We start from the raw sequence: 144,179 nt of genomic DNA on the forward strand, positions 1-144,179 counted from the left end.
AACCAAACACGGTTCGTGTTGTCCTCGTATAATCTCGGTCATATCTGCTGACTTGCTGTACATCAAACGCTTGTAAAATGCCTGTTACGCGGAATAGCTTCGAAAGCGCAAGCAAAATCGACGAAAAAGGCAAATGTTTTCTTCTTTTCCTTAAAGTTTAATTGAATAATACTTGCTAATTAAATATTTTATCTACTGTTGAGTAATTCTTTCGAAATCCAGCTTGAAATTTATTAAGGATGTCTGTCACGGTCTGCATGATAACTCATACAGTGTTTAATTATTTCTGATGTGGTTTTTTTTTAAATAATCGAAATTATCTATAGATTTGATTTTTGATAAATATTTATTTATCTTTTTGTCACAATAAAAAGAGTTATTAACACTTGAAACATAGTACAGACAATACTTAAATGGTATGCAAAATTTCACGCCATTATCTATTGTAGTTTTGGAGTAATTAATTTTTCAATTTAATCTTGCTTAAAACTTTGATTGTTAATAACAATTGCTAAAATTGGAATTTGCGCGAAATATTTATAGAACAGCGTTAACATGACTTTGACTACACAACGAGACATCTTGCGCTAAAATCCGTGACCCAAATCTTCGAGGATCACTTGACATGGCTTTACTCTATTTTTATTAAAAAAAAATATTAGCATAATTAAAGTGTCACATTTATGACTTAAAACGCATACTTTTTTTTTAAATGTCGTAAATTGCAAAATTCTTCGAAATTCAAAAATCCGGCTACACAGACTTTAACTACAACTTTATTTTATAAGAATTTTTTTTACTTTTTACAGATCTATCACAATGTCAAGGAGAAATGATGCAGCTCGTGGAGCAGAGTTTTTTCATTGTACTTTGGGTCACGTGATTTTTTATATACTAATTTTTGTAAAGAAAAATTAAAATAATTTTTTTTATAAAATTTAAGTACTAATAAACACTTAATAAATTTTTTTATATTTATTTGCATTGTTATCCCTTCTAAAAACATTTTTTCTTTTAGCGAATTTTTGGCGCTTCTGGACGTATGTAACCCCTTAAGTCAGCCGCCCTATTCAACCGTTGTATGTCATTCGTACTAAAGGGTTATACTCTGGTACAAAAAATGGGGGAAAACATACATATCTATGCATGCATTTGGGATTGATTTGTATGCTAATTATTTTGAAACATGAATTCAAATGGGATATTCTCCGAATAAGTATCAGCAAAACCGGATAAAAAACTTTTACGACTAAGGCATCCGCATGTATTTGTTTCATTTAATATATGTACATAGATAAATACTTGCAGGTGTGTTTGTATATGTATTTTTATAAATATGTATATTTAATTCTTTCACAAAAAGACCACTTCGACTGCCGGTTTGCCTTCTTGCGCTTTATTTCTTTACTCAAATATTTGCTTTTATTGTTTCTTTCTTTGAGGACGCACCAATTCTTGGCTTGAACTTCACCTCGAAATCCAATTTGACACTAAGAAAAGCACAACATTGAAGATATAAAAATTCAGGTATTGTAACAACAAATACTAATAGGTAGCAAAATTAAGTAGTTAATACATATGCAAATAAAGCAAAATAAAAATGCTGATGGAAAAACACTCAAGTCAGAGCAGAAAGTAAAAAATATGCGCTAAAGAGCTAAATATGAAAAGAAAGAAGACCAATGAAAAGCGTACGAAGACTATATGTATGTATGTATCTATGTATGTATGCACGTAAAAACAAATTTGTGTTCAGCACTTCTACCACAAACTAGTTCGATTTAGTACAAATGAATTTACATATGTAGGCTTGTTAGTATGCGTGCTGTCAGCAAAATAACAATAGGTGTTTGTATTAGCATGCAAGTGGCCATAGAAAAGCACTTATACAGGCACAGCATTCGTCTTTGGACCACACGGCGGATACGCGATTGACGGTTAAAGCTCGATAAAGCTGGCTGCCGCAGATAAATGCAAATAATTTTCAAGTCTAACACTCGCACAGATACACATGCAAGATAGCGTAAAAACACAGTCGACTTCGCGCAACGATTAATAATGCGAATATGAACGCTGAGTACTAAAGTTTGATCGTATAAGCATTTTGGTGGTCCAACTTGAGAAATAGTCACACACACTTGGACACATTTGTCTGCATGAGACTGGATCCCGAAGCTGAGGTCGCTCAAAGCAAATCACTAACACAACAAACGTGTGAATTAATAGCAAGTGCGCCGACGCCAACGGTGCGCACAGGTGACAAGATCGAAGCGAATCGAATAGAAGACACTAGGCGGCGATCGCACGGCAGTTAGTCTGTGGAAGTTATTCGAACCGTTAAGTGCTAACCCGACAAAAGCCCGTAGCGAGCAGGCGAGGAAGGCAAATTCATGTGTGTAAAAAGTGCTGAGTAGTGTTGTGAATGAGATTTATGAATTTTTTATTACGGTAATTGACAGGCGCAAACGAAAATCTTATTATTAAACTTACGAAATAGTGGAACAAAACGGTTTAGCGGTTAATGTAGTGTTGTGCCTGTGTGTGCGAATTGGGGAATAAAAGCGAAAATTCAATGTGAAAAGGTACTGGAATGAATTAAAAAGTGAAGCTGCGAGTAATTTAAAACCAAAACAAACAAAAAAATTATAATAATAATAAAAAATAAAACGAACAGAAAAATTTATAAAAGTCTGCATTTTTCGGTTTAAAATCACATAAGAAATTTTTAAGTTAATTTCTGTACTGCAGTTCGGTTATTGTGCAAAGACAATATCAATTTTACAGCAAACCTAAAGGAAGGCAAGTAAATATATTTTAAATAATAAATCTCCTAAAAAGAAAATTAAAAGCGAAAAAGAAATAGGGGCATTTAATGCACGCAACTTTTGTGAAATGCCCGATAACAAAAATTTCCATATTTTTGTTGGTTGCAACTAAATAATTGAGCGCCATATTAAAATTCAAAAACAAAAAAATCTGCAAAAAGAAAATTCAGAAGCTTGCAAATATGAAGCGATGTATTGTAAGGAAACTTAAAAGTTTCACAGTTACAACCGCATTTCTAAACAAAATTAAGATAAATAAATACTTGGCATTTAATGCGTTTAACTTTTGTGCCATAATACGACACACATAGCTCAGAAAAATATCCCAAAAAGTTTTTTGTTTTATATTTTACAAAATTACAAATTATTTATTTAAAAAGAAAATTGTGAAGCTAATAAAAATGAATACTTAAAAGTATTATAAATACTTAAAAGTTTCACAGAGACTCCATTTCTTAAATTAAATGAAAAGAATAAAAAATACTTGGCCTTTAATGCATTCCAGGCCATCATACGATATACATAGCTCACAAAAATATCCCCAAATATTATATATTTTTTGCGTCATATTTTTTTGAAACAATGAATTATGATTTATTTTTAGAGCCAAATCATTAATATTTGTGACATAAAAAGTGCGCTTAATGAATATAAAGGGTATTTCAAAAGCGACGTCTAAAAGTCAGTAGTGAATACTTCCTAGACGGTATCTTTTTTATGCCATCATTTATCAAGTAAATAGAACAACGCGTTAAAATTACTGAGATTCATTATGAAAATAAGTTTCAGAAAAAGTTCGAAATTAAAATTTCGTTAAAATTATTGAAATTTATTCTGAAGCTCGAAAAAAAAGAAAATTAATATGAAAAAATTTTCAGAAAAAATAAGAAATGAGAAAATGAAAAAATTCGTGATCTTTTTGGTCGAAATAATCGTTGAAATGAGTCGACAATTCAAAGGTTGGTGGAGAAATTTCAAGAAACTGGTCCTGTCGAAGATAGAAAAAGGACTGGCAGATCAATTGGTCGTTCTGTCGAGACTATTGTTGCAAAGTGTCTGGTGGTTCTGTCGAGAATATTGTTGCAAAGTGTTGCTGAACAACCTTCACCGTCGATATCTCGACGTTCTCAATACTTAGGCATTCACGAACCGATTTTTCACATATAATTATTAAAAGCCGTATTTTTGAATACAAATATTGAAACCTGAAACACGTGTATTGAAAAAAAAACACATAAGGGTCTCCAACATTTCAAATTTACATATATGCGGCCAGAGGATATCACTTCAACAGCCAACTCAATAATAAAAGCGAGCACTCTAGCTGACTTACTGTCTGTGTCAGAAAAAGGGAACCGCGATTACTCATGAAGTATAAAGGATATATATTTAAAATTTTTTTTTACATAAAAGTATGTACAACACTACGAGTCGCAATTACTCAATAAGCCGTGTAGTCTCCATCGTTGTCAAGTATAACCTGACATCTTCTCGGCATGCTTCGAACCAGCTTTTCTGCGTAGCTCGTCGACAAAGACAACCAGCTATTGCGAACTTGACGCACGAGTTGCTTTAAATCATGGACTGGCTTTCCATAATTCCATTTTCATAATTCCCCACATATTTTCAATGGGCTTCGCGTTTGTGGATTGGGAAGGCCAGTCCAATACTGTGACACCATTTTCTTGTTTTGTTGTTTCTCAATGTGTTTATCTGAGAGCAGTGGTTTTGGTGATGTGGGACGGTAGGAGATGTTCGTCTCCTTCAGTCGACGTTCGATGGTGTTGATACTCACATCTATTCCTTTTTAGAAAGATATGTGGGGGATGTGGCAAAGAAGATTTCCGCTTAAAAAGTTGAACGAACATTTTATCCTACTTTTTTGTCGTCACTCGCATCAAACCGCGCTCGGAAAAGTCACCAAAATTTTTGTACACTTTATACCGCTGATTTCACATCACAACAAACCTTTTTGATTTTTCAATTACTTTTGCAGCCGCGGCGTAAGATAATTTCGGCCCTTTCGAATGCGTGCATAAAAATATAGCCTCAAAACGCTTCGCGTACTCCTCACTCATTTTTGTTTGGTTGCGTTTACGGGAAAGTTTCGAACGACTCTAACCTGAGTTAGCACTGGCGTCGAAGCCTTTGTGTGGGACTATTACGCAGCAAAAAGCAGAACGAAATACATCTTGAAGTTACAAGAAAAAAACCGGTTCTTTTCTTCTGACACAGTCTGTACAAAGTGTTTAAATTTTCTGCAGTATTTCATTAGGGCCAAATAATTTAAGAGCCTCCATCGCCACTGCTACGAGTCGCAATATATTTGTAGAATATTTATTTATTACACAAATAAAGTAGAAAATGATAAAATCAGAAATAAATAAATGAAAAAAAACCCCAAAGTGAAAAATACTACCCCATAATCTTGAAGATTATTTCACACTGCCGTGGCGTGTGGGGTTTCCTCACTGTTAACATTTATGTAATGAATCGTCTCTCAACTCTCACAGCTTCGATGTGCTGTACAATTCATATACGACTACATATGTTTTTACTGATTTGGTATGGCAAATGATTATGCATCGGCTTTAAATTTAAATTCAGAGCTCGGTAAGATAAAAATCTAGTTATTGAAATAACTGCCGCGGATAAAAACTATTTTATAATAACTTTGTTTGTTTTTGTTACTGATTTTTTAATAATATGTATGTAGCTTTCGTTAAGTTTAAGAAAATTTTCTGCATTTTTATTTCTGCTTCTTAGGGACCCTGCCGCACACTTCTCTGGAATAAATACTTTCCAAATTATAAACACACCACTAATTTTTTCGTAAAAATACAGTAGGTGGTCCAAAATTAATCATCCCATTGGAAGATTTGTAAATTTTATAATTGTCGTCGTACGTCAGTTTTATTTGGCACTTGTGAAATAGACAGCTCCAGTATACAGACAGGCAAGCAATATAGCGCGCAAAGGTACAAAAAGATGTCCATCACTCAAAATCATTTTTTTTATTTAGTAAAAAATTTGATGATTAACTTTGCGCCACTTTTTACAATAAAACCCATATAAAGCAAAGTTTCAAACTTTGTAAAAAATTTTCAAAATTTCATCATGGGCCTATTGATTTTTAGTATGAGAGAGTGCAAATTTCAAGTAACTGTTTTTTTCCTTATAAAGAGCATTCTCGAACTCTTTCTATGGAAGAAAAAGGTTATCACCGTCAATATTAAAATTCAATCAGCTATAAAACTACATACCTAATAAAATTCTAAAAATTTTGGTTAAAAAATTGAAAGTTGTGTTGATATTTAAAAAAAACTTTAAAAAATGTACAAAGTTTAAAACTTTGCGTTATATTGTTTTTGTTGTAGTATGAACTCTATTATACTTGATTTTTTTATAAAAAAATTGTGGTGTGTTTATAATTTTGACCCGGGCCTAACCAAGAAAACATATTTTTTTCGTTCAAAATTAGGTTAATTCATCAAAGTAATTGCCTGGCGGCCGCCGTAGCCGAATGGGTTGGTGCGTGACTACCATTCGGAAATCACAGCGAGAACGTTGGTTCGAATCTCGGTGAGACACCAAAATTAAGAAAAATATTTTTCTAATAGCGGTCGCCCTTCGGCAGGCAATTGGAAACCTCCGAGTGTATTTCTGCCATGAAAATGCTCCTCATAAACATATCTGCCGTTCGGAGTGGGCTTGCAACTGTAGGTCCCTCCATTTGTGGAACAACATCAAGACGCACACCACAAATAGGAGGAGGAGCTCGGCCAAACACCCAAAAAGGGTGTACGCGCCAATTATAAAAATAAAAATTGCCATCAAGAACAAAATCAATCATTCCAATGCCGCCCTAACATTTCAATACCACTTTTGTAGAAATACTTATCTTTTGCCTCAATTTCAGCGATAACCTCTTCATTCGAGTGAAATTTCTTACCGGCAAGCATTTTTGAAGGTCTGCGAACAGCCAGTAGTCGCTGGGAGCAAAGTCTGGCGAGGTTCAATTCATGTACTTATGGTTTTGCCATTGTTCAGAATCATCAACACGTTTTTGTTTTTGGTCAATAGTCAGCAAAACGCGGCAACCACTTTGAACCGAGCTTTTTCAATGTCAAAGCCAATACCGTTCTTTTGATATCTTTACAATGTCAGCTACCTCACGCAACTTCACTTTTTGATTGTTCAAAACTATTTTGTGAATTTTTTTGATGTTTTCTGGTGTTTCGTTGCGCATCATCGGTGTCTTTACGACCACGTTTGGAGTCATCAAACCATCGTTTTATTATTGCTTGTGATGAAAGAAACAAAGCATTTTTCAAGCCTTTGCTTCACTTGAACTTTGAAGTTCCCGAGCTCTTAAAAAACACCCCATAGAAGAAACGTTTTCCTATAATTTTAAGTTTCATCTCGCAGTAGCTTGTTAATGGTTTTAAGCATTCGTTTATTGACTAATTACCATTATTTTTACTTTATCATACCCAATAATCGCTCTGTAATTAGATGTAATCAAAAAATGATCGTGATTATTTACCATTAAAGGGGAAAATTTTGAATTAATCTGAAAGAGTAAAGAAAAAGAATGTGATTATTTAATTATTTTTAATTTATCTTTTAACAAAATATATGTATGCCTCAACATAGCAGCATGTTTTGTCGACAGTAGCTGCAACAGCGTATAGTATTTCGGTCTACTGAATTGGTCAATATGAATTAATTTCTAAAATAAACCAGGAGTGTTTTTTGTTTAATTTTAATTGGAAAAATAACTAATTGTGATCAAAAACAATCAGTAAAAATAAAAAAAAATTGAAAAATTATTAAATTATTGGTTTGACTAATCTATACTATAAAGGTGAATATCTGTACGTTGTCCGCGTATCACTACGAAACGACAACACCAAATGTCGTAAAAATTTTTATACGTTCATATTTTCACCCAATGAAGGTTAGAGGCATGTTTTTGTGATAGAACTCCCTTCCCACAGCCCCCAGGCGGCGCCACCACTCTCATTCGCCACTAATAATCGAATATTTTCTTAAATTTAATCTAAAAAATCTTGGTTTTTCCTATTTCCCACTATGTATAGCGCACTCTAGACTTCATAATCCGCATAAGCTGTCCAACTATGACCCAAATGCAAAGTTCAAAAACGGTTTGAGATAGAAAATTAATAAAAATAATTTTGCTTGATATTTTTCTGATTGGTTGCTTTGATTTTATTCAACGCGAGCGGGGCCGCGGGTTAAAGCTAGTTTTGAATATTTTTAAATTAAAAATAGTCATGATTATTCCTTATTATCATCGATTATTAAAAAAAATAGTAATTAAGGCTAATAAAAGCATCTATTGGTGCTTATACCATTTTTAGCTGTTTGGCCGAGCTCCTTCTCCTATTTGTGGCGTGCGTTTTGATGTTGCTCTACAAGTCGAGGGACCTACAGTTTGAATTCAACTTCGAACGGAACACATTTTTTTATGAGGAGCGTTTTCATGGCATAAATACGCCCGGAAGTTTGCAATTGCCTGTCGAGGGTCGACCGCTACTAGAAAAAAAATTCTATCATTTTGGTGTTTCATGCACGGAGATTTTAAACTACGCACTTCAGAAATGGTAGTCATAGTCCAACCAATTCGGCTATGGCGGCTGCCACAGTCAATAATTACCTCTTGATAATTGCCTCTGAATTATTCTTATTAAATAATTGATTTATAATCGTTTGCCTACACTCTCTGACTCTTTAATATTAACATTATATTTTTTGGTAATAAATTTGTACCCGTCTGTAAGAAATTCATTTTTGTTGACTAGTTTTTCCTAATAAATAAATAAATAAATAAATGCATAAATAAATAAGAATACAAACATTTCTTACTAATTTTCTGCCCCACAAATTTGCTTTTTCTTGTTCACTAGAAAGAAAGGACATCTTTCAAGCAACTCTCTGTGAGCGCAGCCAGAGCTCGTGCAAGTCAACAGACTTTTTGTTCGTACTTTGGCAAGTGACCTATATTGTAGGCAAAGACCTATATTGTAGAAAAGCCAAAGCGGCGCTAAGATTGAGAGAATCATCAAGGTTCAAGACAAACAATCGGGAGCACTCGCGCATACTTGGGATGTTTCCTCGTATTCGTAATACCACCGACTTTTGTGACTCGGTGAATATATACCTAAAGAGGCTTTATACAATCTATTTTCCATCCAGAGAGGACTGGGAAAATGGTGTAATAAACAATGAAAATGGGTCAGTAGTTATACTGAGGGCTCAAAACTCAATGATCAAGTGGAGGTGGTGTATATTCGGAAGCTACAAAAACCTATATATCCATTCTGCCTGCCTGATCATTGCAGCTTTTATCAAGCCGAATTTTTGGTAATCTCAGAGAGCCTTTAAGTGCTAAGTATTGGGTTGGGGAATAAGTTCGTAGCGTTTTTACCGAAAACTTTTATTTAAACAAAAACAATAATTACGATATACCCATAAGTTAATCAATTATATAGTATATTCGCCGTTGCTGTTTAGAATCTCTTCCCACATCCCGACAAATTTGTTGATGCCGTTCCGCCAAAAATCGCCTGGTCTGGTGTCAAAGAAGTTTTTGAGCCAGTTTTTATGGACCTCTTTGCTATCGCAGGTAACGCCTTTCATATGGTTTGACAGGGAGGGGAGGTGCAAGGTCCAGAGAATACGGCGGATGCTAAAGGACCTCCCATTAGAGCTCTTGGAGTGCGACTTTGACGACTTGTACAATATGGGACCTTGTGTTGTCGTGAAGAAGTATGGTTGGACCATGTCGATCAGGTCTTTTTCAATTGAATAGCTTCATTCACGCGGTGTAGCTGTGCAATATAGAGCTCTATGTCGACCGTGGCATTTTTTTCGAACATTTCCCAGTGCACCATGCCCTCCCAGTCCCACCAAACATATATCATGATGCTCTTTGGATGAAGATCCGGCTTGACTCTCGGCTTTGGCGTATCTCTTGGAGCCACTTACTCCTTTCTTTACTTCGTAGTGATGTATAGGCACCATTTCTCAACTGTCGTGACGATTTGGTTCAAAAAGCGCTGTTGCTCGATGGCAAACGAGATGCTGAGAATAAATTTGAAAGCGACTTTCTTTGTTTTTTTTTTTCGTTGAGCTCGTGAGTCACCCAGGCTCAATAAAGGTTAAAGGCCACACAATGGTTTAGTGGGGATTAAGTAGAGTTAGGGTAGGATAGATCCGGTGGTATCACAAGGGATCTCCAACTGACCTAAGTGCGTCGAAGAATAGCCACTTTACCTAAACGATGTGCATACAATTAGAGAAATGTTTAAAACACTTCGATTATAACTGCAATATTGCATTTTTCCTTAAATATCTGCGTGTACACCAAATCGTTTACAGGTTTACGCACATATTCGGGCATGCTTCCAAATCTTCATCAAAAAGAAAACAAGAAAAAAAACAACACTTGCAAAACATACAAAAACCCACACACATACACCAAATTGGACAAACCAGCTGACTAACCTGCTCCAAAATCCATACCAATGTTCACATCTCCATAGCCGTCAACATCTTTATTGTTAGTAATTGCGAATCATGAACGCTTCCCTTAAGGCGTGGGCCGGCAACCAAGCAGTAACTGTAGTCAGCAAAAAAAAAAAATTTGCATATAACGTACGTATGTATGTATATTTGCACATATTTCATTCATAACTCGTCAACAAAAAATTGAAGTAAACGAGAAGATGTAAAGAAACAACAAAACCCTACCGAAAAGAGAGATCACAGTGCAGAAAGTGAAAAAGTGGATCAGCTTACACCAATACCTGTGACCAACAGTAACGGCTACATATACATACATACGTACATACATCCATATGCAAGAGCAAGACTCTCTACATGGAGTTCCCGATCCGCAAGGTTTAACCACTTTTTAAAGCAGCAAAGCTTCATATGCATATATGTATGTCTGTACGTATGTCTGTATGCAAATGTAAGTCACTTCTATGTTTATGTGAGCACAGAAAGCATCGGCAATATCTCGCCTCACATACGCTGAATTATAAAGTAAGAGCACAATTGAAAATATTTGGGAAGGTATGAGTTTACACAGAAAAAAACACATAAATTAATGCTGTACGCCGCTCTGTCACTACTTAGGAAGCGGTGGTAGAGGACAAAGGAAAGCACACTGGCACTAAAAGGTTCAGAGCAGCAGCCGAGCCCTGAGGTGCTCACTAATCACCTACGTACATTTGTGCACATACTTTGCTCAGTGTGGCTCAGGTATTTGTGTGTTTAACTTTTTTCATTCAAATAATTTTTTACGTGAATTATTTGAACGGCAGATGAAAGTGAAAACGAAACTGGTGACCGAAAGTGTAATGAAAAAATTATCACAACACGATCGCAAACTCAGTACGATATGACACACTTTGGGTTAAGTCTTAAATACGCATACTTACCTCACCTCATCCTCGTACCAAGGGGCAGACAAAAACGTGATAACTATTAAATACACAAGCAAACAATAACAAGAGCAACTATGCACGCACCCATAGTGATGTGTTGCTGTTTGTTTGCGGTTTTTCATTCAACGTCAACGACTAACGCGCCGGCCGGATTGCCCTTCACTGGCGATGACTTCGCAACTCTGCCCTGCTCAAACCCACTTGCTCTACGCAGACATTGGTATTTGTTTACAATTGAGTTTTTACGATCCGTTCCATCATTTACTTGGGTAATGAAGGCAGTAATATAATATTATTAGCGATAGACTAATTTATTTATTTTAGAAAAAAAAATTATTTGTTCAGTGCAAACGTATGGAACGCAGCGAAATATCAGCAGAATTTAAAGTACTTAGGTATTTTCAGAAGTAAGAAGAATATAACAAATTTTTTATAGACAAGATCGCTTGGTTCTGCAAAAGTGGAAACGTAAAAATATTAATTCAACAAAAAATAAAACTTGAGACCAGAGTAGAGGTCTACAGTGAATTTATGGGAAACTCTACTTAAAAAGAAGTAGCAATTACAGTGGTTCCAGTATCGAAAATATCGCAGCTGTAATTGCTTCAATCAGTCGATTCCACGCTGGTTACAGGAATTGAGGAAATCCACATTGTGCCGAGTTTTATGTGAAGTTCATAGCTCATAGATCAGATTAACTCAAGAATTAAAGTCTTTTGAAGCAACGAAACTTCTCCGGATGCGCTCCATGGAAGTGATGTTATGTCCCTGTTGCTGTAATTGTTGTTGTTATTGTAGCTGCATGGGGAGTGCTGCAGGAGTGACAGTTATTGACTGCATAAAAATTCAAGTCATTCCGGAGAGGTAATTCGCTCTTTTTTCATCATTTAAACTCTAAAAAGTTAAAGTAAAATAAAGTAAAAAAAAAGAGATTTATTTCAGATAAAATTGCTTTAACGCTTTTTCTGGAAATGCCAATGTAACGATTTTGTAACACCATTAGATTAGGACCCTCTAATTTAGGTTTACTAATTCAAGGTAGTAAACTACCTCGTCTTTCTAATAAACGAGAGAATGCTTTGTATGGCTGCGGATTCTAAGTCTGCCAGACATCCAAAGAAGTAAGAGTTCAGAGAGCGATATCGGGTTGTGGTAACAGCGGGACAGTTATAGAGGAAGTGTTCAATGCTCTCCAGATGACACTCGTTCCTGCAGCTGCCACAGAAGTCAATAGAAGAGAACTACGTACGCTTCCCAAATGTATCCATTGGACAGTGCCCGGTGGTGATATCAATTACTGTACTAATTAAAGGCCAGACCTTTAGTTACCTCACAAGTGGACTCCGTGGTTCATCTACTGTTGGCTTGTGCGATGCAGATTATAGTGATCTTGAGCTTGCTTGAGAATATAGGAACTCCCACATACTGGACATAATTGACTGATTTAAGATCAGTTTCTTGCTTAGACAGCTCATTCGCGATGCCATTTCCGGTAATATCTCTGTGTCTACGGACCTAGACAAAGTTCGTAGTGCAGCGTTTACCCAGCTTATTTGGAATACCTCTACACTCGATTGCCACTTTGAATGAAGTACACTGGCACTATGGATATTTAATGGCAGCTTGACTGTCAGAGTAAATAGTTATCGGTTGAGTTGCGACAAACCAGTTCCTGAGCCTCAAGGTAGCCTTGTTTATAGCTGTTAACTCAGCTTGAATGACGCTGCGGTAGATTTGGGTTCACCGCTCAAAAGTTCAGTGTTATGTGGTCATGGAAATTTTCAGCCATCCAATCTTGTGTTGCCATCGCTTTGAGAGAAAGAGCAGAGCCTTGCTGAAAGATGTCTGGACTGTCATCGGGTACACTAGGTATTAATCCAGAGTTTCACTACTGTCTCTCGAATCGCGATGTATGTAACAGAATTCAATCGAAATCCTTGAGTAAATAAGTGTGGTGGTAAGACATGTCTTTTGTTGCTCACATAAAACCATAACAGTGGCTGGAAACTTCATCTGCATGACAACAGGAACCTTTGTACGAAAGGAACATGGCCATCTGTTATTTCTGCGGTTGACCTTTTGGTCTTGGTGAATTTTTTTTTTCGTCAGAAAAAGAAGCCATGTTTTATTTCGTTTATAAGGCATTTTGTAATGAATAACTCACTGCTTCGACATAAATTTTCCACTGCGCGTAACATAGGATTTATACTGGAGATTTTCATGGGTAACTGGACGCAGAAACATTAAGCAAACAAGGGCCCTCATTGATTTTGAAGGGTCCTCGTCAATGAACGCTTCCGCTTGTTGAATAAATTCTGCAGGTCGGATAAAATCAGTTTCTCGATCCTCGGGGTTTTTGCGTTTTGCAACAGATTCTGCGTCGCCGCCTGTTGTTTCCAGTTCACGGCGAACCTCATGAAAAAAATTAGAAGTTGTAGTCCTTCTTTTGAATGAAAAAAGTTATCTGAAAAAGGGCAAAAAGAAAAATATTGGTTGGGAAGTTATAGCCCCGACTTCAAATACCGTTTGTACCCTGTATTATACTAAAAAACTGTGTATTCGAATCTTCTTTTAAAGTGTGATTACAACTTTTGCAATTTTGATGCAAATTTTCTAAACTTTTTTTAATTTTTTAAAAAAGTTTGAAGCTTGGGTTATTATGATTTTCCTTATAGAATGAAATATATTTTTATAAAAAATAATTCAAATTATAAAATAAATAAGTAAATAGTTAAAACTTGTCAATATGTAGTGCATTTCTAATAATTTTAAGGGGTCTAGAAATAAAATCGTAGCAGAAATTGTTTGCATTTCGTCACTTGTACTTGGGTAAGGAGCGCCAGTTCAAACCTTCATTGGTTGGACAAATGAGTTGAAATATTTTGCCTTCCAAAATTTGTGCAGAACGTCTAAAAAATTCTGAAAATTTCTATAAATTTAATTTGTATCAACAATTTATATGATTACTGGACTCAGTGAGCAGAAGCTTTCGTCACATGGGGGGCTTTTAAAAAATTTATAGAAATAATATTGCTATCTTTTTGGCCAGCTACCTGGGTTTTTAATAGTGACATTTAGCGGTGTAAAGCAGTGCAGAGATTATGTCTCGGGTAACATTTACAGTAACGAAATGGCTCGACCCTGAATATCATAACACGACAGTCGATTCTACGTTACTGGAACGACCTGGATTTATATCCGAGCACGGACTATCACTCCAACAGCGTTCACCGTATTTGTATAGCGATGGCTTATGCTGCTACAATAACAAAAACAACAACTCTGAACATTGCAATATCAATTTTCATTCACATGTAAAGCAGGGATATATCCTGACTAACTGCTGTTTTCAGAATACGTGGATTAATTATTCTAATTATTAATCCATTACTATGGGATTCTTGTTCAATGAGGCTTAAAAATTAACTAAAATTGTGCAAAATGAGAATAATTCCGGCGTTTGCCATTACAAGCGTAATTTCAACTTAATGTTTCCAATCGTTCCTTTTAGTTTACTGCAAAATATTATGCACTTGCATTCATATACATATGTATATCACTCAGATATATGTATGTGTTTGAGTATGAATGATAAATATATTTTCTCAATAAGTGCTTAGCATCGAAAAGCACTTCCATTCAAAATTATAAAACTAGCCCTTGGTCACGATACATTGCCAACTACTGAGTGATGAGGTTGTTATTCATCTGATTCCACTGCTACTTTAACGCTTGCTTGTTCTTTGCTTTGCTTTCCGTTGCTCATTCTTTCTTTTGTATTTGCTCAAACTATTATGAAAGTTAACAAATTCAATAGTCATCTCCGAATTGCGAAATACTACTGCGCTGCGGTTTACAGCAACAGCAAAGCAGCAACAACTTAGGTAAACAATGTGCAATAATTTTTATGCATTCTGTAATCAACAATTGCCATTGATTTACTCGCCTATAGCAGCTTCTGACGATGCGGTGGTCGTCGTTGCAACATCTGCGTTTGCCTTTCAGTTTATAGTTGAACTGCAGCTTAGAATGGTTTTAGGCGCAGAGCAGTGCATAACTCATAGAAGTGCGAATGGGATGGTCTTGTTAAAAATGATGACGCTAATCAGTTTGTTTGATAAGTAATATAAAATTTCTGTGGCATGCAAATATTTGAGAAATAAATAAATAAGCGCATTAACATCACAGCACAACAATTTTAGAAAAATAATATATTACTCAACACGTACGAATGTTGGGAAATATGAAAAGGGATCTCTTCTAGAGTGCTGAATTTTTTCACGGGGGCTAAAATTTAAAAAATAAAAAATAACAATAACAATAACAAACATTAGAATTCTTTGATAGAAGACACATCTGGGACCTGTTCATCACAAAAAACTGCAAGGTGAATGATAAGAGAGAATAGGGATCCGCTTGACTACTTGCGGCCTGCTCCTGGAAGGATATGCTTTGTGTCAACTCAGCGACCGTTGGACAAGTACACAAATTTATAAGAATGCGAAATCTTTTTGCCCACATGTGGATCGCAGGCGCTCGAGTCACCATCTGAGGTTAACAAAATCTTTGCTCTCTGGTTGTGGATGCGCTTACGGAAAACTGTCCGTGAGGTGTGCATGCTGTGCGGCATTACTTCGAGTCCTTGTGGCGTCAGCTGTATGGGGTATGAGGTGGAATCATCTCAGCACCTTCCGCTTAGCTGCCTGCACTCGCGGGGCTAAGATTTAGGCATCTTCGCTCTCATTTCTTTGCTACGAAGCAGTTAACAACCCTTCTCCTCTTCCTTCTTCTGCTTACTTCCTTTGTAATTCTATCACAAAGGCAAAACGAAGTCAACCAGATTCCTTACAAATTGACCGTTTTAAAAGTCGGACTTCAGTGCGCGCTAGTGTATCTCGAGACTTGAGGCTTAGGCTGCTGCAAAGAAAATCCGATAATTGGTGCTTTAGTATGACGTATCCTATACGCTACAAAATTACGAAATTAGCTGGCCATATGCCGAATATGCCCTCATTAAAGCTATGAAATCATCTCTTTAAAAGCCCTCAAAGCTTTAGTAGTTTCCCACTGAGTTTTATCAGTTTTAGTTCACAACTTGGGTGAATCCCAATTGCCTAAAATTATAGCAACTTAATTTGACAAACACGCCGATTAACTTGGCTTATTTATGACAATGATTGAAGTACATAGTTGATGAAACCGGAAAATAAATAACTTTTCTTAGGCCATTAGTACACACAGTTCATAAAGTGTAAAATTCAATTCCATGACAGTAACTAAGGTCACATGTGCGCAGCTTCCTGTACCAAAGCCACTCTTCTAAAATCAGCGTAAAAGCAAATTTTTTGCACATCAAACTTTTGCTCAATTTCACTTCATAAATTTGCTTCCATCTCATACACTAATTGGCATCTTTCTTCAGTGCGATGATATACTGCGTGCTGCAATTACATACTTACGTACTTCTCGAATACACAGACTTCACAACTTGGCATTGCCCTCACTTTAATTATAGCAGATTTTCACAACATCTTCTGCTTTGTTACATGAATTATTTATGGCCGTAGTTGTTTGTTGGCGGCAAAATATGATTATGTCGACAATGACGCCCCAAATAACCCTGAGCCGAGTTGCTATAATTTTGGAAAATTCACACATGCGTGCAAAATGTAAATAGAAAAGCCCGAAAAAGCACAATACCAAAACCAAGCATACCGCATACAGCAGTACATACAAACAGAATAAACAATCATAAATAAAGAGTGTTGACAAAACAACGTCGATCGCACAAACACTCGAGCAATTCCAATGCCAGAGCAGCTATGCAGTCAGCAGTGAAATATCATCACAACATTGCATACAACTCACGACTCAGTCAACAGCTAAACACTCACTAATGGCTTGACAAACAACAACGAATTGGTGATTGTGGCGAATTGGTCAAGCGATGAAGGTTTTGCAGAAAATGCTGCAAGCGGTCAATTAGTGCCTTTGACTGCTCAGAATCATTTTATAGCTTATTAATTTATGTTAAGTAGATGTAGATGCATTAATTTGTTGAATTTTTCCAATATTTAACGAGCATTCGTTCACTCTTTTCTTTCGTGTTTATTTCGTGTATGTACCCATGTCTTTGTGCGTTTCCGTTTGAAGTTTATTCGGCTAAGACCTTGCTGATTGCTAAAAATAAGCCAGCTAATTATGATTTCGTATTTCACATTTGTGCTACGAAGTTCCGTGATTATACAATTAAGGTACACAGCTGATGAAATTAATTAATGATAAAATCTTGATTTTATAGTTTATTTTGTTTAACTAAGAATTTAAATCTTCATAGAGAGTGAGCGTGGAGGGAATTTATGTGTGACCATGAACTTCAAAACGGCTTTAAAAATCGGAACGAGTTCTAGATTTTATGTTTTGTGGTTTATGAATGAAAGTGAAACTACTCCTTTGCATATTTTGCTTAGGGGAGGGCGACGAAGGCGGTAAGACAAGTAATTTTAAACGACTTGAAAGTAGAAGAATGACCTTGTCGCTGTCGTTTTTACTTAATATGATCAGGGGTGAAATTGACTGTTGCCCACTTTTAGAAAGGAATAACTTTTCGGCCCCTACCAGGTATTTTTAGTAATAAATAACTGTTCCATTTGAATAGGTTGAGAACAAAAAAAAAAATAGAAAAATAAGTATCACATTTACTGGAGGTATGTACAATACATATGTTAACATTTGTTCATTGATTTTGAATAGTGATCAAAAAGTAATGCCGATCGTGTAGACAGTTAAGCCTAACCATCCTAACTATTTTATATACTTATAACTTCTTAACTGCGGCCGCTATAACTGAATAGGATGGTACTTGACTATCATTCGTGAGTGCAAATATTTTAATCTCCGTGCATGAAACAGCAAATGACATAAAAGGTGTTTTCTAATAGCGGTCGCCTCTCGGCAGAAAATAGCAAGCCTCCGAGTGTATTTCTGTCATGAAAAATCGCCTGATAAAAAATCGACTGCTGTTCGCAGGTAGCATAAACTCTGGGGTCATTCCATTTGTAGAAAAAAAACGCCAAGACGCGCACACAACAAATTGGATTAGGAGCTCGGACAAACAACCATATTCCTACATATTCCAAATTTGTTCAGAAAAGAGCAACTATTCTCAAGATGCCATGATGTGGTAGAGTCTTGAAAATATCCTAAGCACTGGACTCACACGAAAATGACAATTTTTGTTACTGATTATGCATTTGGTCAGAAGTGGCCTCATTGCAATAAGCACTTTTTTGAAATTATCTACCAGGAATGGAATTCTGGAAACAAATTGTCTTTTCTTTTTCTACTTTTTATTAAGACTCAGTGAGATTTTCTCATTAAATTATTATTAATATGCATTTAGTGCATTTATTATATGTAAAGTTAACTTTGCTGATCGTCACTAGTGCCCTATATACCAGAACTGAACCCTAGTGTTGCCAAGACACTGCATGGAGGCGTAGGTTTCAGATCTCACTCTTAATGCAATGCTTCGAGAGTTCGATTGATTGGGGAATATTCATGGGTCGAAGTACATAGAGCCTCGATACCTAATTCGTGATCTGCAAAATGCCTGCTAGTGTTGTGAAAGGTACATCAGCATATCTTTGGTACTGATTTTGCAGCATGCAGTGCAAGTTCAAGTTCATGCCCTTAGAAAGAGTTTGGTGGTTCTTACGTCTTATAAGCAAAGGATCAATAAAATATTTATCCATCCCATTGTCATGTTTAAGCCAGCTTATGAGTAGCTGAGAGAGGAGTAGATGTGTAGTGTAACACGTTTACCCGTGGTAGACTTGCATTGATTTTGGCTAGCACATCGGCGGAAGTCTCCGCACTGCCATATGAATTTTTTGAATGTTTTACATATTGAATTAGATGCTTTCCATTTCAATTCAACCGGGCTATTCGGTTCATGTTCTTCGATTTCGATGTAACTTAAATATGTTGCTCTCTGGTCAAAATAATGAGACACGTATTTTTTTGTTCGCCCGAAAAATTTTTTTTTTCAAAAGTTATCGGCAATTTTGTTTTTCGGCTCAAACTCGATTTTTTTTAATTATATAAGAAAAATTGGTTTTTTAATGCCCATAACTTAGTCAAAAATGAACCGATTTCAATAATTCTGGGTTCAAAATGATCGTAATTACTTACACGAGCGACTTCATGTAGAAACAATTGCAAAAAAGTATATTAGTTGAAATTTTTTTATTTAGCAAAAAAGAAAAAAAATTTAAATTTTTTCGAAATTCAATATTTCAAAAAGAGCATTGTTGTTTTTTCTATAACTTTTTCCAAATCAAAAGGACATCTCAAACTTTAATTCAGCTGAATGCCTAGTTGCTAAAATGAGTTATTTTTGAGTAATGAATTTTTGAGTAAAAAACCTGTTTCGCACTTTTTGTTTTTTGCAAAATAAAACATTTTTAACTACTTGTTTGCAATTGTTTCTGCATGAAGTCGCTCGTATAAGTAATTACGATTATTTTGAACCCAGAATCATTCAAATTGGTTTATTTTTGACTAAGTTATGAGTAATTAAAAAAAATTTTCTTAATAATAATAAAATTCAATCAAATTAAAAACATTGTTAGGTTAGATTACACTGAAGCGGTTGCCCACTGTGGGGCACACTCAGACTAATAGCTCATTGTGATGCCGCGTGGGGAACTTGTCCATATTTCTCCTACAACCAGTGTGTACCTTTGACAAATTTTAGAAGGTCCCTGATTTACCAATTCATTAAAAAATTTTCTACCTGAAATGGTAATTCTACGTCTGGATAGAGAAGAACAATGGCACAGAAGGTGCTAGAAAACATTATTGAGCATTTCCTCAGCACAAACCGAAAGGTAGCTTCCCCGCAACCCACTCGCTTCTAGCGGCCTCTAGAACAATACTTTTGAATACTCGCACGTAAACGATTATGTAAAATGCATTCTTTTGAGCAAAGCAATTCAATATTTCTTTCCTATAAACGCATAATGAGCAAATCATTATCTGTTGGCTGCTTCATGTATTAACGTTTGAAACTAAATATTTTTTCCCCATAGCAATAGCATTTAATTGCACTTGAGATATTTTACTTAAATACCTTAAAAAAATCATTGAATGTCACATGTTGAAAACAGCAACAATAATAATTTATGAGTACTTCTACTACATTATTTATTATTCATTTATATACATACATAGAACATTTACAGACAGTAGTAGTAACTACTAAAAAATATTCAACCAATTATAAACCGCATACATAAGAAAGAATTGCATAAGACACTTTCTAACGCAGTGGAAACCACAAAAAAACATTATTTGCGAGTTTTTGTCTTAAGTCTTTTGTTCGTTGGCTGTGCGTGAGTTTGAGCGCAATGATGCAATAAGAGGCTGTTTTATGCGGCTGGTTGGCATGAAAAGTGGGCGCGGGTGTAATTAAATGCAGAATTATACATATAAATTAATTAAAGCTGTTACTGTGATTGACAAATATTTCTAGTCATGGCAATGGGCTACTAATTGCTCAACCATTCGTGCCGACAAGGGTGACAGTTGCAGTAGATTGTAAAAATAACTTCATTAAAAGAAAAAAATATATATACTAAATGACAATGCAAAAGCAAACATTGTGTATGCGATTAAGTAAATATTATGCAAATCGATCCAACAAATTATGGTAAGTGAAAATAAGTAGCAGGCAGCTATGGCAGGATGGAATGATGTAGAGTGGAATTTCCACTATTAGGGAAACATTTTTGTTGCATAACTAACACCTGACCTAAGTCACTTGGTTATATGCACATATGTATAGTAGAATTTACCGGCTTGCGAGAAAAGAGGTTGCATTAAACCTCTGAGTCGAAAGTATATTTGCAAAGCCATATTGAAAAAAAAAAGATTTTTTGCGATTTTTAGGGTGGTGCATTAGGTTAGTAGAAACAGAGATATGGTGGGATATGATGGTTAGAACATCGTACTTGGGGCGCATGAATTTTGGAACAAAAGAAATTTTCTCCTCGAGGCAAAAGCATCGATATTTCATACTTTAAGGGGCTAAGGGTAGTCAGAATTTTCAAAAAATTGGATTTTTTTTTCATTTTCTTAAAGTATAATATTTTAAAAATATTGTGTAAAAACTTGAAGTGAATCCGACAAAAAGCTTTAGAGTTATTCAACAATTAACAAAGGGCGCGGGTGCGTTTTTCTCAAAACATGTTTTTTGAACTGGTGATCACTGTAACTTAAAACCGCTTGGTAGGTTTCAATATAATTTATACTGCTTTTTAAAAATATAAAAAAAATTATGCCTGATCGAGAGATTTTTTTTCAAAAATTTCGATTTTTTTTTAACAATTAGTTGTTGGCTCTTTTTCTCGAAAATCTAAAAACATTTCCTGGGACCTCCATATTGTTAATTTTAAAAGGCAAAAAAAAAATCTTCGATCAGACACAAGATTATCTATTAATAAAACTAGTTCTCTGGCCCCATTGATTTTAGATGAATATCCAAGGACTTGTGATGACCACCGCAAGGGACTTCTGGAGAGATGGGCTCCACACAAACAGCGATAACTTTTACAATTATTAATTTGTTTTTTTTTTTTAATTTTGCTAAAGTCAAGTCGAAACATGATGTATTAATGCTGTGTTTTTGTTTTTGTAAAATAAAGCAACTGACTAGCAAAAAAAAAAATTGAAAATCATCATTTTTTTCGGGCCTCCGACTGTGAGTGCCGGAGATATAATGAAAAATTTAAAAAAGATGTTCACTGGGAATGGAAAAAAAGTTGTTGTAAATTCTTCTTCTTCTTCTTGATTGGCATGATAAACGCTTACCCAGTTTCAGCCGAGCTTAACAAAGCGCGCCAGTCGTTTCTTTCGCGTGCTAACCAGCTTTAGTTGGACACACCAATTGAAATTACCTTTGCAAAAACACTTCAGTCTCGGAGGTGTGCGGCGAACTTTTTTTCGGAGTGGTCAAATAATATAATGTAATATTAAAAGTATTTTCCGATTTCCTAAATATTACATTTAAAAGTTATTTACATGAAATTAAGTGGCTTAATTACGAATGCAGTTTCAAGTTTTCCATTAGCTATTAAATGCTCAGTAGGCATGCGTTGGAATGCCGATGCCAAGATCAATGTTATTTATTTCCTACGCATTGCCCTGTACCTGTTACAGTGCAACTTTGATAGCGTTGAAGGTCAACTAGTCGATAGAAGTGGCGCAGCAACGGAATTCACGCAAGTTTGAAACACTTTACCACTCGTAGTTTATTCACCTGCTCTACAACTAATTTTCTTAAAATACTATAATAAAAAAAGGCAAACAGCATTAAACTATTAAACATTTTTCATGCCTTGGTAAGCCAACAAATTTCGATGTTACTATTTCCCCCTGTCAATATTTTGTTAACTAACATTTTTTTTTTTCAATTTTTAATAAATAACCAAAGAAAACGAAACGCATACACTTGAACACTCCCAATTTTAATAAAATTGTTAACTAACAACAACAAAGAAGACCAGTATTAAGTGGCGCAACTTGAAAAGAAATACAAATGCAAGTTATGAGAGGAAAAAATCACACGAAAAGCAACTCTAACGGCTAGATAAGCTTAGCTCAGTAGTAGCACCCAAAGTGGCAGCCGTAGTGGCAGCAACGACTCAACTGCAAGCATTCATTTCCTACAACTGTTAACCTTCAATTTTTTGAATAACAATAACAACAATCATCATAACAACCATCAACACCATCATCTTCCTCTTGGTCATCGCCTTTAACACAATGGGAGAATTCATTGATGTGAACGCGTACATCAGTATTCATGCCAGATCCATATATTTGTACATGCGTGGTGAACAAACCAGTCACACACATGAATATCTACCTAAAGGCAATCACGCGCATGCATATAAATTTGCCCTTTGAGTGGTGTTATGCAGGGCCTATGCGAGCACGTGTTTTGGATTGCCGCCAAAACGTATTTTTCTTAAGTTACAAGCCATCGCTCTTGTGGAATGAATATTCAATGTGCTGGTCTAGAAATATTTAGCGCTTTTACAAGTATGCAAAGCAGTAGAGTAAGTTTTTTCAAAATAGTCACCGAATTCCTTCAAAATAGTCACCAAATTTATACTTTGGTTTGCAGTTAAAGCTGGGAAATCAAATCGCTTGGAATTGCATTGAACCAAACTGAAATACAAAATAAATAAAAGAGTCATTTGCATTGGATGTGATTCATTGATTTTAAATTTAAATGAAGCTAATAACAAGAAAAATGTATCACAATTAAACAAAACACTGATAATATCAAACGCTGGAATATCTCAAAAAGACTACAAATTCAAGTTATTGGTTACATGAAATGCTGATTAAAGAAATGATTGCACAGAGTTTCGATTGTAGATGGGAAAACAATAGAAAATAAAGTCCAATTGGGTTAAGCAACGACATAAAAACAGTCTTATGTTATATGATGTCTTGATGACTTACGATTCGACCAAGGCATCGGAGCAGTGGTCTTGATGCACAAGCACGATGCGCAGAATGCAAAGGTGTGGCCAATATTAGATCGTTAATTGGCTATCAGCCTCTTTGAAGGAATCAGCTGATTTACTGAGGCTACGGCTACGGCATGAATATAATAATAAAAAAAAAAAATAAATATTGTAAAATAAACAAAAGGAAGATAAATCACTTGTTTGTAAATATTCAGTGAATGGTTTGTAAATATTGTGACTTCAAGATTTAAATTAAACAAACTAATGAAAATAAAGTGCCGCGCGTTAAATTGTGAAAGCAAAAATTAATACGTATAAAGCTTTTTTAGAGTTTTTATGAGGATGACATCAAGAAAATGTGTGTGAGTGTAGAATTCCTTGTGCTTGGCAGTTTTCATTGCTTTGGCATACTCTTCGTCTTCAAAAAAAGAGAGGTGATTTCCCTTCCTTTTGTTTGTACTTATATATTTTCAGGGCATGAAGTTGCAGCGCATTCGGAAGGCGCAATCTTGCGTTCTATTATTCTTCATGGTAACCGGGGTTATAAGACCAATTTGTTTACGAACAAACACAACACAGCCTTCGTCCAGGGTGCTTCGTTGCCGTCTGAATAACGGCGGATTGGACGAGTGTGGGAATAGTTATTCTCACAATTTTGCTTCGTTCAAACGACAGTCGGTTCCACGACCTGAAAGACTCGGATTTATATTCAACTAAGGACTATTACTCTCTGCCTCGGTAATCTAGCGTAAGTGCACTAGCCTGCCGTCCCAGAGTTTGTGGGTTCGAATCCCACGTAAAGCACGATCCTCGCACTTTTCCAAATTTACCTACTTTCCCTGTTTCTAAAACAAAAAAAAAAATCTTATTCGTTTGCTCAAATCCAAAAACTTTTTCTTTCTACTCTGTGGCTGCTAAAATAAGCAAAAACAAAGAAAAACACACAGTTACACATTGCATCAAGTGGTGCCGGCAGAAGGAAGCGGTCAGCTGCGGTAATAGCGCAGACACACCAAATGTAGCGAAGTTGTCAACCATCTGTGCGGTCCTTCTGCCAGAAAAATGTGACACACAGATGGATCTCCAAGCGGTAAGGCGTTGTTCCTAAACACCGACAGGTGGGCATTCCCACTATTTAGGACTGATAGCGGCAGGCTAATCACCTACCCTGTCAGAAATCTAGTAGATTAACGAAATCAACGCAAGACAAGTCTTGTCGATGCCCTAGGAGTGAACAAGGGGAAAAAAGGTCTGTTACTCTAGCAGCATTTCCTGTAAATATGTGGGGAAATGTTTATGATAATACAACAACAACATCTGCCTATGCCTGGACAGTGCTCAGACAGTGTGGCGACTGAGAATCATAGCCACATACCTTCTACTCAAATATGAACGAGACGTTATCAATAAAACGGTCCGCGGATAACATATGGCAAATATAATTTTTTTGTTTTTTGGTAGGACTGTTATAAGCTTACATGGCAAATTTCAGCGTGATATGTCACATAGTTTGTTTTCTGTACTACTGTAAACAAGTCAAGCTCGAGTGTGTTCTTCGAATTCTCTTTTATGACTTCAATTGTCTCAAAATGTTTTCCACGGAGCGGCAACTTCAGCTTGGGAAACAGGAAAAAGTCACATGGAGCCATATTTTGAAAGCATATTAAGTTACCTTGGACCTAATTCGGGACTGTTTTTAACTAATAAAACTAATTATCTGTTATCAGTAGCGCCATGGACATTGAAGTGGCAAATGTGCCCCTGAGAAAATGGGGCGTCAAGATAGTTGTGGGATCAAACTGCTATGGAAATCCTATTTTATCTGAATAAGCAGGTCCACTTTTAATGACCTTTAATGAAAGACGACATACAAGTCAAAGCTTACATTTAAATCAAAAGAAAAGAATGTTGGAAAATAATACAACTTTTTTATTTATTAATAGGTCTATGGATAAGTTCGTGCGGTTTTACAACAGATGGCGTAACTTGATTATTATTCCATCGATCCACATTTCCAAACATTCATTGGAGAGCTACTGTCATAAGGCACAAACGTCAGTATAAGTTTTTTATTTGAAGCGTAAACAACAATATTTTTACCACACTTGAAAATGTCGAATTTCGTGCCAAATAATGTGTTTTTGCGGGGAATTCTTCTTCATTATTTTAATATGAAGAAAAAAGCAGCCGAAAGTCATCGTATCTTGGTGGAAGTTTATGGTGAGCATGCTCTAGCTGAGCGAACGTGCCAGAAGTGGTTTGCACGCTTTAAAAGTGGTGATTTTGGCCGCGCCGCCAAAGTTCATGGATACCGAATTGGAGGAATTGCTCGATCAAGATCTGGCTCAAACGCAAGAAGAGGTTGCAAAAACTTTGGGAGTTGATCAATCAACCATTTCCAAACGTTTAAAAGCCATGGGAATGATCCGAAATTCAAATTTCGAAAAAAAACCGCACGAACTTATTCATAGACCTATTAGTTTGCTCATTTAGTCTGCAATTCGCGCTGACATCCTACATGATGTCTACTTTAGGTATTCATACAGGTCTGTCTCCATCTGGTATCGCTAGGGACCAAAAGGTCTATGCGTGGCTTATTGCCAACCAGGCTAACCTTACCTAACCTAGTCTGCAATTCGCATCAATAGGGATACTACGGTTCAAAAACCTCACCGGAGAGCGGCCATAGACCACCATTGCCATCCAAAATGGCATTGCAAGCGGTTGTTTTTAACTTCTGTGGAGAGCACGATATTCGAGCTTTGATTGCAACGGTGCAAGAGCCACAGCACCTACGCACTATTAAACTTTAGAGCAGAGCTTTGCGCTTAATTTTTGATCAGCCATTTCATTTAGTATTTGATTTCGAAAATTGTAGTCGTAGGGTTACCACTGCCCGCTCAGTTTTTATCCATCGTAAATTGTTGTGTTTAGTTTCACTTAACGCAATCATGCGAAACAATTATCAGTGAAAACAATTAGGCACAAGAAGAACTCAACGACGTTAATATATGAGTGTCCGTGTAAAGTTAGAGAGATGGCCCTACATGAGCATACCGCAGCTAAGTTTAGTTGATAGTATCTCTTGGAAGAACAAATACTAAGTTTCAGCCAGATCGGTCTATTTCTTTGTGTTTGGCATTCGTTTGCATCGAGGAAGTCGAGTGATTTTCCCTTTCCATCACGAAAACGCACCAGCTCTGACCTCAACAGTTGAGTTTGCAAAATTAATGAAAATAGGACTGCAATTCCTTTCACATCCTTCCTATTTGCCAGAATTGGCTCCCTCGGATATCTCGGATACTATTTGTTTGCCAATTTGAAGAAATGGCTGGCGGTAAAAATATTTTATTTAAACGAGGAGGTGATTGCAGAAACGAATGGCTATTTTTTAGACTTGGCAAAAATCCTATTATTCTATCGAGTGTAACAAACTAGAACAGCACTGGACGTAGTGTATAAGCCTAAAAGGAAACTGTGTCGAAAAAGAAAAGAATTTCATCCCAACAATTGAGTGTTTTTTATTTTTGCACCGACTTTTCAAATGACCCTTGTAAAGACCTCGTGCAAAATAGGCTCTATTTTATCAGTAACTTTAGATGCAAAATAATAATAATACAGCAATGAAATGCTTTGGTATTGCAAATAAAAATAAAATTATTTTGATTAATAAAAATTTGCTACCTTGAAAATTATCAATGGACGGGTTTTACTCATTTCTGATTACTCATGCCACCAACCCTGGATGCAAGGCATTGGAAAGAAGCCTGGGTTTGCAAGCATTTAAATATCAATTAGCTGAATATACGATTGCATGTATCCGCCCTGCGCAAACAATATTATAAATTGAGATGAAAAGTGTATATTAAAAAGTTGTTTCCTATATGAAAAATGGCAAACAAATTCATTAGAATTTTTGTGTACCTACTCGTATGAGTAACTCCATTCCACATGGTTAAGGGCAGCTTTGTGTTAACGAAAATGCAAAATAGAGATTTATTGTGTTTATTTAGCTTTTCGTTAACAAATAAAATATAATTGGCTTATAAAAAAATATGTGTAAGTACATTACGTTTGGCTAGGTTTTAGTGGCTGCCTCCTTACATAGCGTAGACAGAGGGCGTATGTATGGAGGAGGCTGTTACCGTATCTAAGCAAAATACTTGTTCTAAAATAAATACAAATTTATTAAATCGTTCAGATTAAATGTTCTAAAGGCAATCATGTCTTTAAATCTTCTAGAAAACCAACTAAATTAGGCAAGTTGAATACCTGTTGGTTTCCATATTTTGACATATTTGTTTATACAAAATAAATTTGTATTTTCATACTTCACGTAAAGCATTGTTAAACTCAATTTTACATGTTTGTACTGTTATTAAATACAATTAATGTACTTCTACATATATACAAGTATATATAATTGGCACTTACACCCTTTTTGGGTGTTTGGTCGAGCTCCTCCTCCTCTTTGTGGCGTGCATCTTGATGTTGTTCCACAAATGAATAGCTATAGCAATTTTTTACATCATGACAATTTTGGTTAAATGATACTTTAATCACGGTATTACATACCTAGTATGGATTCATATGCTAATTATCTGCCAATTTTTCTCCATGCACATACAAACATAGGCATTTTTTATTTTATTCTTAAGGCATTTATATGTGCGTACATACATACGAATCTTTTTAATAATTTTAGCGCACATAATATGCACTTAAGTGTAGGTGTATAGAAATATAAAACACATGCATAAAAAATCAAAAATTAATCATCAACTTTGTTATCGAATAACTTTTCCAAAAGCAAAAAAAAAAGATTTAGAGTGATGGAAATCTTTATTCTGACCTTTACACACTCATTGCTTGTCTTTGTCTGTTTGTGTACGGCAGCTGTCTAGTTCACGAGTGTCAAATATGATTGATAGGGTGATTAATTTTGCGCCACCTGTTACTAATATGTAAATAAGCATCACACATATTGTACATATGCGCATTCTATGACTATGTCATATCTGTCATAACACAAAGAAAACTGTCAAAAGGCAATGCCTAGACCTTCATTGCATCCCGCTGTGCTTATTTAGGAATTTTGTCAAGCGAAAAGCACATACATACATACATATATAATATTTAGAATCTTCACATTCTGAATCTCTCAGAAATACAATACATACATAAACACATTTGGTGGCTCACTCATTGTTACTATGTTCAAAGCTTTGTTAAATTATTATAATGCGACACGAGTGCGTGAAGCTTTGCATAATTTGCCGGCTGCCAACTGCAACCACACGCAAGACAGGATAGTATACAAAATTATGTATTCATACATTCACACTCGTGTGCATTCCCTGCGGGAAATGAGGTGATTAGAGAAATTTCCTGATTGGAACTGTAGCTTGATCTGGTCAATTGTGACACGAGCATAGGGCTATTAAATAAAGCGTGATTGACAACTTAGTGCGGCGCTTTTTAAGGGACTATAAATTTGAGAAATATAAACAAATTAATTAAAATATACATAATTATTTTTTTCAATTTGAGATGCTATTTGACAAATTATGTAAAGGGTTTTTCAATTGGCACGGGTCGATTTTGGCGCCCTGTGGCAGCAATTTTGTTTTGGTGATATCTGTCAAATCTTTTGTTTACTATTCAGTTGTTTATGCCAAATCATCATGGCAAGTTAAACGATTGAACAGCACATTTAAATGATAAAACTTTATTATCAAAATGAGTGTTCATTAACGCAAACGTTGCGCGCATTGCGCCCATTTTTCGATAGACGTGGTGGCCCTTCCAATTTCTTATGGCCCATATTGAACCATATGGACCTAGACGACATGTGGTTCCAGCAGGACGGCGCTACGTGCCACACAGCAAACGCCATTTTATTCCATTTCAACATCTACCCGCCCTTATTGAAAAACCCTTTAAATATTTTTGTTACAAATTGAAAGGCTGATGACATATATAAATATGTATATAATTGGCGCATACACCCTTTTTGGGTGTTTCGTCGAGCTCCTCTTCCTATTTGTGGTATGTGGCTTGATGTTGTGAAACAAATGAAGGGACCTACAGTTTCAAGCCGACTCCGAACGGCAGATATCTTTTTTATGAGGAGCTTTTTCACGGCAGGGGCGACCGCTATTAGAAAAAACGTTTTCTACATTTTGGTCATTCACCGAGATTCGAACCTACGTTCTCTCTGAATTCCGAATGGTAGTCACGCACCAACCCATCGGCTACGGCGGCCGTCGAAAGGCTGACGTACACAGAGAATTTTGTGTAATTTGTTCAAACACTCACTACGAAATTCTCTCTCATCTACAATCAAAATAAAACGTTGATAAAATTATCGCTTCTCAGCTTATTTTCACGCACAAATCAGCAGTTTCTTGTAGAATTCAGAGTAGTAAGTGAAACTTATGAAGTTTCTAAATTTACTGGTCCTCAGTGATTTTCCTAACGGGGTTATCGATACACAAACTTAAATGTGTAATTGTAAATAGTACATATTAAGATAAATTTGGAAAATAAAAAGTGAGTTGAAATTTAAGTGGCATTTTGAGGCAGTGCCGCCAAAGAAGGCAGTAGCTTCTAAATTATTTATTTATAAAAGGAACAAGATTATTTTTTTTGAAAATTGAAATAACATATATAGCATACATATATACGCATATCATATATGAACGTGCCGTGAATTGATTTGGCCGAAATCGTGTTGGTGTGAAAAAAAGAAGGGGCAAAACAGCGCGGAAATGCGAGGCACGCATAAAAATATATATACCTTTAATTTTATACTTTGGAATTCCATTTAGAGTAGTATTCATGTATATATGTATATTTGCGTGTGTGAATTTTTAGTAAAGCTGTTTTTTTTTTTTAATTCACATAGGCAGCTCTGACGTTGCGCGTTAATCTACTGTTGAAGTGTTGAACACTTCCACTTAATTTTGCATTGCAAAAAGTACTTAACTCGTCATTTTATTTTAATTTCCTCTTTGTAGGCATTTCAAAGTGTTCGGTCATCAATTACTTGTGGCCAACAAAGAGTTCAATTGAAATGTGGTTAATAATTTTTAGGTCCAATGGCCGTTTGAACTTTTTATGCCAAGTTTTGTTTTGTAAATTGCGCCAAAAATATATGCACACAAATATATGAAATGAAAATAAATGAAAATTGTAAATTTACTCTTCCCCTCTCTCTATCTGTAATAAATAAGATAACTCTATGAAGGAAAGGAGAAGTGAGCCGCTTTCATTCTACAACTACCACAAAGTACGGTAGTAGTTTGTGCCAGTGAAGCTCTATGCACACCCACTAATGATTCTGCACTTTTCACTCATATATGTATGTGCACTATGGGGAAGCAAGAAGAATAAGAGTAGTGCTAAGACTACAAAAACTATTTGAATAACTAGAAAGTAATTGCTGTTGTCGTTGTAGTTGATACAGAACAAACATTCCCCCTACATGTATGTGGAATACCGTATGTATATGCATTGGCCGTATATAAATTCGAACCGACTGTCGTGGGAACGCTAGAAAGTAACTCGAAGTGATCAATGAACTACTGCACGCCAGTGCATTACAGATTCAACGAGAATTTCACATAATAATAACTATGTACCGAAACTACTCTAGAGCTCGAAAACTAATTTTTTTTTTTACATAGATGCATGTAAGCTAGAGAAGAGAAACAGCTTGGATGTCTAATCTATCTACTATGAGCAAATAGTAATTCAACCGTCGCTCAGCCCTCCAGAACACTTTCATTGTCTTTCAGACCGAAGTTGATACCAGAGTACTACTAATGGCTGTCCAAATAAAATAATTGGCGCGTGCACTTCTGTTAGGTTTTTAGCTGAGTTCCTCCTCCTATTTGTGGTATGCGCCTCGATGTCTACGAACGACAAATGTTTTTTTATGAGGAGCTCTTTCATAGCGGAAATACACTCGGAGACTTACAATTACCGGCAATACTGCTGTTTCCGTGGCGCCGCTATTTAATGGCGGATTCTTATAGAACTCGACAAAAGAAAACGAAATGAATGAGTAAAATTTTTTGATATCTCGCTTAGTTTTCAAGATATTAAATAAAAAATAATAATAATAATAATTTTTTCTTCAGTTTCGATAGAATTCGGCGAGATAAGACAAAATATAGGAGTAAAATTTTTCGATATCCCGCGCTTCAAAAAAATAACCCTCATCAGTCCGACTCCGGCTACGCAATCCACCGTATTTTTGCGTAGAACTTCTTTTCGCGTGGGCGGCCTTTGGCCGCGCTTCTAAAAAATAACCCTCATCAGTCCAACTCCGGCTACGCAATCCACAGTATTTTTGCGTAGTACTTCTTTTGGTCTGGGCCGCCTTCGGCCGCGCTTCAAAAAAATAACCCTCATCAGTCCAACTCCGGCTACGCAATCCACAGTATTTTTATTCAATATCTCGAAAACTAAGCGAGATATCAAAAAATTTTACTCCTTCATTTCGTTTTCTTTTGTCGAGTTCTATAAGAATCCACCATAAGATTGCGGCGCCACGGAAACAGCAGAATCCCCCAATTACCTGCCGAGGGACGACCGCTAGTAGAAAGAACTTTTTACTATCATTTGGTGTTTCATACCCGGATTTCGAACCTGTGCACTACCACCTAAACTAGTTAGTAATCACCCTCCAACCCATTTGGCTATGGCGACCCCCTTGTGTTTGTTTTTGTGCTTGTATTTGTATTTGGATCACCTTATTTTTATGGCCGAATATGATATGTTTAAATTTTTATTACATCATTTATTTTACGTGGTTTTAATTGTACCGCATTTGAGCTGATCTTACCAGCATAGCATTCACACTTATTGCCGTTATAATAATTTTGACTAATAAAAAACAAGCATTTAAATAATTGTTGCTCAAACTTGTAATCTCTACTTAATGCAATAGTAGAACGTTTTCTGAAAATTATTTTGTTCGCATTTTATTGTTTGAAGCTATTTAAGGGGTTAGGTGGGTTTCAAAAGCTCAAAATAGGTACATTTTTATGAATTTTTTTTTATTTAATCAACAGATAAAAGATACATATTTTATAAGTAGTTTGTGAAATTTTCATTGAAAAATTTTGAAAATTAAGGCGTGGACACGTCGTCTCCTATGACCCCTCAAAAAAAAGTTCTCTCGGCGTAGTCAGGATAACTCATGACAGATTCATCTGAAATTCAAAAACAAAAAATTTTCTGTTAGTAGATGTTTCAAACTCGTGCTTGGACGAAGGAAAAAAAAAAACAAAAATTACATTTTTGGCGGCGTTGAAAACAAGTAGAATTTTTTGAGTAGAATTTGCACCCTTCATGCCCTTGAAAAATTACTTGGAATAGAAAAAAAAAATTCCTTCGTTCAAGCACGAGATAATGTTATTTTGAAGAAGTGTGCAAAATTTGAAAGAGATCGGTTCATAAGTTTTCGAGAAATCGTGACTACCGATTTCAAAAATGTAGTTTCAAGAAAAACGCGATTGAAGATTTAATAGCTAAGCAGCTGCCTCGATATACCTGCCAATCCAAAGGCTATATCTCTTAGAATATGACTCGGATCGTTTTAAAATTTTAAAGGAATATTCTCAACATATTCAATTATGAGATAAGCAAAAAAAAAAATTCGATTTTTTGAAATTTTGAAACCCACCTAACCCCTTAAAGGCAATGTGGGTTGTAAAACGCATGCAGTTCACTTTTAAGGCAAATCAATTGTAACTTAAATTTTTATTGTAAGATTTAGTCAGCTAGAAAAAAATGTACCTTTAACTGAAGTATTTATTAAGTTAGGTTAAATATTGTAGCTGCCCCAAAAGAAAAAGCAGGGGCACAGTAATACGTTCAGTTGACACTTGAAATAACTAAGCACAAACTTAAGACAGGAATGTAAGAGAGCAAAGGGGCAGGAATTTAGATGAATGGTGACTAGTTCGAATGTGAAAATCGCGGAATAAAAAACGCTACGAGCTGATTAGGAAATTCTTCAAAGAAGTGCATGCGTATTAAAAAGTAACAGATTAATCAGCCTGGAGAAAGCAGAGCATCGTGGAAGTAGATCAATTCTACATACAATTTTTGCAGAAGTGTCTCAGGAATTCCTATCAGTCAAGATCGCTATCATCTGTAGTAGAATTGACTAACACATTTTAACGATATTCACATTGTTATCTTTCCTTAACTAAAATTTAAACGATTTGCCATTCGGTAACCCATTTCATAATGAAAAATGATAAGACAAAATTAGTGATTATCGCAAACTAAGCAACAACATTTTAGGTGTGGTAAAGCCAAACGATAAAATAATTATTAGTGATTGTAATTATAACGTTGAAATTACATTATCAAAACGTTATTAATTATTTCACTTATGATTGATCGCGTGGAGAGGAGGCTGTGAGCCCTCGAACAGTAATTCGACGTTCGCTCTGAGATGTGGAGAATCCTTTCCATTTGGCTGCATGGGAATTCTAAAAATGATAGTCAAACACTTGTTAGTCCACATTAAAGCAAGAAGAAAACTATCGAGCAATATTCGCCGCTAGTGAATAAGATTATACTTCATAAAACTAGTATAACTCACTATTTTCAATGCCAAGCCTCTTTTTTGATATTGGGCAAATTTCATTGTACCGCGACCATACATGGAAACTTTTGTTGCTTCAACTCTCTCTGCTAATTCTCGTTTGATATTCCCGTTGCGTCAACACATCTTGCAATTGTTAGTTTTTAGTCTAAAGCCAACAAAAATACTGAGGAGAACGAGAACTGAAAGAAACGGTATTGAACGAGCATCACAAGTAACGAGTTGAAGCAACAAATGTCTCCCAGTATGAATGCAGTCTTACTAATACTCATTAAGTGCATCCAAAAAATATAATTTTTAGCTGATCTTTTTCAGTACTACTAACATATGTTTATTTATACCAGTTGATTCGTCTATTCGCCACTTGCTAATGCTTTGCGAGTCGAAGAGACCTTATGTTCGTCTTGGTTGTGCGCTTGTGTATGACATACAGTAAGCAGGGGATCGTGTCAACTCGATAATGTGGTGACAAATTAGTTTTTCAGAAGTGCTTAAAGTATGAAATTTAATTTATTTATTTTATTTATTTATATGTAAGAGTAATAGTTATAAATAACCAATACACTAAAATTTTACAAGAACTCTGGCTACTAAGGCCTTCGGCTCGAGATTCATACTTATAAGACTATTTTAGATAATTTAGAGATAATTTAGATTAAGTATTAAAAAACAAACAAAAACTTTGTGTTATTCAGGATGAAAGTAACAATAATTTTAAATATTTAGTTTAGCTAAGATTTGAAATTTAAGGAAAGCGTCAATATTATCTGAATTTGCTACTTTCAGATGGTCAGAGGGTTTGCTGCTGCCAAAAACTGTTGTTCGGATCTGACTTAGGCCAGGGCATTCGTCCAGGAGATGTTGTACTGATAAATCTGGTATATTGCAGTATGAGCATGGCGGCTTCAAGGCTCCATTTAGTAAATGACTATGAGTTGGAATTGAATGTCCGATTCGTAGACGCACAAAAGTTCTGATACCTCTGCAAGGAGAGTCAGATGGGAAAATCGGTTTAGTTCCACGGGGATTATTTAATTTGTAGTAGTGATGATAGGCGGCCCAATCATGCGTGAGTTTTCCGGCTAAATAATTTGACGCATACCTCCGTAGGTCTTTAGGAGTGAAGTGGTTAAAGAAATGTAATGGCTGCATCCGTGCTTTATTTGCACGTTCATCAGCAACTTCGTTGCCTTTGATTCCAGCATGGCCAGGAACCCACATAATTTTTATTGCGTCTTTCTTTTCATATATAATATTTCTAATCATATTGATGAGTAACATATCGTTTTTTGGGTTCTGCAAGGCTTCGATGACGGATTTGCTGTCGCTGCATATTAGATGTTTTTTGCTCGTTTGGGAGGCAAACATTACTGCTTCATGCAGTGCAGCTGCTTCTGCTGTGAAAGCTGAGCAGTATGTAGGCAGTGCACCGACAGAAATTGTGGCACCGTCGCTATTTGTCACAGCAAATGTTGTCCTGGTGTCCGATTTGGATCCGTCAGTGAATATAAAATCCCATTCTGCACGAAAAGGTTCAATAGCTTCGCTGTAGTGCTGTATGTATTCGACCGATGCTGTTTCAATTTTTTTAAGGCAGAATAATTTGTTATAGAAACAGGATTTGAGGGAAACCCACTGAGGGTATGTTGGTGTTCTCATAAGGATCGGAGTCGATATGATGTTCAATTCTTTGGCGAGTGTGATGCATCGCGACAGGACCGACGGCTTTTTGCTTTGCATTGTAAGCTGTGACGACCTTTCGACTATGTTGAATAGAAGTTTGCTCTTGCAGTGCATAATTTTTGGTATTAACATCAGCGTCTTGCTCAATACTCTGGATGCGATATCTGGTAGTCCTGCTTCCGTTAAGACAGCTTTGGTTGGGGATGTAGGGAAAGCCCGGATACATCGTCTAGCGGCTGTGTGATATGGTGCTTGCAGTAGTTTTAGATGATTTTTGGCGCAGTGTCCGTATATAGACAGGGCGAAATCAATTTTTGATAATATTAACGCTTTCGTTATATTTATTAGGGTTAAAGTATGTACAAAAAAATGTTTAGACGAAAGATATTTTATAATATTTAATCGAGATAACAAGCTTATTCTAATATATTTACAATGGTCTTTAAATGTAAGTGTTTTGTCAAAAACAACGCCGAGTATCTTAAGAGTGTTAGTGTGGGGGATTATAGTGTTAGAAACGGAAAGGGAAGGGAAGATACACTTATGTTTACGGCAGATGTGGAATGTTGCACACTTGTTCAAAGCAATGCTGGCTCCTGATGATTTAGACCATTCAGAGATCTGACTTAAAATATTTAGAAAATGAGTTTTTATCTGCGAAAGGTCGTTTAGGTTAGAGAAAATTACCAGGTCATCAGCGTAAACAAAATGACTAATAGATGGGAGTGGGGAAATTAAGGAAGTAATTTCATTAAAAGCTATGATGAACAAAATTACTGAAAGAGGGGAACCTTGAGGTATGCCATTGTGTAATTTTAAAATATTAGAATTGTAATTGTTGATACTAACAAAGAATTTGCGGTTCAGTAAAAAAGACTTAATTGTATGGTACATTTTGTTTCCAACTTTCCAGCGTTTTAATTGCCGAAGAACAATATGAGGACCTATCCTATCGAAAGCTTTTTCGAAGTCTAGGTTAAGAACTGAAACGTGTTTTCGAGAGGATAAAGCGGTTGAGGCAAAGTGTTCAAAATATAGAAGTGGATCAATCACACCAAGACCCCTTTGAAACGCAAATTGATTGTCCGATATGAAACCTTTTTGTTTAGCGTACCACAGTAACCGAGTTGAAATTATTTTTTCAAAAACTTTAGACATGCAGGGGAGTAAGGATATAGGTCTGAAGTTCGAAATAATGGTATTGGGTTTATTAGGTTTAAGGATAGGAATAATCTTTGCAGTTTTCCAGGCCTGCGGATAAATACCCTGGTTGAAAATGTTGTTATAGAGATTTACGAGTCTGTTTCTAAGATTGTATGGGAGATTTTTGAGAAGGGGATATGGGATTTTGTCCGCTCCTGGGGTTTTGCCGGTCATTGAGCCTATTGTAGTCTCAAATTCTTCTATCGTAATTGGTAAATCAGAAAGGATGGCTTTAAGGCAGGGAAAGGTGTTGTCGTAGGGTTCAGATAGGATTTTGTTCTTTACGGTATTGAAATTTGTATGGAAATTAGAAGAATGTGAATAATCCCTCCAAGTGGTTGCAAATTCTTCGGAAATATCCTGTGCACTGTAGATCGGACCTCTTTGGGAGTGGACGAATTGTATATGGTTGTGTTGGCCTGATCCTGTGAACGATTTTATGTCTGTCCAAATATGCTTGGGACTAGATGCCGGAGTGATTTTGGCCGTACGTGTTTCTAATGCTTTCCGTTTTGCTAATTTTAACTCTCTCCTAAATACAGCGTTCGCTTTTTTAAATCTTACAAGGTTGTCTAATGTTCTTCTTTGTTTATAACTGACCCACAATGATTGTTTGTGGTTTCTTAGGGATGAGAGAACAGTAGACCAGTAAGGAAGCCTTGTAGCAAACTGTTTTGATCTGGATTGAGGGATGGCAATGTGAGCAGCGGATCTGATTAATGGTTTTATGGATGAGGCCTCAGCGTTTATATTATGCAAAGATGGCTTACTGCTACATGTATCTGCCAAAAGAGAGAGGAATTTAGGCCAGTCCGCTTTGTCAGTTAAAAATTTTGCTCTAAGCTTAACTTGGTATTGGATCGGTAGGTTGAGGGTAGTAACTAGGGGGAAGTGATCACTGTTATGTAGCTCGTCAAGTGTTCGGGATGACAATTTGGGTCCTAGGGAGGCGGAAGCGAGGATAATGTCAGGATGGGTGAAGGAGCCATGAGTGGAAAAGTGAGTGGGTGAACCGTCGTTAAGGACGATCAGGTTGTTGGATAGGACAATATCTTCAATTATTTCGCCTCTACGGTTTGTTGATGGAGAGCCCCAAAGTGGGCTCCAGGCATTGACATCACCGAGAAAGATGTAGGGAGGGGGAAATAAGATTAGGATATTTTGAAGTTCCCTGCTATTAAAAGTCTGATTGGGCGGAATATAGCAGGTTATAATTGACAATTTAAAGCCAATGTCTATTTCAACTGCTAACGCGGAGATGTTGGATGAAATGGGGATAGCTTTATGTGCGAAAGATTTTTTTACAAAAAGGGCAATGCCTTGTTTGCATGAAGAATTTTGAGGGAGGTTGTGGAAATAGCTATTGTACTTGATTGGGGAAAAAGCTGTTTTGTTGTGTGGGAGGTGTGTTTCTTGCAGAGCAATAATATCGGGAGAAAATTCATTTATGAGAATGTTAAGGTCTGGATAATTGTTTAGTAGACCATTTAGATTCCATTGCAAAATTTTCATTGTTTAATCTGAGATATTATCAGATAAATAATCGGATTGGGATATTTTATTTAATGTAGAAATATTGTATGAAGAAAATTTCGAATTATTTAAGTCATCGACTGAATTTATTGGTGCTATAGTTTGATTTGAGAGGTTAGGGCTTATATTAGTGTGACTGTTGCTTTCTGCATTAAGGCTTGCACTGTTGTTAGTGTTAAAGCTATGTTGATTGTTTTTGTTGTTGTTTGTAACTATGGATAGAGATGTAGAAAACAGGTTTGTATTACTTTGTTGTTGGTTACTTGAAATGCAATTTTCGGCTATGGAAAGAGGTGGTGAAGAGGTTTGTTTGTCACTTTGTTGTTGATTATTTGAAATATTGTTAGAGAGTGAAGGAAGAAGTCGTGAAGTTTTGGAGTTATTTTGCTGTTGAATATTTAATATCTTGTTTGTAGCTGCAGTAGGGAGAGGAGAAGAAATAAGAGAATCTTTAGTTACAGTAGAAAAGGAAGTAGAGTACTCGTTGAGTTGAGGTGGAATTTGCAATTTATGTATTCTTATTGCTTCTCTCATTGAGCATTTATTGTCAGTTTTTATTACAATAATCTCTTTCATTTGCTTATACTTTGGGCAAAGCTTGCTGGAAGCGGAGTGGTTTCCAGCGCAGTTTACGCAGAAGATTCGAGTGCAAGGTACTGGAAGATGGGGAGGAAGAGCGCACATATCGCATGCTGGTGTTTTCTGACAGCGTTTAGCTGTGTGCCCAAGCAGTTGGCAGCTCTTGCATCTCATTGGATTGGAATAATATGCTCTTACCTTAGTTGTATACCAAGAGACATCGATTTTTTCTGGAAGATAGTAAGAATCAAATGTAAGGAGTACAACTCCGCTGGGAAATGATTTGCCCTCATTGTATTTCTGAAATTTATAAACACTAACTACTCCTTGATCTTTAAGGTTTTCCACTATTTCGCTCTCTGGTATTTCATTTAAGCACGGAGCGTAAATGGTGCCCTTGGAATAATTAAGGGTATTGTGAAGGTCAATGTTAACTTTACAAATTCCATTTAAATGTTTGGTTGCCAGAAATTTCTTAGCAATATTGGAATTTTTCACCATTAATAAAAGATTTCCATCTTTTAAATCCGTGATTTTCATAGGTTCTGAGCTTATATTTTGCAGGGCTTTATGCACTGCAAAACACGAATATTTCTTCAGGGGCTTATTATTATCAACAGCACTTACCTCGAGATATTTTGGGTTGTCTTTTTTTACTGTTGGTAAAGATGGAAAAAACTCTGTAGTTACTGATTTTGCTTTTTTCCTCTTTGGTTGGGGACTAGGGGATAACAAGGAAAACCTGTTATTCCCTAGTGGAGGTCCCTCTAGGGACATTTCGGCTTACACTCCAAAAACAATTAATCAGCAGAGGCAAAATCACACGAATTAGTAAGTAAATGAGAAAATTGGAAAGTAGAGAAAAGAATAATCGCACTGACGAGAAAACACAACTTCGCTGTGGAAACGACCGTATGGTTCGGAAGGCAGTCGATGACTGATGAAATTTAATTATTTGTTTTAATTATTGATTACTTTAAATGCATTTACAATGGAAGTATGATACAATAAAAATATTATTTTACATATTAAGCATCCCTACAATGAAAGTTTGGACTAGTCTCACACAGTGCTCTCCACCTATAGCACTTATGTTCTGGCTGCCAAAACTGAAAATAAAGGCGCAAAATCTTCCATCTTACTTATGACGATAATACAAGTAGATTTGTGTATTGGCAAGTAAGATATTTTCTCCACCAAAATTTTGACAGTGTGAAAAAATATATCTTCAAAATTTCCCATAAAACGAATGTAGCAAAAATATTTCAAATATTTGTTTTCACAAAATTTTTAATTGCCATGTACATATTTATATTACTTTGAACATATCCCTCTTTTGCTGCCAGTGTCCTCATCGCAGAGGGCAAAATGTTAAGAAAAACGGCTTCAAAGTTTTCAATTTACTACATAAGTATCATTGTATTTTTTACGCAGGAAGAGTTTGTGGTAATTTTCGCATATTTATCTAAAATAATTTTTTTTATTTACACACACAAGCAAAAGCTCAGAAAAATTTCGCATTTTTTGTTCAAATGCATTTTTTGCTGAATAGTGAATGTTTTACTCTGTCTCAAATAAGCCAGTTTTTGATCAGCTTGCTAAAATATTGACTGTTAACTGATAGTTAATTTACTTCCAGATCTGATCATATGTATGTATATAACATATAAACGACCAAGAGTTACACCCGGTAGATTCCGTTAACTAAATTCACATAGCTTATTTCCCCTCACAACAAACCAATGTTAGTTTGCTTGCGTAATGAAATAATCCAGCTGAGTATGAATAACGGAATGCGCCGGCATTGCATCCTCTTGTTCTTACATGTTTTTTGAAAGCATTGTACGGGAGCGCAAACGGTATTCTTCTATAAAAGATGAATGCAAATTTAATAAATAATAATTCAATGAATTAAGTGAGAGACGCCAAATATAATAAATTGATCAAATATTTATTGCATAAATGAATTAATAAATTAATTTATCAAATATTTATTACATATGTAAATGCAATAATAATTCAATAAAGGCGAGATTTACATATGTGCATTCAATTTGAAGAAATATGAAGGAAACCGAGCCAACTTTACGTCCTAGCGCAATGAACTGCCAACGTGAGCAATTGAGATATTAATCAATAAATTTCTAAATCTGGTAAACAATGAATATTACAATATTAAATAACAAATTCGTGTAGGTGCATCAATACCTATTATCTCATTGAAGTAAATTGTGACTGTCGATATAACTTCGGATGCTAATTGAATAGGTTTTTAATTTGATATGCACACCTATTATTCTGATGCTAAATAACGTTGGAATTGTTAAAAACTCAAAAACTTCCAATAGCGAGGGTTGCGGGATAGGTTCTAAAAAAATCACTTTGTCTTAATTAAAATACTTCTTTCTGATCGTTAGATTCGAAATGGGGACGATCCTAAATTCTGCTTCACAATATTTTTTTTTGGGTAAAAATTCTGGAAAGAATATGAAATGAATGAAATAAAAACAGCCCAAAATTTTTGGGTCATAATTCTGTAGACAAAAATATTATAGATTATTTCAATTTGTTTGTAGAAAAAACTAAAAAAAATTATTTATCGCCGTAACTACTGATAAAAATGCGACAAACAATAAGATGTACATGAAAATCCATATTCGGAGGCATGGCATGGCAAACATGTTTACAGATGGCGCGAAGTTGGGCGGAAGAGGTGGTAAAGGAGTATACAGCAAAGAGCTCCCTATTCAGCTCAAATTTAGGCTTCTGGATCACTGTAGTGTCTTCTAAGCAGAGGTAGCCACAATTATTGGGTACGGGAATAAATTTCCGCCTTCGTGAAAGAGGTGTCGCTGATTTGAAGGTATATATTTGAGGTCCCGATTTGACATTCGTTTGAAGCGTAAAAATCCTTTTTATCTGAGTGTGTGGTTTCGACCCTTCCAAAGGGGCAATTTCGAAGTGAGTGATACAAATCGCGAAGGGGCATCAAAAAAATTGTAAGATACTCAACTACAATAAATATTAATGAAGAAGCATGTCGATCCCCTGATGATATGTCTAAAGAGTTGGATGTTGACAGATCAATCGCCAGTAAACATTTGCACGCGATGGGAGTGACCGAAAAAGCAGGGTGCCACATCAATTGAAGGAGAGAAGTATCGAGAGACGTTTGGCGTAAGATGCTTCTTGAACGGCAGAAAAAAAAGGTTTTCTGCATCGCATCGTCATTGGCGATGAAAAATGGATCTATTATGATAGCCCTAAGCGTCGAAAATATTGGAGCCTGCCAGGTGAACCAGGTCCATCGACAGCGCAAAAAAAATATTCATGCTTCTAAGGTTATGTTGTGCACCCGGTGGAATCAGAAGAGTGTCATCTATTTTGAACTCCTTAAACCATCTGCAACCATCATTGCCGATCGTTGCCGTCTGCAGCTAATGCATTTGAATCGAGCTCTCAAAGAAAAGCGGCCGAAAAGGGATGGTAGACATGACAAACTGATTTTGCTGCATGATAACGCCAGGCCACACGTTGCTAAATCGGTCCAGAAATATTAAGAAGGACTGAATAGACAAACCTTGCCTCACTCACCGTATTCCCCAGACGTTGCACTTTCGAATTACCATATGTTCCCCTCAATGCAATTAGCCCTTATTGGAGAGTGGTTCACTTCTTACAAGAGCATCGCAAACTGGCTCAATGAATGGATCAAGTCAAAAGGACTCGAATTTTTCGTCAGAGGAATCCGTATGCCGCCGGTAAGATGGAGTAAAGTTGTGGCTTCCGATGCCACATACTTCACATTGGCTAAAAAAGGACGGAAACTTATTCCCATACCCAATAAGAAAGCAGTGGAGTGGTTGATGACTTCTGTAAAGGACCTACATATCTGCTCCGACAGCCAAGCGGCAATTCGGGCCGCCGCTCAGCGAGCGCTGGGCTAGTGCGCAAGATTCCTTGTTTAAGTTGTGAGATTCTTCTAGCCACGAGTAGATTGGAAGCGCTTGAGGGAAATTCCAAGGCTAACAAAGCTGCAGCTCTCAAATTCGGTAGGTATCCTTACCGGACATTTTCCGTTAGTTGTCTATGCGGTGAGACTTAGGATTGCTTCAAGTCATTTCTGCAGAAGGATGAGGTGGAATCATCTCAGAACCTTCTTCTCAGCTGCCCTGCTCTTGTTTAAGAAAAAATTTAGAAATCTGGGCTCTCATTTTTTTGCTACACCTGCGGATATTTCTGGTTTAAATTAACACGCCTCGTGAAATTCATCTGTAACTTGAAGGGGTTAATACAAAAGTAATTAACCACTGTCGGTCGTCATTCTCTAATCAAAGGCCCCTTCTTCCTTTTTCTACCAGTTTGGTTATTTTCCATCTGTTCCTTCCACTCCTGTATAGTATCACAATGGACGAATTTCGATTCTTTGTCCAAGTGGGCCTCCTCGGTTGGCCAGCCTATAATTCTGATTGGAAAGTTTGAAAATAAAGTTTGGTATTTGAATTTATATTGCATTATGTTAGACAATGATCTATAAAAATAAATAAAATTGTGTAAAACAAAATATAATGAGCAATAAAATATACGAAAAATTACAAAAAAAAAATTCTCACTTTTTATAAATAAAGTAATGTAGAAAACTTATAAATAATTACGTATTTCATATATTAATATTTATGAGAGAATTTTATATAAAATTCCGCCAAAAAATCTTGGTTGCGCGCCTTGTCACACCTATACGAGCACATTTTATACACTTAAGTGAACGTTAAGCACCTCCATGACTCTTCAACATTCCCTCATTTCCTTTCGTCAAATAATTATGCACAACTAATAACTTGAAATTTTTTCTCTATTCTTCTCATGATTCAATGATTTGCAAAAAATATAATATATTTCTGTAAATGTGCCAACAAAAAACCAGATATGATAAACAAGGAAGAAGAAGAACGGAATTGTTCTAACCGGTGAAAAAACCTGAAAAGAAGAGTTAGTAACACTTGACAACTGTGAAACGTAAAACCAACTTTAAACGCAAAAAATACGCGTGCAATGGAATTATAGAAATAAAAACAATTCATCTACTTTATAGCCTTTTTAAATGTTTTTTTAGAGGTAAATTCCTCAGATCGTATCTGCATATCTACTAGCTCTGGGAGTGGCACTGAATATCCTTAGTGTTTTGGTAATTAGTTGACTAACATCTTTGCTTTCGCTAAATAACGCGATATGTCACACCGCACTACGCTACGCTACACTCAACCGGAGTTCTGGTTGTTGTTCTTTGTTGTTTTTTATATGTTTATATACCGGGTGTCGCATTAAGATCATATCATCTCCAAGCGACAGTCATACGGCGATGTCATGTAAAGACATTGCTGTTTGGTCATGGATTTTTACACTCAAGGCATAGAGATTAAGAAAATTTACGCAAACAGTATGAACATGTCGTGGATTTAGTGAGAGTGTTCCATAGAATCCTTCCACCACTTCGAGCTGAAAGCTTCCGATGCTACGCAGCGTTAGTTTTAATTTATACAATACTAGCAAACCCGGCCCCCTTCGCTGGGCACACTAAATAGAATAGATATGGTTTAGAACAGAAAATATATGGTTTTCATATTATTTATTTCTTTATTCTTTATTCAAGCGCTTTGGCATAAACAATATTTTTTGTTTGAGTAAATATAAGATATAAATTGAAAATCAGGAAAAAAGAAGATTGTTTTTAAATTTCAAATCAACGCATATGAATAAACAATCGTCTTTTTTCCTGATCATCCATGAATTTTTCGTTTCAATTTATATGTTTTATTAAGCATTCGAGCTTTTTTAACCATTATCCATTTATATTTATCAAAAAAAAAACGAAAAAAAATTTTTTTTCCACGAACACATAATTTCATTCGGATTTCACATTAAATTCTCAAATTTCGTAAGAAATTATTCACTGTTCCAAAATCCACTCCAAAAAAATTCACAAACAATTTTTACATGTTGCCCTTAACTTACTTAACAATGTGCATAAGTTTGGTTTAATTCGGTGCAAAGACACGGCGGGTCCACGTTTTGGCATATATTTCCAGATCCCAGTCATCAATAGGTATGAAAATTACCCCGTATTAAAGCACTTATCAACAGCTTTCATTTGATACCCATATTGAACATACACATCGGAAGGTTACCCGGGTCCACGTTTTGACCTATATCTCGAGACCCTATGTACCAATAGGTATCCAAACTATACGGAAACCATCTTCAATACCTTCTTAACAATGTGTGTAAGTTTGGTTTAATTCGGTGCAAAGACACGGCGGGTCCACGTTTTGGCATATATTTCCAGATCCCAGTCATCAATAGGTATGAAAATTACCCCGTATTAAAGCACTTATCAACAGCTTTCATTTGATACCCATATTGAACATACACATCGGAAGGTTACCCGGGTCCACGTTTTGACCTATATCTCGAGACCCTATGTACCAATAGGTATCCAAACTATACGGAAACCATCTTCAATACCTTCTTAACAATGTGTGTAAGTTTGGTTTAATTCGGTTCAAAGACACGGCGGGTCCACGTTTTGGCATATATTTCCAGACCCTAGTCATCAATAGGTATGGAAATTACCCCGTATTAAAGCACTTATCAACAGCTTTCATTTGATACCCATATTGTACATACACATCCGAAGGTTACCCGGGTCCACGTTTTGACCTATATCTCGAGCCCTATCCACCAATAGGTATCCAAACTATACGGAAACCATTTTCAATACCTTCTTAACTATGTGTGTAAGTTTGGTTTAATTCGGTTCAAAGACACGGCGGGTCCACGTTTTGGCATATATTTCCAGACCCTAGTCATCAATAGGTATGAAAATTACCCCGTATTAAAGCACCTATCAACAGCTTTCATTTGATACCCATATTGTAAATACACATCCGAAGGTTACCCGGGTCCACGTTTTGACCTATATCTCGAGCCCTATCCACCAATAGGTATCCAAACTATACGGAAACCATCTTCAATACCTTCTTAACTATGTGTGTAAGTTTGGTTTAATTCGGTGCAGACACGGCCGGTTAGCGAACACACACAAAAAGTAGACTTTATTTTATATATAAGATTTTTTTCAGTTTGTGTCCGAAAAATCCAAATATCTTACGGAACCCTATTTTTTTCCAAAATAAAATGTAATCCATGTTACTCCTGGATAATGTAGTTTTCGAATGGTGAAAGAATTTTTAAAATCGGTCCAGTAGTTTTTGAGCCTATTCGTTACAAACAAACAAACAAACAAACAAAGTTTTCCTCTTTATAATATTAGTATAGATAATAATTTCATTGTTATGTAAGCTGTAATAAATTAAAATTAAAATAAAAATAAGATAAAAAAATTAAAAAAAAAAATAAAAAATTAAAAAAATAATAAAAATATAAAGAGAAAATTAAAAAAAAAAATCAAATAAAAATCCTTCCACCACGTAACGCCATCGTACTCAGCAGTCGAAATTTTCACAAAGTACCTATAGTTTGAGCCTAATTTTTACTAATTTACTAATTTTTTAATCTGCATTGCATCTTCATAAAGCTGGAATTGATGGTGCCGTAGCCATAACGTTGTGACCGTAACCGTAACCATAGTCGCAACATTTCACCATTTGTCAATTAGTCATGCGGTAACCATAAACAGCTGATATTGAAGTAAAACTAATGATAACATTAGCATTTTGCCACAAAAACATGGATAATTTTCCACTAAGTCAACTGATTTTTCGTTGCTCGTTTTTAATATTCAATTTTTTTTCACAAATATTAAAACAAATGTAAGGTATTTTACAGGTGCTTATGGTTATGGAGAAAAACTAAAATTCTATAAATACATACGACTAGGGTTATGGTTATGGCGTTATGGTGCGGCACCTATCATAACAGCTCATTACTATGATTACGGTTATGGCTACGGTACGGCACCACTAATTGTAGCTTAAGCTTCAACACAACAGTAAATATTTGGTGTGAAGCGATTCGGCTATTCTTCTTCGATAATGCGACTGACGATTCGGCTACAGTAAACAGTGTTCGTTAACGTGAATTGATTTGTCTGGCAGAACATAACTTGATAGCAAGTCGCAATCAGGCTTGCTTTCTATGGAAGACCACAAGTTGAAAGTTAAAGTATTTATGACATTTATTTATATTGGAAAAGAAAGTCCAAAAATTATCGCACGCGAAATGCTTTTAATAAAATTTTAATTCCAGAGTAATACACTAATACATGGATGAGTCAAATATTGTTGAGCGCGCGATAGCAGGTTTTACACCAAATTTCTATATCAAGGTGGAAGTAGCCCACCATGTTTCGGGCGAAATAGCTCTATCTGCGTATCTAGTATGTACCTCGTCTCTGTGAGTGTCCCCCATTTGCTAGAGCAAGGCTACCAATTTTAGGTTCCGATGTCATGAGAACAAGTAAAATTCGTCAAAGAATCTAAAAAATTCTCACAGTTCTAACTACCTCCATTTCTCTAATCTATTCTATATTTTTCCTTCTGTTACTTCACTCCCTCGTCCGAGACGGAAGATACATTGCTCAGCAAACGGCAGAACGGTTATGTACACCATAAGTTGACCTGAGCGCGCGAAGAAAACTTTTCACAGAGCGTCGATTTTTGTAACACGATTTGTGAACGTTGTTGAGGCGTAAGTCTTTCCATGATTAAATATCAATAAATATTGAAAAAAATTATGCATTTAGTTTGGCAATAGTTATGCGTGATCTGTCGAAAACCCCTTTTGGAAGAAGTACATCCAATCTGATCAACTTTTATATGCATTTTCAGGCAACCAAGCGACCATCAAAGTTCTCTTTAATCCAAAGTTTACCTCTAGGCTTGTTAAACAGAGATATAGGTAACACCTTTCAGCTTCTGACGGAAAAAAACAGAGATCTACTGTCATCCTTACCTGATGATAAAATAGATAAAGATAAGGGATCGGAAGCCTTCCGTGAGCTTAGCTGGTTATATTCCAGTTTTTCATTTACTCAGTAAGTGAGCTCAGAGCGTAGTAGCTATAATGTGAGCACATCCAAAGCAATTTAGTTATCTGCTCGATAGAAGCAGTATTTAGCAGTTAGGTTCCTTACTAGTTACCTAAGTGGTCACAGTTTGCAGTGTTTTCACATACACATGTAAGGTCTGGCCACAGAAACGAATGCCCGGCTTGTGTTGAAGAGATTGAAACACTTGAACTCCTTCATGGTCGAAATAAGTCTACCCTGTTAACATGAATGTTAGGAAGACTGTTTGTTTCTTGAGCAGCTAGTGTTACGGGGTTATTACAAAATGTATTTTTAAGTCTAACTGTTCTATCGTTTTCTTCATTTTCTTTTACAAAATACTGAAATTGAGTTCAAAGGCAATGCAATGCGAAATTAAAACGAAACTTGAAGGGAATTTCAAGAAAAATATCAAGTCCATCGGCATCAATATCCGACGCGCCATTGTTGAAAAAGAAAATGTCATTACAAGAATTTATAGGAAATTGTATTATAATTATAATCGCCATGTCTATAATCTTTATTAAGCCTAACAAAGTCTTGGAAATTTTTCAAATGAACACTGAGTTTTTTCATATTGAAATAGGCTGCCTTACTGGGATATTCTAATTATTACTTGTTCTTCTGCGCAAAGGTGACAGAACGAAACCACATTTGCCTCGATTAAATGACTCAGTTCGTACAATCCCATTTTAATAACTTCGTGTTATTATTTTCATAGTTTTCACGCGTATTCATACATCTCTTTTTCTAAATCATCTCTTTTTAATTTCAAATTATTATGTTAATTGACAAAATGCGTGCTAAAGTCAAGGGAAACTGGAATGGCTCTTGCCGTTGGGATTAGTGGTGAAGTACAAAAACATTTTTTTAAATAGTGTTTTAATAAAAATAATAATAGTGGAATAATATGTATGTATATAGTATGTATAAATATGTATATAGTTCATACGCATATTGCTTCACTTTCATAAACCTCTGTACATAGGTAGTTGCCAATAGAATGATTGTAATATTTACTATATCAAGCATCCCACGCTTTTAACTCTAATTTGAATTATTCTATTTGTATCTTAATTTTGGTTATAATTCTGTTCTGAGGTAGTTGACTATGACTGATCCTTCGATTTGCTATTACTTCATTATAGGTCCCTTTGCCATTAAAACTTATTTTCTACTTTTTAGTTCGATTAGCAATAAAAGCGTGTTTTTTAGTTTTTTTAAACTATTTTTTATTTAAACAAAAATTTATGTTTTGTTGATGAACATTTTTTTGTAATTTCTTCATCTTTTCATACTATCACATACGTTTCTTTTTTAAATGATACGCATTTAGCTTGGGGATGACTTAGCTAAAAGAATTGGAGTTTGTTGAGCTATCAATCACACATTTTTAATTTTTTTTAGACTTAAATTTTTATTTTATTTTGATTGAAACTTACTTTCTATTCTTGTTCGCAAAAATTATCTAACCAATTCTTATGTATTTTTAGGTTTTTTTATATTTAGGTTTTTTTCTTTTTAATATTACTTTAGTTATTTTATACTTCTGTAGCCATCAAAAGTAGACAATACCAGTTGAGAGCAAAATATTTAGTTTTTTATACGGTCGTTATCAATAACACTTTTTCTTTTTTTTTGTTGTTGTAGCCGCATATATATTCCTCATAAATGTACGGGGAATGCTGCTGGAGTGACAGTTCTTGGTCGGATATAATTCCAGATTGTTCCCCTAACGTGGAATCGACTGTCATGGGAACGTCATTACATTTTCTTCTTCTCCGATTATGCGGTTTTGATCGAGTTTACGAAAGGGCGCCATTTGTTTCTTGCTGAAGTAAACGAATTCCCTTACTACTTCAAAATCATAAGAGCTACTTCGCCTTGTCCTCGTTCGTCACCAGACCCCACTAGTTTTGCTTTTTTTAGCGGTTGATTTTAAATAAACAGAGCAAATTTTTTACTATATACTACGTGCACTATCCCATACCCGCAGTAAACAAAAACAAAATATTACAGGTACTTATAAGTACTCGCCCAGTAAGATAAGAAAGTTTGGTACTGTAAAAATTTGGTAAATAAATTAGTAATATAAAGGGTTTTTCAATAACAGGTGTTATCTATCGCTATCGAGAGATGATTAACGATTTTTTATGGTCGGAATTGGATGGTATTGATCTGGGCAACGTTTATTTTCAACAAGACGGCGCTACGTGCCGTACAAGCAACGAAACCATTGATCTTTTACGGGAAAAATAACCGGACCGTGTTATCTCTCGAAGAGGTGATCACAATTGGCCACCGAGGTCTTGTGATTTAACACCTTGTGACTTTTTTCTTTGGGACCACGTGAAAGAGAGGGTCTACTATAACTGCCCAGAGTCGATTCAAGACCTCAAAGGGGGAATTCGTGAGGCTATCGAGGACATAGGGCAGCAACTTTGCAATTCGGTTATGGAAAATTTCATGAAAAGGATATTGTCCTGTAAGCGTGGTCGTGGTGGTCATTTGCCTGATGTTATTTTCCTCTATTAATGTCATACCTTCCTCTTTATAAGGAAATAAACATCCGATTATTTATATTAAAAAATAGCATTTTTCTTTCAATATCAAAATAGCACCTCTTATTGGAAAACCCTTTATTTAAATTTATAATTCCAATTTTTTTGAAAAATTATAAAAAGAGTTCAGTTTTGAATACGTAGGGTAGAATAATCTGCAAAATTTGCACAATTGTTTTATTAGATAAACCAGCAATTAGTTGTCGCAAGCTTGAAATTCCCCGAAGCCATGAATTCGCTATTCTTTGTTTTCTTGCAATATTTGAACAAAATTTTTAGGTAGTATTTTTCAACTTATCGGCGCTTATATATTCCACTCAAGTATGCCATAAAAAATCTTTTGAAATATAAATAGTGTGTATGTATGTACATTAAAAATCTTATCATACGATAATTTATTTGTACGATATTGAAATTCTTAAGCGCTTCACTCCGCCACACGCCATTTGCGGCTATGCAGAACCACTAGCGCTACGCTGCGATGTGTTAGTATATTCAAACGCTTCACATGTTCACCACATTCTGTGCTATTTACATATACACACATACATATGTAGGTACACTTATCTATGCTTACTAATATCGTCCATCTTATAAGCGAAGTCAGGTGCTGTGGCTTAACAGAAGAGTAATTTTATTACCAGCCAAAATTTGAGAGCATTAAATTCAGAAACCCATTACCAATGGATGATTAAAGTTTACAAATGACAAATGCTGAGTTATAACATATAGGAAATTCACTAATAACACTTTCTAATCAAAAAACGTTTTGCCTACATGTCTCGCTCCAAAGTTATGCTAAATTCATTTACGAATAAAACTCAAATTGAATAAAAAAGGTTATTTCAAAATTCCTCCATACTCATGCTGTAATATTTTTAGCTCTTAGCATTCGTTTTGTCATAAATGAAATGAGTCGCAGCGATCAGCAATTATGTACTCAAGCACTGCTCCACGGCCCCTAAGCAGCAGTTGTTGCAGCATAATGCAGCAAAAATCAACCGATAGACATGAATACGTAGTTAGGTAGAGGCTTCAACCATCGCGAAAGGTGTAGAATTTGGCTTAGCCGACTGGCCGACTGAAAAACACATCATTTATACTAATTGTAGGTGCAAACATATATACGTACGTATATATGTAGATGCGTGCTAGGGATACAGTGTTAGTGAGTATTGGTAATCCCGAAAATTCGGAACAATAGTTCGGTGTAGCGAAGATGGTACTGAAATGAAATTGTTTTTTGTTCCATGAAAATTTAATGAAAATACTACTGAATTTGTTTCCTTGTAAATAAAAAGAATAAGTGGATTAATATATTATTTCTAATTATAAAGCGTTTTATAATAAGTGCACTCGAACTTGGATAGCATACAAGGGCCATTTTTGTAAAGACTGGGTGAGTAGGTCTTGACAATAAACATACGGGCCGCCCAAAATCAATGGTCACCGAAAAGTCCATCGAAACTGTTCGTAAATGTATCAAAAATGAATCAAAATGATCGTTGAAATTCATGGAATCGGAGTTGAATATTTCCAAAACATCGATGGATCGCATTTCAACTGATCATTTGGGCTTACGAAAGGTCTGTGCACGTTTCATTCCGCACAAATTAACTGAAGACCAAAAATTGCTCAGAATTCAACATTCGAAAGACCTCATTAAAGAGGCCAAAAAAGATGAGAACTTCCTTTACAACATTGTAACTGGTGATCAAACGGGGTGTTTCCAACATGAGCCTGAAACTAAGAGTAAAAGTGCCGAATGAAAGGCCCCAGACGAACCACCATCCAAAAAACGCGTTTGGAGAAATCAAAAATCAAGTCGATGCTCATTTGTTTTTACGATTCCAAGGGGATTGTCCACAAGGAGTTCATGCCAACGGACCAAAACGTCAATGCAATTTTCTGTCTTGGCGTTTTGAAAGGTATGTTGCATCGCATTCGCAGAATTCGTCCTGAATACCGCGAAGGAGGAAGCTGGCGCTTATAATGCACCATCTCATCGATCCACTCTTGTAACCGATTTTTTTACACCGATAAGAGAATTCGGGAGTCGGGATTTTAGGAAGGTGATAAGAGACTCTCGATGAAAGTCGTTTGATGTCTGTCTATAAACTGCCTGATTCGTTAGTTGTAGGTGCATTCGATTCTAGGTCTCGTCAGTATAATCGAAGATGTCTCCAGACTCACATGGGAGGTGACTCAGCCTCTAGCAAGTGTCTGCAGGGGGATACCAGTGGCAGCAGCTCAGCAGGAATTGCTTGCTGAGCATCTTACTATGCTCATTAACTGGTAGAATGAAAGCCTCGGCGGTAATGACGCATCCGCCTTACCAGCTTAATATTACCTGATTATATGATACCTAATGATTTTATTTTGTTCTAAGAGGTATGCCAATTAGTCAACCCATCACGTGTTGGCTGAAGTGACAATGCTACTTGTCCCACGCAGTTTGTAGGTGGAGAGGGGTATGCCTACAATCTCCATACCAAGAGGGAGGTGAGTGATAGTGCCATGTCTCGCTGATTTGTCTGTTTTATGATTTATTGGTATGTCACTATGCCTATCAATTGGATTCGAAATTATTCCGTCATCTCGTTAAGAGATGCTCAGCATTTGCGAGCAATGATGGAATTAGTGACAACCCACCAAGAGATTTAATCGCTTCTTGGTAATCGGAGTAAATATAGACTTCTGTTTTTAACCAGACACTGATCTCATTGACGGCTCGAATTTCAGCCTGAAGTACGATACAGTGGTTAGGAAAATGAGCCGAAACGCTTACTTTTGGCTTCTTACAGTAGACATCAAAGCAAACTTTATCGTTAAGTTTTGCGCCATCAGTAAAGAACCGTAAGCAGCTTTTCCGTCCTGGTATGTTGTCAACCCACTCTCGTCTAGCTGGAATTCTATTACTAAATAACCTGTTAAATTATACTTCATTTTAAGCACTAGTCAACAGGATTGATTGGACTCAGATCGAGTGTTATGACCGGATGTCCAACAATTTAATTTTTATAAAAGAAATAAATTGAACCAAAACTTTAAAAATCCGTACAAATTAACTTTTATATACATATATATAATTGGGGCGTACCCCCTTTTTGGGTGTTTGGCCGAGCCTCTCCTATTTGTGGCGTGCGTCTTGATGTTGTTCCACAAAAGGAGGGACCTACAGCTTCAAGTCGACTCCGAACGGCAGATATTTTTATGAGGAGCTTTTTCGTGGTAAAAATACACTCGGAGGTTTGCCATTGCCTTCCGAGCGACGACCGCTATCAGAAAAAACGTTTTCTTCATTTTAGTGTTTCACCGAGATTTGAGCCTACGTTCTCTCTGTGAATTCCGAATGGTAGTCACGCTCCAACCCATTCGGCTACGGCGGCCGCCAATTTCCAATTTACACTTATTGTCACTATTTACACAATAAAACAAAATTGTCTTATCTGCTCGGATTTCCGAATTACCAAATATCTAAGCATTCAATAATTTTTTAAGCCTTCAGCCAAGCCAAGCGTTATGGTTTTTCCTCAAATGGAAATTTGCACAAAATATGGAATATCTACAAAAGATTACCACATTCCAACATTTCATTTCATTTCATTTCTTGCCCAAAATCATTTTAACATTCAAACAATGAACCGAACAATCGAATACTAACAACGAAATTCGAATAGTCTTCCATTTTCCTTCTTTAGTTAAGCTGTTAAAGGAGCGCGGAGCAAACGACGCATGGACACTTGACATCGATCACAAATATTGCAACACCCAACTGCAGTGGTAATAGTATAGATTTGCAACAAAGTAGTCGACTTATACATTTATATATACACGTAAATGTGTGTAGTGCTAACTAATACCCTTCATCTCTATTTTTTAATGTTATTTTTAATATTTCAGAGTTAAGCTCAAACACTGTAGAATAACTTATGGTTGTGTGTTTGATTGATAATAAATAAAAATATGTACATATCGCTCATTTACTTAAATAGTGTCATTATCAAATAAAAAACTATTTTAGAAAAGTATGCGGAAACGACTACATGGCCTTATTTTCTGTTGAGCAAAAAATTCATAGTGATATCTAGTAACAGTATTTTATGATATTTACTTTCACTTAGAGAGGCATATTTACTACACTAAAAACTTTGAAGCCGCTTTTCCAAATATTTTAATTTTTCGGATTATGACAGGCAGTATTAATTCTTTACTTCTGTTATACAATATTTTTATATTATAACTCTCTAGCAGTATTTATTTTATTTCTTTTATATTTATATTATATAATATTACACATTTCTGTTTTATTCGACAACTGTCCATGTAAGCAAAAAATTTAGTCCCCACGCTTGTACATATATATTATCCCTATGCCTTAATACTTCTAATGGTCATGGCATATCTGTTAGCATTTTTGGTATATGTGGCAAAATTATGCTTTCTCCCTTAAATTTTCTGACTTCCGTTATGAGTGCATACATCCTCCTTTGCTGGTTGTTTGGCAGAGCTCCTGCTGCTTCTCCAAATTGTGGTGTGCATGTCCTGATGTCGTTAAACACCACCTTCGAACCGCAGATAGTTTTTTTTTGTATGGAATAACCCCATACATGACGGCTCTGTTTTTTGCCAAGCCCAATAGTAGTAGAGTAGTAACATAAGTATATTTATTTTTCAGGAATTCAAAAATTTTTTTCAATATAAATATGAATATAAATATAAACTCTATGGCGCAAAGCTGAATACAAAAAACTTAAAAATTTTCTCGAAATTTTCTCCATTTAATGCGCTTATGTCTTCTTTTCTGATCGGAATTCCGATTTTTCTATCTTCCAATAAAATGCTTCACATTTTCTTCTTCGTTAAGATTGCAGAGGCTGCACATTTTAGACACGTTTCCGAATTTATTGGCATTCAGCATAAGCAGGCCATATAGTGGCCTTTGAAAATCATTGAGATATTTTCAATCCGCATTCCTTATTTTAAATGCTTATACTTGCAGGTTGAACCCTTTTTTTGGGCTAAGTATTTTTATATGCGTGATGCAAGTGCCTTTTCGCTATGTTCTCTGGTGTGTTTGTCCTTTAGTTCTGTCAGCAACTGTATGCAAAGTAGCCAAAGTATGCCAAGCCCAATATAGGTGTGGAAGATCGCTTCTGTTCCAAGGGAAAATGTTTCTGCTAACACGAAATGAAGTAAATTTCGCGGAAGTAAACTGATAAATAATAATGTCTCTGAGTAGGCAATTTTATATTAAATAGGTATTTTATCTCATGTAGCTTTTTTATTTATTTTTCCTGAAATGAGGGCACTTACTGTTTCGTAATGATACAATTTTAAAATATTAGGTGTACAATAAAAGTTTCCACCGTTTTTCAACTACAAAAAAAAAAAAAATTCATTACTATTGCCCATTATTAGCCACTAATCTTACCCATCATTGTGGTAACTTTTGTTTACCACGTCGGAAGAACTCGTATTTGAGTTGAAGCTAACCGCGAGTCGACCCTAATTATTCATATTTTCATAAGACGTAAAGGCTACTCCGACAGATTATGTGCCATTGACAGGAGCAGGCGTTAAGCGGTAGGGGTAATGTCTGGTGAATATGACGGATGAGGTAGGACTTCCCAACTCTGTGTTTCTAAATAAGGCGCAACATGCGGATGAGCCTTGTCATGTAAAAGAATAATTCATTTTTAAATAATTTAGTTGAGTCTGGAGTAGCAATAAGCGCGGTTTTTTTCGCAGGCTCGGTTTAATTTCATCAATTGTGTTCGTTAGAAAAAAATTAAATTAAATTAAAGAAGTAAATAAGTAGTGCCCGAAACTGATGTTTATTTGACAAAAACCCTGACATTATTAAAAAACAAACAAAAAAATAGCAAAACCCGGATCTGGCCAGAAAAGAGCGGCTTTTTCGACTTTGGACGTGAATTTATTTCTATTAAAGCTAACGACTTGAGCTTCGAAGTAGCTTCCTAAAATTAAATTTTCTATAGATTTATGGATAACAAATAACCTTTTAAAAAGGATCCTCGAACATGGCGAAAAAAGGCCAAACCCGTGTTCCCAACCAAAGGTTTTAAGAACGATATCCAACGGGGGGTTTACGTAAGCTTCAGATGGGGCTATCTTTTCTCAAACGACGGAAACTTGTTTGTACACCTAAATAAAAAATAATAATCACCTTATCGGAAGATTTATAATTTTTGCAAATGGCATCGTACGTCAATCATTTTTAACACTTGGGAACTAAACAGCTGCAGTCTACAAACAGCAAAGAAGTAATGGAGCGCATAAAGGTCAAAATAAAGATTTTCATTAATCAAAATAATTTTTTGTTTGTTTATTTAGTAAAAGAGTTATTCAAAACCAAATTGTATCAACCCCAAGCGCTATCTATAAGCTGATTTGAACAAACTGAACCTTCGCGGGCATGCGCCCATTAACTCGGCAATCGGCAATCGGCATTTCAGTGCCATCGGACGAACGGTATATGGTATGATTGCATGCAGGACAAAAAGACAAACAAACTTTTTTCTCCGCAACTTTGGCTTTAGCTTATGGTACTTTGCGCTGCTGTTTTCAGCCAGCAGAATGCTTTTTGTGTGACTGCTTTAATCACCCAAAACGTAGCGCTGCATATTCAGCAGACTGGGATGACAAGTGGCTAAGGCTAAAAAAGTGTTGTAGCAGTTCAGGCGTTTGCACGTGGGCCATGATGAATTGCACTTTTTCGCTTTGCACCACTCACATTACAGCGCGCCTTTGTGTAAATTTGGTTGGGCTAAATTAAAGAAAAACAAAAATTGCAAGTTCGCACTTTTAGCAGTGAACCGCTGCTACTGTTGCTGCTTTTGCTATAGCTGTTGTCAACGCTGTTGTTGTTACTTATATTGTTGTTTTTCGCGCTGTTACGGCCACTGGGTGACGGATGAACTATACAGAGAACCGAATTTTGTTTTGATCTGCAATTTTTGCAAACATTGCATTTATTATGGCAAAAATAAAATATACTCGTGCGTATAATTTTTGATTATCGTTAAGGTTTTTTGATTAATTTTTAATTTCACGCTAAACAAATATTGATTGTGCTCGTCTTCATTGTATGTGTGTTTGTGCGTAGTTTTTTATATTAAAATGATTTTTTTTTTCTTTGAACGAAAAAGGTTTTACATGCGGATATATGTATGTACATACATATGCACATCTTATATGTATTATTGTCTATTTTCGATTTTTCAGATTTTATAATCGTATTTTATCTTATTCAACTTTTGGCTGCGTTTGTGTGACATTGTCCCAGTTTACAGTTTCAACACATTGAGAAGTATCGCCTTTTTTATTTCGGCTGATTTTTTTCTGTTCCTCGACCTTTTATGTCGCTTTTGTTTTCCATATTCATAAATGTTTAGTAAATTATGTTTGTCTGTTTAATTTGAGTCCGCGGTGAGTTAACTTTTTGACGGTGCGTATTTGCATACGAGACGATAGCGGCCAAGCGGACGGTTGGAGCCAGCTTTTGATCTTCTTGTGAGCATTTTTTATTATTATTTGAGCAATATGTTTTTTTGGGGGATAAAAACATTGGAAATATACTACGTTAGTTAATATTGTGTGACTGCTTTTAAATGCGTGCGATCAGTCTTCACGTGGTTTTGGAGAAGTGCGGATTATGCAACTTTGAAAGTTCTTTCTTTAATTCGATATTCGTTTCAACTAACTAAATATTTATTGATTAAGTAATGTGAATATACAAAACCTTGTTTAGGCTTAGTTATGTACAGCGCATATCTAAATTGGTAATGCAATGTTAATGGAAATATTTAAAATAAGTGAAGCAATTGAAAAACAAACATTTGTGAAAGCACCAAGAAAAAATTTCATTTGAAAACAAGGTGAGAAATACTAAATTCAGTTTGCATCGAACTTGATTTACCCGCGCACATTTTAATAAAATTTCATTTGGGCTGGCTGTTAATTTTTGGCATCAAACAAACACATAGACAATGATAGTTACAGACGAACGGGCGGAAGTGAAGTCGCCATAATATTTATGTCTTATCTAAATGAGGCGGGAAACCTTACGTGTGCTATAAAACAAAAAGGGCGCGGCACTGTCTATTTCTCAAAATTTTACTTGCGTCATATTTTTGTTTTAGCTGATGTTTTTCACCAAATTTGAGTAACTTAGCTTTATTTATAAGAGATATGCAAGGCGGGTTGGTACGTGACTACCATTCGGAAATGCGTAGGTTCAAATTTCCATGCATGAAACACCAAAATGATAGAACTTTTTTTCTAATAGTGGTCACTCCTCGGCATAAATAACTATAGGGTGGGCCATGTAAAATTTGCCTTTTGCATCGGCTATAAAAAAAAACTAATCAATATTTTTTCAAACTTTTTTTTTATTTTGAAGATTGAATATTGTCATTTATGAATGAAAAATAATATCGTTCAAATGACTGCCACGACTCGCTTTACAGTAGGCCATTCGATCAACGCAATTTTATAGCACATTTTCAATTGTTTGGGCTCCAATTTCATGAATGGCAACTTCTATTTCGAGTTTTAAAGCATCAATCGTCTCTGGATGCTTCGCATAGCATTTGTCCTTAATGGCTCTCCACAAAAAATAGTCCAACGGGCGTAAATCACAGCTCCGAGGCGGCCAATTGATATCGGGATTTCGTCTGATTATTCGGTTTTCAAAAGCGGTAGCCAAAAGTTCGAGTGTAACTTTGGCAGTGTGACAAGCTGCACCGTCCTGTTGAAACCAAATGTCGTCCATGTCATCCTCTTCAATTTTTGGAAACAAAAACTCGTTGAGCATGTCACGGTAACGCTCGCCATTTACTGTAACCGCGGCTCCTCGCTCATTTTCGAAAAAAAATGGCCCGATGATGTCGCCAGACCAAAAACCGCACCAAACAGTGACTCGTTGTGGATGCATTTGCTTCTCGACAGTGACATGTGGATTTTCTGAGCCCCAAATCCGACAATTTCATAAGCTTCATCAAAAATGAAGAAGAAGACTCACCACTTTCGAAATAGGTTTTCAATATTTACCAATTTTGTTCAAGCCTATAGCGTCCCATTTCGTAAATGTCAAGCCTTTAAGTAAATCATGAATACATTTGACATGTCATTTGTGATACCATTCTCAAAAAAATAGGTGGTTCAAAAAGCAAACGCTATATGGCCCACCCTGTATTTGCCGTTCGGAGCCGGCTTAAAACTGTAGGCCCCTCCATTTGTGGAATAACATCAAAATGCACGCCACAAATGAGAGGGGGAACTCGGCCAAACACCCAAAACGGGTGCAAGTGCCAATTATATATTATATATATACATTTACAGAAGGTGGCGCAAAATTAATCATCATATTTTCTTTTTCAATAACTTTTACTAATTAAAAAAATGATTTTGAGTATTGGAAGTCTTTATTTTGAGTTTACGCCATCCATTGCTTGTGCTTTTTTCTTTTTGTAAAGGAGGCTTAAATCAAAATGCCAGAAATATCGCAAAAGTACCGTAACACAAATGACACTAGTACTTCAACAATCCTCCCACCTCAGCTAAATTCTATCCTGGGAACACAAAAGTATAACATCTGGGTAGAGCCGCGTTCATGTCCGAAGACACAATAGGTACACGCGTCCAGGTTCCTCTCTTGTGGACATATGAAGGCAATGCGCTGTCGGTAGCCCGAATTACTTCCACTGTGTTCATAGGTGGCTCGAAACTAAAGGAGACATCGGAAAAGTTGCAATAATGTTATATTAACCCACTACCGCCTTGTCTTCTGTGCGATATTGTAGTGAGTGGTCACTGTGGCTGTCGTCGGTTCGTCAGAAACCGTCCACCTTCACTGCTGCAGCTGTTGTAACTGTTGCTCCACCGCTTTGTGTTCCCGATCAATATGGCGGAGTCGGGCCATGATTTTAGCTACGAACATTTTGGCTGCCGTTTATTTACTTCTGCTCATATTTGAGCAGAAGTACTGCTGGTTGCGCACATATCTCGTGTGAGGTTGCTGACCCAGGGCTTGTTCGAGAATAGCTCGTTCCTCTCTGATGCGTTTGCAATAAAAAATCACGTGTTCTGCACTTCCGTCACTATTCGGGCAGTTTGGACGAAAAGGGCTATCTGCCACCTTAAAACGGTGTAGGTTTTCCTGAAATCAGCCACACCCGCTGAGCCACTGTGAAAGTGATAGTCGGTGTCTCCGTGTTTTCTTCCTAACTACTCATCAATACGTGGGATGCGTTTGTAGGTCCAATGCCCGCTTTGTGCCTGATCCCACCGCTGCTGCTACCGGCCAATTGTCAGCAATCGATCAGCTACTGGTGAGCGCTGCGCTCCAAGCTTCGTTGAAATATTCAAATTTTTGCTCAAATTATCATTTGCACTGGTGGACGGACAAACAGATATGGTTAAATCGACTCCTGTAATCATTTTGAGCTTTTTGGTATGCATATGTCTATATCTATCTCAATTCCCCTATCCTGCTAAATACAACCGGTATGTGAATAAAATTATAATACTGTTTTTTTGAGAAAGGGTTCAAAATGCCTTCGCACTTACAGCGACTGTCGCCTACTGCGTCGAGTGGTCTTGCCCCTCCTTTCGGGAACACACCCTTCCCGGGACTACTTTCTGCATCATTTCGGCATCTATAAAGGACCAATTCTATTCACCCACGTCTGGGTGCACCGTACTTGAAGCCAGCTTTCATGCTATAGGCTCATCTTCTTGTATCTCTATCTGTGCGGCTTTGCGTTGACTGTAGCACGTTCCCGATGTACCTATTTGCCGTGTTCCAGCTGTCCTCGTGTTCGAGCAAATTGTTGCTCAGCGCGATGTCGCCAATCTGCTTCCTCGGAGCATCTCTTTCCGTGAATCATCCGTCACAACTAAAAAACGTGTGTTAGGCGTCATCGCTCGGCGCCTCGCAGTACATGCACTTGGGACCGTTTACATTACCCGTGCGGTATAGGTATCTTCGGAAGTATCCGTAGCCCGGGAGGAACTCCGTTAAGAAGTAATTCACTTCCACGACGTTCCGTTTGGACCCATTGGCCTATTGATGGAATGAGTTTCGCCGTCCATTTGCTCCCGTTGATTGCAAAGTCGCAGCACCAGAGACAGTGCGGTAGGTTGAAATAACTCTGAGTGCCGTTGTTCGTTGCACATCCTCCAGAGCTTTACCCTTGGCTTTACAGTTTAGCACAACTCCCACACTTCGCTGCCGTACATGGGAATTAAGTTTGTGGCCTTCTTTTGTTGTTTCAAAATTATAATACCCTTGGGCACAAGTGCGCTTGGCTATATTTATTACCAAATTCCAAAAATGCGCCAAATCAGCAACATACCATAATAAAAAAATAAAAATATATATTAATAACATTTAATTTTGAATTACATTTTTTTGTTTTCTTTTAATTTCACTCAAAAGTTGATGCTTTGCATGAAGCAAAACTTGATTTTTGACGACTTTGCTATATTTCTACTCAGCAGCAACATTTCTTATGAAGGTTTTAAAATACTTACATTTTTTATACACGAAGAAAAATTAAAGATTGAAATATATTGGGTTTTGAAACTTATTCTCTCTCGCGAGGCATGCTTTTGAATAGTGACTCGATTTGAATAAAACAGCAAATCTGAAAGTGTAGTTAAGCATATAATTTATCCGTGGCAATGTAGCCTTAAGCCATCATCTCTGGCACAAGTGAATGCTGGTCGCAGTGGTCGGAGTGCCAGAGATGCCACTAAACAAGTGAGCCCCAGCAATGTAATTACAAGAAGCTTTAACACCTTCGCTGCAATGCTGCAAACATTTTTCAAGGGGACCGATTTTATAATTTTGCATTGAAGTTCTTAAAGTTTTATAATTTTCTTCTTTACGTTTTTCTGCTAAGGATCGCTGAGCTGCTGCATATATCTTTCAATTTACTGACATCTGGTTGAAAATTACTAAGTACAATTTATTTTTATACATATAAGTACATACAAGGTGGAGCAAAATTAATCATCATATTTTGCTATTGCATAACTTTTTTACTATATAATAAATAAAAAAACGTAATAATTTTAGTATTGGTTTTGTAGAATATTTAATTTATTGTACAAATAATTAAAAAAAATAATATTATTAATAATAGTTTTTACTAAATAAAAAACTTTTTTTGTGACACTTAGATTGCAGAAATCCAGAAGCAACAGCATACATTAAAGTTTTTAAAGTTTTTTGTTTGTGCGGGAATTTTTTTCTTTCCGTTTTTCTGCTAAGGATCCTGAGCTGCTGCAGATATATTTCATTTTACTGACGTTTGCTTGAAAATTACTAAGTAAAATTGATTTTACAGCAACAATAAACCCGAATATTTTATTAAACAGCCGAAGGGCCTCTGTCGTCAGTGCTGCGAGCCGTTTGGTTTTTGTAGAATATTTATTTTATTATGCAAATAATAATAAAAAAATTATAATTTTTACTAAATAAAAAAATTATTTTGCGCCACCTTGTAAATAGAAATTCTATACAAATGTATCACCGTTGAGCTGGTCCTTCTTGAAATAGTTAGTCTGAATATAGATAAGGTTGGGGGGTTCCTTTTGCCACTTTTCATAGTAAATAGAATAAAAAACTCATCCGATACCTGTCAAACTTTTTAATACACAAATCGAGTTGGGATTTCCAATTAGAGAATAACTATCCATATACAAGTATTTATATGTAGCCGCGACTGTAATTTGTTGGGGCAAGTGTGATTATACATAATTTGTAATTAAATATTCAACAACTCAAGATTTCCACAATAACCCACGGTGAAGCACACAAGAAAAATAGTTTCAAGTCACATCTGTTTATATGATAAACGTGAACAATTTAATATATATGTACATACATATGTACCAACACACATTTGTCATCACTCCATCAAACGAATTAATCCTATATTGAGATTATTTTAATTTTAAGTATCAACACTTAATTATATAATAACTTGACACGTGTTTCGCGTTATCTGTCTATCAACCCTTTAATCAGTTGTTTGCTGCTTATACAGCAATTACACTTAAAAATCATACTTTTATTAGATAGTTAATACATACAAACATGTAAAAATTTATCCAAAAGACTTGCCAAAGGGAAGAGACTCGACGGGAAGCAAATTATAAAGTAACTGTAAATTAACTGAATAGCGATTTCAAATGAAAAGTGTATATTTACTTTTGTAATTGACTGTATTTGCCTAATAAAGTTCTAAGTGCGCTAACTGTGAATATATATTTCACAATCAAATATTTACTTATGAATTTACACAAATTACACTTTCCATTTAGTTATTTTTCAGAGCTATTTACACTAACAAACACTGGTTACTCAACAAGAACAAACACTGATATAGGTACATATAATTATGCATGAGGATATCTTCAGGACCAACTTTGCCGAAGGTAGTACTAGGCCAACAGGTCTGAATGTTTTTCTTAATTTTGGGTAAAAGTACGAATAGTTTATGAAAAATATTATGTACCTGATTTAGCTGCATGGCAACTATAGGGTGGGCCATGTAAAATTTGCTTTTTGAATCGGCTATAAAAGAAAAACTAATCAATATTTTTTCAAATTTTTTTTTATTTTGAAGATTGAACATTGTCATTTATAAATAAAAAATAATATCGTTTAAATGACTGCCACGACTGGCTTTACAGTAGGCCATTCGATCAACCCAATTTTTAAGCACATTTTCGATTGTTTGGGTTCCAATTTCATGAATGGCAATTTCGATTTCGTGTTTTAAAGCATCAATCGTCTCTGGATGGTTCGCATAGCATTTGTCCTTAACGAGTCCCCACAATAAATAGTCCAACGGGCTTAAGTCACAGCTCCGAGGCGGCCAATTGATATCGGAATACAAAAACGGTAGCCAAAAGTTCGAGTGTAACTTTGGCAGTGTGACAAGTTGCACCGTCCTGTTGAAACCAAATGTCGTCCATGTCATCCTCTTCAATTTTTGGAAACAAAAACTCGTTGAGCACGTCACGGTAACGCTCGCCATTTACTGTAACTGCGGAAGAAGGAGAAGACTCACCACTTTGGAAATAGGTTTTCAATATTTCCCAATTTTGTTCAAACGTATAGCGTTCCATTTTCTAAATGTCAAACCTTTAAGTAAATTATGAACACATTTTACATGCCATTTGTGTTACCATTCTCAAAAAATAGGTGGTTCAAAAAGCAAACGCTATATGACCCACCCTGTATTTATCTATATGGATAACTATGAAGTCACAGCTAAGAAAGGCAAATATTTCTGTTCAGTAAGATTTGGCAAGTCATCGTAAATCGTTTAACGCTTCCAAATTGGGGAAATTTACTTTAAAAAAAAATATAAAAAAAAATGAATTTGCTCGCGAAGTTTATAGAACAGTGGCGGCATCATCGGTCCTAATTTCTTTTGAAATGAGGAAGGAGCTGCCGTAACGACGAATAGCGAGAGCTACAGATCCATGCTGACTGAATTTTGTTTCCAAAAATTAATCTGCTAAACATCAATGGCATTTGGTTCCAAAAAGACGCGAAACCTGTCTTACAGCCCTCTTAACAATTAATTTTTTGTCCTATTCAAGCCACCTTTGGCGCCATGCCGCCAGATTTATTGGAAAAAGTAGTCAACAATTGAACTTATCGAATGGACCGTGTAGCTCGTCGCCGAGGCGGGAATATGCCGGATATCATATTCAATAAATAAATGCCATGAATATTACCAGATTACAATAAAAAAAAAATTAATTCAAAAATATTTCGGTTTTGAATTATCATTTTAAATTCTCAAACTCTTAAAAAAACTCCCGATATAAAAGGACTTCTAATATATGGTAATTTCTGTCGTCAGACTTCTACGCGTAGAGTAAAATTTATTAAGAAATTTGTTGTGGTACATTTAAATCTTCTACTTCCTACTCAAATAAGCATTCAACACAAACACTTAAAATGAAAGTATCTTAAAAAGGGCAGTTAGTGGATTAAATTGTTTCACATAAACTTAAGCAAAGAAATTTTATTGTGGGTTACTGTAGACGAAAAACTCGTACATAAGGCAGTTGAAGAAACTCGTCCGCAATGGGTGGGGTTGGACTCTGATGGCGGTATTCGGAGGTCGAGAGCTTAGGAAGGTGGTGAGAGTCTCCCGATGAATGTCGTTTAACGTCTGTCTTTACACTGTCCGCTCCAGTAATTGCAATCATATTTGAACCTGGATCTCGCCGGAGGGTGTAATCGAATTCTCACTCAGGTGAGGGAGGTGGCTCAGGCTCTAGTCAGTCCCTGCAGGAGTGGTTTCTGCGATAATACAGTAGGCTGTCCTAATGACAGTATTTGGTCAGGTCTTAAACGTTGTCCTCTGTGAATCACTAGTACCAGACGACCAGACGAGCGCATAATAATTCAGAACCTACCAACCAATTGCTTTAATGTCGGCAGCAAGATTTCTTTGTCTTTTCCCCAAGCGCTGTTGGCTAGCGATTTGAGAACCTGGTTGAACCTGGTTGTATGCACCGAGAAGAAGAGAAAACTGCTGATGGTGACACCCAAAATTTTAGAGTTCTTAACGGTCGGTAAAGGTGTGTCATCGACTTTCAGCTTTTACTGCAGTTTGTCTTCAGCAAAGGTGATCCTGGAGAAATTCTCTTTAATAATTATTAGCGTTTGCATTTTATTAGCGTATCATTTTTGTTAAATTTTGTTGAATTGGGTTATTAACTTGCGCCTTTTTCATTTCTACTTTCAGATATTTCCGCGAATTGTCTTAACAAAATTCTTTTGATCCAAACTAGCGAAATAATCACACAGTTCTCAAAATGTCTGCTGTGCGAATGAATGAGACAAATACAATTGTCGATCGTATGGTCAACTTCCTGGTGGAACATGAGGATATGCGCACAAAGAGTTGGTTCCTCTCAAATGCGCCTGGACCGCTTTTCATGATATTAGCTGGCTATTTGTACTTCTGTTTGTATGCGGGTCCACGATACATGCGCGACCGTAAGCCATTTGAGCTGAAGAATACCCTGCTGGTGTACAACGCAGTGCAAGTGCTTTTAAGTTGGGTGCTCTTCTATGAGGTGTGTGGGTGATGAATGGAGCCATTTAATTGAAATATATAATTATTAATTTTCTTTCTTTTGCAGGGTTACAAGGGCGGCTGGGGTGGTCATTATAATTTCCGTTGCCAACCGGTGACCTACGCCACAGATCCGATATCCATGCGGGTAAGCAAAATTTACATAGGTAACTTTGTACCACGCTGGAAATTTTATTAATGTAAACAGTGTCTATTGTAACCGTTATTTAAATATGTTAAGGGAATATAAAGAGAAAAATTGAAAATAGATCACTAGCTTAAAATAGTTTTAGTCATTTTGTTGGTCGATCTCGCTGTCCTGGAATGAGCTTACAGCGAACCATTTCGAGCCGCGGAGATATGTTTCAGAGTAGTTCAAGCCAGTTTTTTTGCGCCGTGTGATATTAAAGAGGCAAAACTGATGGCTTGCCTTTATAAGGGCACTAATTATCAATTTTTAAAATATTTAGTTGAACTTTAGTGTGATTTTGAAGTAGTAAGAGACTTCGTAGAATTTCTCTTGCGCACAAGTGCTACTTTGGACTAAGTAGGCGATTGAGTAGTAAAGTCCTGTCTCGACGAACGAAACTAACACTACATAAGTCTCTCATCATGCCCGACCTATTGTATGCCACAGAAGTTTGGATAATGACAACATCCCATGAGGTGGTCCTTGGAGCGTTCGAGAGAAAGATTTTTGACCTATACACGTTGGCGACGACGAATATCGCAGACGATGAAACATGAGCTGTGTGACATAGCCATAGTCGAAGTGAATAAAGACCCATCGGCTTCGCTGGGTAGATCATGTCGACCGAATGGACACAATCACTCCAGCTCTGGAAGTATTCGATGCTATACCTGCTGGTGGAGAGAAGACAGAGAAAGTGTAAGGTCTTCTGTGTATTGAAAAGATCCGGTGGAGATGGGTTTGGCTTAACTTGGTGTGTACAACTATTGGCGTGCATTTTTAAACTCCGTCATAATCGCTTAAAAGGTTCTCGCGTCAATTAAGAAGTATGAGTGAGGCGATTTTATGTAAGGCGATGTTACTAGAACAGCTGATTTACTTTTGCTCTCTTGTTTGGATGTCAAAATGATATGAATGTCAATGCACCGAATTGCAAAATTCCATTTAATTTTTGTACTAATTCCACCACCTTCTATGAATTTGCCTTGTGTGTTGCTCTACAAATAGAGGGGTCTACAGTTCAATGCGACCGACGATCGGCAGTTGATTTTTATGAAACGCTTTTTTTCTTGCCGAAATACACCGTGGCTGGCCAAGTGGCGGTTCCTATTAGAGAAAATTACTCAATCATTTGATATTTGATGCTTACATTGTGTTTGAAAGAATGTTGAATTGCAATTCCCCACAATTTTTTTCGAAATTACGGTTAAATTCTAGCTACAAAATTTAATAAAATTAAACAAATTAACAATATTTAGCAAAAAAAAATAGCTTATGTAAAAATATTTTATAAAAACATAGATTGCCAAAAAGACAAAATTTATCAATATACTTTTGTGATTTACTGTTGCCTTAAAAACATAATTTCCAGCTAGGTATTGATAGTAAAAAGATATGCCTATGTATGCATGCGTGTCTTTAATTCTTCCACAGATGGCGCGTGCTGTTTGGTTGTACTACATCGCCAAACTCACTGAACTACTGGATACAGTATTCTTTGTCCTGCGTAAAAAGCAACGACAGATCTCCTTCCTGCATTTGTAAGTCTATCATACAAAATAAGCAAATATTTATTTATTTATTTATTTATTTACTTACATTGTATGATTTTTATGAATATGCTTCAATACTTTCAGGTACCATCACACTTTGATGCCCGTTTGCGCATTCGTTGGAGTTAAATATTTCGCCGGTTAGTTTACCTTTCTAGCTTAGTTCTGATCTACATGGTTTGCTTATCCTTTCACATGTTTTCTGTTTACTTTCATACACTACAATTTTCCAGTCTATGCCTTTGTCTTACAGCGAAAATGTGAAAAAATACATTCTGTCAAAAAAGTATCGGGAATTATTCAATGAAACGCAAAATAATTGTTTAGTCATCAAAATTTATTTTGTCGCCTTCAAAATAGGCTCCATTCGAAGCAATACACATATGCCAACGATTAGTTCAGTCATCCAAAAACGTTTGAAAAGATTTTTCAGCTCCTTCAGCGAATTCACCTTGATGGCCTGCATCGACTTAAAGCGGCGTCCGAGGAGTGGCAATTTAAGTTTTAGGAAAAGAAAATCGTCGCATGAGGCTAAATCCGGTGAATACGGTGGTTATTCGTTGATAGTTATCGAGTTTTTGATCAAAAAAGGATTGACAATATAAGCCTTGTGAGACGATGCGTTACCATGGTGCAAGATGCATGAGTTGTCTTACCACAAATTGGGCCGTTTCCTACGCACATTCTCTCTCAAACGTCGCACAACTTACAAATAATATGCTTTATTTACCATAGAACCGTTTGGAATGAATTCTGAGTGCACAACGCCATGATAACCAAAGAAAACGACTTTGACTGGTTTTTTGGGTTTCGGCTCATGTGGATAACGCCATTTAGCCGCCTGTTGACTGTTGACTGGGTTGCATGTCAAACTCATATACCCACGTCTCATCCCCTGTTATGATGCGCTGGGTAAACGTTAGATCGGAATTCACTTGCTCAAGCATGTCATCAGCCATCTTCTTCCGATGAATTTTCTGAAAGAAATTTAACTCTCTTTGAACGAGTCGAGCAGCCACGCGTTTCATGCTCAATTGATGGTGTAAAATGTTGGGAATTGATTCGTGAGGCACACTAAGGTCACGAGCTACCTCCCTCAAACTTAAATGATGGTTTTCCAGCACCATTTCCTTGACTTTGTCGACGTTTTCATCCGTTGAAGACATTGATGGGCGACCAGATCGGGGCAAATCTTCCACGACTTTCCGGGCCTCTGCAAAAGCCTTACATATCCATAGATTTTCTGCTACGTTTTCAACAATTCGGTACCCGAAATTCCCTTAAAACACAAAATTTAAGACGAATTCCTTGTTCGATATTTTTATCCACAGTGAAAATGGCAGACCACAGCTGCAGATATAATTAAATGCCAAAAACAAGTTGATCAAACTCTGCGACACTATAGAAAACAGTTGTACCAACATTCCAGCAAAAAAATTTAGACATATGTGTAATGCTCGGTTTTTAAATGAACAATTTCCGATATTTTTTGACAGAATGTATACAAAAAAGTAGATATAAACACAGACTTGAACCGTGTAAAAGCAGATTTGGACTTTTAAATCTATAACAGATGCACTTTTTGTTAATTAAAATTCCTTTCTACCTCCTTCTTACAACAGGTGGTCACGGCACGCTGCTCGGCTTTATCAACTCCTTCATTCACATCATTATGTACGCCTATTACCTGCTCTCTGCCATGGGCCCCAAGGTGCAAAAGTATCTGTGGTGGAAGAAGTACATTACCATTCTGCAAATTGTAAGTTGTTTTTGCACTCAATGAAATGACTCGATCGATTAAATTTTCTTGTATACTTACAGATTCAATTCCTCATCATATTCGTGCACACTCTCCAAATTCAATTCCAGCCAACTTGTGATTTCCCGAAACCAATCGCCGCTTTGCTAACCTTCAACGCCGGTCTTTTTACCTACATGTTCAGCTCCTTCTACATCAAGAACTACAAAAAGGAGGCTGCAGCCAAGGAGGCCAACGCTGCCATTAAAAAGGATTGAAATACTTATTTCATCTACTTTTCATCACATTTCTTTACTGTTTGGCACGTTTCCGTGTGCTGATTTTTCATACCGAATACTCAGTGCTATCGAGCAGAGCCATACGAAAGTGGATCCTCATGATTATGATTTGAGTTTGAGTTCTTCAATTGCGGTTAAATTGTTTTGCTCATCAATCAAGGATCCTCCGTACATGGTTTTGTTACGTAATTCGTGTGTAAACTAATTTTAGAGATTTTTTAAAGGGTAGTTAGTGACCGTAATAGCCGCCAGTAGGTTTGTAGATATTTGTACGCTTGTACATATTTAGTTAAGAATTAATTAGATTTAATTATAGCCATAAGTATGAAATCCAATTTCAATTACTTCTTGTAATTGTTTAGGTAATTTGAAAAAATTATTATTGTACGCAAGTACAATAATTAATCGATCGTTGCGCTTTTTTGCCGAGAAGCCCATTCAACTTAATCTGAGTCCAAAAGTCGATTTTTAAAATCAAACGATTTGAAAAGTGCAATTGAACCAAATATTATGTTTTAGTTTGAATATTAAATATTTAATGATTATATATTGATTTGTATGTGTTCCCAACACACACACACCCACACACACACACACCTTATACATACACCCAAATGTACACACGTATATACATATATATATAATATATGTATGTACGTTAATTATGTATGTTAGTTCAACGCAAAAGCCTCTTTTGTTTCCAAACCAAAATAAATAGAAATGTTAAATAAAAGCAATCATGAGGAAATTCCTACTTATAACTTATATTAGTTATATTTATTGGGCATTTTCAATTTATTATGGTTTGCAAGTAAAAGATACTAAATTTAAATTTATAAGCATGAGATAAAGTTCTTTTTGGAATGTTTCACTTTTGATTATAAAAACGAGTGTACAAAAGAAAAATTTGCATAAGTGCGTAGCTTTTTAGTACATTATTTAGGTGCCCATTAAATTTTTTACCCTGTTGTACATAAAAGGATATTCAAAACGAATAAATGTTTTTAAACATAATTAGTGCCAATTTTATTTAAGGGTCTTTCAAACGTGACACCAGATGTCAGTAATGTATAATTCCTAGACGGTTATATTTGACATTTGTCAAGTAGACAGATGCATAATTTGACAGCAAACAACAACGCGTTAAACTTATTGAAACTTATAATGAAAATGGATCGACCATTAAGAACAGCATATCACAAAATTCCTTATGTTTTTGCTGCAAATAATCGTCCGAATGAGTCGACACTTCAACAACAAATTTGTGGTGAACAAATTTCAAGAAACTGGTTCCGTTGAGGAAAATTGTTAATATACAAATTATCAAGTTTTGGTGTTCATGCATCCTTGGGGAAGGATGAAGGCACAATGACATATCATTTTGAGGGAAAGTTGCAAGTTTTTACTGCATACATTTTTAATTGTAAGTATTTGCAAGTGAGAAAAACAGTTGATCGCAAATTACAAATAAACACGAATTAAAATTTTTTGAATTTAGTCAAAATTCTAAAAATAAATAAAAATATGATTAAAATGGAAAATATAAGTAAATATATTTAAAAACTAAGATACCAAACTTTAATCCCCAAAATTGAAAGGCGTTAGTCTTATGCTAACCCAACAGGCAAAATACTTAGGTGTTATCTTAGATCCCAAACTCAGCTGGATGTCCAGCGTAGAGTACAGGGTAAAGAAAGCGAATATAGCACTTTACACGTATAAGATAATGTTGGGTACAAAATGGGGTCTCCAACCAAAACTATCCAATTGGTCCTACACAGCCTTTGTAAGGTCAATACTAACATATCCGATACTAGTCTGGTGGCCCGCAATAGCAAAGAAATACAACCAAACCAAGCTGAACAAGATACAAAGAACGGCGTGTATCTTAACCATAGGAGCGCTTAGCTCCAGTTCTACTGAAGCGCTCAATGTACTAACTCATTTATTACCATTAGATTTTCATAGAAAACAATCGCTACTTGCAGCGCGGTGAGACTCAGAGACATAGGAAGCTGGACAACAAAATCGTACAGTTACAGCAAGATCCTACTACAGGGACGCTGTTCAAAAACAAATCAGACTACACAGTCTCCGACCTTAAAAAAAAAAAAATAAATAATTGGCGCGTAGACTTCTGTTAGGTGTTTGGCCGAGCTCCTCCTCCTATTTGTGGTGTGGGTCTTGGTGTTGTTCCACAAATGGAGGGACCTACAGTTTCAAGCCGACTCCGAACGGCAGATATTTTTATGAGGAGCTTTTTCATGGCAGAAATACACTCGGAGGTTTGCCATTGCCTGCCGAGGGGCGACCGCTATTAGAAAAATGTTTTTATTAATTTTGCTTTCACCGAGATTCGAACCAACGACCTCTCAGTGAATCCCGAATGGTGATCACGCACCAACCCATTCGGCTACGCGACCTTAACTTCAAGAAAGATTTTACGGTACGTTTTCCACTGAGAACCAAATGGGGCAAAGGGAAGGTAATTGGAAGATACGATATTAAAATCTACACTGACGGTTCTAAGATGAGCCAGCTCCCATGGCTTCCATTCAGAGCCGATCAACCCATTTCAGTCAATTCCACTTCCTGACTATGCCAGCGTGTTCCAGGCAGATATATTTACTAACGCTCAGAGAAGCATGCAAATCACTAAAACTCTACAAGGAAGTTGGTGCAAGAGTAAATATCTTTTCAGACAGTCAAGCAGTTATCAAGGGCTTAGACTTCAACTCCATTTCATCCAAACTAGTCTTACAGTGTAGAAAGGAAATAGAATTGCTTAGTCATTGACTTGAAATTACTCGGATATGGGTTCCCGGTCATAAGCACATAAGGGGTAAAGAGATAGCGGATGAGCTAGCAAGAAAATGTTCGACACTAGACTTACCAGAGGCGGTGACAGTCGCTCAATAAAAGCATCCATTGCTTCACACGATCATACTTTAGCCGAAAGAAGGTGGAATCAATTAACTACATGTACTACAACAAAAAAACACATGGCTGTCGAACAAAACCCAAAGGACGAATTACCTTTAGGATGCTCTCACGCATCACTGCAACCCTTGCAGGCCATTGGAAGGTAGGTTTCATAGTTGGTAACCAACAGGCCATCTGTAAGAGCACCTATCGGCTGAGTTATCCACAATACTGGGACTCCTCTTTACCCTGTTCCACAGTATGAGTTCTAGAAGAACTCCAGCTCATTTTCTCAAACTCCTCTTGTGGCCAGTTCTGAACCATGAAGAAAAGTTTACCAATGCTTTAAACAGAGAGAGTGAGAGTGACACCCCCGATTCAAGCTTTTGCTCAAATTGCAAAACAAAAGTGCCAAAGACCTCTTTGTAGGGCGTAATGCCAACATTCTTCTTTTTAATTGGCGCGATAACCGCTTACGCGATTTTGGCCGTTCCATCGTCTGCGATATTCGCCGCTGCCAACGTGCAAAGGTCCAAAAATCTTGCGCAGAATCTTTCTCTCGATCACTCCAAGCGTCGCTTCATCGGATGTTGTCATCGTCTAATCTTCTGCGCCATACGTTAGGACGGGCATGATGAGAGAGCTTTACTGCTCAGTTGCCTACTTAGCCCAAAGTGGCACTTGTTGGCAAGAGAGATTATACGTTGTATTTCAAGGCTGACATTGTTATCTGTGTTAATGCCAGACTCAAACTCCCTTTCAATCTCATCTGCAGAAGCTGTCAAGTAGAAGGCGTGAAGGAAAGTCTTTTCCATTACATTTCATTCCAGGGCAAGATAGGGCACGACTTCGCTCTTTCTGTAAGCCTTTCGTGCAGCAAATTAATGAGATCTCAGACATCGTGATAAAGAATTTGCTGCTATACCTTAGGCCAAAAAAAAACAGGGCATCATCACACGAGAAGAGTGGTAGCTAATAAGGATTATTTTAGTAGAGATACTCAACCACTTCAATTCAACAACAACAAATATATTTTAGATAAAATTTGTACAGTTTATTTTAAGTCATATAACTATTTGCCAGATTTGGTTCTCAGCGACTACTGGCTGCTCGCAGTCCAAAAAAATGCTCGCCAGTAAGAAATTTCGCTCGATTGAAGAGGTTATCGCTAAAACTGAGGCCCATTTAGAGCCAATAAATAAATCGTTCTACAAAAATAGTATTGAAATGAAAGAGCGGAGCTGGAATGATTGAGAGAAATTCCGTTGATGAATAAAGCTAATTTTGAAGAAAAAAAAACGTGTTTTCTTTGCTAGGGCCGGGACTTTTCAGCCCATATATTATCAAAAAGAAATCGGCCAATAATATAGAGGTATGTATGTACTTCTCAACCACAGCCTCCAGTCATCATTGTTCCACTTTCCGAAGTACAAATCAAAAGCATTGAAGGTATCTTTTGTGTTTTATGCTTGTATTTCTGGGTTAATAACTAATTTGATAATATACGTGAAGGGTTTTCCAATAACAGGTGTTATTTAAATGTATAAAAGGCTATCGAGAGATGAGTAACGATTTTTGGTATTGATGGTATTGATCTGGATAATGCTTATTTTCAACAAGACGGCGTTACGTGCCACACAAGCAACGAAACCATTGATGTTTTACGGGAAAAGTTTCCGGACCGTGTCATCTCTGGAAGAGGTGATCACAATTGGCCACCGAAATCTTGTGATTTAACACCTTGTGACTTTTTTCTTCGAGACCACGTGAAAGAGAAGGTCTACACCAACAGCCCAGGGTCGATTCAAGACCTCAAAGGGGGAATTCGTGAGGCTATCGAGGACATAGGGCAGCAACTTGGCAATTCGGTTATGGAATATTTTATGAAAAGGTTATTGTCCTGTAAGCGTGGTCGTGGTGGTTATATGCCTGATGCTATTTTTCAGTATTAACGGCATACCTTCCTCTTTATAATGAAATAATCATCCGATCATTTATATTAAAAATAGCATTTTTCTTTGAATATCAAAATAACACCTCTATTTGGAAAACCCCATATACCGTTATTTTGCATTTTTTTGCTTTATGTTTTTTTTTTTTAATTTAATACGAATTAGCTCAGCTGAAAACAATAAACTTTATACGATTTTTCCCGCCAACAACTTAATCAACTGTTCGTAAAACTTGCAAATTCCTATTGGCCTTGCGTTCATGTACTTTTTTTTGACATTTTTCTCTTTGAGAGCGAATGCTCGAAAATTAACTTACTGGATAATTTTTACATGAACAGAATTATTCATGAATCGACTGCTTGGCGAATTTTGCCTGTAAACGTTGGATATGTTATTTTTCACATATAATTTTTAAGAGCCGTCTTTAAAAAAAATTTTACATGTTTTATTTTGAAACAATATTTAGGCGTGTCTTTTGAAATACCCTTGATTTGTATTACAATAAAATATTGGAACTTCCTAAAAAAATATTAAATGAATAAATGAATAAAACGTGGTCCTTAAAATGCTTACGTGGATCATTAATATTTTCGAAAATAGATTTGGAGGATTTTTCAATTATTTTTATTTAATATTTATTTTCATTAGTTATAAATATTAAATAAAAATAATTGAAAAATCCTCCAAATCTTTTTTCGAAAATATTAATGATCCACGTAAGCATTTTAAGGACCACGTTTTATGAACATACAACTCTAATGTTTTTTCCATACTCAAATATATATTATAGAAAATGCAGTCAACAAAGTGACTGCAGATAGAGAGCCTATCGAAAGATAATAATTTGTGATAATGGCGTCGTATGCCAATCATATTCGACACTTATGAACTGGACAGCTGCAGTATATAGTACGAACAGACGGTAAAAAAAAAAAGATTTTCATCACTCAAAATTATTTTTTCCATTCGGTAAAAAATTTATTCGTAAACAAAATTGGATGATTAATTTTGCGCCACCTTACATATGTATGTACTGCTGCTGCTAAGTAAGGTAGGTGTGGCAAATAAACTGCCGCTATAGTCTAATTTTAGCCAACACCCAGGCGACCAAGATGCGCACCAGGATATTAACTTCTGATACATTTTTAAAAGGAGTTCTCTCTAACTTAAGCCAAATTTATCAGATGTTCTGTAATTAATAGCTTTGCAAACTTGTCATTGTTTGGTGAGTTCTGCTATGTCGAATTTAGTGGAGCCAAGACTCGATCTGAAATTTTATGTTTCTAACAAAATATCACTTGTACATAGAAACGTTGACAGTCTCAACGGTTGCCTACGGTTACTTGAAGAGCACTAGCACACGACTGATACAAATAGTTCTCCTTTTTTTGCTTCATTGAAATTACTATTATTTTTAAATTTATTACATTTACTTTTAGAATTTTGATAAAAAAAGGGTATAATGTATTTTTAAAAAATAACCCGAGCCCTTCCTTAACATAAATAGAACAACACACCAGCAAGGGATAGCTTAGAAGTGAAAAGATATAACCTGACAGCAAATTATGGGGCTAAGCCAGCCTAAGTAATTATTGTCAGAATGCAATCAAAAGCGATTTAAGTATCTCAAAAACCTCCGTAAGGACAATCTTACAGATCACTGCAGTTTCGCAGCCATCTGCACAGGCTCTGGATATCGTCTATTGGTTCCCGTTGTTTTTACGACCAATCACCCACAAACTTAATATTATACATCTTCTTCTCGAATGCGATGCTATAGCGAGGAGAAGTAGACATCTCGGCCTGGTACGGCCCAAAAAAATGCCGTTCAGTCCAACACTGCTCCATCATAGATTTACCGAACAAACTGGCTGGGATGTGGTATTGTGATGAGTAGAAGGCGCAAAAGACCTTTAGGGCGAAGTGCCAACCTGTGGTTATTCCAATTCTAATTCTTAGCAAAATTATAAAAATTTTCAATTCTATATTGCAGGAAATATATATTTTTAGATAACTTATCTTTAAACAAGTTTCAAGAGCAGCAAGAAGCAGGTAACAAACTTGAAAGACGAATTCACAATATCCCTTCAAAATTCCTAATAAAACTGATATTTATTGATACCAATAAAATAAAGAACCCTACATACAGCCGTTGAAAAATACTCAAGAACAATACCCAGCTCTCTGCATTTCATTAAGTGATTTTGTTATCACTTAAATGGTTTGCATACAAGGTTTTATTTAATACATTTAAAATGCTTTCAATCTGTATTAGTATTTTTATCTAGGAAAAACAGACATTTTTTTCTTCATGTACAAAAGTTAATAAAATTGGAGAATTCTTCAAGAAAAATACTTAAGATCAAAGCAAAATAATAGTTAAACCCTAGAAATGCACGACAAAGGGAAAAATATGCATTAATATTTTGTTGAAAATGCTGCACAGCGACTTTGCATTGACATTAGTAAACCTCTACAACTTTCAACAGGAATGGACTCTCATACTGCCTAGGAGTTTTATTTGATCCAAATTTGCGATATTCTGCGTGTTGAGTCCGATGAATATCAATAGCAATAGTCCTGGGATCTTGTTTGGCAATCTAACGATCATCCTATCAATCTGACTAACAGTATTTCGCGCTTTTTTTCTGGAAATGTTTTCTGCTTTTTAATATACAGAAAAATATTTCAAAGCATTAAAAACTATTGTTTTTGAAACATTTAATTTAGTTGAAATATCACTGCAGCTAAATCCGATATTTTCAAACTCTATGATTGCTTTTGGAAGAACTCAATTTTTGTGTTTCGACATTATTGAATAATTTCAACTAAACTAAAGTGTCTTGGAATACTCCAGATAATTAATTTTTTACTTACTTACTAGTTCCAACATATAACAGAATAGCAAAATTTTGGACGAAGACCGAAACGTTCCAAGTATATTTCTCAAAAAAACTAAAAACGTAAAAAATCAATGCGAACCCTTTAAGAGAAATAGATAAATGAACGCATTTCAATGAATGTGATTACAGCAAATACGAGTATATTCAAGCGCAAAAGGTACCGTTACGATACCGTACTCGATAAAACATGAGCACATATGTATGGTTGCCAACTCATCGTTCTGAAGAATTTTTCGACGGTTGTACCGATTGCTTATTCTATCAATACAAAAGAAACATATGAGAGCAAGGAAAAGATGCTGAAATACGTGAAATATGGCGATCATGATTGGAAGGTATGTGCCAATCTTAAGATCATCGGATTGTTCTTTGGCTTACACAGGCTTATCAAGTGTTGTTGCTCCCTTTGTTTATGAGATGAACGGGCGCGTAAGCTGCGTCCATGGAAATACGTAAGCAAATAAATTCTTTTCTTTTAGTGGCAATAGTAAAACATTTGTATATGATATTAAATTATAAGAGATCCATGGGAAGCTTTTGCAGTTTGATGTCCCTTCAATATTTTGGTGCACATATCTATACGAACTTCTTTTCATTTGCAGCGTTCATTTTTGTTTACTCTCACATTTGCCATCTCTCTTCTTCTTCGTAAAAATAATCGATACAACTTGGTCGGACACAGAAAAGTTATCGAAATAATCGAGATCATTAGGTTAATGCCATGATGGAAAGAATAATGAGATGGCACCTACCGGTGTACCGTTACTTTGTTCTCAGCGGATTTGATAATGAGTGACGTCATATTAGCACAATTGGTGACCAGTATGACCAGATTATCATTTTCGTAACTTGATTTAGTATTTTTTTTTTTTTGTATTTAGTTTCGGAGTTTTAGTTTTTTCTTCGTGACATTTTTCTAGCCTCCTCGTCTTATTAAAATGTAATGTTTTTAAATTTGTAAAATATACTTTTTTTTAATGAGTTCAATAATAAACTCAATTGTATTTACAATAATTTCACTTTTTTAACATCTCGTCACATTGCACGCGATTACGGTTATTGTTGATGTTTTTCTCCGTCCAGCAGTCAAGTCTCTCTCTCACTACCACAGTGTGGCCTAAACGTCCAATGTCCAGTGTGTGGATAGAAAAACGCACTAAAATGCCCATTTAAAGAAAATAAAATACCAAGTTTTCATTGAATTACTTAAAGAACTTTGTATGCGTAACAAATTGTCTTTAAAATATGCGTTTGTTTTTTAAATGTGTTGTGGTTATGTACCATTTTATTTATGAGGTTTTTGTTAAGAGAAACTCTTTTGTTAACAGAATGACCTTTTTCCTATATTTGAGGTACAGAGGTATTCTTTTTGTAAAAATGCCGTTATGGTTACTTCAGAATTTTCTGGTAGGTTTTTGCTTACTTTTACTATGAATACATCTTTTGATGCCCTATGCCGCACTAAGGATTGGGGATGGGAAAAAACGATTACACCTCTATGGTTTTAATTCGCATTCAGTAAATTCTAACGTTTTTTAAAATGTGTGAAAGGTTTTCAAGGTTAAGAAGAGGGGAGAGAAGAAGATTTAATGTTCTTGCGTAACCTTAAAAGGAGCAAAAAATTTAATTTGCCTTAAAAATATCAAAATTTATACGAACCAACAAAATTTCATTAGCACTAAAATTTTCTCCGAGTGAGTGTTTTTTAACATTCTTTTGTTTAACAATACAGCTTTTTTAACTTACAGTTTCGATAGCTTTAAATTTATAAAAAGAAACAAACACCAAACTTAAAAATTTTGCTTTTTGGGTATAAAAAAGCACTAAATTTATTGCGAAGAGCAAATGGTAACACTGCACAACTTCGCTAATGTGGCGTCACGCACTTTCTGATGGACGCAATCTTGTTCCTATCATTCTTCAGGTTACTATATATTCTATGAGGGTATATTCTCACGGCACGTAATTTGCTCTTTAAGTAATCCGGGAATCACCTTGTTTCTACGGCTGTAATTCCTTTTCGCAACTTTTCTTCCTGTTCTTGTTCTTTTGCTTAGGAAGAAATGAATAATACAATCTTCACTACAAAATAAATAGTTTTAACAATTCTTTAATAAGCTAACAATAGTAATAGGCCATGGCACGATGTAGAGAATAAAGCAGTCTTCCGACAATTGCTATTTTATTTTTGGCGAATGTGGCAATTGAATGACATTAGTACGGAAAATAGTAAATCTTTGTGAGCACATGTTTGCACGTATTTGTGTACGATATATTCCATAATTTTGGCTTTTCACTCAATTTCATTTATTCTTCCTCTTATGTTTGTGTGTTTATTTTCTGTATTGACGTCACAACCCTTGGGAGGAGGAATCTTGTATAATATTCATGTACCGTTGTAACGCTGGCGAACACGAAATAAGCTTCTACTGTTTGGTGTGGGATGGTTATAGTGAGCTCGTTGCAGAGTTGCATTGTGCATTATTTTTCTTTATCATTGCTAGTCCCGAAAAGCTTAAAATTGGATAAGCGAATGTACAATATTATTTGCACTAGAAACGTTATAATTAAGGTTGTAACACTATTGGAACTTCAAAAATGTTTTCCTCTATAATATTTTTGAGATTCATTTTTTGATCTTCAATAATTCCTGTTTATGGTAGCACTAAGTTTTACGTAGGCTTGGCCTACGTTGTGCAGAAGGCAAAGGTCTGGTCAGCATCAAACCTTTAATTGGAACACTGTGCCGAAGGGGCAGCCACAAATTTTCGAGAGCTAATATCGAGGTGGAGTAAATTTTACAAAAATAACATCCACAATCGCGTCAGCCTTTTTTATGTTATAGTTATAATAATGATTTTTGCGTGCGTAGTGCTGCAATAATCTTTTGCACCCTTTTTCTAATTTCGGCTAAACTTTCCATTACTACCACGATATATTTGAATGGGGGGCTGAGGGGAGAAGGCGTGGCACCACCCACAACGCCCATTAGAAAGAGCAAGGTCACACCATTATAACTATGAAAGTCCCAATAGGTTCCCTATAGAACCCCCAGGAAAAGTTTAAAAATTAAATTTCTTACGACCGTATTTGCATCTTGTCCTGAAATACAGTTGAAGAGAGGTGTATACAGCAATCGTCAACCCAGCAAGCATTTAACTTAGGTTTTATAATTCATACCACTTAGGGGCCGTTCAAGTATTACGTAAGCACTATGCGGGGGTGGGGGGGTCTTTGTTTTGCTTATTTTGGATGACATGGGGGGTAGGGGAGTCTACATGATGATTACGTCATCGGTAGTTATTTACTTTTTTACACGAATGGCAACCCTCACATTGTCTATGCTTGAAAACGAAACGCATTTTCGGGGATTCCCGCAAATATACACGCATACGATTAGGCACTCGCTTTAGGGTACGTTTATAGTGAGCCAGGTTGTCGACACTGCAGTATACTGCAGTACACGTACTGGTAGCCGTACATAATGAGCCAGGTGAATCTGGCTGTTGTGACAACAAATTTTTTTTTATTTGGACTTTTCGTTTTTTATAATCGGGTGATATAGCCAAAAATTTTGACTGGGTCCGATAATAATAGAGTCTCCGAGAAACCGGTAATACGTTAAATCAAGAAATCAAGCTGGCGACCGAGCCAGACTATCGAATCCGGGATTGCAGGCCCTAGGCGCGATGAAATGATTTCTTTATTCGGAACAGACAGACACCCTAGACACCCAAGATGATAAAGCTCGAGTCCCTATTGGCGTAACTGCGGCAAATAAGCAATCACCTCTTCTAATGCACATGGAATATAGAATCAAATTATCTGACCACGATTGGGTAATCGCTGAGCGTCATAAATTAATACCATCTGTTTATGCTGTTATCAAAATCACTTCCAGTATGCTAGGACAACCGGAAGCCGTTGGATATTCTGGACCAACATACATCGCTATTCGAAGTGAAAAGCATAGTTCATCTACTGCTAATACTCTTGCTCAGGATTTCGAGACGCTTCTCGAACTTGAAGAGTTTCGACCTTTAGCTAAAACTGACCATGGACTAGTAAAACCAGTGGTAATCATGACGGTTCATGGAGGGCCAGATGAAAATCCGCGTTATGAAAAAGTCATAGGGTTTGCTATACAACACTTTAAGCGATATGATCTCGATGCATTGTTTTTAGCTACCAATGCTCCTGGAAGAAGTGCGTACAACAGAGTAGAGCGCAGAATGGCTCCTCTTAGTCGGGAACTGGTTGGTTTAATATTGCCTTATGACCATTTTGGGTCTCATTTGGATGAACGTGGGGTTACAATTGATGAACATTTAGAAAGATCTAATTTCGAATTTGCAGGAAATGTATTTGCTGAAGTATGGAGTTCAATGGAAATTAATGGCTATAATGTTCTGCAAAATATGTTGGGGCAGGTCAACAAGATGTTCCTGATTTTCCAGACATTAAATGGTATTCAGAACATCTGCGTGAAAGCCAATACTTGCTTCAAATTGTGAAATGTAGAAATACAAAATGCTGTCGTCCAAGAAGTGGCCTATTCAGATTACTATATTAGATAACAGGTTTCTTCCACCACCTGTAAAAGTAAAACAAACAGTTGATGACATGGTTTTGGATGAAGGAGAGCAATTTCTTGATCTTCCAGTCAATTTAGCTCTACGCTTAAGTGCTTCACTCAAAGATTTCCTGCAAATGTCCTACGATTATTTTTGTCATGGTAAAATTGAGGCTATCAAGTCGAACATGCAAAACGTGTGGTCTTTATCATGCTTCCATCAAGTCACTAAATCGTCACATCGAGAAGATCCATAAAAAAGTAAACACGCACACTGATAGGAAAGTTAGACCTGTAAGAGTCGCTGCTCATCGTGCTAATGAACTGATGTGCATTATTCAAAATTTAGAGCACCATGATGTTGAATGGCTCGATGAGAACGACGTAGACATTCCAAAATCGGATGAAAGTGAGCAGACTCACAACACGGAGCAGCAATCGAAGCAATCCAATGTCATCGAAAACTTAGAATCATGGATTCGGGTTTCATGGACTAAAGACTGTCAATTTGAATTTAATATGTGTACCTACCAAAAATTTTAAATAAGCTTGTTATGTTCGTAAGATTATAATATTTTTGTCCCTTACTCTATGTTGAATACTGCATCAGTAAAATCTAATCTCTATTCTAAATCTATTTTCTTATTTTTAAAATTATAATTATAACATTATAATTATAATATAAAAAAATACATTTTTAATTGAAAAATGTTTACGTAAGCATGGGGGGAGGGGGTAAAAGCTTTGCTTACTTTTGCTGACAAGGGTGATGGGGGGGGGGGGGGGGGGGGGGGTAAATAATTGTAATAAATCTGTTTACGTAATACTTGAACGGCCCCTTATAAAAACATTGTTTTATCGTAAAATGTATACATGGCGCTGGCGAAAATTTGGGCTAAAAAATTGTCCGATTTTGAACTATTTTACTCTTTAAAAAATTCTTTTTTTTGTAACATGTATGTATGTATATTCGAAATCAAAAAAGCGCCGCAGGCTAAAATTTGGACTAAAAATCGCCCGATTTTTATTCGAAATTTTCAGTATTTGTAAAATTTTTTTTTTTGCAATATGTATGTATATTCGAAATCAAAAAAGTGTCCCTATAAATAATAATATAAGAATCGTTCCCTTTTGGTTGACTGAGTTTTTCTTATTTCGCTTTGTTCTTCTCTCTCTCATCATTCGTTTGACAGTTCTCTCCTCACATTTATTCTGCACAGAATTACAAACTTTTACAAGAACATTTGTAAGAATAGAATTTGGAGCATTATTTAGTAAAATACCTTTAAACCGAATGTACAATTAATAAAGAGTGTTTATAAGTGAATATTATTACTTTTCTGTGTTTGCTTTTAAGTGAAAATGGTGCAAACAAGAAGTATTTTTAACGTTAAATATTGCTATTAATTCTTAATTGTAATTTATAAAAGGTACTATAAATCAAAAGACTGATATAGTGTCTACATTTGTGTGTTATAATTTTTAAATTCGGTCCACGCACTTAGACATTATGAACAACTTTATCGTGGTAGCAATGGAAAGCCAACGCCTAATTTCTACTAAGTGCATACCACAGGTGGTCAATTATGTCATTAAATATTAAATTGCTGAATTGTATCCCTTTTTTCATATTATTAGTTATAGGTATATATCCAAAATCAATATAAACTAGCCAAGATACATTTTTCAACAAAGCACAAAAGTGAAAATAATTTCATAATTAAAATCGGATTAATATATAAGCGTTGGTGCATAAAAATAAAGAAGTTTATCGAGACTCTTTTCGATAAATGGGAAATTTTCTTAGCTGAGTATGGTAGCACCACAAATGACAACGAAACAAAGGAAAAGTGTAGAGTCAAAACGAAAAAATTTATCACAATTAGCCAGGAAATTACAATCAATCGGATTTAAAAGAAGGAAGTTAATTATATTCCTGCGAATCTCCATAATATATTTGAAAAACTTACATTATTGAATTTATTATTCGTCAGTGATAAATAATTGTGTTAAACATTGAAGCCGCATGAAGGTTTGCTTTGCGCAAAGGAATCCAAGTCATCAGCTTAGCAATTGGCAAAGTTAAAGCAAAGAAGGGGCGGATTACAGCGGTGACAACGAAGAGTGCAAGACAAAATAGTTGAAAATTCTCGAATACCGTAAAACTATTTTCCATTTCGCCAATAGTCCTTTGATTTCATTGTACGCCAATAAATCTCGAATTAGACTGAAGTGGAAACATTGTTTTCTTGAAATTTTCTGCTACTTGAAGCCTCCAAACGTACATACATAAATTTATTCTCAATCCCTCCAGCATCATAGCTTGCTACTTAGTTTGAAAAAAAGAAAATGATGGTAGAATCCGATGGAACTGCTGATGCCACTCGTCGCCTCAATGTCAAAAAGCAAACCCTTGATGATGCGTATGCGGTGCCAGCCAATTTCTTGGAAATTGACGTGGTCAATCCTTTAACAACAATGGCAGCAGGCAAGAAACGCTATACGGATTACGAAGTACGAATGCGGGTGAGTAACCTCTACCATTTATTGAGTGCATAGTGATTATTTTTTTCTGAGCGGAAGCTGTCCAGATTAATACCAAAAAATCCACTGTACATAAATCGCGGGGTGTCGCTTAATCGTTCGCTGTGTTATGCTTTAAAAATTATGCATCGTATCAGTTGTCTTGTGTTTCATGCTGATAATGACTGCATATTAGTCATTACGCATGTAGAATATTTCATTTATCAGCGTAACTTACTCATAATATTTCACTTGGCATTAAGCAGCATTTGCGATTTCCATACATTATCTCAGGCGCCTTCAATACAAAATGCACACTCTAATTCAAACGCATGTACTTTTCTATACTTTAGACAAATTTGCCAGTATTCAAAGTAAAGGAATCTAGTGTACGTCGAAGATACAGTGACTTCGAATGGTTAAGGAATGAGTTGGAACGCGATAGCAAGGTGGGAGTTGAACTTCAAAATAATTTCAGTGATCAACATGTTTTAGGTATAATCTAAATTTTATAATTTTTAATTGTTATAGATAGTCGTTCCGCCCTTACCAGGCAAGGCATGGAAACGCCAGATGCCTTTCCGCGGCGACGAAGGTATATTTGATGAAAATTTCATCGAAGAAAGACGTAAAGGGTTAGAAGGGTTCATTAATAAAATCGCTGGACATCCGTTGGCGCAGAATGAACGCTGCTTACACATGTTCTTACAAGAAAATGTGATCGATAAGAACTACGTGCCCGGCAAGATTCGCAACACATAAGAGGCGATAATCTAAGGTACTGAAAGGGACGTGTGGAATGTGTGCCGAAAAAAAGTGGTTGTTACTGTTACTCAAGTGCACACGTACTGGGAAATCAAGTTGAATGAGAAAAAGTATATACAAATGCGAATATAAATACATATACATATATTGGAGGATTTAACTGCTCAGAAGGGTTTATTTTTCAAATTTCGGGTTTATACAATATTTAAAATAGATTTAATGTATGAATTGGACGTTATAGATATTCTACTATATGGGTATACACACATACATACATATATTTTCGAATTCCACAACTACTTTAACTTTAATATCGTGCCGAGAAATTATTAAAATATGAACGTAAAATAACAAAGATTACTCAAGGCTTATAAGGTAAAAATGAAGAGTAAAAATTAAGACGAACAAACTATCTTTATAATTATTATGTATATAAATGTAATACATACCTTATATTTGGAAAACAGTCATTATTTTGACGTTTATGTACTTGCAGATTTATATTAAAATATTTCGTGTTTAGAGAAAGCCTTAGTTATATTTTTACGTTGCGGTCAAAAGTTTTGGAAAGTCGAATGAGTAAATAAATTTCATAGTTGTACTTTTCTTCAACATATTTATCAATAGCTCGAAGTGAAATTTTTTTCAAAAAGCTAAAGTTTAGTGTTAATGCAGGATCTTCCGGCAAGTAATGAATCGGTTTAAGAGTTAGGAGCGGTATAACAGCTTAAAACGTTCGCCATAAATTTTTGGAGGATACTACTACGTGACAGTCTTGGCGGGATGTGCAAATGAGAGGTTCAGGTAAAGTAAAAACGACCGTCGTGGAAATGAAGAATGACAGTTGTTGTTGTTGCAGCATAAACATTCCCCATACATATACGGAGATTACTGCTGAGGTGGCAGTCCTTGATCGGATATAAATCCAGCGGAATGACAGTAAATGCCGACTGAATGACGGTAAATGTCATCGATTGGAACAAAACCCCTTTGCGTCGAATATTAATGTTCTTTGGAGAATATTTGTATAAAATGGATATTTGGTTTTACGTGAAATATTTTCCCTTGCACGTCATCGGAATCAAAATTTAAATATTTATCAAATTGAACAAAAATGCAATTGTCATTTAAGGTGGGTTAGTTGTAAATCTAAAAAACATTTCCCATGCAATTTGGAAATTTTGGAGAAGTGACCGTCCTTGACCGCAAAAAACTGCTTAAGAACTGTTTGCAGAACGCTTTCTTTTTAATTATATAGGTGTTGATATTGCAATGGTAAATAAAGAAGTTTATCAGAAGTGTAATGGGTTATTTATGTAAGTGGAACAACGTCAAGACGCAGACCGCAAATAGAAGTAGGAGCTTGGCCAAACACTAAAACGGGTGTACGCGCCGTATATATATGCATATTTACTCGTATATATATTTATATATATAGTTATATAGAAGTATAAAGCGCTGTTTAAATCAAGTTCCGTTTTTCCTTGCGTTACGTTTGCAAGTTTTTGTCTACGTCTCAGAAAATGCAACTCTGCAGCTTTATTATTTTTACACACAGAGATGTTAGGATTCATTGAGGTAGCCACTGTACACAGATTCATAACAAGTGAAATGGAAATCATTGTGCAAGTTTAAGGCCGGAAAATGTTGGAAACAAATACTACCGATGATACGGAGAATAAGTATGAACATAATCAGGATGTGGAGCAAGAATGCAAGTTAATCGAAAAAGCTTACGAGGAGTTCAGTAGGTAATACTTGTAATTCTCAATTTTCTCACACACAATCTCATTGGAATTGTTTCTATAGTGGCAAATACGAGCAGTGTCTGGAAACTCTTGACGAGCTTGAAAAATATAATGGAACAAATAATAAATTACAGCATAATCGCGCTGTAACGAAGTTCTATCAGTGTGGCTGTAAGGACCATGTCACACTCTTGGAAGCACTTAAGGAAAATGCTAATAAAGTGAGTAGCTGTTTTAGTGGTTGGTTTATAGGCATAGCTACTATATTACTTGGTTTAAGACTTGTTATAGCACAAACAAAGAAAATAATTATGGGTTTTGATCCCTGACTTTATTAAGCAGTTCTCGCATTTTTGATTCTTCAACGTTTAGCTGATGTTCCTCGCGAATAATTTGTTGAAAGAGCAAATTTCCCTGCTCGGCCTGCTCCTTCAGTATTTTACCGATACATTTACGTTGATCATCTAACTGTTGCAATTTCTGGCGACATTGACTTAACAATGTTAATGCATCTCCAGCTGAAATTATATACAAAAATCATTTCGCTGTTTTAGTATTTGAGAGTGTAAATATTTCTATCTAGTTTAAAGTTAAACATTTTTAATAAAAGCACCTTGTTGCTTTTTATCTTCAGAATCCTGCTCAACTTTTACTTTTAATTCGTTAAATGTGCGCTCAGTACCATCTTTGTAGGCATCGCGGAACTTACGAATATAATCGACATGGGATATATACCGACAGTTTTCAGATTCATCGAAATTAGAAAGTGATCCATTTTCCATCGAAATTACAAATTGATCCAAATCCATTTTCTTTAGAAATTAAAAATTCTCTTGTTGCTTTTGATTTTCAAATTAATAACTTCTATACAGCGATCTAAAATGGCGACTTGACAGTGAAGTGAAAAATGCGACGGTTTCCGCTGGAGTTTTTACCGTTATAGAATGTCGTATCAAAGTGAAATGCAACTGTCAACAGTATAATAAACTTAAGTCAAAATCAAATTAAAATCTTGAACAAGATGAAGTCTTGACATGACACAAAATTATTTATTTTGTAACAAAATCGAATCATGGAGCCTTGGAGTGTAAATGTGTTATTTATGCAGTATTTCTGATTTTTTAGGCAGCTAGTCCAATCGCGCGCTATAACATGGCCGTAATATATTATCATCGACATATGTTTCAAACCGCGATCGAGACGCTTATGCCGCTCGTGAACCAGCTTGACGATCTTGAAGAACAAATAGCAGGACTAGTTAGTACATTTACTTTGCGTTTGCTGCTCGTCACCAATCAATTGCGGAAAGCGGCTGCCTTTTTAGAAATGTTACAATCACCTGAACGCAACTCGTCTCTAAACTTGAACAGAGAAACACTGTTAAGCGAAGAAGCTTCGTCTAGTGAATTGGCGGCTACAAACCACGAAAGTTTTCAACGCGCGTACAAGTTCCTAGCTGTGCAGACATGCGTATTAAATCGTAAACCCATTGTAGTAGCTGAAGATGGGGTATGTGGACAGTACTAAATCAAGTATAAGTACTCGAATTTATTACATTTTCTCTTTTTTTATTGGTTTTTTTTTAATATAACTATAGTCAGCAGAATTTTCCGCACTTAAAGCTCATCAATATTACATTATGAAAGACTTTCAAATGGCCGCTAAACAGTTGAAAAAGGTTAACGAAATCGGCGCAATGAGTGAGAAGTAAGTGCAAATTGTTGATAAATAAGTTCCACCTCGTAAATATTTGATGTATCTTCTAACTAAAGTAGCTATATGCTCAATACGTGCATTGCCAACAATATGGGCGTGATACATTTACGGGTACGTCATTATGCGATTGCAGCAAAATTCTTTCAGGACGCTATAGCGTTCGACAAACATATTGCGGCTAATATGCGTAACATTTCACTGTATGAAATGAGTACAGCACGCACTTGTGAAATACTCTACAATTTGGGTATTGCAATGCTGCACTTACGTCGCCCGAAAGAAGCCTATAAATGCTTTCTGGTGCCTCTGAAATCATATCACAGCAATCCGCGTTTATGGTTCCGTATATCTGAAGCCTGCATAATGGATCATGAAATGGTAAGCAACAAAAATCAAAATTATACAAATTTTAACGTTCCGTTGGACACATTTTTTAAAACCTTCGGTTGAGCACCCGAGTCTGGCCTTTTTTTGTCTTGTTCGAGGATTATTTTTTTAAAGTTATATCCGTAAATCGATAGGGAACTAAAATTTAAGAAGCTACCTGGAAGCTCAAGTCGTTAGCTACAATAGAAAGTTATTAAATGTACTTCCCAAGTCGAAAAAGGTTCCGGGTGCCCAACGGAGGCTTAAAAAAATTATCAAAAATTGCAGAAAATGTTGGAGGAGGACAAGAAGCCAATGATTACATCTGTAGCAAATACTGGAGGACGTAAAATGTACTTTTTAAAACCCTCAAACAACGTAATTTATGAGTAAGTTACTTTTATAAAGGAATGCATATTATGGAATTTTCCTATTCATCTTTATATGCAGGCAGGAACAAGTTACTGAGAAATCCGGGCCAACGCTACGCTTTGCTGCAATGGCATTACGTAACGCGCTCACTCTTACTACGTATTATAAAAGCGTATTTGAAATGCCTAAAGAGGATGAATTGCCGACAGAGGCGGAGAAAGAAAATTGGCGTAATGTCAGGGATAACAATTTCTGCAATCCTTCGCGACCGATTTCAAAAACTTCATTTGACAATATGTTATGTGCTATTCATGCGGCATACAGTTATGTCTCACTCTGTTTAGGCGATTACATGTGTGCTTACGAAATGGCACAGGAACTGCTGAAGGCTGAAAAACTTTCGGATGCGCATAGGTAAAGAAAAGCTTTAAACTTCCTTTTATTACAGGGATTCGTTTATAATTGACGATTGACAAGCAGTTATAAGTACTTGGCATGTTGTAAATACTTAGTCTTGCCACAATGGAGTGGTGAACTAAGAAAAAACTCATTGCATTATAGAAGTGAGTTAAAAGTGCTGGTGAGATTTACGGATTGCTGAAAAAACTTAATACATATTTTGAGAATGTTTGTTTATCGCACGATCAATCGTTTGATCATGTCCAGAGAAATTAAAGTATGGACCAGATCCTTCCGTCGTTCAACTGGTCATCTTTTGACAACGCGCTTGAAGAAAATTAGATTCGACAGATCTTGCATCTTGCTTCTTCGGTGGCATGCGATTAACGGCCATGAATATATTATTTACACAGACAAGAAAATTTTCACTGTTGAAGAAGTTTTTGATAAGAAAAACGGCAAAACGTCCCCTTTCTGTGTTAACCTCGTATCTACAAAATCATAATTTGCAGTAAATCGATAAAAATGTTTAGAGTTACTTAACTTCTATGAAAAGTTACAACTTATTAGATACGAGGTTTTTGAAGTCGAACATGTACATACGAGAAAAATCGAAACGCTCTAGAAAAAATTCTATAATCATTATGAACATTGTATGTTTTGTTTTGCGTAACAGGAGAGCTAAGGAGTGTTTTTCACTAAATATCTCAATTTCGAAAAAATGAAGTTACGAGGTTAACACAGAAAGGGGACGGAAATCTATGCCTAAGCTTCTAGAGACGAAAAAAATGTTCTTCCAAGGGTTCAGCGTGACCACCATCCAGCCTCCGAAATGGTTTAGTGGAGAATGCCTTGTAAAGGCGTTACATCCCTTCATTTCTGCGAAAAAGAGGTTAAAGACCGTGGCAAAAGTGTACCAAGAGGATATCTTAGAAGGCGTGGTGAAGCGGTTGAGCAGTACTCTCTTCAATGGAGAGCGTTGGATCTTCCAGCAAGATTCCGCCCCAGCCCATAAGGCAAAAACTACCCAGCAGTTGCTAAAAAATAATATTTCTGGGCTCATAACCGCAGAAGATTGGCCGTCTTGAAGTCAAGATCTGAATCTATTGGATCCTCACAGAAATTTAGACAGTCGCGAACAATCTTCGGTTCGAGCAGCGACGTCAATATCCGTGGAAACCGTGCGTGCTGCAATAGCTGAATGGCCTAATCGTTTGAAGGCTTTTGCATAAGCAAATGGTGACCATTTCGATATTTTCATGACTAAATAAAACTAACTTCATTTAAAAAAGTATTATAATTCCATATCTATAACGAACTTAACTTGTAACAGAACTTATGGCAGGGCTAAGTATATGTAAGGCCTCTTCTATTCGCCACTTCTCTGCTCGGCTCACTTGACGAAAAATTTGCATGTGAAAGCAGCAACAAAGTTATCGAGCAAGATTCGCTGCTAGTGAGTTTGGTTATACCTCGTAAAACTGGTCTAACTCACTATTTTATAAACAATTGTAATTTTGGGCAGCTCTATTTCCACTTGCTTGGCGAAAAGGAGATGCTTATAATTAGTATTTTTTGCGCTTTCTTTTAAATATAAATATAATATTAGTATTAACCCCTTGCCGTGCTTTAACGAGTCTGACTTGTAATGAAAATTTTGGCCCAAACATGAACATGACGAGCCAGGGTCGTGATTGAATGTTGGTTTCTATCTGTATGCTTCCAGAGCTAGTCACGAGTCTCATAATTGCTGTTTCGTTATGTCGCGCATCAGTCTGGTCTATTTACCACGCGTTGACGCGTAACACTTGGGCCTGAGTTTCGTCAAGCTAAATGGCACGCCAGGGGGTTATTACTTGCTTGCTGATTTACTGAAATGATTTTTGAATTTTATAGGCTTTTGGCGCATATGTATGCGGGGGAAGCATTAATAATGCTGGATCGATTGAGTGAGGCACGTCCGCATTTTGAACCCACATTTGTGTCGTCCCTAAATGCATTTGATTTCGAGACGAAAGATTGGCGTGTAAAATCTTTGGATGCTGCACAGAATGTGGTGCGGTATAATTTGGCTGTGGTAATGGCACTGCAAGGAGATTTCGAGTTATCAAGAAATTGTCTGAGTAGCTGTACTCATCCAATTGTGGCTGCTAAAGTTCTATCGCTGAAGACTTATCTCGACATAAAAATGGGGAAAGGTACATAACAGAGTTTTAGGGGGGGAGTTTGCTATATATGTATATTGTGTGCTTTATATAGATTTGTTACAATTTGGAATTACATTTTCTGGCAAAGATGCAATTACAAAAACAAAGTTATATTTTCATGGCATTGTGTACAAATAGCGCAATAAAAATAAAAATACAATTAAAAAAATACGTGCTGGCGATTTTGATTGATCAGTTCTATAAAATATAAAATATAATTCAAAGCTTAGATAAGCTATCGCAGATGATATTGAGTATGTAATCGGTGAGTTGTTTGTCTATATAAAGCGTAATGCTTGACTAGTACAATTGCATTTATTGCGGTAAGCGCATTAAAATGAATTTGAGTACTGTCATCGTTGTTTCTGGCCTTTTGCTGGCCACGGTAAGCATAACATCAACGCTAACATATGACGAAGAAAGGTTGGCTTTAAAACATTTTGTCACTTCTGTAAGTACGTGCAGTGCGGAAAATAGGTAGCAAAATGGTAAACATTTTATCACAATTAATTTCTTAATTTCCACAGGATGAGCGCATTCGTTCACATGGCTATCCAGTCGAATCACACACCGTTGAGACGAGCGATGCTTACCTGTTGACACTCTTCCGCATTCCTTACTCCCACAAATTAAATAACCAAAATGCTTACCGCCCAGCTATTTTGTTGCAACATGGCTTATTCAGCAACTCTGATTGCTGGTTGAGCAGTGGACCCGATAACTCGCTCGGATATTTGCTTGCTGACGCCGGTTTCGATGTTTGGTTGGGAAATGCTCGTGGCAATATCTATTCACGCGGAAATTCGAATATAACTATAAATAACCCAAAATTTTGGAAGTTCAGTTGGCATGAAATTGGCATATACGATATAAGTGCTATGATTGATTATATTCGCGATAATACCGCTCAACAAGCCATACACTATGCCGGCCACTCGCAGGGCACCACAGTGTACCTGGCTCTCATGTCCACCAAGTCACAGTATAATGCCAAGATTAAGACGGCACATCTATTGGCGCCATGTGCATTCTTGGCGAATGGTAGACATGTTATATTCCAACTTTCGCAGCTGATCGGCAACCCCGATGGGCTTTTATACAGTGTCTTAGAGAACTCGGAGTTGATGCCTAGAAACGAGTACGTCAATCGCATCGCAGACACGCTGTGTGGTCAACAACCTCTTTTAGGCGAACAATGCAAAGACGTTGTTTTTTGGTATGCCGCTGATGGGTATCGAAACACAAATCTGGTAGAAGCACATCAAGTTATGCATTTGCAAGTAATACAATAAACAATTTTGTCATTTGTGTTTCAGACTGCTCTGCAAGTGCTACTTGGCAGCCATCCGGGTGGTTCGTCAAGTAACCAGGGTATTCACTATCTGCAGCTATATAAATCACATAAATTCCGTCAATATGATTATGGCACCAAGAAGAATCAGCAGATTTACAATCAAGATACGCCACCAGACTATGATTTGAGCAAAATCACTGCGCGTACATATTCGTATTCGAGCGCCAACGATGGACTTTGCGCACCAAGTGATGTTGATACCATGGTGGAGAACATGCCTTATCTTGTTGAGGATTATCGCGTTCCCGATCAGACCTGGAATCACATGGACTTTATTGTAGGTAGACAAATGAAGGAAGTAATCCACGATCGTGTTCTGCAAACACTTAAGGCTTTTGAAACATTTTTGTGATTTAAAGGCAATTTAAAATATTGAACATTGAATTAAAATGAAAATGGAATGTTTATTTTAGGAATAATTGCTAATTTGGTCGAAAGTGGAAGTAACACTGATTCCGTTTTTAGTCTTAATTCTTGAAACATTGAATATTTCTACAGAAATTCATCAGGTACTTTACCTCGGAATATATATGTATATATATGGCCGAGCTCCACCTTCTAATTGCGGCGTGCGTTGGTGTTGGTCCACAAATGGAGCGACCTACAGCTCTAAGCTGGCTCCGAATGGCAAATGGTGTTTTTTTGAAGAGCCTTTTCATGGCAGAAATACACTCGCCTGCCTTTACCTCGTTAGGAGGAATACGTCACTTAAGGGGACTCGGTGGTCTAGAAATTTCCAAATATCGATTTTTTGTTTTTTCGATATTTCAAAAGTATATACTGTGAAATTTTCATGTGGAAGTTTCCAATATTATAGCTTCTACAACCCATTAACTAGGTAGAGAGCGGTCCGCGCGCTACTGTACTTCCAGCTTTAAACTTATTTATCTCGAAACAACTTTTTTCGGGCGGGTGTTATCAAAAAAAAAAAAAAAAAATACCAGTCTAACGGTTAGACGCGATAGAAGTGAAACCTTCCGTAAAACAAACTGAGAGAGAATAAGACGAAAGCAGCATTAGGAGCGGGATAATTATAGGTTCATTATAATATTGCTATAAAGTTCATATTTTATTTTCTTCATTTTATTATTATTCATCCTCAATGTTTTCAATTTCAACAAATGATACGAGTGGCTTATGATAGCTAAAATATGATACAAATGCTTTGGTTTCGATGTTGTCAACATATCTTTGAAATACCGCATCAATTGTTGTTTTTGATCGTGTTGTTGATTCAGTGCGATTGTTACACATTTTTAAATTGAATATTGTATTGAGAACGTCAATTAAAGGAACCGCTGTGTTCAATGCAAAATTTACGTTAAAATCGCCACCTAAAATCATTGGAACTTTATCGTAATCTTTTCCAAGTATCCGCGATACTTCTGGTGTATACTTTATTAAATTTTCGTGAATGAATTCCGTGATGCTTTTTATTGATTGATTCGGTGAAATATAAATTGCCACAATTAAAACTGTTTTTCCATTGCTCAATCTGGTTTCGCATGCACATATTTCTCCCACTTTAGAGAGCTGAACAGACAGTGATTCTAGTTGCTGTGCATTCAGATCTATCTGTGGAGTTACAATACGAGCACCGTCATTTTGATTGTGGTATATTGCAACACCGCCTGCAATTGCGGTAAATATTTAAAAATGAAAATATTTACGAATATAAAAATACGGACGCAATACAGCACACGCGGTTGCTATTATGAGCGTCGCAACGCGTATATTACACAGACGTACTAACATACACACAACCATTCGTAGGACGCTTGGTCTAAGCAAGTATTAGGTAGTGTAGTATAGGTATACCTAATGCCTTCTCGCTCACCGTGGCTCCGTAATTCGCAGGCGCGCAGACATATGTACTAGCATACATACAAACATACATACGTATGACGCTTGAACTTAACACCAAAGCAAGTAATAAGCAGTGTAGTATACATACTACAATACTCACTATACTAGCGTGGCTCAGCAGTACGCAGCCACACACATATACGTATATCAACATATAACGCTTCGTAGTGTCGCTTTTTCGTTTCATCGCGTCTCAAATCACTCCCAACGATTCTAAAGAAGTTTTCACTTCAAAAAAACTATTCAACCGAATCGTCTGAAATTTTAATATGTTGTTCACAACATCAATGACTATCGCCCGTACTAGAATCATATTATTATTCCAATTATTTCATATTTTTTTGATTAAAAAATTAGAAAAAATTCGATTTTTAGAGTGTTAAATTCAAAACCGCGCGATTTTGTCAAATTTTTTGAGGTTCTGGTTCTACCCGGGATTACAGCTCCTTCGTTTTCAATTCGATACCAATTTTTGTTATGGTCCTGTCCAAAACGTCTATCGAAACACACCATGTTGTTGTTGCTGTAGCAGCTTACTAAGCGATGAAATCACTGGTCATCTTCGACTAACTCATCTAACGCTAGGCTAGGAAACGTACTGTACGTTTGATGGCGCATGTGAAAAGGTGATTAGTGTCGTGCGGGGCGCCTTCACATGTGGGACATATGTTTAGTATGTCGGGGTCGATTCTGGATAAGTAGGGTTTTAACCTGCTACACTATCCAGATCGCTATAGGGCCAAAATTACGCGGGTCTCTCGGGGTAGCTGAAGCTCTTCATTTGCAATATGTGGTGGTTGCACTCCGAGGACGGCGTTCAGAGGTTAGGAGTTTAGGAAGATGGTAAGTATCTCCCGATAAATGTCATTCAGCATCTGTCTATATACAGTGCGGTCCAGTAGTTGTAAGTTCGTTTTGTCCTTGAAATCGTCAGAATAGTTGAAGAAATGCCTCTTGACGTGCTTGGGAGACGGCTTAGGTTCTAGCAAGTGTCTGCAAAGGTGAAACCTTTGGCTCTTTTCAGGGCTGGCATCGAAATGCACCATTATTGAATCTAATAGTTTTTGTTGTTGTAGCAGTTCACTAGGCTCTGCCAGTGCGGTGTAGTCACCGATCGTCACAGTGTAGTAACTCATCGAACGGTAGACCCAGGAAACGTGTTATTTCCATGGGTTGGGTGCAGAGGGCGAGGGGTATTAGGTGAGTTTGGATCTGGTCTTATTGTGTGATGCCCATAGACAGAGTTTATTAACTTAACAGTTAGTTCATTCCCGTAAATATCGCGATATGTATTTATACAGCTCAAGCTTATTTTGTTTCACTTAAAAATTAAATACTCCAATTGGCACACTGCACCTTGACTTAATTTCGCATTCCAGTGGCAAACATTTCCGATTGAAAGGACGTCGACACAAGAGAATCTGAAGTTTTTCTCTAGATGCCAACCAGCACAATTGCTTAAGAAAGCCAGCTCAAGTAATTTTTGGCCAAATGTAAAAGGGTCTCTTGTTCTCACCATTGTTCTCTTTTAGGCAAAATGATAGCGTAATTTATTTTAATGTAGACTCTAGACATTTATGAAGTCAATGGTGAATAAGCTAATATTCTTCAAAATATTTCTCCAAGCATATGATCGTATTATTGGCGGTCGCCGTAGCCGAATTGTTGGTGCGTGACTACCATTCGGGAGAGCGTGAATCACTAAAATGAAGAAAAAAGCTTCATAATAGCGGTCGCTCTTCGGCAGGCAATGGCAATCCTTCGAGTGAATTTCTGCGTGCCAATTTTTTATTTATTCTATTATACAAATAGCTGCAAACGGTAAACTATGTTACATACAAATAAAGGGAAAATAGTTTTTCTCTAAATCACTTCAGGAAACGTTTTTTTTTACTCCAAATTTATTACAGTCTGAGCGTTTGCTTACATTAAAGTTAGAATTTCGAAGTGGTCGTCGGAGAGAGCAGGGCGTCGTGAGGCATATAATAGCTGAAAATCGGATGGATGAAAAGAAGTGTATCAACTGGCGTCGAGGAGTTCAACGGTGTATGCGCCTTTCTAGCAGTGGCAATTCCTTCAATTTAAGTTCAATTAAGTTATTAAAAAAAGGTTCGGTAAGGTACACCTAGACCTTTCGTTCAGTGGATAAAACATCTATGGTTGGCTCTTAAATATATGACAATGAAATAATACATACATATTCGGCCGCCGTAGCCGAATGGATTGGTGCGTGACTACCATTCGGAATTCACAGAGAGAACGTAGGTTCGAATCTCGGTGAAACACCAAAATTAAGAAAAACATTTTTCTAATAGCGGTCGCCCCTCGGCAGGCAATGGCAAACCTCCAAGTGTATTTCTGCCATGAAAAAGCTCCTCATAAAAAATATCTGCCGTTCGGAATCGGCTTAAAACTGTAGGCCCCTCCATTTGTGGAACAACATCAAGACGCACGCCACTAATAGGAGGAGGAGCTCGGCCAAACACCCAAAAAGGGTGTACGCGCCAATTATACATATATATAGGTATATATATATATAATATATATATATATATATATATATACCTATTGAAATTCGACCCTATGCTATGACTAGGAGAAGTAATATGTGCAGAGAGATGTTGTTTTTTATAGTTCTTCTTAAAAATATTCTCTAAAAGTATATATTAAAAAAAGGTACATAAAAAGAGATTGTCTGTAAAGTCGGTTTACTGAAGATAGTTTAACGTGACAACGTCATAAGAAAATACTGATGGAATGGTTGCAATTTGCAAAACCAAATTTTAATTTTTTTGTTTGATAGATATTTTGTATGGATATAGAGAAGGAGGTAAATGGAATAGGTCAAGTTACATTTACACCAACGTTAAAAATGACGAAACATTTATCAAATTCATGAAAGATATGTTCAATTTCGATTGTGCATCAGACGTTAATAAGTCAACAACACTAAGAGGCAACCTCATCGATTTGCCTTTTTCAAGACACTTTACACTCGAAACACTCCCTTTCATTTCCTACTTTTCCTATCATCGTCCTATTCTCAACAGAGAAATGGTTCATTACCATGCACACAGGAAGAAGGCATATGCAAATACAAATATTATATGTGAATTTATATACCCATGCGCATATACATACATATATATGCTCACTCAAGTAAGAGCGAGCCCGATGTCGTACGTTGCCGAACGCGGAGGCCGATTGTGCTCTTTGTCGTTCGTTCCGCGCTTTCGCTTGCAGTTCAAGTAAGGTAACGACGCATGAGCAAGATAATGACACATTTTTTCGTGCGCGCAGCCGGCTAAATCGAATGATAACACGTTATCACGTCAAAAAAGAATATGAAAATAGAAGCAGCGTATTTTTTGACTCCCACAGATATTTTTTTAGTTTTCAAAGCTGTATAAAGTGTGGATTTTTAGCGGAACCATATTTTTGTCTCCGCTGGCAGCATGACATTCGACAGCATTGAAGAAAGCGGTTTTAATTCATCAGTCAACAAATTTTTTAATACAATTTGCTCGAGGAATCGGAAATTGAATTGGAAGCAACAAATTTTTGTATATATTTCCAATTTCGTTAAACAGAGTTCCAAAAAATGTATTGCATTCTCAATTCTTTCCAAAGTATTTGGGGAAAAAATTGTATTACTAGCACATGATTAATTCCACTTAAAAAATACAATTTCTTATATTGGAATTGAAAAAAAAAAAGGAATTAAAGATGTAATCAACTGCTTTGCCTTCCAATAGGAATCATTACGATCCAGCTCTGGTTGTAGACTCTGTATACCAAATTGCTCAGAACGATGAGAGAAGTCGATTTAATTCTGTCTGCCCACCCGTGAGCACGATAACTAGAGCAAAAAATTACTCGTATTTAAGGGATTGAAAGTGGGTTAAATCGGTCTATAACCACACGCACCTCCATATAACGGTAATTTTGAAGCCAGAAAATAAAAAAAAAACGTTGTATAACTGTTATAAACAAAGCAAAATTACTCACATTCATGCAAATGATGAACCCAAAAAAGAAAATACGACGCAATTAAAATTTTAGCAAATGGGCGGCGGTACATCCACTTTGGAGTTGATGCGTGCGTCTCTATAACGGCTTAATAAAACTCGTCGAAACTTGGTGCACGCTTTGCTCGCCACCCCATTTAGATCCGGCATAAATGATAAATGATTCGATAAACGCACTCCTCGTGATGCTGATCTTTTTTTTTGCGATTTTTCATCATAATTCCATCTGGATTTGATCAGTGAAGCACCAAATGCCATCTTTTCGTTCAATAATTATTTCTTAATTCGCATGTGGCAGTTGTCAAAAACTCCTGCTGTGCCATAAACTGAAAAAATGCTGCTAAAATCAAAATAGGTGGTCTTAATGTGACATCCAAAAACTATTTAGATCTCAATAAAACTTGGTGCATATAATAAATTTTTTTTCATACGGAAATGAAACGGGGATCCAAGTAAAAGTTGAATTTTTAAACAATTTGCAATAATTCAATTTGAAAAAAATATATATAGTGTTGTTGTTTTTGCAGCAGTTCAACAAGTTTTGCCAGCACAGCGTAGTCACCGGCCGTCACCGTTTATCTCATCTAACAGTAGACCCAGGAAACACGATGTTTCTACGGGTTGGGTCCAAAGAGAGAGGGGCGTTAGATGAGTGAGTTTAAAGGCGCATGTCGTAGCCCTTGTGTGGGACTATTATGCAGCAAAAAGTAGAACGAAATATATCTTGAAGTTACAAGAAAAAACCGGTTCTTTTCTTCTGACACATACTCTATAATCAAGGAGCACCCTTGACTTTTGCACCACAAAAATTCGGCGTCTAATATTGAATTTGTTTTCGTCACCTTTGGAACAAAAATTAAATTCTTCTCGATTTGAGTGCTATATAGAATTTCTTGGATATCTAATGCAGTGGTATTGACAAATTTAACGTCTAAGATGGATCATCGTATTGGAGAACAGTTGAACAATATTCTTAAGTGATACGTTTGTATTTGTAGAACTTCGAGTGCTTAATTTATCTTTATTACATTTTTAAGGTTATTGCTTTTTTGGACTTTGAATTCTTTTGGACCCACTTTTGCGAGGTTGCGGGTGCTTGTTTGAGCACTACAACTCAACTCTTTGAGTTGGTTTTGGCCAGCGTATATGTATGTACATACTTACCTACATATGTAGGCCAAAAGTGCAATATGTAGAATTTCCATCACGTGAATGTGTGCGCTGGCTATAATCTTAATAATTGCGGATTTATGACTATCTGATAATCAATGTATCAAAACAATGTGGGGGGTATTTTTACAATCGTTTGCGTCAGCTACGTGAGGTATAATCTTTGCAAAATATTTCGCTTATCCTCACTTATCCTTTGCAATAAGATTAGACGTTCTTGAGTTACGTCAATGCCACTTGTATTAATAATCTGCAGTTTATTTTCAGCGCTAATTTATTTCACAACCAACGTTTACCGAATTAGTCGCATTTTTCACAAATAGTGGTAATGTTGCAGTCAACGTTCGTTTTAAGTGTGTCGATCGCGCTTTGCAGCGCTTTGGATTTGCATCACGTAGATTCCTACATTGATATACCTTTTAAGCCTATCAAAACATCGGTCAGTTTAATATATCACTTTAGTTCAGTTATTATAGCAATCTCAATATGTGTCAAAAGTGGTATTTTTTTTTTTTTATATCTCCCTTTATTTATTACAGTCTGTTATATATTAACAATATGTAATTTTTTTACAATTAGGGTCTATTAAGTTCTTTTACCAATGTAAGAAGAATCTGTTATTATTATTATTGTTTTTTGTGATTACACTGTAAATCTTATAGTTAGATCAGTCGGTGTGAGTCGCTTTAATCTTCGTTTGGTATTTTCTGCCGGTGCTATTTTACGCATTTCTTCGTTTTGGTGGACTGACAGTCGCTGTATATGCTTAGTGCTACATTTTGTGATCGTTTCTTGGATAGTATCTACATTTAATTCACGATGTATGGCTTCATTGGGAATAAACCAACCAGCATTTGTTATATGTCGTAATATTTTGGATTGTGTTCGCTGTATGAGCTGAATATTTGTGTTTTTAGCCGTTCCCCATATTTCTATTCCGTATTTCCAGATAGGAGTATTAATTGTTTTGTATATAGTCACCTTATTATACAATGATAGTTTTGATGCTCGTCCTATTAGCCAACTTAATTGCCGGTACTTATTCTTGATTTGATTTCTTTTGTTAATGATATGCTGCTTCCATGTTAGTTTTTCGTCAATAGTTATTCCAAGATATTTTGCTGCTGGGCAGATTTTTATTTTTTTTTTTAAGGTTAGATTATATTTTGATGTCTTTTTGTTTGTATATATAACTTGTATAGTTTTGTCTTTATTAACTTCTATACCCCATTCGTCAAACCAATTTACTGTATTGTTTATTAATTTTTGAAGTGTAAAGGTCGCCAGTTTTTCGTGGTATAATCAATCCTTTTTTTAGGCCGACCGCATTCGTGAGCATGGCTATCCCGCTGAGTCGCATTATGTGTCGACTAGCGATGGCTACATACTCAACCTCTTTCGCATACCCCATTCGCCACATCTGCGTACTCAGAATGCAAGTAAACCTGTCGTCTTCATACAACACGGACTCTTCGGCTGTTCCGATTGCTTCTTGCTTAACGGTCCAGATAATGCCATCGCCTACAATTTCGCCGATGCTGGTTTCGATGTTTGGCTAGGTAATGCGCGCGGCAACATTTATTCACGCAATCACTCAGCGCTGTCAACCCAACATCCGAACTTTTGGAAGTTCAGTTGGCACGAGATCGGCACCATCGATATGCCCGAATCGATCGATTATGTGCTCGAACGGACGGGTGAAAGTGCTTTACATTATGTTGGACATTCACAAGGTGGCACAGTCTATTTTGTTATGCTCTCATCGCGTCCGGAATACAATGTAAAGATAAAAACTGGACACACCTTGGCACCTGCCGTATTTATGGGTAATGCAACAGATGGCATCGTGGAAGGTCTCGCACCATATGTGGGCACTCCTGGTCCAGGTACAAATCTGTTAGATAATCAACCGTTTTTACCGTATAATACCTATGTGCAACGTTTGTTAAATGCTGCCTGTGGTGGCAAACCGGCTTATCCGAAATATTGTCAAACACTCTTTTTAATGTGGGCTGGGAATGAGCAGTCAAATATCAATGCGGTAAGCACACTATATTTCAACAGCAAGATTCACGTCAAAATAAAATTACTTTCTGCTGCAGACGCTGCTGCCTCTATTGGCGGAAACGCATCCGGCTGGCATTTCTACTAACCAAGCTATTCATTTTATTCAACTCAAAGTATCGAACAAATTCCGTCAATATGACTTCGGTACCAAAAATAATCGAAAGCAATATAACCAAACCGAACCGCCAGAGTATCCCTTGGAGAAGATCACCGCCAATACATACATATACTGAGGCTTGAGTGATAGTTCTGTCAAAGTGAATGATATGAAGCGTCTACCTCCTTATCTTTCCAATTTGCGACTATTCTACGAAATGCCTGACCCAAAATGGGGGCATTTGGATTTTATTTTCGCTCAACAGGTAAAGGCGGAAATCAATGATCCTTTGATACAGTATTGCAAAGATTATGAACAAAATTTACAACAGTTATCATTTGACGACTATAAAAGGTTGCATTAAATTTTTACGGTACTATATTTACGCCTTTGTAATCTAATCTATCTCTTCTGATTTTCTTTGCTTTTTCAATAAATAAATATGGATTGATTGCAAATGCCATATGAAGCATTTAATACGCGCATGCAAATATTTCGTAGTATTTTTCTGTTAAGCTATAGAAAATAAAAAGAGATGTCTTTTTTTTTAGTTTTATGCCAGTTCAAAGGTCGCAGTTCCCAAAAAAACAAACGTTTTTAATCTGGTTTTTTTATAATACGTAAAACAAATAAATAAAAGCAAATGAATAAATCGGACATAGCTCAATAGGTATGAGTTATCGGATCAATGACTCCGAAATACAATTGGGGAAAGATATTCCGAACAACAACAGAAGAAAAGGGGTGGAAAAGAGGTATGAAACCTAGCTCCAATACGCTTAATATATTTACTGAAGGCTCGAAAATGATGGACGGAGTAGGTGCAGGGATTTATTGTGGAGAGCTGGACATCAGGCGGCCAATTAAGCTCTCTGACCATTGCAGTATTTTCCAAGCAGAAGTCTTTGCGGTAGCAAACCACTGGTAAGGACATCGAGCAACTCCAACATAAATATATACGTTGACAGTCAAGCGGCAATAAAGGCAATAAACTTATATGAAATTTCGTCTAAAAACATTCTTAGGACCAGGAAAGCCATAGAGAGCCTAGCCGCAGACAGACAGTTACACATATATTGAGTACCCGAACATAAGGGCATTGCAGGAAAAGAATTGTAGATGAGATTGGCAAAAGCGCTGTTTACATACAATACGAACAAGAAAGCGACATACTGACACCTTTAAATACGATTTACAATGGCATCGCTCCGGACATGAAAACACGTATAGACAGGAGGTGGAATAATCTGCCCACTTGCAAAACCGCGAAAATCATGTGTGCACAGAATGCAGACAAATACGCCAGATTCGTACTAGCCCTCTCTAGAAAGGAAAACAGAACAATCGTAGGTATGCTGACAGGCCACAATTTGTTAGCGGCACACGCATACAAGATGGGAATTACAAACAATGATAGCTGCAGATTTTGCAATGAACTAGAAGAGAGGGAAATTCTGGAACACCTTCTATGTTCTTGCCCCGCATTAGCTAGAACCCGAATGAAATGTTTAGGAGAGAGATTAGAATGTTTCTCGGGGTTAGAGCTTGAGAGTTTACTTAGATTCGCAAAAGACGCAGATTTATTACAAGTAATCTACTACAAGGAAACGTAAGGGTCAAGCTCCATCTGGTAGCACTAAGGACCAATAGGACTATGTGATGGCTTTCAGGCAGCCAGGTCAACCTAACCTAAATGAATAAAATAGTTAATTTTGAAATGTGCTTTTAAAATTAGAAATTTCGAAGAAGAAAATAATACTTAAGAACTAAAATATATGTATGTAAAGGGTATTTCGGCCGCCGTAGCCGAATGGGTTGGTGCGTGACTACCATTCGGAATTCAGAGAGAACGTAGGTTTGAATCTCGGTGAAACACCAAAATAAAGAAAAAGTGTTTTCTAATAGCGGTCGCTCCTCTGCAGGCAATGGCAAACCTCCGAGTGTATTTTTGTAATGAAAAAGCGCACCATAAAAAAAACCCATTTGCGTTCGAAGTCGGCTTAAAACTGTAGGTCCCTCCATTTGTGCAGACGCACGCCGCAAATAGGAGTAGGATCTCGGCCAAACTCACAGAAGGGGTGTACGCGCCAATTATATATTAAGTGCGCAACTAAGTTTTCCCGGTTTTTTTGATGAAAATGCAACGTTATTCTGGAAAAATGGTTACAAGTGAATCATAGAAAGTATTGCCCATCGCTGGCTACTACTTTTCCCCATCTTTCTGGTAGATCTCGTATACCGTCGCGGTAAAACTGTTAATCTTTTGAAACTATCCACGGATCAAGCCATTTTTTGATGTCTTCATATGAGTGGAACTGTTGGCCAGCTAGACCATGTGCCATCGATCGGAACAGGTGATAATCGGACGGCACAATATCTGGAGAATATGCCGGGAAGGGTGGGATTTCCCATTTCAGTGTTTCCAGGTAGGTTTTAACGAGTTTGGCAACGTGAGGCCGAGCGTTGTCATGCTGTAGAATCAATTTTTCATACCTCCCCGCGTATTGCGGGCGCTTCTCGCGCAGTGCTCGGCTCAATCGCATCAATTGAAGTCGATACCGATCCCCAGTGATGGGTTCGCATGCTTTTAACAGTTCATAATAAATAACACCAACTTGGTCTCACCAAATACATAGCATAAGCTTCGCCGCGAATCCATTTTTCATCACCCGTTACGATGCGATGAAGAAAACCCTTCATTTTTTGCCACTGGAGCAGTTGTTCACAGGCGAAAAAAGTTGCTGGACAAGTTCATGGCATTTCTTTTTTGAATGTGATATGCGGCATATGTCCACAGTGGCTAAGAGTTACATCGTACAGTCTAGTTGTTGACTACTTCTTCGAATAAATCCGAATAATAAATCTAAATGTACATAATCAGCAAAAATGCGACGCAAACGATGGTCATTTGGCTTCAATTCTTGCACGGGCCGTATTTTATAGGCCAAAATCCTTACGTAAAATTTTCGACTTAGTCGAGGGACAAAGGCCAATAAGTTGAGAACGGTCGTGAATCGACATTTCGGCGTCTTCTTCAATACTTCCCGAACACATTTATTTATTTATAGTAAATTTCCACAATTCAAAAGTGCTCTGGCGTTAATCGATTCATGATGACTTGCCAAACCTTACTGAACAAAAATGTCAACACAGTTTGGCATTCTCAGCTGTCAGACCATAGTTATCGACATCGATTCTCATGCTGCGAAAAAATACCCAATATATCCGTTAAATCTGTTAAAGCAAAATTACAAATTACAAAATTATTAATTTGTACAAATGATTAGCCCAGAAAAGGAAATAGGACGAAATCAAGTTGGGGAAAATGGGCGGTGCTACACTCATTTTTGGGTATATCGTGTGTCTCTTTTATTTGTAATACGAGAATTGCCAGAAATATAAACAGAAATTGCAATCCTCGTTTTTGCTCTCTGCATTAATCAAATACCAACATTTCATCCGCCGTACAATTTTCGTTAGCCTCTTCGATGAGTTTATTAAAGGCATCTCACTCTAAAGAACGGGTTATTTCTTCCTATAGTTTTAATTTCAGCAGATTACCCTTCACACAGATGTGTGCATATGTATCATCACTCAAAATCCAAAAGTTCATAAAATCAAGCGTCTATGTGAACCAGTGAGTATTGTATGCATATTCTGATACTTCGGTGCTTTGGTGGGGCTTTAAAGTTATTTATAAACTGGTGATAAATCATTGTAAAAATTTTGAAGTAGAGATTAGCTAGAATAGCTAAACGTAATAGAAGTTTACTAATTATCTTGCAAACACTTGAAATTTGAAATTTATTGCATGCGAACAATATTGGGTCAATGAAACTAGATGACAGGAAGAGAGTGGTGGTTGGCAAACGTATCGTGATTTGTCCACAAACAGTAGAAATTTAATTGCCTGCAGTCTTCAGTGCCAATGTAATAGACCCAAATTTATTGAGATTGAGAAATTTCCTTTCTGTATTTTCAATGGCGCACTATGCTTGCATTGTTAATGATTAGGTTAAATGGGCTGTTCTTCAATAGGTTCCTCGCGGAACTCAAAGGTCTAGAAAAGGAAAATATCTCGAGGCTTTCCAGCGAGTTTTTATACTCTCCATATTGGCATAAAGCAATTACCTTCAATTGGCTTGAGCTTTGTAGTCGTAAAGGATGACGTAGTCGGAACCTAAAAAAGTGAGCTGCTTACAACTCGGCAAAATAAGACACCCTAAAAATGAAAATAATTAATAATCGGAGTGATAAATCAAATTTTAGAAATGTTTTCCGCGTATACTTTCATTTACAGATGTCTCTCCTTTTATTGAAGATTTCGATGACATTTTGGTATAATTGAGGTTCCATCTCAACAATTTCGTGCCGAGTTTTATCTTTCAAAGTTTCAATTGTCCACAGAACCTTTACCTTTGAGACAAAGGGAATTTTTTAAAGGTGTTATTGGAAACACAGCTGAATTTTTTTTTTTCTTTCGCCGTGTCCATGTGGCTGCCAGCACAGAATGAAACAAGACGAATTAATTTTTTCTTTTCTCCTTTGCCAATACTTTTCTTTGACAATCAAACGTACAAAATATTGTTGGTGCTCTAATTCCACCACCTTTAATGAATACGCCTTGCCTTTGAGATAACACTACAAAAATGATTCAAAGTTGTTGTAAAATTATTAGTCGTGGGAGTTTCGTATGCAATGAGTTGAATTTTTGTTGGTTGAACCGACGTATCAATGTGGTCAATATGCATACCATCAGCAATAGGCCAAAAACGTTGACGGTCATGGGGGTTTCAGCTGCATTTTCGAACAAGAGGGGTCCAAATATACCACTAGATCACAAAATTCCCGGGGCGAATAATGCCAATTTAACACATTTCTTATTCCGCTCTGTTGGGCGATTCAACATAAAACAAAATACAATTTTACGAAATGTTGTTTTCATAAATACACAATTTTAAAAGTAGATTTTAATTTTTTATATATTATTTTTGAGTGATATCGAACCCATTTTAGTAAATTGTAGATTTTCATCTTATAATCTGTCGAAAAAGATGACATTTAATTGGTACAGCTGTGAAAAAAGGCATTGTTAAAAAAACAAACTGAACTTCAGATACCCATTTGTGCAACCACATCAAGTCGCACGCCACAAATAGGAGGAGGAGCTCGGACAAATACCTAAAATTCTGACCGCAAATGCTAATCTAAGAGTTTTTATATCCAGGGCGGCCGCCGTAACCGAATGGGTTACTACTAGTGCCAGGAGTACCAGGGTTCGAAACCCCGTGCATGAAACATCGAATGATAGAACAAGTTTTTCTAATAGCGGTGGCCTCTCGGCAGGGAATGACAAACCTCCGGGTGCATTTCTGTTGTGAAAAACGCTCAACGTAAAAAACCATCTGCCGTTGTGATGCTGCATAAAACTCTAGGTTCCTCCATTTGTGGAAACACAGACACAGACGCACACCACAAATATGTAGGTGGAGGCGCTCGGCCAAATACACAATAAAGGGTGTAAGCGCCAATTATACTTATATATGTATATATATTTATATATACCGAGTAAAGTTGTTGGTGATCAACCTGTTGAGTTAAATGAAAGATATCCGTGGCCGCAAATGTTATTTCGTGAATGTCATTCGGCAGGACTCGGATTCAAAATCCTCTGTGGATAGCCCCTCGGAAATAGCACACCTCCGAGTGTATATCTACATAAAAAATATTCTAATAAAAAACCATCTCTCGTTCGGAGGTGGCATGAAACATATTCGAGGATAAGCCTGACCAAACACCCATAATCCACTCTTAATTTCCCCTACTTTACACCTGTTTGGCATACGTGATTGCAAAAACTTGATTATTTGTGCTAATTTTCAATAATTATCAGGTTGTTTAACTAACTATAAATTATATTATATTATACAATATATCTGTCTAGAACGCACCGGCTCTAATAGCTGAGTGTATTGAACCGCTTTATCAACTGATGCATTCTGATTAGTTTCGCTTGCACTGTAGAGGTGGAATAAAACTTGCGAATTTAGTTGGAGTATATAGGAGAATTTACATTTAGGTCGGGGTCTTTATAACACCACGCGAGTAAGGGCGTACAAAAAAATGTGCGCGAGTAATGGTGGGTTAAAATATCAATTGAATTCTGCAAAAACCGCAGACACTTTTGTTCAATATAATAATTTCCAATTGAATTCACTGCAACATAGAAGTTAATGAGTTTATATATACTGTACTGGTAGATATATTATATACTGTACTGTACTTGAGATTGGAATATGGTGGAGTGTTTCTGAGCTTGCCGTAAAGCTTAGACTTTTTAAAACTAATGAGGTACCGGTATTGCTGAGTTTGCATGTTGATCGGCACCATCAATATGCTCGATTCGATCGATTATGTGCTCGAACGGACGGATGAAAGTGCTTTACATTAAGTTGGACATTCACAAGGTGGCACAGTCTATTTTGTTATGCTGCCATCGCGTCCGGAATACAATGTAAAGATAAAAACTGGACACACCTTGGCACCTGCCGTATTTATGGGTAATGTAACCGATGGTATCGTGGAAGGTCTCGCACCACATGGGGACACTCCTGGTGCAGGTACAAATTTGATAATCAACCGTTTTTACCGTATAATACCTACATATGTACAGCACTTATTTGGTTGGTGCATCCGTTATTCGCCTCATCTGTAGGGAATTTCAACTTATTTTCCAAAATCATCAGTTGTTTAACTATTAGTTATTTTAAGTATGAAAAATAATAGGTTTACTTCAAGTGGGCCAGGGGTTTTACTTGCTTTCAATAATAAAAAAAGCTTATCGAGCTTTGTAGATAGAACATAATATTTAGAATGAATGGACAAAGTTTCGAAATATTGAAAACTTACTTGGGCTGTGTTGCCGATGAAGTGAGAGTATAAAAAAATCGGTCGAGAAGGGGAAACTCTCTTTTTTAGTTAAATATATGAAGAAAACTCAAACATTGAACCGCTAATTGGCGTCAACTGAAAATAGGGTGCACAATACGCAGCAGATTTCGTCGATTCACCATTAACTATACTAAACTTTACTTAGGTATTGAAGAAGCTGGCAAATTTTTCCGATTGCGCTAAACAAAAAGTCATGTTTTTGTATGATCTACATTTTATCTCGAAGATTGCGTTAACAAATAAATTTATCGTACTTGGGCTTTGAAAAAACCAAGCTGTATAATCGTAGAGACGCCATTATATTCCGATTGTGGTACATGTTTTCTTTGAATATAGCAATGATAACATTATTACGCTATTCTTCTTCTTTTTTGCTTTTGTTCGTTTCACTTGTGGCCAGCTCTTGTAGTTCGTAATAGCCAAATTTTTTTTATCTTGGCTCATCTCGGTGTTTAAATTCGCATGTTTCATGTCGCTTTCTATCTGCTTCGCTTGTGTATGTTGGGGTCGCCTTCGTTTCCCCGACGCAGTAAAGAAATCTAGGACTTTCTTTGTCATATCATAATTCAGGTTATCTCTGTGGTCGGGCTTTCTGAGAACTTGTGCATACCAGCGACGATGATTTTCTTGTATTTTGTGCTCAATCGGCCTTTAGGCCTTCCACGAATGTATCAGTGCCATCCGAAGTTTTTTTTCGTGTAGCTGTTTTAGAGGCCACAATTAGGCTCCAAATAACAGGGTGGGACGCACAGCCGTTTTATAGATTTGCCTTTTATATGGAGAAGTATCCTTCTGTCGCTTAGTACGGCGGTTCGGGGTTGCCATGCTGAGTTTACCTTAACCTGCACGTATTCACTGACTTAGCCCCCGTTTCCACCAAAAGCAAACACCGTGTTTGCAGGAGTTGTGTTTATGAGAACTGTCAACTGTTTCCACCGAAATGTGTTTGCAAAGTGTATGGTCTTTGGTATGGTAAACAGATTTATGATACATTATTTTGCGGCGACAGCACAGCGCGATAGCCCAGCGGCTAGCAATGTGGGCTTCCGATCCGAAATCCTTGGTTCGAATCACAAGAAAATTTTTTTTTTTTTTTTTTTATGCATTTATTTCATTTTGTTTTATGATATGTTTATGAGCAGATTTTTTTCATGGCAGAAATACACTCGGAGGTTTGCCATTGCCTGCCGAGGGGCGACCGCTATTAGAAAAATGTTTTCATTAATTTTGCTTTCACCGAGATTCGAACCAACGACCTCTCTGTGAATTCCGAATGGTGATCACGCACCAACCCACTCGGCTACGAATGCAATAAAAAATGAGGAAAATGAGCAACATTGCCACCACTTAATAATTAAATTAGACGCAAACCCAACAAAACACGCTTTAAATTAGACGCAAACCCACAAAACACGCTTTGAAAGTGAGTTTAGGTATGGAGTTGTGTTTTAATTTTGTATGGGATTTGACAGGAGTTTTGTTTCGTGTTTGCGCTAAGAACACGATAGCGGCAGAGAACACGCTAGCGGCTGCGGTGGAAACTTACTATTATTCGGGAGTTTGTTACAGCGTGGCGCATGTACTTAAACATTGAGACCTCGTTTAGTGTGCTGCCATCCAGCAGAATAGGGACCTGCTCGTTGATACTAAAGTGATGAACAACTCGCAGCGCATGAACGCTGTCTTTTTCCTGCTTATTTACAGCCCATGCGGCTCGACTCTGTTTCGCAACTGATTAAGTGTGGCGTAAATATCGTCTGCGTCTTCGCTCACTAGCACAAAGTCATCTGTGCGCAGTATATTATTTACGTATAGGACATCGCGTTGAGTGTTGGCGATTATATAGTCCAAGACCCGGTTAAATAAAAGAGGACTCAATGCGAAACCTTAATGTACCCCTACTTTTCCAGTAAACTCTTCAGTTTCGCCAGTTACTGCTGAAACTTTTGTGGTTACGCTGTCATACATGTCCCGTATTACTTTGACGTAGTATTCTGAAGCAACATTACAACATTACGGTCAAAGGGATTTAAAGGCTAATTTTTTGATGCACAGTGTAGGGTACCGCTTGAAATTAGCAAACTTGGCTAAAAGTAATCTCGTAGGAATTCGAGAATGGCAATCCACCGACTAGCACTAATGCTTGGCGTAAGCTGGAAAGAGATAAAATTATTAATGGAAAATTTTTACTGGAATTGAGTAACAGAAAATGGTAAGTGATACCTCTCCAAATGTCAGTAATCATCAATAAAAATATTAAAACATATGCTCACTTATAAATTTAAGAGAGGTGAAATAAATTTATTACATTTCCATTCTACAAATACGGGTGCAAGGTTTTTGCATTTGATCCACATTTCATTTCGATGTCTATATAAACACAAAATACAATGCAGAATTGGCAAAAGAGTTAAACGCTGTGGGACAGTGAAGAATTAACGCGGTCTGTTAATTAGTTCACCTACTCACTTTTTTACATTGAAAGAAAAAAAATGAAATTATTGTTCTGTGTATTTTTGTGTACTGTTGCACACACGGCTGCATTAACTACACCCAAATATCCGACGACGGTAGGCCAAAACTAGCTTCGGGAGACCGTCCATCGCAAAACTGCTTATCCACACTTCATTCATTTCAGGCTGATCGCGTGGTGGCTGACAATTATCCAGTAGAGGCACATACCGTGCAAACAATCGATGGCTATATTCTTACCCTCTTTCGCATTCCTTACTCGCTGCGTACGCAGAATGCAAATATTTTGAATAAAACTGTTATGTTTCTGCAACATGGTTTGATTAGTTCGTCCGATGATTGGATATTAATTGGACCAGATAAAGCATTGGCCTACTTGGCAGCCGATGCTGGGTACGATGTTTGGTTGGGAAACTTTCGTGGTAATACATATTCGAGGCGACATGTTTCACGCTCTCCAGAGAAGCGTGCTTTTTGGCGTTTCAGCTTTCACGAATTAGGTATCTACGATCTGCCTGCAATGTTTGGATATGTACTTCGTGCCACAATGCAAGACTCTTTGCACTACGTTGGCCATTCGATGGGTACAACCACATTTATGGTGCTCATGTCGTTGATGCCCTGGTATATGGAACGTATACGCACAGCGCATTTGTTGGCACCAGTTATTTATACAGATCATCAGGAGGCACCGGTAACACGTTTCACTGCGCCCATACTGGGAAATCCCAGCCCACTTACGAAGGCATTGAGCGATCATGATTTGCTAGGTTATAATGAATTCCTTTCATTATTCGATGCCACGGCGTGTCAAGTTTTGGATGAAACTGTGTGCGCTAATTTTCTATTTCTATACACTGGATATGATCCCATAAACACAAATTACGTAAGCTTGTAGTGTCTTCATGTGGCTTAGTGTACAGTTGTGCGAAATATGTGTGTGTATGTAATTATTTAAAATGTTTCTAAATTTCTGATCTTCTATTTACAGTCTTTAATACCCGCCATTCTAAGGACCCATCCAAATGGTGGCTCCACCAATCAATTGATACATCACATGCAAGAGTATGTGTCCGGGCACTTTCGGCAATACGATCATGGCTTGAAAGAGAATTTGTTGTACTATAATCAACCAGCTCCGCCTGATTATCCGCTAGAAAACATAAGAGCGAATCCACCGTTGCAGATTTACTACTCGGATAATGATTTACAATCCTCACCAATTGACGTTTTTCGTCTGTTGCCTCGTATGGGTGGCAACATCGAGCTTCGCCACATTAATGTAACGACATGGAATCACTTAGACTACATGTGGGCTATTAATGTGAGAGAAGTAATCAACGAGGGTATTATTGGATATATCCAAAAATTTGAAAAGAGACGGGAGGAATTGCTGGTGAAAGAGAGAGCCGGCGATGATATCGCGCAGACCGAAATATGACTCAAATTCAGTAGTAGCTGAATTGTTGCTGCAAATTGCAGATGATATCCTTGTATTGTGGGAAATAATATTGAAATATGAAAAATAATTTGAATTTATAATACGAGTATATCTAAATTTTAGTCGTTAAAAAATGAATAAAACATACTTCTCATATGGACCCTGTTATATATCTTCTTCTTGATTGGCGCGATAACTGCTTAAGCGATTTTGGCCGATTTTAACAAAATTCATTTCTTTCTCGTGCTAACCGGTGCCAGTTGGAAACACCAAGTGAAGCCAAGCCCTTCTCCAGTTCAACTGGAGGCCTGTCCTCTTCCTCTGCTACCACCAGCTGGTACCGCATCGAATACTTTCAGAGCCAGGGCGTTTGTATCCATTCGGACGACATGAAGCCACTGGATCTTCTTTCGCTACACTATGTCTATAAAGCTCATACAGCTCATTGTTCCATCACCTACGAAACTCGCCGTCTATATCTATATACTTGGCAGAGGCTTCTTTATACACTGGGAAGTTTGTCATCGGCTGCCGAGGGGCGACAGCTGTGAGAAAAAAAATAATTTGTTTACCATTTTGGTGTTTCGTGTCTGGAGATTCGAGCCCGTGCACTTGCGAATGGTAGTCACGCACCCAAACACACAATAATTTTTTTATAAAAATATAGTTCATACTGATACAATAATTTATAGAAGGTAATTTCACTTCTTCTCCGCCGTGTTAGGTATCTGACAGAAATTTTGTTTTCGAAGCTCCAACTTATTACAAGAAATCCATTTTGGGACGTTAGAAACATGAAACAAAGCAAAGCGAAAAAATTTGAATAATTTTCATTATACAAAAAATCGAGTAAAAAGTCGCTGCTTCTGTGGATGTTGCAGCACGCGGAATAGCTGTAAGGATACAGTTATAAAATCTAGTAAATTTTCTGGTCCTGAGGTAAAGCTTAATAACACACTTTTTTCCATCCTTTAACTTCAACTATTCTTCTCACCCTTCTCCAACCCCAACTCCTAGGAAACCCTTACTGTTCTATAACTTTCACCAGAAAAGCGACATTTGACATGCCTAGAGGCAGTGCTTGGGAGTCAGACTGGCTTGGCTACGAAAATATGGCCATTATGAGTGTTCTACAAGATATAGTCCCCGTTTTGCTGATATCTGATCAATCAGTGGTGTGGGAGAAATATCACGCATTCTATAGATCGGGACTTTGCTGGAATGTTGAGTATGCCACCTCGAACAAAAAGTTCCCAGAATATATTCAGAAAATTGAAAATACAAGTTTTGCCTCCAAAGTACTATCCATCAACTTCAACGCATTTACTTTAACACCAGCGTTTTATCTAGCTCTCGAAGCATTTCTGGAACTCTCTTGCGTACAGTTCTGTTAAAACGCATTCCCCGTAGTGATTTTTCAACTCGATCAAACGGAAAAAAATCGCAGGCAGTCATATCAGGTGAATTCGATGGCTGTTGAATTGGTATTCGTTTCGTTTTTGGTAAAAAAATTTCGGATATTGAAGGCACTGTGCTACGGCGAGCTGGTTTACCACAAATCCTTTCATTTTTGGCGAATTGCTTCACGTAAACGTCTAATAACGCTCAAATAATAGCCCTTATTAACTATCTGACCTTCGATCAAAAACTCCTGGTGTACAATACCTTTTTGATCCATAACAACCGTGAGCATCACTTTATTTCTTCACTGAAAACGACGTGGTTGTTTTGATCTTGGTTCATTCGGAGCTCTCCACTCACTCGTCTGATGTTACTCTCCTGATGTATCGTAAATGAGTGTATTTCTTAGAATACCATTACCGAAACAGCTTCCCAACATTTCTAAGGTTTTCGCACTTTTGATTTCCTTTTTAAACGCAAATTTTGATACGAACTCGTTTTTGCAAATTCAAATTCATTCTTCGGGTAACTTTTTGATCGGGGTGGTATAACTAACAAAATTTCACGGTTTCAGCTGTCTAAATTAAGGACACATTAACATTCTCTGATGGTTTTGCTGATTTATTTTTCTTGTTTTGTTCGCCCTTTTTCTGTAAACTTCTTCATATTTTTAGATGGCGCTGACTATTCATCGAAGGCAAGGCGAACCCATACATTGTCATAGCATTGGTACAAATACCAAAATTTATATGTATGTTTATTTTATTTTTTTTTATTATTTATTTATTTGAAAGAGTAACAACTAATTAATAATTATTCCACTTATAATATTACAGCGCTAGCTACCAGGGGCTTCGGCTTATTGCGAAAAGGAAGAAAATAGTCTAATAGAATTTAAAAATATTTAGACTTATTGGAAAATGCATGACTGATGGTACTTATGCTCATTCGTACTAACATGTGAGCGTAACATGTATACGCCCATCGTATGTACGATTAATCGCCTAGATGTATGTTATTTTTGCAATTTCTTGTTCGGTTCTACCGTCTCTGGGTGTATTCGAGCCTCCGAAATTGCAGCAGTGTTACTTTTCACCAGCGATGCGCGTTTAGCGTAAATTTCGGCACCACTAGCAAAATCAGACGTTCCTGCTCCATGCTCATCACCAGCAAAACAAACGCAATACAAAAAATTTCACTACGGAATTGAGTTAATCGTCGAAAAGTAAGCAAAGTTTTCAAAGAATCCATTTTAAAAATCAATATAATTTATTTATTGTGTTAAGAGAAAATTCAAGCTACCTGAAACCAATTTGCTGCCCCGGTGTCAACTGAATTTTCAAAATAATTTCGATTCAAAGAAGAAATCCCATTTTTGATGTAAAGTAATGAAGAGAAAGAAAATTTATCAAATGAAATAAAAAAAAAAAATACTGAAACAGGGTCGCAGCCTTTAAACAATGTTTGTTGTGTTTGCATGACCTCATACCTTGATATGATAAATGGGTGCAAAATGCCATACTTCTAAGCAAAATGATTTTTGCAATATTGTGGTAGATTATGGGCTGAGGTGTCAATAATGCAGTAATTATTGATGCTTTCCATTTCAATTCAACCGGGCTATTCGGGTCATGTTCTTCGATTTCGATGTAACTCAAATATGTTGCTCTCTGGTCAAAATAATGAGACACGTATTTTTTTGTTCGCCCGAAAAACATTTTTTTCAAGAGTTATCGGCAATTTTGTTTTTCGGCTCAAAATCGATTTTTTTTGATTATATAAGAAAAAATTTTTTTTAAATGCCCATAACTTAGTCAAAAATGAACCGATTTTAATAATTCTGGGTTCAAAATGATCGTCATTACTTACACGACCGACTTCATGTAGAAACAATTGCAAAAAAGTAGTTGAAAATTTTTTATTCACCAAAAAAGAAAAAAAATTGAAATTTTTTCGAAATTTAATATTTCAAAAAGTGTATTTTGTCTTTTTTCATAACTTTTTCCAAATGAAGAGGACACCTCGAACTTCAATTGAGCTGAATGCCCAGTAGCTAAAATGAGTTGTTTTTGAGTAATTGTTTCTTCATGAAGTTGCTTGTGTAAGTCTTGGCGATCATTTTGAACCCAGAATCAATGAAATCGGTTCATTTTCGACCAAGTTATGGGCATTTAAAAAATAATTCTAATATAGATGCCTTCCACTTCAACTCAACCGGGCTATTCGGGACATGTTCTTCGATTTCGATGTAACTCAAATATGTTGCTCTCTGGTCAAAATAATGAGACACGTATTTTTTTGTTCACCCGAAAAATTTTTTTTTGAAGATTTATCGGCAATTTTGTTTTTCGGCTCAAAATCGATTTTTTTTTCATTATATAAGAACTTTTTTTTTTAAATGCTCATAACTTAGTCAAAAATGAACCGATTTTAATGATTCTGGGCTCAAAATGATCGTCATTGCTTACACAAATTACTTCATGTAGAAACAATTGCAAACAAGTAGTTGAAAATTTGTTATTTTCCAAAAAACAAAAAGTGCGAAACAGGTTTTTTACTCAAAAATTCATTACTCAAAAACAACTCATTTTAGCTACTGGGCATTCAGCTCAATTGAAGTTCGAAGCGTCCTCTTGATTTGAAAAAAGTTATAAAAAAAAAACAAAATACACTTTTTGAAATATTAAATTTCGAAAAAATTTCAATTCTTTTTCTTTTTTACTAAATAAAAATTTTCAACTACTTTTTTGCAATTGTTTCTACATGAAGTCGCTCGTGTACATAAGTAATGACGATCATTTTGAACCCAGAATTATTAAAATCGGTTCATTTTTGACTAAGTTATGGGCATTTAAAAAAAATTTTCTTATATAATTAAAAAAAATCGATTTTGAGCCGAAAAACAAAATTGCCGATAACTCTTGAAAAAATTTTTTTTTGGGCGAACAAAAAAATACGTGTCTCATTATTTTGACCAGAGAGCAACATATTTGAGTTACATCGAAATCGAAGAACATGACCCGAATAGCCCGGTTGAATTGAAATGGAAAGCGTCTATTGCGTAGCTTCAACGATCATCTATCCTCGAACTTGTCAACTTAACTCCCGCTTTAGAAAAAACTTCGTTTATAGGTCTTCATTATGTTATGTTATGTTATGTTATGTTATGTTATGTTATGTTATGTTATGTTATGTTATGTTATGTTACGTTCTTAATATCTTTCATGCCCCCAATGAGCGTCAAACCACCCTTTGCCGTCCTTTCATTGAGCTACTACCATATCAAAAATAAAACCACAAATATATGTACGCATATTACTTTATTCATTTGGATGACTTCAAAATGTTACAAATAATTTAAAAATATTTAACTTTTTGACTAAAACATTTCGCTATAAATATGTCTGCACGTACATATAGGTATGTATGTAGTTAACTACCCACTTTAATACTACATACAGATTCTCCTTAGCTTTATTATCTAAATATAGATGTATTACTTCAAAGACACTAAGAATTCATATTTTTCAAGGCTAAGATCTCTAATTAGTACAAATATTTTAGAAACATAAAACTGTATTTCCCTAAATACAATACTCTTGCAACATTCTTAAAAATGTATGAATTTGTTAAAATAAAATTATAAAAGGTCTTTTAAAAAGTGACGCCTAGATCTCAGTAGTGAATAATTTTCATCACCTTTGACATTTGTCAAGTAGACAGATGTATAATTTTACATGATAGAACAACGCGTAAAAGTTATTGAAATTTAGTATGAAAGTGGTGGATCTTTTAGAACAACATATCGCAAAATTCGTGAATTTTTTGGTGGAAAAAATCGTCGGAATGAGTCGGTCCTTCAAGGGCTGGTGAAAATTTTTCAAGAAACTGGTTTTGTTTGGTCAAAGACCAAAAACTGAACGTCATTCCGACGATTTTTCGATTGAGAATATTGCTGCTGTAGCGCAAATTGCTCCTAAACAACCTTCAACATCAATATCTCGACGTCATTGATTGTCAACATGAATCGACTGCTTGAAGAAGAAAATTGAAATTATTAAAGCTTACGAGGAAGACGATTTATCTGTCCGGGGATTAGCCTGTACGTAAGTTTTAATAATAAAATAAATATTAAAATATAAATAATTAATTTAGTACATTTGGTATAACGTCATCACCGTATAATTCTGACGAGTCAGGCCTTTTCTTCAGAGTACCGCCAAATCAAATTTTATCTTTAAAAAATGAGGTATGTCGTGTATGAGAATAGTCATTCTTAAAAAAGCCAAATCCAATCTAATATATTTAGTTTTATGTAGTTTATTGAGTGAAATGTAATATTAATTTTTTATTTTCGTTATTATTTACATGGACTTACACACTTTAATCAAATATGCACTTTGAAAAAATATGTACACATTTCTGTTTGAACGATCTAATATCAATATTTTTTATTGAACAAGATATAGTATTCAATTAATTAAAAAGTTCTTAAATAAGCTACCCTCCCTTGAGCGGACATTTCTCTTGGCTGGGCAAAGGTTGAGTGGTGGTTGAACGGTTGAGTCCGTCAAGGGCAAAGGTTGAGTCCGGGGAGGGAGATTTCACTGTAGTTGTTAAGAGCCGTATTTTGTATAAAAAATAGTGAAGCCTGAAATAATCTAAAGTTTTACATGTTTTATTTTAAAACAACATCTAGGCACGTCGTCTGAAAGATCCTTTACTGCTTCAAAAAATGAAGTTTTTTCAAATGCCGCGCTCAATAGTTGTCGGCTGGGTAATAATTCTAAGTACTAAATGATGATATAAAAAACTTGGATATGGGTAAAATCTCACGTTCGCATTACTTTATAAATAATTTACTTTAAACTAATCTAGACATTTATTCCTAATTTTTTTTTTGAATTAAGAGTAAAAAGGCGACATTTTTTTCAAGACCTTCTTATTAAAATGTTGTACCCTACCACTAGAATAGACATTTTACAAAATACTCGACAATTAGCTATGGCAACATTAATGAAACATAAACTTCTATAATAAAAATATTAAGTTTTGCTAATCAAGAAAGTATTCGGTCGCTGCCTTTTAACCGCCCTTTTTTGCTATACATCACAATTAAAGAGTTTAAATCTAATAAATTCGAATGCAATCGAATTATTATCGTCAACTGTAGGTGTATTCGTAATAGTTTGCAGCCCTGATGATTTTATCAAATATAAAATCACGCACGCCCAAGCCACAAATGAAATCGAAGTGATTCCAACGTTTTCGGGGAATCTTGTAGACGGCCTGAAGGTTGCGCAAGCGCATCAGCAGCCGCCAAATATCCTCCACCGAAACGATGTAGTCGTTCTCAGCATAGAAAATTGTTACCGGCGCCGTAATTAGCTCCAGCTTGTAGTCGGGTGGTTCCAGTTGATTGTACATCAGCCAATTCTTCTCTGGTCCGTAGTCGTATTGGCGAAATTTCGACGAGATGTAGCCTTGAAAGTAGTGCATAATTTGCTTAAAGGAGCCACCCACCGGAAAGTTGGCCATTATATCGGGCAGCAAAGTCTATTTTCAAATACATAAAATACTTTATCATTTTAATATTCATATTAATTTGAAAACCCACCTTGTTGAGATGTTGCGTGTCATAGCCTACCGCTGGCCAAAGGCGGCTGACACACACCATGGGTCGCTCGTTTTCGAAACAAAGCGATGAGAGGAACTTTTTCACAAACTTGTTGGTAGACACCATTTCCATGCCCTCCAACACTTTGGCTACATAGTTTCGTGTGCCCAATATGGGGCCGAAGATCTTAGCCAGCCCGCCTTTAGTATTGCTCACATACGCCACCGGTGCCAGCAGATGTGACGTCTTGAAGACAGCATTGTATTGCGGCAACATTGAGTTCAATACCAGAAAGACGGTGCCACCCTGTGAGATGCCCACAAAATGCATCTTCGCCTCACCCGTACACTGCAGAATGTAGTCTACCATAGCAGGCATATCGAAAATGCTCATCTCATGCCAGCTAAAGTTCCAGAATTCGCGTTCAGTCGCGTTGTACCACACGTTTCGCCGCGTGTAAATATTGCCGCGATTGTTGCCCAGCCAAATGTCGTAGCCTTGACGCCACAACAGATATGGTAATGAGTTCTCGCGACCATTGAGTAGCCAAGCGTCCGAGGAGGCGTAAATTCCGGCTAACAGGAAAACGACTGGTCGACGCGTATGTGTGCCACTTGCCGACGACATCGTTGTGGACGTGTTGTATTGCGGGATGCGGTGTAGTGTGAGCGCATAGCCATCTTTTGTTAGCACATGATGCTTCTCCACCGGATAGCCGTCGCGACGTATGCGTTTAACCTGCAAGAACAAATTGAAGGAATAAAGTAATAAATCATTTTTATTGCGCTTACTACCTAAGTATTTGTGACTATCAGGGATCAAGATGTTTTGATTGAGTGACTGAAGTGGGTAGAAAGACAATAATATAATAGTTAATAGGCGCTATCGGCGTCAATGTGACACTGCAGTGACATGAAGGTGACTTACGCAAATTGTCTACCTGGCTGTCTGCATGGCTCAATTCGTGTCTGGATGAACGGCCAAGCAAAGAGGTGGCGGCGTAACGTCGTACATACCTAAGTAAGTGCATATGTTTATATGTTTGTATGTTCGTGCTATACAAATGTGAGTCTGTATTTATGGATATAACAACCGTAATTGGCCTTCGTTGCCATTTTACTGTGGTTATAATTGCGCTGCACAATGTTTTTCCATTATTATTTGTATACCCTGTATGTGCGTGGCATTCGGGAGCGTATGGCTTTTTTCAATAGACATAAAAATTAAGCTTAATCCGCGGTTCGGGGAAATATATTTCATGTGTCGATTTCGGCTTAGAAAGTGGTTCCATAATTTAGGGTATACTAATGCGAGTCAGATTCTTCCAAATTTAGTGCATCGATAATGAAATAACGAACAAATGTGTTGCGAATACAGAATTTATCCTGAAAGTAATCGTAAGTCTACCAAATTCTGGTCCCCAAACCTCTGAGTAAACGACTGTTAAAGTTTGCTGAACCACAGCTACATTAATCTGTAAACGAATACAAACAAAGAGCTCCTCTGGCAGCACAAATTTAAGCAGAAGAATAGAAAATATTACATAATCAGATAAAATTCTGATAAAATTGAACTCAAAACGTATACAGTGAAGCAAGCAAGATTGCACCACGCAGCACTTCGTCCCATTCCTCGTTCATTGCGCATGAATTTTTGGCAAAGAAAGACATTCCAATGTTGCTATCCCACTCTTTAGCCTCAATATTGCTACCTACATACGATTTTTTTTAAACCTCAATATGAAGTGGCACATCAAGCTTTGGAAGATTACTAAGGGAAGGGTGCTATCAATCGGTCGGAGTACCGCTAGAATCGTTGTTTAGAGTTAAAAGTAAGTCGATAATAAACTTTTGTTCATAATTAAAATTGCTTCTATATTATTGCTAAATGCCGGTAACTTAATTGTAAATTTATGATGCCGCAATCATTAATTGCTAATACGAGGGTTGCTTTTTATATTTCTCATCGTAAGTAATTCTAGGGTTGTCAGGCGCTGTCTCACATTTTCATTGGAAAGTTAAACATATTTTACCATAAACGTACTCAGAACGTTTTGATGTGAGAGCCATATTAATGGTGCCTCCAGTGACTTTTCAAATTCATCTCGGCAAAAATTGGTATTAAACCGTGAACATTTTCGTGCGATTAATTTTCCCAGATGTTCTTGATAATCTTGCTGAATTAACACCTGAAATCTCAATGTCGTGGGATATGATGCTACCGATGTTCAGTTTTGTAAATCGTTTCATGACTGAACTGGGTAACATGGTAAACGTGATGAACGAACGTGATAACATGGTAAACGGACGGATCTCTCAGTGAAGAAGGTGCAGGATGGATGTCTGTGTACCGGGGAAAAGATAGGCGGAAGTATTAAGCAGGAATATTAATATATTTCAAGCGGGAGTCTACTTAATAGAAATATGGTATGCGCTCACTTTAAACTTGAACTTTAACTTTTAATTGAATCTATAAAAAAAGGAGCATAACTGCTCATACTGTTAGCCAGGCAGAAATAAAGGTTGCCAACACTTTCTGGCCGACATGGCCAGATTTATTAAGTGTCCTAGGAAGGGGTAACTTCTTTTCTCTTATTCAGAAAGTAGAGGATGGTCAAAGAAGATCATACTGGGACAATTAACCTATCTGGAATTAAATAAGAATAATTCTAGAATCATCATATGAGGCTTTCTAGATAGGATTATTATTTCTTCCATTTTTTGCAGGTTCTATAAGGAGGAAGATGAAAGCGCCAAACACTTGTTGGCATCGTACCAAAACTGATGCATGAGCGCGATAAACACCGGGCTAGACGTATTTGACCAGAGAAGGTAATATATCTAAATGAAATAAGAAAAATACTAAAATTTATTCTCGAAATTGGACTCAGAGATATACTCTGAGTAGGTAGCAGAATACATTTTTCAGGCCACAGTGCTAAGTCCCCTCATAATATTACTAATAACGCGACAAGAATATATACATCGGTGAACAATAATAATTATACGGCAAGTAACCAAAATTCTTCAGCATTGTAAAATACTGGCGCAATGAATTCTCTCGAAGGTCTTCGATTGTGCTAGAAAATATCGATGCTGCGCGCGAAATTATTGAGTTATGTTGATTCAATGAATTTTAAAAACGCTCTAAAAGCGCGACTGGTGCACTGAAAATTGGTCCAAACGAATCCAAAAGTCGAGAAAATTTTGAAAAACAATAAAACCGTTTTCAGCTACCAATATTATTTTTTCTATTCTTAGACCAAAAATATAAATAGCAACCTTTCTAAAATTGATAAGAGGAAAAAATCTTCTCGTAAAACAGCCGATTAGATTTTTTGATGAATTCATTTCTGAGAATGATCAAAAAATTATATTACAGCGTTAATACAGGACATTGACGACATACCCGCGGATTTTTTCTGATCGTGCCGCTAATGAGTCAACAGAAGAAATTATATGTATCCCAAGGATTGCCATAATCGAATTGAAATATGTTGCTAGCATCACTGCGTTAATGAAATAGATATGAGTAGAACAAGTAAAAGGGGCTTCAAATACTCGTTAAGGGGCGTAACAGATATTTTGGTACCAATTTAAAGAATACCTAAAGGAAAGAAATACCTAATGGAATATTTTAATATTAATATAAAACATTCACTCTGCGCGGCGACCGCGCTTCAAAAAAACACTCACCAGTCCAACGCCAGTTACGCTGCCCACAGTATTTTTGAGTAAAACTCCAATTATATTTCAGACTGAGATTCTGGCAATGCCTTAATTAATTCCACTTATCCATCAGCATAAAACTTTCGTAGAAGATCGATAAGTTTACCATTTCCACTCTTGCCTGAATTTCGTGTTCACTATTTTCTCGGTAGATGGCTGTAGTGATCGATATCTCGACAAGTATCGATCTAACTATGATATTTAAACTTTATGTTCGTTGTCAAGGTGATATTTCACACTTAAAAAAGGAAGTCAAAGGAAGCCAACGAAGAGACAATTCGCTACATTTTATAGTTTTCCTTTGATGAGGGCGAAAATGGAAACCAGGTCGCTGAAATTGTGAATGGTGTTTATGGTGCCGATACTATTACAGCTAATATAATTACGTGGAATTTTGGTTTCGTCGATTCCGGTCAGGTATTTTTGATGTCGATAAAATCACAGAAATAACTGAAGTTGATTGGCTTGTTAGTAGTCGTAGCACCGCCCAGCAGCTGAAGATCGATCATAAAACAGTTTTAAGCCATTTGCGCAAACATTTTAGGCAAAAATAATGGATTTCTTTTTTCTCAATCAATTTATAAGTATATGTATACAATGGTTCTAATCACCAAAACCAAATTTTTGACTCATAGTCCCCTAATGAGTATATGGAATCAACTAGATCCGTTGATAAAATAGCGAAAACCTGTATATACTTTCATTCTTGTTTTCTGGAGTGAGTGCAAGTAGGTCAATGACTAGCAAAAACGCAATTAGCCTCGTAATTCCGGGCCTGGACATATTATATTTAAGTCAGTTAAGAGTGATAATTCTGCAAACGGACGCCGTGCGAAACGTGAAGTTCAGAAGTTACGCCTAGATGTTAGTGGTGAATAACTTTAAGATGATACCTTTCGTCATCTTTGACATTTGCCTAGTATAATTTTACAGGACAGAACAACGCCTAAAAATTATTGAAATTTATTATGAAAATAGTCGATCTTTAAGAACAAAATATCGCAAAATTCGTTATTTTTCTGGTGGAAATAATCGCCCGATTGAGTGGACAATTCAAAGGCTGGTGAAAAATTTCAAGTAACTGGTTCTGTTGAAGTTAGAAAAAAGAGTGGCAGACCAAAAACTGGACGTTCTCTACGCAAAATAGGCATTCATCAATTGACTGTTGGACGGAGTTTACATGTAGACGCGCTCATGGTGGACATTTAAATGATGTAAGTTTTCACATAAGAGTCGTATTTGGAATAAAAGCAGAAACACTTGAATGGATATAAATTTTTACAAGTTTTATTTTAAAATAACTTCTAGGCGTTTCTTTTGAAAGACCCTTCATGTGCATAATATTTCTTAAGATCAAGGCTGGATGGATGTGTTTAGGTAGACCGGAGATCATAATTGAAAGCCCAAGAACTTCGGCTTATTGTACTTGCGACCTAACACGGAAAGTATGAATACAAAAATGGGCGGAGAGGACAGATGTCAGGGCTCTATATTTCTATTTCATATTTCTATTATCTCTCGAAAGGATGCGTATATTGTGCGTTTTATTATTGCTAAATACGTATTTGATGGATTGAAATATTTATTTTATAATACTTAATTTGGAAATAAAATGGACTTAAACCTGCAATGCCATATACGGGCTCATATGAAGTAAAATATTAAGTTTTAAACTCAAAGTAAAAGCTCATTGTGAAAAACAAAAAAAAAGGAACTAGTAGCATATTTTATAGGAATGACTTATTCGATTATTTCGATTTAAATTTTATTTTGGCATTTTTTAATTTATTTTCAGTCCCAGTGCAGTGATGGGTATGACTTTTCGAGTAGTGTTAAATATTTTTAATTGCTCATATTGCTTGTCTAATTTTGGCAAATGCAAATGCCGGCACGTGTGTCGACAACTCAGCAATAAAATCACACATTGACACAGAAACACATACAAGCCAAAGAAAAGCAACAACAGGGACGAGTGACGATAAATTTGCGATAGTAAAGTTTGTCATAAAACTTCCAAAAGCCACGGGTATTTTGCCAATAACAGTAATATCCATTCGTATAGCCACACATATACAGGGTGAGCCATCTTACGTTTGAAACTTGAAATTGCTTTAAGTAAGAAATGAATGATGTGGGGTTTTTTGGAGGACAATTCTTACGATGGCACCAATTTTTCGACACATTTTCGACTGCATGAAGCTGCATTTAATCGATGCTCATATCTGGATTATTTGGCTTATCCTAAATGGCTCCCTACAATATATTGGCCATATATTTAGTTTGGAAAATTACTTTTTTTAAATTCAAAGTAAGAAATGTGTGAAAATAATACAAAATTAAGAATAAATTTACTTTTGCTTAATATGACCATTTTTTGCATTGACTATGGCTTTGAGTCGGTCCAGAAAGGAACCGCAAGCTGCCCGAATGTGACTTGCAGGTATTTTGGCCTACTCGCGGACAATGGTTTTCTTCAGCGCCTCGAGACTGGTGAATATTTTAATATTTCCCAACATTGTTCAACTCATTTCATGAGCCGCAGATGTTAACCAAACTTCACGTCCTAATATGAATATATGTAATTGGCGCGTACACCCTTTCTGGGTGTTTGGCCGAGCTCCTTCTCCTATTTGTGGCGTCTTGATAGTTTTCCCTAAGTTCTAAGCCGACTCCGAACGGAAAACATTTTTTACGAGGAGCTTTTTTTAGTTGACTCATTAAAAACAATCAGTTTTTCAATCAGCTTCAAACGTTTGATGGCCCACCCTGTATATGCTATGTACATTTTCATGTATATTATGTATGTACAACAATTTGTATGACTTGAAATTATGCATTCAGCACCAGCTCCCATTGCACACTCGAATATAAAAATTACACACCCAAGTAGCTGCATGTGTATGTATGTGTGTATGCGGGTATATTTAGTAAGCACGCGACACTCCTACGATTTAATCTGCCCTTGTCGCTTGAAGTTTACCCTCCACTTGACTGACTCCATAGACTCAATAAGTCCAAGCTTTCAATTTGTTACTTGAACTATTTCGCACTCAATTCGCAGAGGAATATACATACATATATGTACATATAAATGCGCGAATGTGTTTCTCAAGTATTTGGATTATAATAAAAGTTTATACGTTGGAAAGGGTCGTGATGTCATACAATTTCCTAAAAATTATTCTGTGTGAAAATTTCCTGGACTATGTTTAAGTTCGTGCGGTTTTTTTTCGAAATTTGAAACTTTATTGACGTAAAATGGTTACAAATTTAATATTCAAAGTATTGTCCATCGCTTACTACTACTTTTTCCCATCTTTCTGGCAATTCACGGATTCCCTTTGTGAAAAATTCGGTCGGTTTTGCCGCAATCCACGAATCGATCCATTTTTTGACTTCATCGTAATTACGGAAGTGCTGGTCAGCCAGGCCATGTTGCATCGATCGGAAGAGATAGTAATCGGATGGCGCAAGGTCTGGACTATACGGCGGGTGGGGTAGGACATCCCATTTGAGCGTTTCTAAGTATGTTTTGACCACTTGTGCAACATGTGGCCGAGCATTGTCATGTTGCAAAATAACTTTGTCGTGTCTATCGGCGTATTGCGGCCGTTTTTCTCGCAGTGCTCGGCTCAAACGCATCAATTGTCGTCGGTAGACATCCCCCGTAATCGTTTCATTCGGTTTCAGTAGCTCATAATACACAACACCCAGTTGGTCCCACCAGATACACAGCATAACCTTCAGGCCATGAATATTCTGCGCCGACGTCGATGTTGAAGCATGGCCAGGGTATCCATACGTTGCCCGACGTTTTGGATTGTCGTAATGGACCCACTTTTCATCGCCAGTCACAATTCGATGCAAAAAACCCTTTCTTTTGTGTCGTTGAAGCAGTTGTTCGCATGCCATAAAACGGCGTTCAACGTCTCTTGGCTTCAATTCATACGGCACCCAATGGCCTACCTTTCGGATCATTCCCATGGCTTTTAAACGTTTGGAAATGGTTGATTGATCAACTCCCAAAGTTTTTGCAACCTCTTTTTGCGTTTGAGCCGGATCTTGATCGAGCAATTCCTCCAATTCGGTATCCATGAACTTTGGCGGCGCACCCTCGCGTTCTTCGTCTTCCAAGCCAAAATCACCACTTTTAAAGCGTGCAAACCACTTCTGGCACGTTCGCTCAGCTAGAGCATGCTCACCATAAACTTCCACCAAGATACGATGACTTTCGGCTGCTTTTTTCTTCATATTAAAATAATGAAGAAGAATTCCCCGCAAAAACACATTATTTGGCACGAAATTCGACATTTTCAAGTGTGGTAAAAATATTGTTGTTTACGCTTCAAATAAAAAACTTATACTGACGTTTGTGCCTTACGACAGTAGCTCTCCAATGAATGTTTGGAAATGTGGATCGATGGAATAATAATCAAGTTACGCCATCTGTTGTAAAACCGCACGAACTTATCGATAGACCTATTATCTTTTAACAAAAAATTGCTGAAACCAGCGCTTTACTTCTGTTCAATTAATCGAATCCAGAGGGTTCTGCCGTTTATACATATTTCATTTTAATTAAATTAATTAGGTTAATACACACATAGTTAATAAATAATTCAATGCGCAGTCAGTCATTTACCATTTTTGAGGTGTTTCCAGTTGATAGGAAGGCTTTCAAAGTCGCCTGACTAGCTGAAAAAAAGTAAATGAGGGTTCCCCTCACATATATCTGCAGCAAAATATTTGAAAAAGTCGAAGGCGGTTCTAAATAAATGAGAGCAATGGTGACGATGTTAAAAACGTTCACGACTTCCCCGGACGAGGAAAAAAAAAGGAAAAAACAAATACCCTTCCAAAGCAAAATCAGAAGATCATTAATTTATTTGTGGCAAAACCGAACTTATCATTGTGTGAAGCTGCAGCAGTTTAAAGGAAAAATTATGGTAATATATTCAAAAACACGATCCAAAGACGTTTGCGCGCAAAATACCTCAAATTCTTCAGCATATTGAAAAAAAATCGCTGCTCTCATTACCACAATCAAGCATTCAGTTAAGATTCTGTTTGGGGCTTCTTCGTCGAAAAACGATCTGACCGCCTATTTGTGTTTATTGGCAATTTGAAAGCAGTTTTGATGAATAAAATTTACCAAAGCATTATTACCATCAGCTGGGAAGATGTTTGGAAGAAGTAGCGCACCTTGGATTTTACAAGAGGACAACGATCTATAGAACTCGAAGGTGTGTGGAGTGGAAACAGCAAAATGTAATTGAAATGTTGGACTGGTCTTCACAATCGCCTGATGTCAACCCTTTTGAAAATGTTTGGGCAATATTTAAGCAAAAGGTAGCTTGGTAGGGGAAATGGTTGCAGTACCAGACTGGTAGTCCCCAAGTAGCAGTAAAACGCCGTTTTGATACCATTTTAAGACTTCCAAGGCGCAGATATCTACAGCCAAGCCCAGAGCTGTTGATGTAACGGAGAAGAATGATGGGATTTAGGCTGGAGCACTGTCTAGGCTGTCGAAGAAAGGATCATTAAGTGACCTTAAACATCTGGCTGCCAAGCCCGGACATTTACAGAAAAAGTGCTCAGTAGTCTCCTTCTCCTCCACTTCTGCAATGGGTATTAAATGGTAAACCCAGCTTTTCTGCGTCAGTTCCGATCGTCCAATGGACGGTAAGCACAGCTACAACTTAGGAAATTGAATGGCGTGGTACTAGGGCCATAGGATTTTCGAAATACCACTCGAAGAAATGGAGTTCCATCTGAACTATGCTTTCCTAAGAAATAAGTTGTGCAATTCTCCTTTAACAACAGTCAAAGGGATGCTGATGACCGAGTGGGAGAAAGCAAAAATCTCAAAGGAAAACAAATGTGAACGGTCAAATAGTTATCAAGACAAATTCGGCTGATTTGGAGCCGATTACCTCCATAACTTATTATTTGTCCCTAATATTATTTGTGGGTTGGAATAAAAATTGGATCTTTATTTTCTTTCTGAATGAAAATTACCAAAGGGTTATTATTTAAATGTTATTTAAATATCTCAAACCTCGTAAAAGATTTTTCGCTGCTGATACTATTTTTCTTTAATCACTCTAGTAATATGAAGATGTACATGTGAGGTCTCGATCGCAGTAGTCGACATTCGTTTGAAGCGTAAAGATACTTTTTATCTGAGTGAGTGTTGCCGACGCTTTCAAAGGGGCTATTTCGAAGTTAGTGATAAAGATCGAACAAGCGAAGGGACACCGAAAAAATTCGAATATACTAAAATACAACAAGTATTGAATGAAGACGCATGTCGAGCCCTTGATATATGCCCACAGAGTTAGATGTTGACAGGTCAACCGTCGGTAAATGTTTCCACGCGATGGGAATGTTCCAGAAAGCAGGTAACTGAGTGCCACATCAATTGAAGGAAAGGAAAGAAAAGATTTTTTGCATCGTATCACCACTGGCGATGAAAAATGGATCTATTATGATAACTCTAAGCATCGAAAATATTGGAGCCTGCCAGATGAATCACGTTCATCGACAGGGGAAAAAAATATTCATGCTTTATTGATCAGGGGATTAGAAGAGTGTCATCTATTATGAACCCCTAAACGATCTGAAACCATCACTGGCGATTGTTACCGACTAGACTAATGCGTTTGAATCGAGCTCTCGAACAAAAGCGGTCGGAATGGGAGGGTAGACATGACAAACTGATTTTGCTGCATAACAACGACAGGCCGCACGTTGCTAAATTGGTCCAGAAATATTTAGAGGGACTGAAATGGGAAATCTTGCCCCACCCGCCGCATTCGCCAGACATTGCATCTTCGGATTACGACCTGTTCCGATCAATACAGTCAGCCCTTATTGGAGAGCGTTTCACTTCTTACGAGAGCATCGCTTACTGGCTCAAAGAATGGATCAAGTCAAAAGAACTCGACTTTTTCATCAGAGAAATCCGTATGCTGCCTGAAAGATGGAGTAAAGTTGTAGCTTCCAATGGCACATATGTACTTCACATAATTGTTTAAATAATTCGTAACTTTGGCTAAGAAAGGACGGAAACTTATTCCCATACCCAATACAATAATAGCGGTCGCTCCTCGGCAGGCAATCTCAAACCTCCGAGTGTATTTCTGCCATGAAAAAGCTCCTCATAAAAATATCTGCCGTTCGGAGTCGGCTTGAAACTGTAGGTCCCTCCATTTGTGGAACAACATCAAGACGCACACCACAAATAGGAGGAGGAGCTCGGCCAAACACCTAACAGAAGTGTACGCGCCAATTATTATTATTATTTATTATAATACAATAATTTTTGACAAATCCACTTTTATTTCTTTTAGTTTGAGTAAAAACTTGGAAATCAAAAAAATATCTCCTTGTCTCTATTCATTTTTTCTACACTGTAGGCGTATAGTCTTACCGCATCTGTAATGATGATATCGCGCGTTTGACGCACGTTAATAAACGCCGCAACCATAAACGTGGATCCTCGCAGCTGCAACTCCAACTGCCAGCAACACAATGCACTTAGCAGCAACACCAACAACGATTCAACGATGTTGCAACCAACGATGGTGACTGCCATAACGCGTGCGCGTTTTGAAGATGCTGCGATTGATGCCGTTGATGTCCGTTGCTAGTTAAACGCGCTCAGTATGTGATTAAGGCGAGTGGTCAAGATGACGCAGAATGACATATTGGACTTTTTTAATATGCAGCGCGTAACGAATTCTACCCGTATAAGTGGCAGCCAACACACTTTGCTTGGCTAACAGCAGCTTTTGTTGCAGCTACTGCCGCGGTGCTTAGTGTGTCGGCTATGAGGCGCAAGGAAGTATCAGCAATAAGTTTCACAAATATTTTATTTCTATCACAATCGCTATAAAAGTCAAAAGTGGCTTCACTTCGCATATGAAATAAAAATAAAGGTTTAGCGTTGGGGTTAAGTGTCAACACTAAATGGTACTTCAATCTTCGATCTCACAGCAGGTTATATGAACATTTGTATGTACGTATGTTTGTATGAGTACTGGACGAGTTGACTGCTATTATTACTTTTCACTTTTCACGTTTTTTGCTACTTATTGACTTTCTTCTACTTGTGTAGAGTTTTGTTTTAATTTTTGCTTTTTGATTTTTCTTTTGTTTTTGCACTTTCATTGGCGGTTTGTAACTTTTTTCGCTCGCAGGAAAAGGTGAAACCTCCAAATCGGTAACATGTATGAATTCCGGGATCGCATTGAAACAAAAGTTGGTAGAGTCGCGTTGCCTGAACGATTGTCGTGCGCGCACTGCTGTCTATAGACTGACTGACTTGGTGCCTCGATCGCCGTATCACCAAAGCCACAGGGGTATTCCATGTACTCCAGCTGATGTGAAGCGCTTCTCTCCGCTGCTGCTTCATGTACGGCACTCGTAGAGACATTTACTGTGCTCATTACGTGCATTACCTTCATTTCGCCCGCTTTAGCCCGCATCCAAGCGCGCATTTAATTCATAAACTCAGCCAATATGTGTGTTTACGTTCGCATTCATCGATTTGCAATGAGAATGGCTCGCCCCGGCCAACGAGCCGGCTAGCGTTACACGGCGGCTGTGACTCAACCACGTGTAGTGGCGCTTCCATTTGTCCAACGTAATTCGCTCGCCGCTGTCACTTGGCTTTTACTTTAGCTCTCTGGCGTTGGTTGCGTGGAAAAAGGGGGGTACACACTCCACCTCCTCTGAAATGCAATAACCAGTTGTCTGGCATTTTGACTGCGCACGTCACAGCGCGATTTGTTTAGGATGCGCTTACGATGCGTCCACTGACTTAGTGCGCTGACTCGGTGACTCGGTAACACGGTTACATGCTTCAACTGCCTTGACGCGTTACGTTAATTGCCGGTTATTTCGATTGTACATTTGTTTATTTGCCGACAGCTTACGCAGTTTGCTCATACTTGTCAACGCGTAGCATTGAAGTAATTTAATTTCATCAATAAGCGTTTAAGTCTTTGCGCCGGCGCGCCGACTTTTGCGCTCTCTAGTCAATATGCGCTTTCTTTATTTAGCCTTAGGTACATATTTACATATTTTTTTGCACACACTTACATATATACATATACACACCTTTTTATGTCAACTTATGCGCTTATTATTTAAGTGGAACACTGTGTCATTGCTGGACAGCCTGCGTCCATCTCCCCAACAGCTTCATCTTGATCCATGCGTCTTTAAGATTTACTTGCTATGCGTAATTTGATCATGTCACAAGCCATAAGTCACAAGCAGTTCATTATTTGTATATGTAATTACATTAGGCCGGGTCAGCCTTCATACCAAAAATTTTGTAAATCGCAAATGCTTTAAAACGAGAGTTTCTATGCAAAAAAAAGGCTTTGTTTATATTCCACACGACCAATGAGCTTATTATTGAAGCTATTATTCATTCAATTAACATTTTTGGGTGTTTGGCTGATCCCCTTCTCTAATTTGTCGTATGAGCCTTGATGTATTCCACAAAATGAAGACACCTATGGTTTTATGCCACCTCCGAACGGCAGATGAATTTTTTGAGGAGCTTTCTCATCGCAGAAATACACTCGAAGCTTTGCCATTGTCTGCCACGGAGCAACCGTCATTAGAAAAAAGTTTATATTTCAATTGCACTTTCGAATTGTAGTGGCGCACAAACACATTAGGTCATGGCTCTGTTTTTGTGGATTCTTCTTCTTCTTGATTGGCATTTTAACCACTTAAGCGATTTTCGTCGAGTTTAACAAAGTGCACCAGTCGTTTCTTTCTCATTCTAACCGGCGCCAATTGGAAACACAAAGTGAGGCCTTCCTCTTCCTTTACTACCACCAGCAGGTACCGCATCGAATGCTTTTAGATCCCAGCCAACGACCAACAACCAACGCTGGATCTTTATTCGCTGGACTATGTCTATGGCGTCATAAAGCTCATACAGCTCATTACTCTATCGTCTACGATACCCAATGTCGCTAACGTGCAAAAGTCCAACAATCTTCCGTTTAATCTTTCTCTCAAATACTCTAACGGATGTTATCAACGTCTAAGATTTTGCACCATACGATAGGACGGGTATGATGAGAGCCTTCATTGTTCACCAGGTTTTACTGGTTTTTCGCTTCTGGTCTCACCAACAACACAACATCATCTTCACTCCCTGAACTCCATGACTTGGGAGTTGATGTGCCGTGTTTGCTGGCAGGCTTCCCATATAATGTCCTGCTTTTAGGGTTATCATGCAGCTTGCCCTAGCATCTCCAATACTTAAGTGCAACTATAGAGCAGCCAATTTCTTACCAACAGCTATTTTCGATTGTGTCAGCACACAAGTTGGTTTAAAAATATTGAAGGCAGCACTCATTAACCAGTAGAGGAATCAAGGTTTATACACGATTTAAATATTTTAGCTTTCATTTGAGCAAACACAACATTTTATTTCCATATTTTACCTCTTTTTTGTTGACAAGCCGTTTGAAGTTGACCTGTTACTAAAATTTTTTGCAAAGGACGGAACTGAATATCGTCCAGCGATAAAATTATGTGTTTTAGAAAGTTTATAAGGTACAGAAATTTGTAAAAAATATGGTAAAAGTGTTAAAGGAATCTGCACTCATATATGAGTCTCTCTCATGTATGGGGTTTAGAGTTGAAGCGTGGTATAAGCGTTGAGAGTAACCCACTTGGTGGACATCCAGCACCAGAAATTATTAAACCTGATGTCTGGTGCATGAAATTGTTTGTGGAGATCCAAGTTTGACTATATGTGAAATTTCGGATACAATAAACGAATACGCCATATTTCGCGTGAAGAAAAGTGTGAACTTAGGAAAAAGTGTCCGGTAATTAAAGTTGCATACAATAAGAACTCAACAAAAATATTTAGCAGAGTTTCCGCAAAATCATTACAGAGATGATGTAAAGTTATGGGAGAGCCTGGATTATGTAAGTGTCTTGAAGTTGAGATTTTGTAATAAAATAAGGTTATTTGAAACTGCAAACCCTTTTACTTTTGCTTTCCGACATTTAATATTGTGCCCTACGTACGGCTTCCCATGATTCTGATTTTTATTTAATACTAATCAGTACCATTTTTAAAGATTATAAATACATGAAACTTCCCAAAAGCCTTCGATAAAGTCTCCCCATATGATTTTCGTAACTAAATTGGTATTTCTTGGTTTTCATTCGACTTTCCTTGATTGGATGCGATCCTATTTAATAAAGAGTTAGTTATCGATGGGGATTCTTCGAAACAGTTTATTACCACCTCTGCCGTACCTAAGAGCAATATTTTAATATAGGATCTTTGTTATTTGTACTAGTAATGAATTCATACTGATATCTGTTCGAGTTTTACCTTTGGTAATCTTCTTCTCTTTGCTGATGACCTAAAAGTTTATGCTGAACTAAGAAATTCTAGTGATTCAGCCGGCCTACACTACATTCTGTGCTGAATAGTCAATTTTCCTGGTGCCTTATGCGTTTATTTCTTGATATTGAAAAATATCATAAAACCAGATTTTCAAAATTTCAAAGCACCCTTAATGGATCTTTTATTACCCTTAATGCCTCTTATTTATTTAAAGAGAAACAATTATCGGCTTATCATCCATTTTGCCAAAGAGTACCTGCTTAATCATCAAAATTTATTTTGTCGCCTTGAAAATAGGTTCCATTCGAAGCAATACACATATGCCAACGATTAGTCTAGTCATCCAAGCACCTTTTAAATGCATTTGAAGAGATCTTCTTCAGCTTCTTCAGCGAATTCTTCTTAATAGCCTGTATCGACTCAAAGTGGCGTCCGCGGAGTGGCAATATAAGTTTTAGGAAAAGGAAATCGTCGCAGGAAGCTATCATAAATCCAGTGAATACAGTGGTTATTCGTTGATATTTATCGAGTTTTTGATCAAAAAAGGATTCACAATATGAACCTTGTGAGACGATGCGTTACCATGGTGCAAGATCCATGAGTTTTCTTTCCACAAATTAGGCCGCTTCCTACGCACATTCTCTCTCAAACGTCGCATAACTTCCACATAATATTCTCTATTTACCGTAGAACCATTTGGAACGAATTCCGAGTGCACAACACAATGATAATCAAAGAAAACAAGTTTTTGACCGAGTTTGGGTTTCGGCTCATGTGGATAACGCCAATCAGCCGCCTGTGGACTGAACGTTGGGTCCGAATTCACTTGCTGAAGCATTGTCTTCAGCCACCTTCTTCCGATGAATTTTTTGAAAGAAATTCAACTTTCTTTGAACGAGTCGAGTAGCCACGCGTCTCATGCCCAATTGATGGTGTAAAATGTTGCGAATTGTACCTCCCTCAAACTTAAATGATGGTTTTCCAGCACCCTTGATTTTGTCGACTTATTCATCGGTTGAAGACGTTGATGGGGGACCAGATCGGGGCAAATCTTCCACGACTTTCCGGGCCTCTGCAAAAGCCTTATACCACTTGTAGACCCGTGTTTCTGATAAAGCACAGTCGCCATAGGCTTTCTGCAACATTTTCAACGATTCGGCACTCGAAATCTCGTTCAAAACACTAAATTTAACACAAATTCTTTGTTCGATACTTTTATCCATAGTGAAAATCGCAGAGCACACCTGCGGTTGACTGATATAATTAAATGCCAAAAACAAGCTAATTCACAGATCACGCTCAAACTCTGCGACACTATAGAGGACAGTTGTACCAATATTCCGAAAAAAAAATTTAGACACACATATGTGTAACGCGCGCTTCTTAAATGAACACTTCCCGATATTTTTTTGACAGAATGTATTAATTATACAAATCTTGCTTCGTGTGATGTGATTACAGATTTAGGGGCTTTCTTTGATTCAAGGCTCAACTTTATCATCAATTTTTGGGCGTTTCGCACTACATTCACTATATTTCTCAGGCCCGAAACCATCATATGAATCTCGCTGTGGATTGATTCGTCTTTTCCCTTTAAGTGACAGAGGGGCTCTTCAGGCAGTATCGTTTATCTTTGATCTGGCCCTTAATGGCGAAATCGACTGTCCGTCTCTTCTAGAAAGAATACAGTTGAATGCTCGTTGCAGACATTTTCATCGTTTTACGATTTTTCGCGTTAACGTTAATTATCTCTCAACCTTTTTGTATTTTGACCTTTCTGGGGTCAAACAGGTATTTCAAATAAGAGTAAAAAATCACTTTCTCTGTAACAAATCAAAATAATACTTTGGCGGCCACCGTGACCGAATGGGTTGGTGCGTGACTACCATCCGGAATTCAGAGAGCGAACGTCGGTTCGAATCACGGTGAAACACCAAAATTAAGAAAAACATTTTTCTAATAGCTGTCGCCCCTCGGCAGGCAATGGCAAACCTTCGAGTCAGTATTGCCAGAACCAATCGCAGTAGCGTACTAAAGCGATGATCAAAAAAGTAATAGATTGCTGTACTCCGTAATAGGAGTCTAAGCTAAATTAAAAAAAAAAAACATTTTTCCAATAGCGGTTGCCCCTCGGCGGGCAATGGCAAACCGCCGAGTGTATTTCAGCCATGAAAAAGCTCCTCATAAAAAATATCTGCCGTTCGGAATCGGCTTGAAACTGTAGGTCCCTCCCACAAATAGGAAAAGGAGCTCGGCCAAACACCTAACAGAAGTCTAATTTTCGTTTAATAATGAATCTGCAAGACAAAATACGGATTCCTTCTTATACATACATGTAGATATTCTTTTATATTAAATTCTTGTTCATGGTCCATTGAAAAAATAATCCGCAATTATTTCACGTGAGAAAATGTTCAGAAACACTCACCTTTCCATACTGATGTATCAGGATTTAATTCACTAAAACGAAAACAAAACACTCACTATCATCACAGTGACAATTCTCGAACTGAATAAACTTCTAACAAAGCAGTAAAGCTCATTCAGAAAGGCAAAGTCAAATAAACGTCATAACACAGTCAGTAACACAGGATATCACTAATTAACATATATTCTTTCAACATTAGCGGGTTTAATATTTTAAGCCTTTATGGCCAATGCGCACGTTGCAAGTTGCAACGTGTTGTATCGTGTTGTTATACATATTCAAAATTGACGATGTGCAGTAGCGGAGAAATTATTGTCAAAAGGGCGAATGAAACAAAAATATCTCCAGACATATGTATGTCCTTTTAGTATACATCATGTTTACTTTTATGGCTGCTGCTCGCCCTCTCTCGTTAACAATGGGACTTACATAAGCAGCGATGGATAAAGAAGGTTTCCCAATACGTCTTTTATAAAACATTTTTTTCAAAATTTGGCTGAAATTGTAATTTAAAACATGAACAATTTTTTTCCTGCTTCCTCTTAGAATTGGAAATTGTAATAGATTTCATATGAAGTGTAATAGCGTAATAAACTGAGAACAAATGTAATAGATCTATTACAATTGTAATAGACTGGCAACACTGCTTCGAGTGTATTTCTGCCATGAAAAAGCTCTTCAAAAAATATCTGCCGTTCGGAGTCGGCTTTAAACTGTAGGTCACTCCATTTGTGGAACAACATCAAGACGCACACCACAAATAGGAGGAGGAGGTCGGCCAAACACCCAAAAAGGGTGTACGCGCCAATTACATATATATATAAATATTTTTTAATTTAGTTTCATAATTAGTAATTTCGTTAAAATTTAATTTTAGTTTGTATATTTAATATTTCTGGTTCCTTATGTTGCTCATCTAATTGTTTTATGCGAAGAAGTGATTACCTGATGAGAGGTGATAGCAGTTAAAAAAACTGTTTGATATTTTGGATCGAGCTGCGTCGCTGTCGTCCCGGTCTAATGTATACATTTTTCATAAGCTTATACGAGTGGGAAATATATTTTTATGAGAAACTTATTTAAAGTTAAACGAACGCAATTATGATTGTGTCATCACTTACACTCTCTCTGTCAGGCACTTGCGATTCACTAAACCACTACCGTTGAAGTCTGTTGCCGTGTTTGCACGCTTTCGGATGCAATCGATGAACTACAAACGCTTGTGAATACTTATAAATATTCATATGTGTGCATATGTGTGTATGTATGTGCCACGCTGCTGCGTACTAGCGTACCTGCGACTAGTATTTACAACACTTCATGCAATAATTGTCGCGTTATGTGTCTGTAATTACGGCATTTGCTTTAGTCTCTACCCTGGTAGACATATCTAGTTCAATTAATCCGCGAATCTGCATAAGCTCACATGCCTGTATGTAGATACATATGTACTTATAGTATTAATAAGTAAGTACGCAAATCCACCTACATAAATCGCAACCGCCTAATTGTGCGATAATCGTAGACGTGCGAGGGTTAAACTTTGCTAAATGTCTGTTTATTTGCATGAACTAATTGTCACAATTGCGGGATATTAACGCGATTTTTTTTGCTTTGCACAAGTTGCCTTCTGTTTGCTGTTTGGCTGGTTGGTTGATACATGCATTCATATGTATATATGTACATATGTATGTAATGTATGCATGCTTAATAGCTTTTTTATGTTTGTATTCGAAACTGGTCAAGGATTGATAGACAAGATAATACAACGTTTTCTTTAAGCTTCATGGAAGTGAATAAATGTTGAACTTGAAAAAATATGAATGTGATTTTTTTTTGCCTTATTCACTCCTCTCGGGAGCATAATACCTCGACAAGACTCTCTCATCGTACACGGTTCTGTGGTGTTGTTTTTGCACCGTCCCATGAGATGTCGGCATCTGCTAGTTCGCGCAGCATCGACCTTCTCCAATTGTTTTTTGGTCGACCGCGACCTCTGCTCCCTTGCGGCTTCCAGTCCAGTGCCATTCTCGTGATGATATCTGCTGGTTTCCTCAATATGTGACCAATCCATCGCCACTTTCTGCGTTTGATTTGCTTAAGGATGGGTTCCTCATTCGTTAATCACCAAAGTGCGTCGTTACTGATGGTGTTTGGCCAAAATATTCTGTAGATGATGCGGAGGCATTTGTTGATGAAGGATTGCAGCCTCTGTGTGATGGTGTTAGAGACCAGCCATGTTTCGCTTCCGTACAACAATACGAACTTCACGCATGAGTGCATGAATATTCGTAGTTTAGTGCGCCTGGAGATTTACGAACTCCCCCATACTGCATGCATTCGCCCGAATGCCGCCCTTACTTTGTTTAGCCTGCAGTAGACACCTTCATCTACCGTGATGGTGCAGCCGAGGTAGCAGAAGCTTTCGGCAAATACCACCGGGCATCCGTCAACCGATATCTGCCTTGCATTATTGTGGTTAACTCTCATGGCCTTTTCGATGTTGACCTCCAATGCGACAGTGCGTGCCAGCGCGACTAGTTTGTCTGCCTTCGCTTGCATGTCAGAGAGTTTATGAGAGAGGAGGCAGATGCCATCGGCGAAGTCCAGGTCCTCTAGATGTCTGGTGAACTAACTGAATACTTATAATATGTATCTAAAGTTAAGGGTACATATTCGCCTCTCATGATAATTTCATTTGGCAAAACCTCATGCAGGATTCGAAATAGAAATCCTGAAATGTAATCGTATTTAGGAGCTTCGTACCAGGAACCTTTTCAACTCATAACCAACCAGAATTGACTAAAAGAAAATGATCTCATTCAGAATAAGAACACGAATTCAAATGCACTTTATTTCTTTTCGCTAATAAAAGGTACTATCTAATTTTGTTTTAGAACAACTTTTTTACTAAATGAAACCAAAAAAAAGGAATTTTAATGATGCAAGTCTTTATTTTGATTTTTACGCGCTCCATTGCTCTGTTTGTATACTCCAGCTGCCTATAGGTCAAATATGACTGACGTACGTCGCCATTAATTCTGCGCCACCTTGTAGAACTCGACCGCAGTAGCCGTTTGGTTTGTGCGTTACTATTTACTAGTCGATAAACTCCTGGAGCTAAAACCCACAGTGGACATGAAACATTGAATCATAGAATATTTTTTTCTAGTAGCGGTCGTCGTTCGGCACGCATTGGTAAACCTTCGAGTACATTTTTATTATGAAAAAAGTTCTCCATAAAATACCTACTGTTTCCGTTTATCTTTTCTGTTTTCAGCATCAGTTTCAGTTGTGATCGGGATCAATGCGAGTAGCTTAAAAATGCTGCCTTAACTCAAGTTTTTCGTGTTTCCGAGATTTCCGTGAGTAGCTAACTTTCATGAGCATTGCTCTTTATGCCTACCTAAAGACCTGGCGGCCGCCGTAGCCGAATGGGTTGGTGCGTGACTACCATTCGGAAATCACAGAATGAATCACCGTTGGAATCTCGGTGAAACACCAAAATTAAGAAAAACATTTTTCTAATAGCGGTCGCCCCTCGGCAGGCAATGGCAAACCTCCAAGTGTATTTCTGATATGAAAAAGCTACTCATAAAAATATCTGCCGTTCGGAGTCGGCTTGAAGCTGTAGGTCCCTTCATTTGTGGAACAACATCAAGACGCACGCCACAAATAGGAGAGGCTCGGCCAAACACCCAAAAAGGGGGTACGCGCCAATTATATATATATATAAAAGACCTACTTACTAAATCACGTTTTCTACGCGGAACTGTTGTGAGAACTATTACCAAGAGATCAGTTTTTATCAAATAGGTTCTTATTCTTCTTCTTCTTAGCATCACAGTCCTTGGTGAGTCATTGCTTCAATCACAACCTTTCGCCACCCTTCTTTATCTAAGACTACTTCCTTCCACCGCCGCACGTTCAGCTTTGCAAGGTCATCTTCAACGTCTTCGAGCCATCTCTTTCATAAAAAAAGACTTCTTAAATAAAAGGTTCTTCAATGTTTGCATAATAATATATTCAAGTCCTACTTACATTTATGTAAAGGGTGTTTCAAGAGTAGCGCCTAAATGTTAGTAGTGAATATTTCAATTTTTCATGTTAGAGCATTAAGTTAAAAATAATTGAAACTTGTTGTGAAAATTGTCGGTCCTTAAGATCAACCTTTAGCAAAATTTGGCTTTTTTTGGTGAACAAATTTCAAAAAACTGGTTCTGTTGAGGATAGAAAAATGACTGCCAGACCAAAAACTAGACTTTATGTTTGATAATATTGCTGCTGTTGCGCAAAGCGTTGCTGAATAACCTTCAACATCGATATCTTGACATTCTCAATTATTAGGCATTCTCGAATCGATTGTTTGGCGGATTTTACCTATAAGCGTGATAATGGTGGGCCTTTAAATGATGTAATTTTTCACATAAACGAGAAATTGTTAAGAGTCGTATTTTAAACAAAATTAGTTACACCTGAAAGAATAAAATTTTTTATTTTAATCTAAGGCGCGTCTTTAGAAAGTTGCGTTTCATAATCATAAGACACCCTTAATTCTTCAAAGTAATTTAAGTTGTAGATATCAGAGGAAAATAAAAATTGTATACATCGATTAAAGTAACAGAAGTTTTCTGTTTCATTACAGAATTTAGAAATTTTTTTAATACATAAAGAAATTTTTTATCAAAAACGTATTTCCAGG

General features: G+C 36.7%; 8 protein-coding genes and 1 long non-coding RNA gene across 14 annotated transcripts; 6 read left to right on the forward strand and 3 right to left on the reverse strand.

Moving 5' to 3' along the window:
* Positions 1-2,139: 2,139 nt before the first annotated feature.
* LOC129235924 (elongation of very long chain fatty acids protein AAEL008004) lies at positions 2,140-72,027 on the forward strand. 4 transcript variants are annotated; one of them, XM_054870006.1, is made up of 7 exons: positions 2,140-2,799; positions 66,901-67,234; positions 67,301-67,381; positions 68,858-68,964; positions 69,061-69,116; positions 70,599-70,735; positions 70,798-72,027. In XM_054870006.1, exons 2-7 carry the CDS (start codon positions 66,971-66,973, stop codon positions 70,990-70,992), a joined length of 840 nt encoding a protein of 279 aa, XP_054725981.1. In that variant the 5' UTR covers positions 2,140-2,799; positions 66,901-66,970; the 3' UTR covers positions 70,993-72,027. The 4 variants fall into 4 exon arrangements, with proteins under 4 accessions (XP_054725981.1, XP_054725984.1, XP_054725983.1 ...); XM_054870009.1 differs by lacking the exon at positions 2,140-2,799 and adding an exon at positions 41,411-41,582; XM_054870008.1 differs by lacking the exon at positions 2,140-2,799 and adding an exon at positions 58,535-58,630.
* Positions 68,882-78,877, reverse strand: LOC129235925 (uncharacterized). Its single transcript, XR_008581612.1, has 5 exons — positions 78,765-78,877; positions 71,066-71,214; positions 70,796-70,972; positions 69,023-70,699; positions 68,882-68,970 (listed from the first exon to the last, which is right to left on the reverse strand). It is a non-coding gene; the product is annotated as an uncharacterized LOC129235925 (long non-coding RNA).
* A 6,318-nt stretch (positions 78,878-85,195) lies between these two features.
* Positions 85,196-87,277, forward strand: LOC129235926 (sorting nexin-12). The gene is made up of 3 exons (XM_054870010.1): positions 85,196-85,889; positions 86,240-86,335; positions 86,418-87,277. Exons 1-3 carry the CDS (start codon positions 85,713-85,715, stop codon positions 86,646-86,648), a joined length of 504 nt encoding a protein of 167 aa, XP_054725985.1. The 5' UTR covers positions 85,196-85,712; the 3' UTR covers positions 86,649-87,277.
* Positions 87,278-88,228: 951 nt separating this feature from the next.
* LOC129235927 (CCR4-NOT transcription complex subunit 10) lies at positions 88,229-93,630 on the forward strand. Of its 2 annotated transcripts, none has more exons than XM_054870011.1 (8): positions 88,229-88,402; positions 88,461-88,620; positions 89,525-89,908; positions 89,997-90,106; positions 90,172-90,493; positions 90,770-90,870; positions 90,932-91,267; positions 93,149-93,630. In XM_054870011.1, exons 1-8 carry the CDS (start codon positions 88,296-88,298, stop codon positions 93,456-93,458), a joined length of 1,830 nt encoding a protein of 609 aa, XP_054725986.1. In that variant the 5' UTR covers positions 88,229-88,295; the 3' UTR covers positions 93,459-93,630. The 2 variants fall into 2 exon arrangements, with proteins under 2 accessions (XP_054725986.1, XP_054725987.1); XM_054870012.1 differs by having other exon boundaries at positions 90,175-90,493.
* Positions 88,647-89,386, reverse strand: LOC129235929 (uncharacterized). Of its 2 annotated transcripts, XM_054870014.1 has the most exons (3): positions 89,335-89,374; positions 89,013-89,275; positions 88,647-88,917 (listed from the first exon to the last, which is right to left on the reverse strand). In XM_054870014.1, the coding sequence occupies exons 2-3, from the start codon at positions 89,206-89,208 to the stop codon at positions 88,709-88,711; spliced, it is 405 nt and encodes a 134-aa protein (XP_054725989.1). In that variant the 5' UTR covers positions 89,209-89,275; positions 89,335-89,374; the 3' UTR covers positions 88,647-88,708. The 2 variants fall into 2 exon arrangements, with proteins under 2 accessions (XP_054725989.1, XP_054725988.1); XM_054870013.1 differs by having other exon boundaries at positions 89,013-89,386.
* A 130-nt stretch (positions 93,631-93,760) lies between the features above and the next one.
* On the forward strand, positions 93,761-95,209 carry LOC129235930 (lipase 3-like). The gene is made up of 3 exons (XM_054870015.1): positions 93,761-93,910; positions 93,987-94,709; positions 94,776-95,209. Exons 1-3 carry the CDS (start codon positions 93,797-93,799, stop codon positions 95,163-95,165), a joined length of 1,227 nt encoding a protein of 408 aa, XP_054725990.1. The 5' UTR covers positions 93,761-93,796; the 3' UTR covers positions 95,166-95,209.
* A 6,685-nt stretch (positions 95,210-101,894) lies between these two features.
* Positions 101,895-104,343, forward strand: LOC129253262 (lipase 3-like). Its single transcript, XM_054891562.1, has 4 exons — positions 101,895-101,997; positions 102,145-102,316; positions 103,196-103,918; positions 103,980-104,343. Exons 2-4 carry the CDS (start codon positions 102,206-102,208, stop codon positions 104,175-104,177), a joined length of 1,032 nt encoding a protein of 343 aa, XP_054747537.1. The 5' UTR covers positions 101,895-101,997; positions 102,145-102,205; the 3' UTR covers positions 104,178-104,343.
* Positions 104,344-113,484: 9,141 nt separating this feature from the next.
* Positions 113,485-114,916, forward strand: LOC129237021 (lipase 3-like). Its single transcript, XM_054871390.1, has 3 exons — positions 113,485-113,562; positions 113,631-114,350; positions 114,456-114,916. The coding sequence occupies exons 1-3, from the start codon at positions 113,485-113,487 to the stop codon at positions 114,903-114,905; spliced, it is 1,248 nt and encodes a 415-aa protein (XP_054727365.1). The 3' UTR covers positions 114,906-114,916.
* Positions 114,917-121,469: 6,553 nt separating this feature from the next.
* LOC129235940 (lipase 3-like) lies at positions 121,470-133,917 on the reverse strand. The gene is made up of 3 exons (XM_054870032.1): positions 133,084-133,917; positions 121,924-122,661; positions 121,470-121,862 (listed from the first exon to the last, which is right to left on the reverse strand). Exons 1-3 carry the CDS (start codon positions 133,246-133,248, stop codon positions 121,470-121,472), a joined length of 1,296 nt encoding a protein of 431 aa, XP_054726007.1. The 5' UTR covers positions 133,249-133,917.
* Between the last annotated feature and the right edge of the window lie 10,262 nt (positions 133,918-144,179).

The sequence above is a fragment of the Anastrepha obliqua genome, chromosome 1 (genome assembly GCF_027943255.1).
Source record: "Anastrepha obliqua isolate idAnaObli1 chromosome 1, idAnaObli1_1.0, whole genome shotgun sequence".
Taxonomy (NCBI): domain Eukaryota; kingdom Metazoa; phylum Arthropoda; class Insecta; order Diptera; family Tephritidae; genus Anastrepha; species Anastrepha obliqua.

Excerpts from the sequence above, each read along its gene's own strand:
- LOC129235930 (XM_054870015.1), top strand. The coding sequence starts at position 93,797 with ATGAATTTGAGTACTGTCATCGTTGTTTCTGGCCTTTTGCTGGCCACG. Across the intron at positions 93,911-93,986 it reads TAAAACATTTTGTCACTTCT|GATGAGCGCATTCGTTCACA; the intron begins GTAAGTACGTGC and ends TAATTTCCACAG. Across the intron at positions 94,710-94,775 it reads GGTATCGAAACACAAATCTG|ACTGCTCTGCAAGTGCTACT; the intron begins GTAGAAGCACAT and ends TTTGTGTTTCAG.
- LOC129235927 (XM_054870011.1), top strand. The coding sequence starts at position 88,296 with ATGTTGGAAACAAATACTACCGATGATACGGAGAATAAGTATGAACAT. Across the intron at positions 88,621-89,524 it reads TTAAGGAAAATGCTAATAAA|GCAGCTAGTCCAATCGCGCG; the intron begins GTGAGTAGCTGT and ends CTGATTTTTTAG. Across the intron at positions 90,871-90,931 it reads TCAAACAACGTAATTTATGA|GCAGGAACAAGTTACTGAGA; the intron begins GTAAGTTACTTT and ends CTTTATATGCAG.
- LOC129237021 (XM_054871390.1), top strand. The coding sequence starts at position 113,485 with ATGAAATTATTGTTCTGTGTATTTTTGTGTACTGTTGCACACACGGCT. Across the intron at positions 113,563-113,630 it reads CACCCAAATATCCGACGACG|GCTGATCGCGTGGTGGCTGA; the intron begins GTAGGCCAAAAC and ends CATTCATTTCAG. Across the intron at positions 114,351-114,455 it reads ATCCCATAAACACAAATTAC|TCTTTAATACCCGCCATTCT; the intron begins GTAAGCTTGTAG and ends TTCTATTTACAG.
- LOC129235940 (XM_054870032.1), bottom strand. The coding sequence starts at position 133,248 with ATGGCAGTCACCATCGTTGGTTGCAACATCGTTGAATCGTTGTTGGTG. Across the intron at positions 122,662-133,083 it reads ATATCATCATTACAGATGCG|GTTAAACGCATACGTCGCGA; the intron begins GTAAGACTATAC and ends TTGTTCTTGCAG. Across the intron at positions 121,863-121,923 it reads ACACGCAACATCTCAACAAG|ACTTTGCTGCCCGATATAAT; the intron begins GTGGGTTTTCAA and ends ATTTGAAAATAG.
- LOC129253262 (XM_054891562.1), top strand. The coding sequence starts at position 102,206 with ATGTTGCAGTCAACGTTCGTTTTAAGTGTGTCGATCGCGCTTTGCAGC. Across the intron at positions 102,317-103,195 it reads TTAAGCCTATCAAAACATCG|GCCGACCGCATTCGTGAGCA; the intron begins GTCAGTTTAATA and ends TCCTTTTTTTAG. Across the intron at positions 103,919-103,979 it reads AGCAGTCAAATATCAATGCG|ACGCTGCTGCCTCTATTGGC; the intron begins GTAAGCACACTA and ends TTTCTGCTGCAG.
- LOC129235924 (XM_054870006.1), top strand. The coding sequence starts at position 66,971 with ATGTCTGCTGTGCGAATGAATGAGACAAATACAATTGTCGATCGTATG. Across the intron at positions 68,965-69,060 it reads CAGATCTCCTTCCTGCATTT|GTACCATCACACTTTGATGC; the intron begins GTAAGTCTATCA and ends CAATACTTTCAG. Across the intron at positions 69,117-70,598 it reads TGGAGTTAAATATTTCGCCG|GTGGTCACGGCACGCTGCTC; the intron begins GTTAGTTTACCT and ends TTCTTACAACAG.
- LOC129235926 (XM_054870010.1), top strand. The coding sequence starts at position 85,713 with ATGATGGTAGAATCCGATGGAACTGCTGATGCCACTCGTCGCCTCAAT. Across the intron at positions 85,890-86,239 it reads ATTACGAAGTACGAATGCGG|ACAAATTTGCCAGTATTCAA; the intron begins GTGAGTAACCTC and ends TCTATACTTTAG. Across the intron at positions 86,336-86,417 it reads AGTTGGAACGCGATAGCAAG|ATAGTCGTTCCGCCCTTACC; the intron begins GTGGGAGTTGAA and ends TAATTGTTATAG.
- LOC129235929 (XM_054870013.1), bottom strand. The coding sequence starts at position 89,208 with ATGGATTTGGATCAATTTGTAATTTCGATGGAAAATGGATCACTTTCT. Across the intron at positions 88,918-89,012 it reads TGAAGATAAAAAGCAACAAG|CTGGAGATGCATTAACATTG; the intron begins GTGCTTTTATTA and ends ATATAATTTCAG.